The sequence below is a fragment of the Physeter macrocephalus genome, chromosome 2 (assembly GCF_002837175.3).
Source record: "Physeter macrocephalus isolate SW-GA chromosome 2, ASM283717v5, whole genome shotgun sequence".
In the NCBI taxonomy this organism is placed as follows: Eukaryota; Metazoa; Chordata; class Mammalia; order Artiodactyla; family Physeteridae; genus Physeter; species Physeter macrocephalus.
Window position 1 is genome coordinate 35,907,816 of NC_041215.1, and position 128,147 is coordinate 36,035,962.

Consider the following 128,147-nt stretch of genomic DNA (forward strand, 5'->3'; position numbering starts at 1 on the left):
AGAAACAGTTCCTAAGCTTTAGAGCCTCAGGACCCTGGCACACGTTTCTCCAAGAGAAAGAGAGAGCCCAGACATCTCAATGCGTGATTATTTTTCTTCCAAATTACACAAAGCTGTAGGAAGGACAATGCAGGGAGAACAGCAAAGGAGGCCAAGGATGGGGAGGGGAACAGAGCATCTCTGCTCAGGGAGGCAGGAGAGGACAGAGGTGTGCACAAGTGGGCACACCCCCGGACCCACCTATTCCCCGCGTTGGTTGGGAGTGAATATGGTGTTTCCAACCTCTAAACACAGACGTATTTTTGATTCCACACCTTGACAGGACAACAATAGCGCAGCTTCTGCCAGCAGCCTGATTTAGGTACAAGATCTCCTCCTCTACATATTCCTATCTCTTGCCTACTCAGAGAGAGGGCTTCAAAACCCCCCATCAGAACTGAGTTTTTCCCTACATGTGGACTCTAAAAACAAACAAACAAAAATCTCATAGAAAAATAGATCAGACTTGGGATTACCAGAGGCAGGAGTGTGGGAGGAGGGGGAACTGGAAGAATGTGGTCAAAAAGCACAAACTTCCAGCTATAAGATACATAGTATTGGGGATATAATGATGACTATAGTTAACACTATATGTATGTATGATATAAAGGAACATTGTTAAGAATAAGTCCTAAGAGTTCTCATCACAAAGAGAATTTCTTTTTTCTTTTCTTTTATTGTATCTATATGAGATGATGAATGTTAGCTGAACCTATTGTGGTAGTCATTTCACAAAATATGTAAATCAAACCATCATGCAGTACACCTTAAACTAATACAGTGATGTATGTCCATTATTTGTAAATAAAACTGGAAGAAAAAAAAAAAGAGAGACTGTGGTATTGGCTGAGGGACCAACACATAGATTACAGAATAGAGAAGGCAGAGATAGCCTACTGGTTATCCAGTATGGCCAACTGGCTTCTGACAAAAAAGTGAGAAAGCAGTTCAGTGGAGGAAAAGAGAGTCTTTTCAACAAATGGTGCCGGAGTAATTAGATATCCTTAGGCAAACAAAACAAAACAAAAAATATGAAAAGAAAAAGAAAAAAGAATCTTGGCTTAACATCGCAACTTGTACCTGATATTAAGGCTTTTTTTTTTTTTTTTTTTTTTTTAAAGCTGTAATGAACATTCTTTATTTAAATTTATTTATTTATTTTTGGTGGAGTTGGGTCTTTGTTGCTGCGCGCAGGCTCGGTAGTTGTGGAGCACGGGCCTAGCTGCTCCGCGGCATGTGGGATCCTCCCGGACCGGGGCTCGAACCCGTGTCCCCTGCATTGGCAGGTGGATTCTCAACCACTGCGCCACCAGGGAAGCCCCTATTAAGGCTTTTTTACCTGATATTAACTCAAAATGGATCACAGACTTTAAAGTGCAAAACGCTAAAACTTTTAGAAGAAGCAAACAGCAGAAAATTTTCAAGATCTAAGGCTTGGTGAACAGTTCTCAGACATGAAAACCAGAAACATCACCCATAAAAGAAAAAAAAGATAAGTTGGTTTCATAGAAACATTTTCTCCGTGAAAAACCCTCTCCAAGAGGATAAAAAGACAAGCTACAGAATGGGAGAAAATATTTGCAGATCACATATCTAATAAAGGACTCATACCTAGAATATATAAAGAACTCCCAAAACTTCACTGTAAAAAACATACACTCCAATTAGAAAATGGGCAAAATGTATGAATAAACTTTTCACTGAAAAGGATATACGGAAGGAAAATAAGCACATGAAAAGATGTTCAGTATCACTGACCACTGGGCAAATTAAGACCACACTAGCCACGGCATGTGGGATCTCAGTCCCCAGACAGGGATCTAACCCTTGCCCCCCGCGGTGGAAGCATCTTAACCACTGGACCGCCAGCAAAGTCCCCACACTGGGATGTTCTTACACACCTGTCAGAAGAGCTGAAATAAAACGTAGTGCTTATACAAAATGCTGGTGAGGATGCAGAGACACTCAGTTCCTCATACAGTGTTGATGGCAATGTGTAATGGTACGACCACTTTGGAAATAGTTCGGCAGTTTCTTAAAAGCTAAACATGTACTTACCATATGATCTGACAACTGCAGCAGTAGACATTTATGCTAGAGACGTAAAAAGTTATGTCCTCACAAAAACCCTTATTCTATGGTCATAGCAGCTTTATTCGTACTAGCCTAAATCTAGAATACTGCTCAGTCATAAAAATGAACAAACTCTGGCTGACCAGCCCTGCCCAGAGGGAGCTTGAGGCTCAGGACCTGGGGGCCGTGGGCTCTGAGACCACAAAGAGCACACCTTTACCATGCTTCAGCCCAGCCTTCAGGTTGGCTCAGCTTTCAGCTTCACTGCAAGGTCAGGATGGAACTAGGCCTGGCATCTCATCCTTCGCGTCCCAGTGAGTGGTCAGGCCTGACCCCATGACCTAATTCAGGCCAAAGACAGTTGCCGAGCAAGAGTGGCGGCTGGCCTTTCTCCTGGCACTGCCGGCTGCGGTCTTGCCACCTTGTAGCTTATGACCTGGAGGAGCTGGGAAGAAACTAGGCTGATCGTATCGTCTGAGCCTCTGAAACAGTCCATGCCTGGAGGTAAAGCTGCCCCCAGACTCATCACTTACGTGCACCAATAAATGATGTCTTCTATTAAAAGAATAGGCAAAATATAAAGTGTCCCTGGAACAGGTCACATGGCATGAGACAACAGAAATGCCTCTGCCTGAATGCGAGAGCAGCTGAAATCCTCAAGTCTGCAGGAAAGAGGAGTATGTTATAGGGCAGAATTATTGTGAGCTCCATCTTCCTTCCTCACAAAAACGGAAGATCCTAAAGAAATCAGATTTTTGCAGGAGCTGTCACCCAGTTTTCTGACCCTATTTTGTATCAATCTCATTAAGGAATAAATTTCCAGTTCCATCAGTGGAGCCAGGATTGGCTCTAAAGAGTAAAGACTCAAAAGACGGGTAACAAACAGGCAAGGTGTAATGCTTCCTCCGTCCCCGAGAGCCAGGACTGGGGTGTGTATGTGGGGTGTTGCTGACCCAGGAGAGGCCACAGTTTCTCACACTCCAGACTTCACCAGAGAAGCGACATGAATGTGGTTTTAGCAGCTTCAAGGAAACTGGTCCTTCTTTGTTAGCCTTCACTTCTCTCAGCTGGTGCCGAGCAAACGGCAGGTTCCAGAGGCCTGGTTATTGTTCCTGTCTCTCCGAGGGGCTGGCCATTGCACCCTCCCTGGGACAGGTCCACGGGAGGGTGCAACGGCCCCCTGATTTTTCCTTTTAATTTTCAATTTTATTTGTTTATTTTTTGGACGCGTTGCGAGGCTTGCGGGATGTTAATTCCCAGACCAGGGATCGAACCCGCGCCCTCGGCAGTGCAAACGCAGAGTCCTAACCTCTGGACCGCCAGGAAATTCCTGAGCTGATCCTGATTTTTTCTTTTTCTTTTCCTTTTTTTTTTTTTTTCCGGTACGCGGGCCTCTCACTGCTATGGCCCCTCCCGTTGCAGAGCACAGGCTCTGGACGCGCAGGCTCAGCGGCCATGGCTCACGGGCCCAGCTGCTCCGCGGCATGTGGGATCTTCCCGGACCGGGGCACGAACCCATGTCTCCTGCATCGGCAGGCAGACTCTCAACCACTGCGCCACCAGGGAAGCCCTGATCCTGATTTTTAGCAAGAAGAGTGAGACATTGAGGAGATGGGGCCCAGTTAAGGCACAAGTAACCCACCAATCCTCTGAGCTCAAAATCAATCCACCTCTCCTACAGGAAACTTCGTACTGGTCCCAAATTTCACACTACAGTATTATAACAAGCTGTATTAGCCAACTTTATCATTAGGACCCGGAGACTTCAACAATTTTGGCAGAAAATTACTCCCAAATTCTCATCACAAAGTGACACTTTTTGTGAGATATTTCAGGAACCTCGGCAGGAAGCAGGAACTGCCTCAAGATATCTGAACTAAACACCTTTTCAAATAATTGTGAAGGAAGTGATGTTTTAAAATAAATTACAATAGAAGAGGTGCCACAGACTGAATGTTTGTGTCCCTCCAAAATCTGTTCGTGGAAGCTCCGCATCCCTTATCCCACACCTTGCCCTCTGCAGCTCTTCCATTTGGCTGTTCCTGAGATGTATCCTTTATAATAAGCCAGTAAACATGAGTAGTGTTTTCCTGAGTTCTGTGAGTCATTCTAGTGAGTATTGAAACTGAGGAGGGGCTGGGGGAACCCCTGATCTGTAGCTGGTCTGTCAGAATTAGGGGTGGCCCCCCAGGACCTGCAATTGGCGTCTGAAGCGGGGGCTGGGTTAGGTCTTGTGGAACTGACTTCTTAAACCAGCGGGGTCTGCCGCTAACCTGGGTAGTTAGGGTCAGAACTGGATTGACTTGAATTGTTGGATATCTAGTTGGTGTCAGAGAGTGTCTGACAGTTGGTTTCAGAACCACAGGTACAGGTGGCCTTTTCTCTGGCTCCAAAAGGAGACATCTGTGGGGAAGGAGCCTGGGCGGGCAGGCCTACTCGTGTATCTAGTACATATCAGATGCTTGGTACCTGTAGAAGAAATGTTGATTTAAAATAAGTATTGCTGAAATGCCTTGCAATGTGGAACATTCGGGATAATTCTAGTAAAAGTTGTAGGGGACTTCCCTGGTGGTCCAGTGGTTGAGAATCCGCCTGTCAACGCAAGAGATGCGGGTTTGATCCCTGGTCGGGGAACTGGATTCCCACATGCTGCAGGACAACTAGGCCCGAGCACCGCAACTACTGAGCCTGCGCACTCTAGAGCCCGTGCGCCACAACTAAGGAGCCCGCGTGTCACAACGAAAGATCCTGTGTGCCTTAACTAGGACCCCACGCAGCCAAATACATTAATTAATTTATTTTTTAAAAAGTTGTAGGACATTTACCAAAGGTTCTGATTTGAAATTATGATCTGTGCCTTTCACTTTGAACTTAGTCCCATGTGACAGGCGAGGTCTGGCTTATCAATTTCATTCTGAGTTTATAGAATATAAAACCTGTATTTTAAAAAAATGCTGTTTCATTGATTATTTGCAACCTTCTCCAAATCAGACACAAAAATCTTCACGTGAGGGAATTCCCTGGAGGTCCAGTGGTTGGGGCTCTGAGCTTCTGCTGCTGGGCGCCCGGGTTCAGTCCCTGGTTGGGAACTAAGATCCCGCAAGCCGCACAGCACGGCCAAAGAAAACAAAAAGTCATCGGGCTTCCCTGGTGGCGCAGTGGTTAAGAATCCACCTGCCAATGCAGGGGACACGGGTTCGAGCTCCGGTCCGGGAAGATCCCACATGCCGCGGAGCAGCTAAGCCCGTGCGCCACAACTGCTGAGCCTCTGTTCTAGAGCCCATGAGCCACAACTACCGAGCCCGCGTGCCACAGCTGCTGGGGCCCCCACGCCTAGAGCCCGTGCTCCGCAACAAGAGAAACCACCACAATGAGAAGCCCGTGCAGCACACGAAGAGTAGCCCCCGCTCGCCACAGCTAGAGGAAACCCACGTGCAGCACCGAACACCCAATGCAGTGAAAAATGAATAAATAAATAAATTTATTTTTAAAAAATCCTCATGTGAGCTGCATAGAGATACATGTGTTAACCAGAGAGATGGTGGATGTGCAGGAGGGAGGAAAGGAAGACACATTGTTTTGTTTCTTGATCAGCTGTGATCACACAGGTGTGTTCATTTTGTGAAAGTCCACTGGGCTGTTTACTTAGGATTTATGTACTTTTCTGTATGGACTTGCTACTTAAAAAATAAATGAGGGACTTCCCTGGTGGCACAGTGGTTAAGAATCCGCCTGCCCAGGCAGGGGACATGGGTTCGTGCCCTGGTCCGGGAAGATCCCGCATGCTGCGGAGCAACTAAGCCGGTGTGCCACAACTACTGAGTCTGCGCTCTAGAGCCCATGTGCCGCAACTACCGAGCCCACGTGCCACAACTACTGAAGCCCGCGCACCTAGAGCCCAAGCTCCACCACAAGAGAAGCCACTGCAATGAGAAGCAAGCGCACCGCAACGAAGAGTAGCCCCCGCTCGCCACAACCAGAGAAAGCGCACGCGTAACAACGAAGACCCAACGCAGCCAGAAATAAATAAATAAAATAAATAAATTTATTTTAAAAATACAGTTACAAAACAAATGACAGGGACTTCCCTGGTGGTCCAGTGGGTAAGACTCTGCACTCCCAATGCAGGGGGCCCAGGTTCGAGCCCTGGTTGGGGAACTAAATCCCGCACGCATGCCACAACTTAAGAAGTCCGCGTGCCCCAACTAAAGATCCCCCAGGCCGCAACAAAGGTCCCATGTGCCACAACTAAGACCTGGTGCAGCCAAAATAAATAAATAAATAAATTTAAAAAATTGAGTAGTGTATTCAAATAAAAAGTTCAAATCCTCTTAGAACTGTGAGGATTAAGGGATCACATATGTAAGGCACCTGACAGTTTTTAGCACACAGGACATACTCGTTAGAGTTTATGTGCCAGCTCTGCCCATTAGATGAAAGGCCAGGTGAGTATGCAAATGACCAAAGTGGGTAAGGAATGGCTCACCAGTCCATGACAAAGAGTAGGATGTTCACAGAGCAAAGTGCACAGATTTGTGGTTTGCATTTAGCTCCTCCACCTACCAAGCAGGTGACTTTACCTCTCTGAGCCTTAGCTTTCTCATCTGATTAATGACTGCCCAACAGGTGAGTTGCCACGGTTCAATGACATACATAAAGGCCCTGTCCTGGCACTCTACCTGTACACACACAGTTGCGCTCAGTAAGCAGTAAGCTTGATGGTGATTGTTACCAAGTCCAAGCTCATACTGCTTGCCATACAACAGGAAAATAAAACGAGATTCAAGTCATTGGGGCAAGGAATGGTGACTTTATTTGGAAAGCCAGCAGACCAAGAAGATGATAGACTCGTGTCCCAAAGAACCATCTTGACTAAGTTAGAATTCAGGCTTGTTTTATACTAAAAGGGGAGGGAGTAAAGTCAAACATTTTCTGGTTCTGGTCAGTCTCCAGAGGGGATGTGTTTCTTCTTTCCTGCAGTCCTTCACAGGTGGACCTGGTTGGGATGTTTCCTGTGAGCTAAATAAAGATATTTTAGATTAACACTCATTACCTGGGAGGCAAGTTTCCCAGAGATGGGCCATTATGTGTAATTTAAGCCTGTAGGTGACACCCCTTTAGTGATTAACTTGTGATAGAATACAATGATTCTTTTTAAAAAAAAATAAATTTATTTATTTATTTATTTATTTAATCTTTGGCTGCGTTGGGTCTTCATTGCTGTGCGTGGGCTCTCTCTAGCTGCGGTGAGCGGGGGCTACTCTTTGTTGCGGTGCACATGCTTCTCTTTGCAGTGGCTTCTCTTGTTGCGGAGCACGGGCTCTAGGCACACGGGCTTCATTAGTTGTGGCACGCAGGCTCGGTAGTTGCGGCTCACGGGCTCTAGAGCGCAGGCTCAGTAGTTGTGGCGCACGGGCTTTGTTGCTCCGCGGCATGTGGGATCTTCCCGGACCGGGCCTTGAACCCGTGTCCCCTGCACTGGCAGGCGGATTCTTAACCACTGTGCCACCAGGGAAGCCCCCGATTCTTCCCTATTACATGATGACTGGGAAACCTTGCATGCAAAGCCCTCACACTACTGCAGTCTGCACCATGGATGTGCAGGCAGCTTGAGATACAGATTCTCCAGTGGCCGTGAACCCCTAAGCTTTTATTGGCTGAAGCTTTCAACGTTGCTCTAGAAAGAGTAGCTTTCCAAGAAACACTGTTCACAATCTACCTTCAAGGAAATCATCTGCAGGTGCAGCTGCTCCGTCCACGCATTAAGCTCATTGCTGGTAATGGCTGTGACGAGACCATCGTGCCAAACACAGTGACCTTAGAAAATGTAAGCTAATGGCAGTTTTATGTTTTATGGAAGCTTTTCCTCTCTATTCACTGCCAACAAGAGCCAATTCTGGCCTCTCTGGCCTGCATCTCAGCCTGGACATTTTAGGAAACTCAGCAGGAAATTACATCAGGGCAGATTAAAATGGCTCTTGGGTATCCTGTGAAACTTAGGAGGTAAAGTCATCCAACTAAAGCCTGTGGAAATATGATATGTATATTAATATGCACAAGGACTTCCCTGGCGGTCCAGTGGTTAGGACTCCGTGCTTCCACTGCAGGGGCGCGGGTTCAATCCCTGCTCAGGGAACTAAGATCCCACATGCCACATGCTGCGGCCAAAAAATAAACATTTGGAAAAAAGAAAAACATGCACAGTGTTAATTGCCACCACTTACTCAGGCCCCGCTATGTGACACATGATGGTAGACATGTCCACACATCACTCCCGTAACAGCAATTTCCAGGATGTACTTAACCACCAAGGTGAGGAGGAGTCTCATCTCCTACAGCCCCTGTGCTCTCCCATGTCACTTTGGCCCTGCAATGACTAAAAGGCCATACATCATCGTGTTCGAGGTATACGAGGTCCACATTATACTCTCATAGTATCTGTACATCAAAGATCAAGAATGAGTAGATGGGATGGGCTTCCCTGGTGGCGCAGTGGTTGAGAATCCACCTGCCAATGCAGGGGACACGGGTTCGAGCCCTGCTCTGGGAAGATCCCACATGCCGTGGAGCAACTAAGCCCGTGCGCCACAACTACTGAGCCTTGTGCTCTCGAGCTCACGAGCCACGACTACTGAGCCCATGTGCTGCAACTACGGAAGCCCGTGCCCCTAGAGCCCATGCTCTGCAACAAGAGAAGCCACCGCAGTAAGAAGCCTGCGCACCTCAACGAAGAGTAGCCCCGGCTCGCCGCAACTAGAGAAAGCCCATGCGCAGCAACAAAGACCCAACGCAGCCATAAGTAAATAAATAAATAAATAAATTTTTAAATTTTTAAATTTATTAAAAAAAAAATGAGTTAGATGGGGCTTCCCTGGTGGCGCAGTGGTTAAGAATCCACCTGCCAATGCAGGGGACACGGGTTTGATCCCTGGCTCAGGAAGATCCCACATGCCACGGAGCAGCTAAGCCCGTGCGCCACAACTACTGAGCCTGTACTCTAGAGCCCGTGCACCACAACTACTGAAGCCCGCGCACTCTAGGTCCCATGTACTGTAACTACTGAAGCCTGCGTGTCTAGAGCCCATGCTTGCAACAAGAGAAGCCACCGCAACGAGTAGGCAACAGTCACCACGACTAGAGAAAGCCCGCGCGCAGCAACGAAGACTCAATGTAGCCAAAAATTTTTTTTTTAATCTATTAAAAAAAAAATGAGTAGATGTGTCTAAGGCTAAGAGCCAGACAATTGTGCTGAGAAGGGAGTGTCATCTGAGTGCTGCCCGTGGGTGCCTGCATTCTGTCTTTGCAGACCTGCTCTTTCAAAGGGGTGGGGTCTGTGGACTGGTGACCTGAGCAAAAAGGGGGAAAGAAAGGTGCTCAGAAGGCGTGTCATCTTGCTGCTTTGCAAATGGGAAATTCAGAAAATATGTTCCTGAATGTTCTGGGGGAAAAGACTTGTTTGGTTAACTTCAAGACCCATGTTAACTTGAATGAATGTTTCATACCCAGGCATAAGAGAACTTAGTGTAAAAAAAGAGGGCAAATGAGGAGCTTAGCTTTTGTTTGTTTTGTTTTTTCTTGAAATGAGATGGTAACATCAAGGCACAATTATAGACTAATCACAAATCAATAAGAAAAAGACACACACACACACACACAAAATAAAACACCCCCCAAAATTGGCCATAATATGAATAGGCAATGAATAACATAAACAATGCAAATGGCTAATAAACATACGTAAAAATGATTGATCCTCCTGGCAGTTAGGAAAATGTAAATTCGAATATTTTCCCCCCGTCGACTGTACAATGTAATACTACTGACACTTGCCAGTGTAAGGGAGTGTGGACAAGTGGGGAGTGGTGATGCAGCCCTGTGGGAAAGTGACTTGGCGGTGATCTCGGCAGGGGGGTTGGGGGTGTGGGAAGAGGGCCTCGGTCCTTGTCTTCTTTGAGGAAAGAATTCAGCAGAGAGACAGAGATTGTGAAACAGATCATAATCTGAGTACGTGTGGAAGAGCACAACGGCGAACTCAAGAGTGAGTTGCACCTGGTAGGGGTGCTTAGATCTCTTACATGGGGGCAGTTTTCCTGGTTGTCTCTGGCCAATCATCTTGCGTGTGCCCATATCTGGCCTGACTCAGGGTCCTTCCTGGCAGGTGCGTGCATCTCTCAGCCACGATGGATTCCAGCACGAAGGTTTCTAGGGGTTGGCAGGACATATTATGGGCTGGTGGCTCCTCCCTCCTTTGGTCCCTCCCTAGACTGAGGCCATTCTCTGTGCATGTGTCAGGCTGGGAAATCCCCTTGACCACGAGAATGAGGAAAACGTGGTCGCTTTGTCTTCCACTCAGTCAGGGCCCACTGCTCCTGCTAGTATCTTACCTTGGAGCCTCAGCAGGAGACTGGTTGCAGTTGCTCAGCCTGGGACCCATCGATCTCCTACCTCAGCAGCACCTACCAAAATCCAACCTTAGTCCTGTTTTCAGTAAGCTACGGACACTGTGATATATTTCTATACATACATGTATTTCTCTGTATGCATATATATTTGCATGCCACAGATTGGAAAGAAAAGCCTAGAAGGATGTATGGCAACTGTTAGCAGTTTCCTCTGGAGAACTACGTTTTGTCACCACTCCATTTCTAGGTATCACACACGTGCACAAAAACGTGAATACAAGCTGGTGCAGCATTGTTTATGACGCAAAAAAGAATTTTTTTTACCACCTAATTTCATCACTAGAGAAACTGAGTCCAGAGTGCACTACGGTGAATTCATATAAGGAAAACCACGTGGTTGGGAAAAAGAGCCTGGTGGAACTCCACACCAGCAAAGATTACTCTCTAAGAAACTGTGAAGGGAAAAAGCCAGCGACCTACTTGGTCCCATTTCATCACTGTCAAATCGCTGTGATGTGTCTCTGTACCTGTTTATCTATCTGCATGTGACTCTATGGAAAAAAAGACAGGAGGCATAGACACAACTCTTAACAGCATCTTTCCCTGGAGAGGAAAGGCAGATGTGGCAGGGCAGGGGGAGAGGTGAAGGGGCTCTCGTTTTCTTTCCTTTCTGTGACTCTGCCCGAAAGCAGAGGGGACAAACGAACCAACGGGGATTTCTCATATCAGTTGGGGGGGGGGCCCACTCTCACCGGACCTGCTAGCCAATGCTGCATTGAAAGTTTTTACCCCCTTAACAAGGATAAGGTATTACTACTATAAATTAACACGTCAAAGTTTAATAAAATGTCTGGAATGGATGTTAAGTTTTATTAAAATAAGGAAATAGAAATATTTCTAAAAGGAGAGAAGGAAATGCAAAGTTTGAATATCGGTCTTGTTAGCTGTAACCACACATATCTGTATCTGTTATAGAAAGGAAATGTAACCCAAGTGTTAGGAATTATCAAGTCCAAATATTTCATTTTACAGATAAGGAAACTGAGGCCCCAAAGGGTAGAGTTACATGCCCCTGCCACACCTGAGTCGCCAGCCCCATCAAAGTCTCCAAACCACCAGGCCAGGGCTATTCCAAGGTATGAGAAGCTGTCTTTCTGTGATTTGTTACATTGCAGGGGCCTTGCTGCATGTTGAGATTAGACCCTCCAGCAAGAGGCCCGGAGGGTGGGGAGGAAGGAGCCCTGGAGGGCGTGCGCCCCTCCCACCGTGTCCGGAAACTTTAGGTCCCTGGCGCCAGTGAACAGGGCGTTTGAGGTCATTCCTGTCCCCAGACCCTGGACACGACCATAGGTCAACATGCTTAGGCCTTTGGAAAATGCTTCTGTGAGGAGGAGAGACCTAGGGGGAAGGGAGTGAAGCACTGAATAAATTTAATAGGATTTAGGCCCTAATCTGTTATTCCGCAAGGCAAAATTTAACCACCTCTTAATGGCAAGAGGCTGATCTCATTTCTTCCTACACAATCACTTTCAAAAGCTGAAAATGAGAATAACAAACTTGTTTGAACCTTAAAAGATATCTGAGCAAAATAGCTGTTTTATGTGTACTTTTAAAAAATGACAGTTTTAAAGAGATCTAATTCATAGACCACAAAACTGACTTTTTTACAGGGTACAATTCTGTGCTTATTAGTATATTCAGAATTGTACAACCATCACAATTCACTTTAGGATATTTTCATCACCCGAATGAAACCCCACACCCTTTACAGCCACTTCCCATCCTTCCTCTCTCCAGGCGCTGGTAACCACTGAGTTCCTTTCTTTCTCTATGGATTTGCCTCTTCTGGACAGGACCATTCAAATGAATGGAATTATACAATCTGTGGTCTTTGTGATCAGCTTCTTTCACTTCACCTAATGTTTTCAAGGTCTCTCCATGTGTCAGTACTTCATTCCTTCTATGGTTGAATAATAATCCATTATATGGATATACTGCATTCTGTTTATCCACTCATGAGTTGATGGACATTTGAATAATTTCCTCACACCCCCTTTTTATAAAGGTAGAGATTTTTAAAAAAATTAATTAATTAATTATATTTATTTTTGGCTGCATTGGGTCTTCGTTGCTGCGCGTGCGCTTTCTCTAGTTGCGGCGGGGAGGGGCCACTCTTCGTTGACGTGTGCAGGCTTCTCATTGCAGTGGCTTCTCTTGTTGCGGAGCACAGGCTCTAGGTGCACGGGCTTCAGTAGTTGTGGCTCACGGGCTCAGTAGTTGTGGCTCTTGGGCTCTAGAGCGCAGGCTCAGTAGTTGTGGCACACGGGCTTAGTTGCACCTCGGCATGTGGGATCTTCCTGGACCAGGGCTCGAACCCGTGTCCCCTGCATTGGCAGGCAGATTCTTAACCACTGCACCACCAGGGAAGCCCTAATTTCCCCTTTTGGGTTATTATGAATAATGCTGCTGTGAACATTTGTGTACATGTATTTTTGTGGGCATGTGTTTTCATCCCACTTCACCTAGAGTGGAATTGCTGTTTCATATGGTAACTCTAGGTTTAGCATTTTGAGGAACTGCCAGACTGTTTTCCAGAATGGCTGCATCATTTTACATTCTCAGCAACAATGTATGAGCCCTCAACTACTCCATGTCCTCAGCGATACTTCTTACTGTTCGTCTTTTTATTTTTTTAAAACAGATTTTTATTAATTTATTTTTTTAATTAAAAAAAAATTTTGGCTCTGTTGGGTATTTGTTGCTGCGCGCAGGCTTTCTGTAGTTGCGGCGAGCGGGGGTACTCTTTGTTAAGGTGCGCGCGCTTCCCACTGCGGTGTCTTCTCTTGTTGCGGAGCATGGGCTCTAGGCGCGCGGGCTTTAGTAGTTGCAGTGCGTGGATTCAGTAGCTGTGGCGCACGGGCTTAGTTGCTCCACGGCACGTGGGGTCTTCCCAGACCAGGGCTCGAACCCATGTTCCCTGAACTGGCAGGCAGATTCTTGACCACTGCGCCACCAGGGAAGTCCATATTGTCCCTCTTTTTATTTATTTATTTAGTGGTACGCGGGCCTCTCACTGTTGTGGCCTCTCCCGTTGCGGAGCACAGGCTCAGCGGCCACGGCTCACGGGCCCAGCCGCTCCGGGCATGTGGGATCTTCCCGGACCGGGGCACGAACCCGTGTCCCTTGCATCGGCAGGCGGATTCTCAACCACTGCGCCACCAGGGAAGCCCTGTCCGTCTTTTTAAATGAGAGCCATCCTACTGGGCATGAAGTGGTATCTCATTGTGGTTTTGATTTGCATTCCCCTAATATCTTTTAATGTATATATTATTGATTTGCAGATCTTTTTTTGGAGAAATATCTGTACAAATCCTTTGCGCATGTTTTAATCGGGTTGTCTTTTTATTGAGTTGTACGTATTCTTTGTATACTCTGGATACAAGTCAGATAAGTGATTTGCAAATATTCTCTCCCAGTCTGTGGGTTGTAGATGCTCTTTTTGTAGCTGGAAACGGCATGGCACCTCACTTTCCTTCACAAAATCATTTGGCAGTTAGCTGCAGTTTAGTACTTGAGAAATTATTCCTCTCAGCCTGAAGTGCTGGCAGAGCTACAGGTCGTGTTCAATTACTGATGGAAGAAACGCCTAAAGTCCTCAGTTTTGAGAAAGAAACGGGGCATGTGTGGATGCGCCCTTGCATATTTGAAAGAATGCATTATTTCTTTTCTTCTTGTCCTTAAAGGAAATGTAGGTCTCAGAAAAGCGAAACTATCAAGGGTAATCCTGGTAGGAGCCCCGTTTGGGGACTGGGGGTAAAATCTTTTATGCCCAGCCCACAAATTTGGCTTTTCTATCATGAGACTTATTCATTCGGCACAGAACAAGTTAATGAGAAATGGGCATTTTCCCAGCCATCTAACTGCCGTATGCATAACAGTACCCTGCCAGTTAAGGGTTCTCTATCTCAAATGACAAAAATCCACCCAGGCTGCTTTGAGAAGGTGAAGAATTTGTGGAAAGACATGGACATCTTTGGAAAGAATCATCTGGGTTTCAAGGCCGTGCAAGGAGAACCACAGTGAAGACTATCTTCCCACAGGACCTGCGAGGACAGTAAGGCTGCCGCTGACTGGTAGGAGATCCCAGAGCTCACCCAGGGACAGGGCTTTGGGCACTGACACCCCAAGAAAGGGGAAGCCTTTCAAAACCACTAGAGGTGAGGAGCCTCTGCTACTCCTGACCCTTTGTATCTTAGTGATGTATTCAAGGCCATGGATGACACTTCTAGAGCTTTCCTGTATCCAGTCTTTCCCTCTCTGCCAGGGACTGCTGAAGGTATGCTCTCCTGTTCCCTTGCAGTTAAGACAGAGCAATGGGCTGGGAGTCAAAGTGACAGGTGTAACTTCTGTTTTTGTTTGTTTTTGTTTCTCTTTTCTCTTTTTTGGCCGTGCAGCGTGGCATGGGGGATCTTAGCTCCCTGACCAGGGATTGAACCCACACCCCGTGCAGTGGAAGCGAAGCATTTTAGTGCCTGTGTGAACCCTGCTCAGCAGGTTATTCCCTGGGCTGTTGACAGTGAGGGCCAGGTGTTCCCAGCCTTGCAGCTACAGGACAGTGACCCTCTGTTGATCCGGGTCTCCCGGTGACAGTGTGGAACGGAGCTCCGGGCAACCAGCGTTGGGTGTGGAACGTAGGCACAGAACACCTGAACCGTTGAGCCACTGAGATGACACAGTTGTTTGTTCCTGTGGGACAAAAAGCAGTCTAACCTCTGCTTACCACCTGAAAAATACATACAAACAACAAAGTCAGAAGGCAGAAGGAAGGGAACAGGAAGGAAGTTTAACATTTTTCTCCTCATCTCTAAAAGACAGGAGTCAATGATCCTCCTTTGTTTATAATATTTATGAGACAGGCTTGGACCTGGGACCCTTTGCTGCAGTGCTTGCCCCTGAACAGAAGGTCTCCTGGAGCAACAAAATACAAAGGAACTATAAGGGACTAAAAGTAACTGCATGCATTCATGTGCAGTTGGGGCAAATTCTGGACAAGATACAAACAGACCAGAAATCCCAACTGCCACTTCTAAGGATCCGGGAGCAAAAGCAGGGTACCGCGCATGCCCGCTGCACACAACACCACCTAAGGGGTGGGCAGACCACCTAAGCTACCCCTTCCGCCGACCCCTGGACCCACCCCTACCCTCACCCCATATGAGGAACAAGCTCGCCCCTGCTGAGTGAGTGAGCAAGGGAACCTGTTGTTTGTTCTCGCTCCCAAGGCCTTGCCTGAATTTCTTGTCTGGCCTCTGATCAATTTCTATTGATTAATTAAGGAGGCCAAGAACCCTGGTCAGTAACATTTACATTTTATTTCAAATCATATTTTCCCCACTGTTTAATCATGGTTCTAATTTTAACTTGATTCCATTTTCACCTTCAGTCCTTTTACCTTGACTCCTCCGTTGTTTGAATTCTTTCATTTGAATCTTACTTATTTAGCTAGATTTCATTTTGGGTAGCTTTTTCAGCAGTCCGTCTGTTCCTCTTGTATTTAAAGAGATATCTTCACGGTGTATAAAATTCTTAGGTCAATCTTTCCCTTAGAATTTTGTAGGCATTGCTCTATAGTTTTCTGTTATTGCATTTGGCATGGAGAAGTCTAATGTTTGACCCCTTGAAGAAACTTGCTTTTTTTTAAAAAAAAAACAGCTTTATTGAGATATAAATACATACCATAAAATTCATCTGTTTAAAGTGTACAATTTGATGGATTTTAGTATATGTACAGTTTTGCAACAATCACCCTAGTCTAATTTTGGAAAATTCTCGTTGCTCAAAGAGAAACCTCCTCTCCCATAGCAGTCACCCATTCCCTCCTTTCTCCGGCCCCTGGCAACCATTGCTCTGTGATGCATTTGCCTAATCTGGACATTTCATATGTATATGGACTCATGCAATATTTGGTCTTTTGTGTCTGGCTTCTTTCACTTAGCATAATGTTTTTGGCCAAATAATATTCCACTGTATGGATGATGGATGGACATATCACTTTTTGTTTATCCATTCATCAGTTGATGGATATGTGGGTTGTTTCTACTTTTAGGCTATTATGAATAATGGTGTTATGAACATTCATATACAAGTTTTTGTGTGGACATATGTTTCAGTTCTTTTGAGTGTGTACCTAGAAGTGGAATTGCTGGATCACATGATAATACTATGTTTAACATTTTGATAAATTGCCAGAACATTTTCCATAGTGGCTGCACCATTTTACATTCCAACCTGCAATATATGAGGGTTCCAGTTTCTCCACATTGTGGACAAAACTTGTTATTGTCATCTTATTTATTATAGTAATCCTAAAGGGTGTGCATTTCTATCTTAATCTGGTGTTGATTTGCAAAACTAATGATGTTAGGTATATTTTCATGTGCTTACTGGCCATTTATGTATCTTCTTTGAATAAATGTTTTTTTTTTTTTTTTTTTTTTTGCGGTCCGCGGGCCTCTCACTGTCGTGACCTCTCCCGTTGCGGAGCACAGGCTCCGGACGCGCAGGCCCAGCGGCCACGGCTCACGGGCCCAGCCGCTCCGCGGCATGTGGGATCTTCCCAGACCGGGGCACGAACCTGCGTCCCCTGCATCGGCAGGCGGACTCTCAACCGCTGCGCCGCCAGGGAGGCCCTGAATAAATGTTTATTTAAATCCTTTGCCCATTTAAAAATTTGCGTTATTTATCTTATTATTGAGTTGTAAGAGTTCTTTAAATACTCTAGATACAAGTCCCATAGCAGAGACAAGATTTACAAACATATTCTCCCATTCTGAGGATTTCCTTTCCACTTTCTTGATGGTGTTATTTGAAGCACAAAAGTTTTACATTTTGATAAAGTTCAAATAATTTTTTCTTCATTTATCACTTGTGCATTTGGTATTGTTTCTAAGAAGTTATTGCCTAACTCAATGTGTTGCAGGAAGGGGGACCCCTCCAGGGCCTGAGAGTGGGCTCTTGTCTAATACTCAGAAATGAACTGTCTGAGGAGACACACGTGCTGACAAAGCATGAGACTATTGGGAAGGGGCGCCCAGGTGGAGAGCAGGAGGGTCGGGGAACCCAGGAGAGCTGCTCTGCCACATGGCTCGCACTCTCAGGTTTCATGGTGTTGGGGTTAGTTTCCAGATTGTCTCTGGCTGAGCATCTTGCTTGGTCCATATTTGGTCTGACTCAGGGTCCTTTCTGGTGGCGCGCACATCCCTCAGCCAAGGTGGATTCTAGTGAGAGGATTCTGGGAGGTTGGTAGGATGTATGGACTGGCGTCTCCTCTCTCTTTTGACCTTTCCCGAATTCTTCCAGTTGGTGGTAGATTGTTAGTTCCACGTTCCTTACCAGGACCTCCTGTTGTAAGAGAATTCTCGTAGGTGGTTACTATCCGGCCTGGCCAGGATGGGCAGTTTCGGTTAGTGGTTCCCCTAACAACTGTACTATGTTTTCTTCTCAGCCAAAGCAAGAGAGTTTATTGGGAAAGGGCGCCCCGGCAGAGAGCAGTAGGGTAGGGGAACCCAGGAGGACTGCTCTGCCACGTGCTCTATACCTTAAGATCTTACATATAGGTTTTTGAAGCATTTTTTTTTTTTTTTTTTTTTTGTGGTACGCGGGCCTGTCACTGTTGTGGCCTCTGCCGTTGCGGAGCACAGGCCCAGCGTCCATGGCTCACGGGCCCAGCCGCTCCGCGGCACTTGGGATCCTCCCAGACCGGGGCGCGAACCCGGTTCGCCTGCATCGGCAGGCGGACGCGCAACCACTGCGCCACCAGGGAAGCCCCTTTTGAAGCATTTTGATCCAATTTTTGCATAGAGTATGAGGTGAGGATCCCAGATCATTTTCTTGCATGTAGATATCCAGTTGGCCTAGTATCATTTGTTGACAAGTCTATTCTTTCCCCATTGAATTGTCTTCAGTGGAGGCTTCCTCTTTATGTCTGGATGTCTGAAGAACTGTTTATCCTTAAAGTTCAGAAACTTCACCAGGGAGGGTTTTTATGGCAATTGCTCTGTATCACTTTTTCCTTATGCCTGTTCCTTTGATATGCAATATATGTAGGTTCATTTCAGGGAAAACTATATTGTATACTGGGAGAGGGAAATTTAAAAAAAGAATTAACATCTCGTACTAAAATTCAGTAAGTTTATTGGTCTTTAAATGAATAAGATTTAACGTTATTTATATTTTACAAACAGTGGTGTGGTACAATACATTCAATAAAATGATTTCTGCACTTCATCTCAATTACCTACCCCTCATCCCAGAGTAATGTCCAGAACTATGGTCACCATAAGTTAACACTGCTTTTTTGTCTAAGTGGTAGAACTTCAGGAGATTCACTAATTTCTTCTATGTACCTCTCTGAGTAGATTAATATTTTTTAAATAACGAGAATATATAATTTTATATTAAAGTCCTCATTACTTTAAAAAGTCACCACCTTCAGTTTTTCAAATGCCTTTAAGCACGTTTCAAAGTGATTTCATTCCTTAATATTGGAAGGGAACAGTTGACCGAATCCGCCCACCTTGGCCAGGCCCGCTTGCCTGAGCTGTCTCACGACAGGAGGTCCCAATAAGGAACATGGTGCTGCCACTGAAAACTAAGCGGGAGAATCCGGGAGGGGCCACAGAGGGAGGAGACACCAGCCCCCAGAGCCCTTCTCGCTGGAATCCATCTCAGCTGAGAGATTCACGCGCCACCAGGAAGGACCCTGAGTCAGACCAAATGTGGGCCAAGCAAGACGACTGGCCAGAGACAACCCGGAAACTAACCCCATTACCCTAAAACCCGAGACTGCGAGCCACGTGGCAGAGCAGCTCTCCTGGGTTCCCTTAGCCTGCTGTTCTTCGCCCGGGGCCCCTTCCCAATAAAGTCTCTTGCTCTGTCAGCACGTGTGTCTCCTCGGACGATTTATTTCTGAGTGTTAGACAAGAGCCCACTCTCGGGCCCTGGAAGGGGTCCCCCATCCTGCAACAACATCGCTGCAACGTTACACTTTACTAATTTCTTTTATTTTCTCCAGTTTTGTTGAAATATAGTTGACATGTAATATTGTATTAGTTTCAGGTGTACAACATAATTATTTGATATATTGTATATGGTGCACAACAAGCCTAGTTAACATGCATCACCATACATAGTTACATGTTTTTTCCTTGTGATGAGAATTTAAAAAATCTACTCTCTTAGCAACTTTCAAATACACTAAAGAGTATTGTTAACTATAGTCGCCATGCTATAATTACATCCCCATGGCTTATTTACCTTATAACTGGAAGTTTGTACCTTTTAACCCCCTTCACCCAATTCCCCCTCCCCCATCACTTTACTAGTTTCTTACCTAGAGATTCTTCATCTCTGACCAAAGTAGCTAAATATTCACCACTGTCTGAATATTGGCCCTTCGGAACTATCTTAAAGGCTTTGCACAGAATATTCCATTTCATCGTCTCATCAACACCTCGGAAATAGAAATTATTATTATCCCAGTTTAACTGATGTGACAATTGAGGCTTAGAGATGTTAATTAGCTTTCCCAGGGGTAACTGAAGAAATGCAGGAAACAAAATCCTACTTGGTGCCTTTATTGCCCTCCACTTCCCTCTCCAAGCCCCTTGAAGAATTCCCGCGACTCTTTAAAAATAATTAATTAATTAATTTTTGGCTGTGTTGGGTCTTTGTTGCTGTGTGCGGGCTTTCTCTAGTTGTGGCGAGCGGGGGCTGCTCTTCATTGTTGTACGCGGGCTTCTCATTGCGGTGGCTTCTCTTGTTGCCGAGCACGGGCTCTAAGTGCACGGGCTTCAGTAGTTGTGGCTCGTGGGCTCAGTTGTTGTGGCTTGTGGGCTCTACAGCACAGGCTCAGTAGTTGTGGCACAGGGGCTTAGTTGCTCCGCGGCACGTGGGATCTTCCCGGACCAGGGATCAAAACCGTGTCCCCTGCATTGGCAGGAGGATTCTTAACCACTGCGCCACCAGGGAAATCCAGAATTCCCATGACTCTTACGGATAAGTGAAAATTATGTAGCGGGGCGTACAAGACCCCGAGCCTTGGGCTCTGGCACATTTGTGGTTTTCTCTCTCGTTATTACTTCCCCTTGCACCCTGCCCTTCCACTTTGCCATTTGTTGCTTTTTCCTTTTTCTGCAGACTATTTATCCTTTATGATTTATGGGATTTCTTCCCTATGTATTCTATCTCTAATCTACCAACTTTTTAACCTGCCCACATTCATTTGGTTCAATGTTGTCTCTCCCTCCAGACTATACGTTCCCGGAAGGCAGAGACTATCTGACTCATCTTTCTGCCCCAATAGAGTCACTCAGGGCTTAATAAATATTTGTTCAATTCAATTTCAAGATCTAGTTCAATTGCTAACCTCATTCTGTCACTCCTATCCTGTGATGATTTCCTTCTCTGAACCCTGAAAGCACTTTTATTTCATGTACCTGATTTACCGCTTAGCACGTGCTTCTGTCTATTGCTGCCTTTCTTTTTGATGTAAACAGTCTGCAATAAAACAGCCAGAAAGTATAAACATGCTTTGCTCTATCTGTCCTCAAACTGAACCCTAGTCCTTGTTCACATTAGAAACTCAAAAGAGAGCAGCATGTTTTCCAAAATGCAATTGTTACACACTTAAAAAAATTAAAAAAAAAATCAACTTGTGTTAGGTAGAAGTCTAGGATGGCCCCCAAGTTTCCTTCCCCTTGGTGCGCAGGACCTCCTTCTTGCCTTGAGTGTGAGTGGGGCTTGTGTATATGATGGGATTTCACGTTCATAATTTGATTTCATCATATGGCAAAACTGAAGGGATTTTGCTGATGTGATTAAGGTCCCTAATCAATCAACTTTAGGTTAATTAAAAGGGAGATCATCCTGGGTGTCCTGACCTAATCAGGGAGCCCTTTAAGAGAGGCTTAAGACACTCCTTTGGGCCTTGAAGAAGCAAGCCACCAGGAGTTCCACAGGAATGAATTCTGCCAAAAAGCATGTGAGCCTGGAAGAGGACTCAGATGAGATCCCAGCCCTGGATGATACCATAATTGTTGCCTTTGAGACCCTGATCAGGCTCCTGATCATGTGTCCTGAGCTCCTGAATCATGGAAGCCATATGTATCAGGGTTCTCCAGAGAAACAGAACCAATAGGATATATAGAGATATACATAAGAGGAAATTTATTATAGCAATTTGCTCACGTGGTTATGGAGGCTAAGTTTCCCACAATCTCCTGTGTGCAAACTGGAGAAACAAGAAAGCTGGTGGTATAATTCAGGTTGGTATAATAAGGAGGATATACTCATGACAATTAGAGCCCTCATTTCTGTAAGGGGTTGTGTGGTTGTAGATGGTATTTATACCTGCCTTCTTCTACTATCCATTCTGCATTCACTTTGCCTTCAGCAAGCACCTCAGCTGGTCATGGTTCTTTACCTGGTAGGGTGACTCAAACCTTCATTCTTGAAGGGTCTGGGCCATAAGTAGTCCTGCCTGGATTGAGTTGTTGTGGCTTTCCATTGACCTTAATCACAGGGCATGGAAATACTAAGAGATGCCCTAAGGTATCTTCTGTATTGCAGATATACTCTTCTTCACCTCCACCGTGGAGTAGTAGTCCAATTTCCCCATGGTCATCAAGATCAATCACCAGAGAAACTCCCTACCTTGCCTGTTGATTCAGAGACATGAGGAATGCAAAGTGGCCTGGTGGCAGTCTTCACTTTCAGTTCAGTGGAATCATTGTTGTATCTCCTGGTGGAAGCATTCCTCCTGTTGGAAGCAAGACCTCTAAGCCAGCAGAACAAAGTCACAGGAATTGGAAGCAAACATTTTGTTAGGGGGTCACTAAGGGTAACAGTGAGTGGTACCACTACCATTTCTACCCCTTGATTCCTAGACCTGTGAGTTCTGGCTATCAGAGAAACAGCACCATATATTGGACGCTGATTCAGAGAATATATAGTCTTCTGGAGAACCTTGACCCAGCCCTGAAAGGTATTGCCACCTAGCTGGTGCTGTAACTGAGTCTTCAAAAGGCCATTCCAGATACAAGTAGAGATTATCATACTAAGCGAAATGTCAGAAAGAGAAAGACAAATACCACATGATATCACTTATATGTGGAATCTAAAATATGACACAAATGAACCTGTGTATGAAACAGAAACAGAATCACAGACATAGAGAACAGACTTGTGGTTGCCAAGGTGGAGGGGTTTGGGGGAGGAATAAAGTGGGAGGTTGGGGTTAGCAGGTGTAAGCTTCTATATATAGAATGAATAAAAAACAGGGTCTTATTGTATAGCACAGGGAACTATATTCAATATCCTATGATAAACCATAATGGAAAAGAATATTACAAAAAAGATGTATATATATGTATAACTGAATCGTTTTGCTGTACAGCAGTAATTAACACAACATTGTAAATCAACTATACTTCAATTAAAAAATAATAATAAAAGAAGAGAAAAAAAGGCCATTCCACCATTCTATCAAGTCAGCTGCTTCAGGCTAGTGGAAGATATGGTAAGACCAGTGACTTCTGTGAGTATGGGCCCATTGCCACACTTATTTTGCCGTGAAGTGCATTCCTCGATCTGAAGCAATGCTGTGTAGAATACGATAACAGTGGATAAGGCATTCTGTAAGTACACGGATGGTAGTTTTGGCAGAAGCATTACATGTAGGGAAGGCAAATCCATAGCCAGAGTGTCTATTACAGTAAGAACAAAATGTTGCCCCTCCAGGGCTTCCCTGGTGGCGTAGCGGTTGCGCGTCCGCCTGCCGATGCAGGGGAACCGGGTTCGCGCCCCGGTCTGGGAGGATCCCACGTGCCGCGGAGCGGCTGGGCCCGTGAGCCATGGCCGCTGAGCCTGCGCGTCCGGAGCCTGTCCTCCGCAATGGGAGAGGCCACAGCAGAGGGAGGCCCGCATACCACAAAAAAAAAAAAAAAAAAAAAAAATGTTGCCCCTCCCGTGATGGAAGCAGTCCAATGTAATCAACCTGCCACCAGGTGGCTGGCAGATCACCCCAGGGGATGGTGTCACATGGGGGCTCAGGGTTGATCCCTGCTGCTGGTAGCAGATCGAGGCTGGCCTTGATGTGTGGAAGCCCATGAGTAAGCTCCATCCCTGCCACCATGGCCACTTTGTTCAGGAGCTCGTTGGGAGATGGTAGAGGTGGCTGGGGAGAGAGGCTGACTGGTATCCATAGGACAGGTTATCCTATCCCCTTGATTATTAAAATCCTCCTCTGCTGAGGTCATCTTTTGGTGAACATTCACACAGGACACAAATATAGCCTTATCCAGAGAGGTCTATTCACATACATCTTCCCCAAGTTTCTTTGTCACCAAAGAAATTCATATTCCTTCCAAGTCCCTGACCATCCAACCAAATCATTGGCCACAGCCATGAATGGGTATATAATCACACATCTGGCCATTTCTCCTACCAAGAAAGTGAACAGCCAGGTGCACTGTCTGAAGTTCTGCCCGCTGGGAAGATTTACCAGCACCAGTCCTTCAGGGATGTCCCAGAAAGGGACTATTGTGCAGCCGTCCACTTTTGGGTGGTGCCTGCATATCATGTAGAACCATTTGTAAACCAGACCTGAGTCTTTTTTCCTCTGTCAACTGATTGTAGGGAACTCCTCATGAGGCCAAGAGTATAGGCTGGGAGAGAGAAGGCAATGTAAGAGGAATGGGGACCATTGGCATTTGGGCCACTTCTTCATGTAACTTACCTGTGCCCTCAGGGCCTGCCCAGACCCAATCACATATATATACCACCATCATGAGACGACGGAGCATTGCTGTGCACACCCAACTTTATGGCTCAGTGGGTCAGATAACACTCAGTTCACGATGCGTAGCTCAGGTCATACGGTAATTTGGTGGCCCACGGTCAAGCATGCAGTCTCTACTAAGGCCCAGTAGCAGGCCAAGAGCTATTTCTCAAAAGGACAGTAGCTATCCATGGAGGATGGCAGGGTCTCACTCCAAAATCCTAAAGGCCTGTGACACGATTCACATACAGGAGCCTGCCAAAGGCTCCTGACAGCATCCTTGTCCACCACCGACACTCGAGCACCACTGGATGTGATGGATCATAGGGCCCAAGTGGCAGCATAGCTTGCACAGCAGCTGGACCTGTTGTAGAACCTTCTCTTGTTCTGGGTCCCAATCGAAACCAGCAGCTTTGGGGTCACTCAGCAAATGGGCTGAAGTAACACACTCAAATGAGGACTATGCTGCCTCCAATATACAGAGGCTCACTAGGCATTGCCTCTTTTTTGGTTATAGGAGAGGCCTTATCCTTCAACATAGAAGGCATATCTTGACATGTTGCACACAACCGTGTGCAATGTCACTGAGGTAGGAGGTCCCTGAATTTTACTTGGCTTTCCTTCTCATCCTCTGACACGTGTCTTACCAATAAGTCTAGAGTAGGCCCTACTTCCTGCTTACAAGGTCTAATCAGCATAGTGTCACCAACGTGATGGACCAATGTGACATCCTGTGAAAGGGAAAGGTGATCAAGATCCCCGTGGACTAAACTGTAACATAGCATGGAGAGTTGATATACCCCTCCGGTAGGGCAGTGAAGGCTGAAAGCAAGCTGCTCTGGGGAGCTTTATGGACAGGTGAGGAGGAAAAGGCCAGGTCAATAGCTGCATACCAGGGACCAGGGGATGTGTAAATTTGCTCAAGCCATGCAGCCATATCCACTACAGCAGCTTCAGTTGGAGTCACCACTTAGTTGTTCATGATAATCCACTCTCATTCTCCAAGATCCATCAGTCTTCTGCACAGGCCACATAGGAGAGTTGAATGGGGATGTGATGGGAATCACAACCCCTTCAACTTTCAAGTCCTTGATAGTGGTGCTAATCTCTGCAATCCCTGCAGGAATGGGGTATTGCTTTGGCTTATTATTTTCCTAGGAAGAGGCAGTTTTAATGACTTCCATTTGGCCTTTCCCGCTACAATAGCCCTCACTCTGAAGGTCAGGGAACCCATGTGGGGATTCTGCCAGCTGCTAAGTATGTCTATTCCAATTCTGCATTCTGGAACTGGGGAAATAACCACAGGATGGGCTTGGGGACCTACTGGGCCCACTGTGAGATGGACCTGAACTAAAACTCCATTGATGACCAGAACCCCATAAGCTCCTACTCTGACTGGAGGGCACATGACATTTTTGGGTCTCTTGAAATCAATGCCTAGTCACAGCCAGTGTCCCTGAAAGGTCTGGTTATTCCCTGTTCCCCAGTGCATAGATATTCTGGTAAAAGTGGTAAAAGGCTGTAGGTCCCTTTGGGGAAGGCTGGGAGAAAGATTAACAGTATACATTTTTGGTAGTGTACTGGGGTCCTCCCTCAAGGGGACCCAGACTCCCCTTCATTCAAAAGGTTCTGGATCTGTCAACTGGCTCAAGTTTGGGAACTGATTGAGGGGGTGTGACTCTCTAGTTTTATAATTTGAGCTAGACTTTTGTTCACTTGACCTACAACTTTTCTGCTTATACAGATGAAGAATCTAGTAGTCTTCCTATCTATATCATGTCTAGTAACCCCATGATTAACTAACCAAGACCATAGGTCTGAGTGCTATGGCGAGTCAAAATATTCAGATTGCTGCTTTGACTCTGCTGTCCACTGCGGTAACTATGCCTGCCTGGCCTCTGGTGCTATGAAGCCAAAAAAGCACTCCTTCAGGCCTTGAAGAGGCAAGCCATCATGTGTTCAATAGGAAATTAATTATGCTGAAAAACCATGTGAGACTGGAAGAGGACTCAGATGATATCCCAGCCCTGGTGGATACCATGATTGCAGCCTCGCGAAACCCTGCTGAGGGTCGCAGCTATGCTTTACTGGGTTCCTGAAGCATGGACACTGAAATAATAAATACTGTTGTTTTGTATTTGTGGTAACTTATTACACAGCATGGAAAACTATGAGAATATGGATAAATGTAATGAGAAGAAAAAGCAGGGATGATTCACACCCTGAATGCAATAATTGTAGCAGCCTGATAGCCACAAATCCCTGAGAGTGCTTTAAAAATACCAATCATGGGAATTCTCTGGCGGTGCAGTGGTTAGGACCCTGCACTTTCACTGCTGAGCGTGCAGGTTCAGACCCTGGTCGGGGAACTAAGATCCCGCAAGCTTCACGGCCAAAAAAGAAAAAAAAAAGGTAAATAAAGTAAAATAAAATAAAATAAAATAAAAATACCAATCACATGCTATTAAAATGGTAGAAGTTAACTTATAAGTGAGCCTTTTAAAACACTGGTATGCTAGTTTGAATGAAAAGATTATATACACTTTCTTTGTAAAGTTTCCACTTCCTCTTTGTAAAACAAAAAAGTAAACTATATGTGAATCAAGAATTTTATTAAGAGAATTTTATTAAAGTCAGTCAAACTGACATTCAATTATAAAAGGTGTTGACAAACAATTACTGATACACCAGAACTGAAGGAATATTGTACCTCTGAGGCCTTCTTGAGGAACTCACTGGAGAACAAGTTTCAAACAACAAAATGGAGACTTTGACATAAGGACTGGTGGTAAGCACTAAATATATAGTTATTTCTAGAACTAATACTAATTGAAGATTACAAGGGAGAGTAGTATGCTCCCTACTGTCGATGTGCTCTGATATTGTCGGTATAGTATAACTATTTAAAAAATGAGGGACGGACTTCCCTGGTGGTCCAGTGGTTAAGACTCCGCGCTTCCAACGCAGGGGTTGCGGGTTTGATCCCTGGTTGGGGAACTAAGATCCCACATGCCGCATGGCCAAAAAAATAAATTTTAAAAATAAAAAATAAGGGGAGGGCTTCCCTGGTGGCACAGTGGTTAAGAATCCACCTGCCAATGCAGGGGACACGGGTTCGAGCCCTGGCCCAGGAATATCCCATACGCTGCGGAGCAACTAAGCCCGTGTGCCACAGCTCTTGAGCCTGTGCTCTAGACCCTGTGAGCCACAACTACTGAAGCCTGCATGCCACAACTACTGAAGCCTGCATGCCTAGAGCCTGTGCTCCACAACAAGAGAAGCCATTGCAGTGAGAAGCCTGCGTATTGCAGTGAAGAGTAGCCCCCGCTCGCCACAACTAGAGAAACCCCACACTCAGCAATGAAGACTCAATGCAGCCAAAAATAAATAAATAAACAAAATAAAATAAAATAATGAGGGGAGAGCCTTCAAGGAGGTGGAGCTTAATTTTTCATCGCTGGAACGTGGGCTATACTTAGTGACTTGCTTCCAAAGAGTAGTTTATGGAAAGGAGGTGGGGGGTAACTTTACAATTAATCACTATACTTAAATATGCATTTGTGTATCTGTCTATTAAAAAGTCCTAGAAACAATTACATACCCAATAGCAATAATCATGCCCCACTGCCTAGATTGTGAGGTTTAAACACCACTTCCTAGTAACTGAAACTAGAGATTCTTAGAGAAGTGACCAATTTGAGAAGGAGGAAATATACAAGATGTGTTTAGAACACCTTGCCACACCAGAGAGCAAGATCATAACAAAAAGAATCAGGAGTCAACCTGAAGATGCTCCTACTGGCTGCTAACATTATAAAAAGAGATAATTAGGCAGTAAGTAACGCCTGTTGAAAGAATACAACATCACACATAGTCCTACCAAAATAAAAAATAAAAAATCAACAGATCAAGACTCTGGATCCAGAGGACAGAGAATCACGTTTAACTGTACTATTAAGTACAATCGGCAAAAATCAGACTGTGGGGAAAGGATTGAGTTCCTTAACAAACAAATTTTAAGAAAAAAAGAACAGGAAGGCCACCTTTGATTAAAGATTTAAATGGCATATCAACAATGGAATATTACTCAGCCATAAAGAGAAATGAAATTGAGTTATTTGTAGTGAGGTGGATGGACCTAGAGTCTGTCATACAGAGTGAAGTAAGTCAGAAAGAGAAAAACAAACATATGCTAACACATATATAAGGAATCTAAAAAAAAAAAAAGGTTCTCACGAACCTAGGGGCAGGACAGGAATAATTATCTACATCTACGCAGATGTAGATAATGGACTTGAGGACGGGGGAGGGGGAAGGGTAAGCTGGGATGAAGTAAGAGAGTAGCATGGACATATATACATTACCAAATGTAAAATAGCTAGCTAGTGGGAAGCAGCTGATCGCATGGGGAGAACAGCTTGGTACTCTGTGAACACCTAGAGGGGTGGGATAGGGAGGGTGGGAGGGAGACACAAGAGGGAGGGGATATGGGGATATATGTGTACATATAGATGATTCACTTTGCTATACAGCAGAGACTAACACAACATTGTAAAGCAATTATACTCCAATAAAGGTGTGAAAAATGAATAAAAGGCGTATCAAAGACAATAAGAAAACAGGCAAGATGAACTGTAATGTTTAGACAGACATAATTGGTTATTAAAATCATAGAGAAATGCAAAACTATGATTACAATAAATGTCAAGATAGAGAAGTCCATTAATGCCAGAGTTGATTTACTAAGATAAATCACATTTTGGGCCATAAAACATGTGTCAGCAAATTTAATAGAAATCATACAACGAATGTTTTCAGACCACAGTGAAATTAAACTAGTAACCAGTAACAGGAAGATAACTGGAAAATTCCAAAATATTTGGAAATTAAACAACATACTTCTAAATAACACATGGGTCAAAGGAGTTTCAAGAGAAATTAAATATTTTTTGAACTAAATGAAATTGAAAATACAAATTTTCAAAATTTGTAGGATGAAGTGAAAGCAGTGTTTTTTTTTGTTTGTTTGTTTTGATGTGGACCATTAAAAAAATATATATATAATATTTATTTATTTTTGGCTGCATCAGGTCTTAGCTGCAGCACACAGGATCGTCACTGGTTGGGGAACTAGATCCCACATGCTGCAACTGGGAGTCTGCACGCTGCAACTAAGAAAACAGCAATTAGAAGTAACTTTATGGCCCTAAATACATAAAGTAAAAAACGAAGAAAGATTGAAGATCAATAATCTAAGCTTCCACTTTAGGGAACCAGAGAAAGAATGGCTATTTAAACCTAAAACAAGCATAGAAATTATAAAAATCACAACAGAAATCAATGAAATTGAAAACAGGAAATCAGCAGACAAAATCAACAAAAACCAAAAGTTGGTTCTTTAAAAATATTGACAAAACTCTAGCTAGACTAACCAAGGAAAAACAGAAGTCACAAATTACTACTATCAGACATTGAAGAGGGAACTTTACTATTGACATTACAGGAAGAAAAAGAAGCACAGGGGAATGTATGCCAACTGTATGCCAACAAATTAGATAACTTAGATGAAATGAACAAATTCTTAGAAAGACACAAACTACCAAAACTGACTCATGAAGAAACGGAAAATCCAAATAGATCTATAAGAAATAAACAAACTGAATTAGCAATCAAAAAACTTCCCATAAAGAAAATCCCAGGACCAAGTGACTTTACAGGTGAATTCTAAAAAACGTTAAGGAAGAATTAATACAAACCCTTCACAAATTCTTCCAAAAGAAAGGACAGCAGGAACACTTTCCATCTCATTCTGAAGCCTATATAACTCTAATACAAAAGTAGACAAAGACATCACACACAAAATGCACAGAACAATATCTTTAATGAATAGATACTAAAAACCTTAAAAAAATTAGCAAATCAAGTCCATTAATAAAAAGGATTATACATCATGACCAAATGGGATATATCCAAAGAAACACAAAGTTGATTTAATATCTGAAAATCAATTAATGTAATACACTACACACAATAGGATAAAGGACAAAAACCACATGATCATCTCAATAGATGTGGAAAAGAATTTGACAAAATGCAACACTGTTTCATGATTAAAAAACACTCAACAAAGTAGGAATAGAAGGGAACTTAATCTCGTAAAGGGCATCTATGAAAAACTCATATTTAACACCATACTTAATGGTGAAAGACTAAATGCTTTCCCCCTCAGATCAGGAACAAGACAAGGATGTTTTTCTCTCACCACATATGTTCAATATTTACTGAAAGAGGGGAGGGAGGGAGGGAGGGAGGGAGGAAGGAAGGGAGGAATGAATAACAGGTGTGGAAGGAAGGAATAAAAGATGTCCAGACTGGAAAGAAAGAAGGAAAACTATCTCTCTTTGCATATGACAGGATCTTGATCTTGTATATATAAAATTCTAAGGAATACAGTAAAAAACTGTCAGAAAAAATAAACAAGTTTAGCAAGTTTGTGGGAACACACAAAATCCAAACTGTATATAGATAACTTCAAATTGTATTGTAGTGACATCAGGAAAGATGGCAGAGTAGAAAGCTCCAGGAATCTATCCCTCCACTGACCCAACCATCAGATTGCCAGGAACTGTCTGAAGTAACTACATGGTACAGCCAGTAGAGTAGAAGAACACTTGCACCATCCAAGAGACAGTTGGATGAAGAGCCTGGCAAACTTTTGCCTATTTCAGCTTCAGTGAGATGGTGGCTGCTATTCCTCAGTCTTAAGCCCTGGAGCAGGCAGCTAAGGAAACAGCAGCCTACACACACTCCTGGTGTGACTTGCTGGACCCAGAGTGGGTCATAAGGACTTTTGTTCTCCAAAAGATGGGGTTGTGGGTTCTGATTTGATAAACGAGCAGCAGCTATGGAGGTGGGCCATTGTTTCAACCCATGGGCTGATGGGCCTCCCAGACATGAGTTTAAAGAGATAGGGTTTTTTTCTCTCTTTTGATAGCCATTTAAGGAAATCTTCGTCAGTACACTGGCTGACTGTAGAGACAACAGAAGGGAAACTTCAGTGAATATACACAACAAAGAATATATATTTTGCAAAAAATAGTATGGAAAAGCTACAGAAGGATGGCTCTAGCCATCAACAAAGAAAACTCAGCAATCCCTGATGAGTGGAAGTATTAGATTTCCAGAGAGTTACCACAACATGATGCTCAGAGTATCCACTTCTCAACAAAAAATACTAAACATAAAAAGAAATAGAGAAGTATGGTCCAGTCACAGGAAGTAAAGAGTCTGCAGAAACTATCCCTGGGGAAGCCCAGATATTAGAATTATTAGTCAAAGGTGTTACAGTGACTATTTTAAATGTTAATCAGCTAAAGGAAACCATGAACAAAGAACTAAAGGAAATTAGTAAGGTGACATCTGAACAAAATGAGAATATCAATAAAGAGATGGAAACTATAAAGGGCAATGAAAAAGAAAATCTGGAGCTGAAAAGTACAATAACTGAAATGAAAAATAGAGGGATTCAAAAGCAGATCAGAACAAGTAGAAGAATCAATGAATTTGAAGATTAGATATTAAGAAATTAACCAATTTGAGGATAAAAATAATGAGGAAAAAATAATGAAGAAAAGTAAACGGAGTCTAAGGGACCTGTGGGATACCATCAAGCAGAACAACATATACATTATAGGAATCCCAGAAAGAGAAGAAAGGGGCAGAAGAAATACTTGAAGAAGTAATGGCCAAAACTTTCAAAATCTGATGAAAGATATGAATACACACCTCCAAGAAGCTCAACAAACCCAAAACAGGGTAAACTTAAAGAGATCCACATCTTTTTAAGGAATACATTATAGTCAAATTGCTAAAACTCAAAGACAAAGAGAGAATCTTGAAAGCAGCAAGACAGAAGTGACTCCTCATGTACAAAGAACCTTCAGTAGGGTTAACAGCAGATTTCTCATCTGAAGCCATGAAGATCAAAAGGCAATGAGATGACATTCTTAAAATACTGAAATAAAAAAACTGTCACCTAAGAATTCTATATCTGGCAAAACTATCTTTCAAGAATGAAGAAGAAATTAAGACATTTCCAGATAAACAAAAGCTGAGGACGTTCATTACCAGTATATTTGCCTTACAAGAAATCCTAAAATGGGGACTTCCCTGGTGGTCCAGTGGTTAAGACTCCACTATCCCAATGCAGGGGGCCTGGGTTTGATCCTTGGTGAGGTAACTAGATCCCGCATGCTGCAATGAAAAGACCCGGTGCAGCCAAATAAATAAATAAATATTAAAAAAAAAAAAATCCTAAAATGAGTTATTCAGACTGAAAGAACACTAGACAGTAACTCAAAAGACATAAGAAAATATTAAAAAACAGTAGTGAAGGTAACTTCATAGGTAAATAAAAGGCCAGTATTACTGTACTTTGGGTTTAGTTTATATTTATAATATCTCCCTTTTCCTTTACATACATACATATATATATGTGTGTGTGTGTGTGTGTGTGTATGTATATATTTTTGTGGCTGTGCTGGGTCTTCGTTGCTGCGTGCAGACTTTCTCTAGTTGCGGCGAGGAGGGCTACTCTTCATTGTGGTGTGTGGGCTTCTCCCTGAGGTGGCTCCTCTTATTGCAGCGTGCAGGCTTCAGTAGTTGTGGCAAGCGGGCTCAGCAGTTGTGGCTCACAGGCTCTAGAATGCAGGCTCAGTAGCTGGGGTTCGCAGGCTCAGTTGCTCCTCGGCACGTGGGATCTTCCTGGATCAGGGATTGAACCCATGTCCCCTGCACTGGCAGGCAGATTCTTAACCACTGCACCACCAGGGAAGTCCCAATGTCTCCCTTTTCATATATGATTTAAAAGAAACATGCATAAAATAATTATAAATCTATGATAATGGGTATATAATGTATAAAGATGTAATCTGTGACAATAACATAAAGAGGGAGAGGAGGAGATATACAGAAAGAAAGCATTTGTATACTATTAGAACTATTATTCAAAGCATATTATCATAATTTTATGATGTTAATTGTAATCCCCGTGGTAACTCCCAAGAAAATAACTTTTAAAATATACAGAAAAAGAAAGAAGGGAATCAAAATGGTACACTGCAAAACTAACTTACTACAAAAATGGCAGTAAGGGAGGAAATGAGGAATAAAAAACGTGGAAGATACACAGAAAACAAATAGCTAAATGACAGAAGTAAACCCTTCTTTATCAGTAATAACATTAAATGTAAGTGCTTTGGACTGGACATTTTTATCCTCCCAAAGTTCATCTGTTGAAATCTTAAGCTCTAATGTATTAGGAGGTGGGGCTTTTGGGAGGTAATTAGGTCATGAGGTGGAATCCTCATGAATGGGATTAGTGTCCTTATAAGATGAGACACGAGAGAGCTTGCTTCCTCTCTGCTCTCCCCCATGTGAGGATACAACAAGAAGATAGTCACTGCAAATCAGGAAGAGTGGTCTCACCAGTCATCAGGCATGCCGGCACCCTGACCTTGGACTTCCCAGCCTCCAGAACTGAGAAATAAGTTTGCTGTTTAAGCCACCCAGTCTATGGTATTCTCTTACAGCAGGCTGAATTAAGATAACATGTAAGTGGTAAGGAGATTGAATTAGTAATGAAAAACCTCACAACAAAGAAAATCCCAGAACCAGATGGCTTCACTGGTGAATTATACCAAAACGTTTAAAAAAGAATCAATACCAATTATTCACAAATTCTTCCAACAAACTGAAGAGGAAAACACTTTCTAACTCACTCTATGAAGCCAGAATTACTTTGATACCAAAACTAAACAAAGGCACAAGAAATGAAACAACAGATGAAAATCTTTATGAATATAGATGCAAACACCCAACAGAATACTAGCAAGCCAAATTCAGCAGCATATGAAAAGGACCATCCCATGACCAAGTGGGATTTATTCCTGGAACACAAGTATGGTTTGACATATTAAAATTAACCAATGTAGTAAATCACGTTATTAGAAAGAAGGAATAAAACCACATGATCATTCCAATTGTTGCAGGAAAAGCATTTAATAAAACTCAATATAAAAACACTCAATAAACCAGGAATAGCAGGGAAATTCCTGAACACGATAAAAGTCATATGTGGAAAACCCACAGCTAACATCATACTCAATTGTGAAAGACTGAGAGCTTTTCCTCTAAGATCAGGAACAAGGTAACAGTGCCACCTTTCACCACTTCCATTCAACATAGTTCTGGAATTTCAAACCAGAGCAATTAGGCAAGAAAAACAAATAAAAGGCATCCAAATTGGAAAGGAAGAAGTAAAGATCTCTTTGTATGCATATGTTATGATTTGACATGTAAAAAAACCTAATGATTCCACAAAAAAACTGTTAGAGCTAATGAATTCAGCAAACCTGAAGGATACATACAAAATCAACACACAAAAATCAGTTGTATTTCTATATACTTGCAATGAACAAGACAAAGCAAATTGTAAAAGCAATTCAAGTTACAATAGCATCAAAAAGAATAACGTACTTCGCAATGTAAAATGATGCAGCCACTATGGAAAGTAGTTTGGTGGTTCCTCAGAAAGCTAAACACAGAATTATCATATGATTCAGAAATTCTACTCCTGGATACATATCCAGAGGAACTGAAACCAGGCACTTGAACAGAGACTTATATGCCTATTTTTGTTATAGCATTATTTATAATAGGCAAAATTTATTTAAAAATTTATAAACAATCCAAGTGTTCACCAGTAGATAAATGGATAGAATAAAATGTGCTATGTACATATAACAGATTATTATTCAGATATAAAAAGGAAAGAAGTTCTGATGCCTGCTACAACCTGGATGAACCTTGAAAAGCTCATGTTGAGCAAAATAATGCAGACACAAAAGGACAAATATTGTATGATTCCATTTACACGAGGTACCTAAAAATAGGCAAATCCACAGAGACAGAAAATAGTTTTGAGATTACCAGTGGCTTGGGAAGGGGGAATGAGGAGTTACTGCTTAATGGTTACAAAGAGGTAATGAAAACATTTTGGAAATAGTCGTGGTAAAGTTTGCATAATATTGTGAATGTAATTAATGCCACTGAACTGTATAGTTAAAATGGCAAATTTTACGTTACGTATTTACCACAATTAAAAAATTAATAATGTAATATAATGTAAAACCAATGAATTATACACTGTAAATGGGTGAGCTGTATGGTATGTGAATTACATTTGTCAAGCTGTTTCAAAATAAATAAATAATAAGTACAATATTTAAAAAATCAATTGTATCTATACAGTAGCAATAAGCAAACAAAAAATGAAACCAAGAAAGCTGTTCCAACTACTCAGCCATAAAAAAGAATAAAATTTTGCCATTTGCAACAACATGGATGGACTTGGAAAGTATTATGCTTAGTGAAATAAGCCAGACAAAGACAAATACTGTATGATATTACTTACATGTGAAATCTAAAAAATAAAACGAACTAGTGAATATAGCAAAAAACAAAAACAGACTCACAGACATAGAGAACAAACTAATGGTTACCAGTGGGGAGAGGGAAGAGGGGGGCAAGATAGGAGTAGGGGGTTAAGAGATAGAAACTATTATGTATAAAATAAATAAGCTGCAAGGATATATTGTACAACACAGGGAATATAGCCAATATTTTATAAGTGTATGAAGAATAGCCTTTTAAAATTGTAAACCATTATGCTGTACACCTGAATACTGTAAATCAATTATACCTCAATAAAAAGTTATAAAATAAAAAAGTAAAGCTAATCAAAGGGGCCTGCCACAAATATTTTTGCTACATAGACCAGACCGCAACATTTTTCCTACACTTACTAATGCCAGCAATTATATGTCAGTGGCAGGAAGCTGTAATGACATGAAGAATCTACTACAATAAGGATTATGTCTTACTAAAATTTGTAATAACCAAGGGGCACAGGGGCAGAAAAGAAACTGTCTTTCTCTGGGCCTGACTGTATTTCTGCTTGAATGTGTTAAGTGAGTTGTATAATAAATTAACAATAGTTAATATTAAAAAAATAAAGCTATTCCATTTACAGTAGCATGAAAATAATAAAAGTTAGGAGTGAGTTTGATAAATGAAAAACTTTTATTCTGAATATTATAGAACAATTGAAAGAATTTAAATTAGAAGTAAATAAATTCTAAAATCAGTCCAGGTACACAGATCAGAAGACTTCATTATTAAGGGGGGCAAATTTTTCCAAATTTATCTATAGATTCAACACAATACCTATAAAAATCCCAGATGACTTCTTTGCAGAAATTGACAGGCTGTTCATAAACTCACCTGGAAATTCAAGGGGTCCAGGACAGCCAGAACAATATGGAAAAAGAGTTCCAAAATGCAGAACTCACAATTTCAAAACTTATGGCAAAGTTTTAGTAAACAAGACAGTGTGGTAGTGGCCTAAGGCTAGACCAAGGAATAGAATTGAGAATCCAGAAATAAGCCTTCACAAATACAACTCACTTGTCTTTGACAGATTGCCAGGACAATTCAATGGTGAAAGAATATCTTTGCAACAAATGGAGGTGGGAACACTGGCTAGGCATGTGCAAAAGAATGAAGTTGGATAAAAGTCCTAGAAGAGAACACAGGCAAAACATTCTCTGACATAAATCATAGCAATGTTTTCTTATGTCAGTCTCCCGAGGCAATAGAAATAAAAGTAAAAATAAACAAATGAGACCTTACAAATCAAACTTACAAGCCTTTGTACAGCAAAGGAAACCATAAACAAAACAAAAAGACAACCTATGGACCAGGAGAAAATATTTGCAAACAATGTGACCAAAAAGGGCTTAATTTCCAAAACATACAAACAGCTAATACAATTCAATAACAAATAACTCCATCAAAAAATGGGCAGAAGACCTAAATAGGCATTTCTCCAAAGAAGACATACAGATGGCCAACAGGCATATAAAAAGATGCTCAACATTGCTAATTATTAGATAAATGCATATGAAAACTATAATGAGGTACCAACTCACACTGGTAGGAATGGCCATCATTAAAAAGTCTGCAAATAACAAATGCTGAACAGGGTGTGGAAGGTGTGGGTGTGTACACTCTCAGTGGGAATGTAAATTAGTGCAGCCGGTATGGAAAACTGTATGGAAGTTCCTCAAAAAACTAAAAATAGAATTGCCATATGATCCTGCAATCCTACTCCTGGGTATATACCTGGAGAAAACTATAATTCAAAAAGATACATGCATCCCAATGTTTACAGCAGCACTATTTACAATAGCCAAGACATGGAAACAACCTAAATGTCCATCAGATGAATGGATAAAGAAAATGTGGTATATACCATAATTCCACAATGGAATATTACTCAGCCATTAAAAAAGAATGCAATAATGCCATTTGCAGCAATATGGATGGACCTAGAGATTTTCATACTAAGTGAAGTAAGTCAGACAAAGACAAATACCATATGGTATCACTTTTATGTGGAATCTAAAATATGACACAAATGAACTTATCTACAAAAGAGAAACAGACTCACAGACAAAGAGAACACACTTGTGGTTGTGAAGGGGGAGGGATGGATTGGGAGTTTGGGATTAGCAGATGCAAACCATTATATATAGAATGGATAAACAACAAGGTCCTACTGTATAGCACAGGGAACGATATTCAATATCCTATGGTAAACCATAGTGGAAAAAAATCTGAAAAAGAATCTATGTATGTATGTATAATTGAATCTCTTTGCTCTACAGTAGAAATTAACATAACATTGTAAATCAACTATACTTCAATAAAAAAAAAAAAGAATGAAGTTGGACTCCCTACGTCACATCAGATGCAAAAATTAACTCAAAACAGATTAAACTCCTAAACAGGAGTAATGGTTATAGGGCACAGGGCTTGTTTTGGGGGCAATGAAAATACTCTAAAATTGACTGTGGTGATGGATACACAACTCTGTGAATATGGTAAAAGTCACTGAATTTCACACTTCAAGTAGGTGAATTGTATGCTATGTGAGTTATATCTCAATATATATTTTAAAAAATGAAATGAAAGATTACCACTACTGTACCTACAGACATGGAAAGAATAATAAAGGAATACTAGGAACAATTCCATGCCCACAAATAACTTAGACAAAATGTTCCAATTTCCTGAAAGACAGAAACTACCAACACTCACACAAGGAGAGAGACAATCTGAATAGGCCTATGTCTATTTAAAGAATTGGATCAATAATTAATCATTTCCCAAAAAAGAAAGTACCAGGTCCAGATGTTTTTACTGCTGAATTTGACCAAACATTTGAGGAAGAAATTGTACCAATTCTCTACAATCCCCTCCCGAAAAGAGAACAGAGAGAACATTCCCTAACTCATTCTATTACCAAGACACTGAAACCAGACTTAAGGCATGTACGAAAAAGAAAGCACAGACCAGTATCTCTCATGAAGACAGATGCAACTAAGTGTTGGCAAACTGAATCTAACTATGTGTAAAAAGAATTATACACCATAACCAAGTGGGATTTATTTCAAGTGTGCTGGTTTGACTGGCTGGTTCAATAGCAAAAAATTAATTAATGTAATCTAACATACCAACATGCTAAAGAAGAAAACTCATATGATCATATTAGTGATGCAGAAGAGCATATGACAAAATCCACCATTCATTCTATGACTGAAAACTCTCAGCAAACTAGGAATAGGGGAGAACTTCAACTTGATAAAGAACATCTACCAAAAAACCCTGCCTCTAATGTCATATGTGATGAGAAACTGAACACTTTACCCTTATGACTGGGAACAAGGCAAGGATATTCCCTCTTACCACTCCTACTCAACACCTTACTGGAAGGCCTACCTAGTGCAATAGACAGGAAAAGGAAATAAAACCTAAACAGATTGAGAAAGAAGAAATAAAATTGTATTTGTTCACAGATGGAATTACTGTTTACATAAAAAGTCCTGAGGAAATCAACAAAAAACTTCTGTGAATACAACAACATCACAGCACACAAGGTTAACAGTATATAAATGTGGACTGCTTTCCCATATAACACCAGAAAACAATCAGAATTTGAAATAGGGAATTCCCTGGCAGTCCAGTGGTTAGGACTCTGTGCTTTTACTGCTGAGGGCCCAGGTTCAATCCCTGGGGTTGGGGAACTAAGGTGCCGCAAGCAATGAGGTGTGGCAAAAAAAAAAAAAAAAAAAAAAGTACCATTTACAATAGCACACACACAAAAAAGAAATAATTAGGTATAAATCTAATGAAATATGTACAGGCTCTAAATGAGGAAAACTACAAGACTGATGAAAGAAATCAAAGATCTAAATAAATGAGGAGACAGTCCATGTTCACAGACTAGAACACTCAACATTATTAAGATGTCAACTTCCCAACTTGATCTTAGATTTATGTAATCCTAGTCAAAATTCCAGCAAGCTGTTTTATAGATATTAACAGATTCTAAGTTATATGAAAAGACAAAAGACCTAGAATAGCCAACACAATACTGAAGAACAAAGTTGGAGAACTAATACTCTCAACTTCAAAACTTACTGTAAAGCTACAGTAATCAAAACAGAGTGGTACTGGCAAAGAACAGACAAGTAGATCAATGGGACAGAATACAGAGCCCAGAAATAGACTTCTACAAATACAGTCAGCTGATCTCTGGCAAAGGAGCAAAGGCAATTTAATTAAGAATAGTCTTTTCAACAAATGATTATGGAACAATTGGACATCCATGTTCAAAAAAACCCCGAAAACCAAAACCCAAAAAACTTTACACAAACCTTACAACTTTCAAAATAATTATCTCAAAATTGATAATTATATAGCCTAAATGTAAAACACAAAACTATAAAACCACTATGACAAAACATCGGAGAAAACCTAGGTGACCTTGGGTTTGGTGATGAGTCTTTAGCTATTATCCAAAAGCACAATTCATGAAAGAAAAAAACTGATGTTGTACTTTATTAAAATTAAAAACTGCTCTTCAAAAGGTACCATTTATTAAGTAAATGGCAACATAAGCTACAGACAGGGAGAAAATATTTGCAAAACACACATCTGAAAGAGGACTGGTATCAAAAATATATAAAGAACTCTTAAAACTCAATCAGAAAACAAACAAGCTAATTAAAATATGGGCAAAGATCTGAACAAATACTTCATCAAAAATGATATAAAGATGGCAAATGAGCATTTGAAAAAATGCTCAACACCGTATCGTTAGGGAACTGCAAGTGAAAATAATGAGAAACCACTACACACCTGCTCAAATGGCTAAAATCTAAACACTGACAACACTAAATGTTGACAAGGATGTGAAGCAACAGGAACTCTCACTCATTGCTGGTGGGACTGTAAAATGGTATAGCTGCTTTGGAATATAGTTTGGAAGTTTCTTACAAAACTAAACATAGTTTTACCTTATGACTCAGCAATCACACTCCTAGGTTTTTACTCAACTGATTTAAACCTGAGACTCCACATGAGAAGCTGCATTCAAATGTTCACAGCAGCTTTACTTGTAATAGTCAAGAGCTGGAAGCACCAAGATGCCCTTCAGTGGGGAAATGGGTAAACAGACTGTGGCATAGTCACACAGCAGTAAAAAGAAACAACTTAGGATACATTTAACAGATGCAAGAATCTCAAATTATGTTGAGCAAAAGAGCCAGACACAAATAAGTACATACTATGTGATTCCATTCACACGAAATTCAAGAACAGACAAAACTAATGGGTGTGGGTGGGAGGACACAGGTGTACTTGACTACAAAGGAGCTCCTTCTGAGTTACAGTAATGTCATGTATCTTTATCTGGATGTTCGCCATAGTTGTATATGTGTGTCAAAATGCACAAAACTGTAAATTTAAGATTTGGGTATTTTACTCTCTGTAATTACATCACAATAAAACTGATTATTTGGGAGGGAAAATTCAAGATAGTGGTTATTTTAGGGAGAGGTAGAGCACTGTGATTGGGATAGAGCATTTTGTGGCTAGCAAAGTTCTATTTCTTACTCTGGGGGACCATTTCAAAGTTGTTCTTCTTTTAAGAACTTATAAAGCTATACATTTGATTCATGTACTTTTCTTTATCTGTGCAGTATTTTACTATAAAAAAGTACAAAAACTTAACATCCTTTCAAAGCTGTCCATTTCATCACAGGTTGGACTGGACTATATAACCTCTAAATAACTTCTAAACTCTAAAACTGTGTGATTCTATATTATTACTATGATAAAAATCAATGAAAATATTCTAAAGCATTTTCTATTTAATGATCTTTTGAAATACCTAGGCTTTAAGAAAATAATATGAAAGATTTTCTAGACCAAGCAGATGGATTAAAACTTTTTCCCCAGGGACTTCCCTGGTGGTCCAGTGGCTAAGACTCCCCGCTCCCAATGCAGGGGGCCTGGGTTCAATCCCTGGTCAGGGAACTAGATCCCACACGCCACAACTAAGAGTTTGCATGCCGCAACTAAAACGTCCCGCGTGCCGCAACTAAGACATGACTCAGCCAAATAAATAAATAAATATTTAAAAAAAAAACAAACCAGAAAAACTTTCCCCCCCAGATTTATGTTTAATTTTCTACTGTAAAGAACAGAAACCATATCGACGTCCTACCTCAAATATATTTCTAATTCTTTCTCATCTTTAAGTATGTGAATGATAGTTTTCTGGACCAAGAGCCACTGGGTGTCTGGACTTCACAGCACTATCTCCTGGTCATAAATCCCTGGAAAGTACAACCAACATAAAATCACCAATTAAGGTGTGTACTGACATTTGTCCATACAAAGAACAGAAACGTATAAAGTAGCTGTGTCTGTAATAACCAAAACCTAACAACCTGAATGTCTCTCTACAGGTGAATGCAGAAACAATTTGTGGAAGGAATATCCATATCCATACAATGGAATGCTTGCTACTCAGCAATAAAAAGCAATGAACTATTGAAATAAGCCACATGAGCAAATCTCAGCATAAATTTCCATTATGCTGAGTAAAAGAAGCCAGACTCCCTCCCTCAAAAAAGAATATACTGTGTGATTTCGTTCAAATGAAATTCCAGAAAATGCAATCTAGAGTGACAGAAAGCTGATTAATCTTTGCCTGGAGATGGGGGGTGGTGAGGCAGGGAGGGTTGAGAGGCAAGAAATCACAAAGAGGCACAAGGAAAATTTTGGGTCTGATATCTTCACTCTCTTGATCGTGGTGATGATCTCACGGGCATATATGTATGTAAGATCTTATCAGACTATATACTTTAAGGTGCTTTGTTTTTAAATAATGCTGTACACACATATAATTCATCTCCCCCTCCACCCTCCCCTATCTTCTGATCATATTGTCCTCATAAGGTGAGGGAAAACAGAAAACACCACCAACCTAACCTGCACTGACAGCAAAGCTTGTACTGACAATCTTCCTTTGACCAGCATTATCGAAGTTTCGTTTAAACAGAGGTTACAATACTTTCAGAGGGAACAGGTCTGTAAAGCAGGATCCAAAGTACCTGGGTCCTGTCCTTCAGAGCCAGCACATCATGTATACCTGGGCAGTAGGCACAGATGAGAAATGGAGGCAAGGAGCCCTGTGCTAGCACAGGCACTATACTGCACACAACATTAAACCAGCATCGTCTAGTACACAGTCAGTAATATCTTCAGGTTGAAACACTCTAGTGAAGCAGCCTTGACTGTTCCGAGGACCTCTTTAGCTTATGCTATGCAGGCCATGTGGCCTAACCGGGGAAAGGCTGAAAGCCTGCTTTGCTTCTCTCTTCCCCAATCCTACAACAGATGAGAGTTTACCATTCCAGTTCGAGGAAGGCTGTCCCAGGAGAGCCAAGGCCATCCCAGGAAGGCCGTCCCAGGAGGGCCATCTCTGGTCCCAAAGACTGGATCAGACTGGGCATAGACTCCTGTCTCAGATCTGTGCAGGTCAAGGCAAAAAGCAAGGCTGGGCTACCTTCCCACCTGAGCTAATTCACAGGAAGCAACCTTGTAAAGAAACTCCACTCTCCTGGAAACTCTACCCCTAATTGTCCTATAACATGACCAATTTCTATCTGCAGTGGGATACAATGTAGGCTCGTATTTAAGATACCCAAAAGCCAACAGGCTTCACCATCGGTGACATCTTCAAGATACGAGGGTAAGTGGAACTCTATGTGGAACAACAAAACTTTAACAGAGTAGAGTCAACAACGTGAGACTACAGGAGGGCAAACGCTCGAGCGATGTGCAGTACGGCACTGAGGAACTTTATAAAAAGATGTAAACTGCTTCTGTACAAAAACCTCTTTGAGTCCTTTATTAACGTTTGGAGATGTGTGGTACATACAATTAACAGCATCACACCAGCTACGGAAGTACAGATAACCAAGAATGTACTTCAGAACACAGATCTCAGAGCAACTTACGGTGTTGCCTGCTCCGAACCTCCACAAAAACCCAACTCTGACACACGCAGGACAGACAATATAACAATTTCACTTTGAAATGGTTCTTTAAAAAAATGACAAGAATCGATAGTTCAAACCCTTTAGAGTGAGATGTGGCAGGTCTCTGGGTGCCATGGCACTGCTCTAGACGGCCAGCGTGGGCATCTGAAGGTCAGAGTAAGGACCGAATGGGGTGAGGGGAAGAGGTTCGATTTTCAGCGTAGAGAGAGAACAGATGGTCTGAGTGGATACTTTCAGTCCAGGCTCAGTATGGGTCCTGCAGGAATCCAGCAGATAAATACAGTTTATCAACTGGAAGGCCGAAAAACGCCAGCCAGTCACTTGTGTCACTGATTCCAACTGGGAGACACTGATGCATCAGGAATCATGTATGACACAGTAAGTGTAAGAGGGAGACGCCTGAAAGAAAGACTGGAGTCCACTGTGTCAGCTCAGCTCTGATCCTTCCGTGTCACTGGATGCTATGGGCCCCTCTGCTTTCGAGCGTGAGTTAAGGAACGCTTTCTTAATTTCAATGTTCTGCTTTGAAAATAACCAAAGCCCTCCCCCACCCCCAACACCACTCTTCATAAATTCTGTTTCCAAAGTCCTGATTCGGGGTCTAGACTTTTTCCTTTCGCTTCAATTTTGACACCTTCTTGACAGTCCCATTCTTATTTAGAAGCTTCAGGACACGATCTTTGTGATCTAAAACCTTAAGCATGGAGTCTCTGGCCTCACTGATTTGATCCATCACAAGTTTACACCTCTGCATATTCCCCTGAAACAAAAGACATCACATCATCAGTAAGTAATCTTCGAGACAATGTGGCTTTTAAAGAACTTCTCACCTTTGGATTGAGCCATTTTGAGGCTTTCACACAGAAAAAAATGTTTTAGTGTTTCTTGATAATGCAGGCTGAAGTAATAGGTTTTTACTAAGACGTTAGAGGACGAGAGAGGGAAAGGGAGAACTAAGGAGAGGGAAAGGGCTCCTTCAAACCTGTATTAGTTCATTTATTCGGTGTAAATCATCATCAGTTGCTGCTTTTTTCTTTGGGATGATCCCTTCCTGTAGGTTGGTGAGTCTTTCATAAACATCGTGTTCTAGATTTGTCTGCAACGAACAAGAGGGAGGGTGTCATTACCTCAGAGATACTTTTGTCAAACTCAGGCAAACAACCCACCCTGAATCACCTGTGTAAACTGGTATCAGATCTGTTTGGGTGATAAAATCATTTCTCCCAATGACTAAGATGCAGTAAAGAAAACTGATCAACAACAATTTACATTACAATTTGCCATAATTCAGAGTCCATCTTCCAGGATAACTTTTTAAAAAATTTATTAATTTAATTAATTTATTTTTGGCTGCATTGGGTCTTCGTTGCTGCACACGGGCTTTCCCTAGTTGCAGTGAGCGGGGGCTACTCTTTGTTGGGTGCGTGGGCTCTAGGCGTGCAGGCTTCAGTAGTCGTGGCTCACTGGCTCTAGAGCGCAGGCTCAGTAGTTGTGGTGCACGGGCTTAGCTGCTCCGCGGCATGTGGCATCTTCCCGGACCAGGACTCGAACCCGTGTCCCCTGCATTGGCAGGTGGATTCCCAACCACTGCGCCACCAGGGAAGCCCCCAGGATAACTTATTTATTTATTTGTTTGTTTGGTCACACCGCACGGCATGTAGGATCTTAGCTCCTTGACCAGGGATCAAACCTGTGCCCCCTGCGGTGGAAGTGCAGAGTCTTAACCACTGGACCGCCAGGGAAGTCCAAGGATAACTTTTAAATTCTGCCAGGAATTCACAATTCCTCTGAAAAACAAGTCTACAAGTTTCAGAGAAATATGCTTTTATGCTACATAAAAAAACTAGCCATGGCACTACTTTAAAAACAATACTCATAAATGACAAAGTTCCTCAGATCACTGCTACTCCAAAGATGGAAAGACTTAGTGAGGTTATTATTTTGATCACCTCCTCTTTACCTTGTTGAAGGAAGGAGTCCCGCCTAGGGTTATGGAAAGGGCTGAACACCTAACACATTGGACACATGAGATCAACAGCAGTTTACTAGTCAGTATACTCACAGCCCAGGGGAAGAGGACACCACACACCACGCACGGCCACGTGGGGGTTGCACTCCATGACAAGCAGGGAACGGAGTGAAGGAGTAGGGGCTGTAGGAGGCAGGCACTGCAGTATCAAGAGGGAGTGGTGCTCCCGGGAGGATGTCACTGGTTTATCTGAGTATCGCAAGCTGGCAGAGAACTGAAGCCCACTATTCAGGAAGAAGTGGGAACTGTGCCTGGTCCCCACGATAAGGAGTGAGGGGGAGGAGCTTACACAGTTAGGTCATCTGATGCCCCCTCTTTTTCAGATGTCACGGCAACATGTAATACTGAACCTTAATTGTACGTCTTACAAACTTAAGTTGTTCAGTATATTTCACTTATGGGGACCAAAACGAAGATATATTTAGATTACAATTACATCCACAGAATAGATAACAGTAATTATAATATCACACAGCACACATAAAAATTCTACCATGACCCACGTTAACTGGGAACGCTTCGGAAGCACTCTAAAGAAAATGTTCTATGAACTCAGACGTCTCCAGCATCTATCCTTCTTTTCAGCAGGACGTAACAACTGCTAGAACGCCACCTACCAGCTGCAGCAACTGGGCAGCACAGAGGTGAACCTTCCAGCCTTGGGCACGACAGGATACTCCTTTCTGATTAGCTATTTCCTGCAGCATAGCTTTCTTCTCCTCTGGAACCATAAAAAAAAAAAAAAAAAAAAAAGTATATTTCAATTTTTATAGAGCTAAAGTCATTTGTGTTCAAGCCACTACTTTATTAAGAATTTTACTTAAATATCTTTAAAGTCATTGAAAATACAAGTCACAACATGAATAAAAGCTCTTTTTGTCCACACCAGAAGAATTCTTTAAAGACTTACTCTGCTAATCTAGTGAGTTCAAAAGAGAGTAAGTTAGTACTCTAAACGCTTAAATGAAGGAAATGGTCTTTAGTGGGTTGAAGCCTTGCTCATGTGTGATGCTTGCCAGCATGTGGAAAGTTTGGGCATGAAGCTTAGAAGCTCCGTGGTGTTATCTAGATATTGGAGAAGTCACAGGGCTCCAACTTGAGTCACATTTAAATGTAGGTAGAAAAGTCCAGTAACCAGCACTGTAGTAAAATAAATATGAATTGTATCATTTGGACTGGGGAAAGAAACTAGGATTGAGGGGCACCTGTCAAAGGTGAGTTTAGCTGTAACTGTGAAGTTTTAATATCACTGCTTAACTAGGACTTAAAATGTAATTACATAGTACATGGATAATTAAAAAACATTTTTAATTAAAAAACATTTTATTATTTTAAAAATTAATCTTGAAAAAACCCTACCTATGTTTGTCAAAACTGATACAGTATACAATGCCAAGACCAAACTGGACCGTAAATGATGAACTTTGGGTGATACTTGTATGTCAGTTTAGGTTCAGCAGATGCAACAAATGCACCACTTTGTGGTAGTGTTGACGGCAGGGGAGGCTGTGCATGTTTGGGAGGTTGCGGGGGGACATGGAAGATCTCTTTCGATACGGTTGTGAACCTAAAACTGACGAACTTTACTTCTCAGAGCAATTAAAAAAAACCTCTGTCTACTAGGCAAATATTAGCATGAATGGGATGAAAGAATTTTAACCTTTTTGAGAGAACTGTAGATTCACATACAATTGTAAGGAATAATACAGGGAGATCCCGTGTACTTTTTTTTTTTTTTTTTTACATCTTTATTGGATTATAATTGCTTTACAATGTTGTGGATCCTGTGTACTCTTTTTTTTTTTTTTGGGAGGCACCTTTTATTTATTTATTTATTTATTTATTTATTTATTTATTTTTTTGTGGTATGCGGGCCTCCCTCTGTTGTGGCCTCTCCCGTCGCGGAGCACAGGCTCCGGACGCGCAGGATCAGCGGCCATGGCTCACGGGCCCAGCCGCTCCGCGGCATGTGGGATCCTCCCAGACCGGGGCGCGAACCCGGTTCCCCTGCATTGGCAGGCGGACGCGCAACCACTGCGCCACCAGGGAAGCCCTCCTGTGTACTCTTTATCCACTTTCCTCCAGTGGTAAGATCTTGCAAAACTACAGTCAATATCACAGTCGTGACACTGACAAGAGTCCACTGACCCTATTCAGCTTTCACCAGTTTTAGATGGACGTGTATATTTCATCATGAGCATTAAAAAAAACTTTTTAGTTTCACAGAAGTTGCAAAGATAGTCTAGAGATGTATCTGGTAAGGGACCTGTATCTAAAACAGTAAGAATTCTTACCATTCAATAATAAAAAGACAAACCAATTAAAAAGGGCAGAGGATCCAAAAAGACATTTCTTCCAAAAAGCATATACAAATGGCCAACATCACATGAAGATATTCAACATCATTAGGCATTAGGGATATGTAAATCAAAACCACAGTGAAGTACCACTTCCCACCCATTAGGATGCTGTAATAAAAAAAAAAAGTGCTGGTGAGGATACGGAGAAATCAGAAGTATTATCATGCACTGCCGGTGGGAAAAATGTATCTACTTTGGAAAACGGTCTGGGAGTTGCTAGAATGTTAACTATAGTTACCAAATAACCCAGAAATTCTATTCCTAGGTATATGTCCAAGAGAAATGAAAACAGATGTTCCCACAAAAATGTAGACACATGGGGCTTCCCTGGTGGTGCAGTGGTTAAAAATCCACCTGCCAATGCAGGGGACACGGGTTCGAGCCCTGGTCCGGGAAGATCCCACATGCTGCGGGGCAACTAAGCCCATGCACCAAAACTACTAAGCCTGTGCTCTAGAGTCCGTGAACCACAACTGCTGAGCCTGTGTGCTGCAACTACTGAAGCCCATGTGCCTAGAGCCCATGCTCCACAACAAGAGAAACCATCGCAATGAGAAACCTGCGCACCTAGATGAATAGTAGCCCCCTCTCACTGCAACTAGAGAAAGCCTGTGCACAGCAACAAAGACCCAACGCAGCATGCTCCACAACAAGAGAAGCCACCACAATGAGAAGCCCACGCATCGCAACGAAGAGTAGCCCCCACTCGCTTCAACTAGAGAAAGCCCATGTGCAGCAATGAAGACCCCACGCAGCCATAAATAAATAAATAAATAAACAAATAAATAAATAAATAAATTTATAGAAACAATGTAGACACAAATGATCACAGCACCATTATTCATAATAATTAAAAAGTGGAAACAACCCAAATGCCCATCAAGTGATGAATGGATAAATAAAATGTGGTATATATCCATAAAATAGAATATTATTCGGCAGGAAAATGGAATGAAGTACTGATACATGCTACATGGATGAACCCTGAAAACATTACACTAAGTGGAATAAGCCTGTCACAGAAGACTGTATAATATATGATTCCGTTCATAGGAAATGTCCAGCACTGGGAAATCTATAGAGATGGAAAGCAGATCAGAGGTTGCCTAGGGTTGGGGGTAGGGAGGAGTGAAGATGACAGGATTGGCTTTGATGGCTAAGGGTTGTAGAGTCTCTTACTGGGGTAATGAAAATGTTTTAAAACTAACCGTAGTGATGGACGGTGCAACTGTGAACATACTAAAAATCACTGAATTGTACATTTTAATAGATGAATTGTATGCTACATGAATTATAGTTCAATAAAGCTATTACTGGGGAAGAAAGATAGTAAAGAGAGGTCAGGTATTTCTCCTTTACCACTGTCTACATCTTAATAACTGTAGTACAGTATCACACCCAGGAAACTGCCACTGATGTAAAGTGAGTATATGCCATTACATCATTTTAGATTTATGTGACTGCCACCGCAATCGAGATTCAGAACTATTGCATTACCACAGAGATCTCTCCTGTGCCACACCTTTATGGTCACACCACCCCTGCCCCATGATTAACCCCAAAATCCACTAATTTGTTCTCTATCTCTATAATTTTGTCACTTAGAGATTGTTATACAGATAGAATCACATGATATGTCTTCTTTTTTTTTCTTTTTGGTATGTGTCCTCCTAAAATTAGCTTTTTCCACTAAGCATAAGCACAATGCCCTGGAGATCCATCTAAGCTATTACATGATCAATAGTTCTTTCCTCTCCATTCCTGAGTAGTATTCAATGGCACTATAGTTTAACTGTTTGATGTCATTTGTGTTGTTTCCAGATTTTGGCTATTACCAAAAAGTTGCTATGAACACCTGTGTACAGATTTTTGTGTGAACATAGGTTTTCATTTTTGGGGGATAAACGCCCAGGAGTGCAACTGTTGGGTCATATGGTAAGTGTATGTTTGGTTTTTATAAAACTGCTAAACTTTTTTTTTTTCCAGAGTAGCTCAGCAATGTATAAGAACAACTGACTTGGGCTTCCCTGGTGGCGCAGTGGTTGAGAATCTGCCTGCCAATGCAGGGGACACAGGTTCGAGCCCTGGTCTGGGAAGAACCCACAGGCCGCGGAGCAACTAGGCCCGCGAGCCAAAACTACTGAGCCTGCACGTCTGGAGCCTGTGCTCTGCAACAAGAGAAGCCGCGACAGTGAGAGGCCCGCGCACCGCGATGAAGAGTGGCCCCCGCTCGCCTCAACTAGAGAAAGCCCTTGCACAGAAACGAAGACCCAACACACCCCAAAATAATAAAATTAAAAAAAAAAAAAAAAAAGAACAACTGACTTGTGATATGACAGTGTTCTTCTAAGCTGCTTCCCCAGTGAAACTGGGGAAAAATTTTAAATAACGCTTTAAACCTCTGGGAAAGGTCCTAAGGGCAAAGAGCAATGCAGAAACATCTACTCAAGCAAATCTACTAAAATGTGGAAAGAACAGGAAGTCTGTGGTATTTAAACCAAGACTGCTCCCTCTCTCCTCTCTCCAGTTCAGAGAGGCGGTGACTCCATTCCAGATCACTGCAGCCCAGAACACAGAGCTCCCTCTCCTCCAGCTCCTAGGGAGACGGCTTTCCTCCCAGGAGAAGGAAGACATTTCTCATCCTGTTCCCTGCTCCCTGTTGCTGAGGCCAAGTCCCAGGCGAGTCTAATTGACATGGGGGCTCCCTTCTTTTGCTCAACCCCACTTGTAGGATGGAGACTGTACCTTAGGCAAGGCTTGCCGAGAACACTGGGGTCCCAGGAGTCCTTCTCCTGTCTTGTTTTTTTTTTTGCGGTACGCGGGCCTCTCACTGTTGTGGCCTCTCCCGTTGCGGAGCACAGGCTCCGGACGCGCAGGCTCAGCGGCCATGGCTCACGGGCCTAGCCGCTCCACGGCATGTGGGATCTTCCCGGACCGGGGCACGAACCTGTGTCCCCTGCATTGGCAGGCGGACTCTCAACTACTGCGCCACCAGGGAAGCCCTCCTGTCTTGTTAAGTGGTGGCGTCACATTAGGAGAGGCAAACCAAGCGGACATACCCCAGGCTACTCACTCCTCTTCCCCTACACTGAGTGCTCACCTCCTAGAGCAAGGTGTTATTTGGAGAAATGGCTGTCATTGTCCCACCCCCACCTCCAGAGCCCTAGGCTCAGAGATTCTGCCTGGAGGGAGAAACAGGCCATAGCACAGGAAGCTTCTAATCTCTTCCCAAAGGAGGTGGCTCCATTTTCAACAGAGTACGCAAGTTCAAATGCTCCCCAAAGCAGTGGAGAGTGTAGTGAAGGCAAGTAGGAGGAATCGTGCAGACCCAGTGAAAGATGCAGCCTAGACTGTGGACTGACCAGTTTTCAGGAGAGAACAAAGAGTAAGACAGCCGGCAGGAGCTCTCCTAGGGGCAGAACAAACATCAAACACTGACCTCAGAAACCATTCTGGCAAGGAGCTACAATACGACTGGATTAGTTTGCAGAGGAATTTGTGTTTAAGGTCAAATTCCAGTACTGTGTTCTAGTAGATCAAATGGCAAGCAAGTAGTGGGGTTTATCAGTTGGATGTGGTCAGGGAAACAGTGGGGGAGAACACAACTAATGCCACTGTCTTCCCAGGTGACTGTGGGCACCCAAAGCTGTGCCTCCCCAAGGAGTAACGTCAGAGGCTTAACACTTGGTGGTGTTGGCAGGGTGCAGGTGATTAGACGTCACTAAAAGAATCTAGCCAGTCGCTAAACAGATAAACAAGCAAATAGCAAATAACTATAGTGGGTCTTGGAGGAGATGGGGAGATCAGTACCAAGAGTTGCTACAATAAAGTATCTAAAATGTCCAGTTTCTAACAAAAATTATGAGGCATGCAAAGAAACAGGAAAGTATGACCCATACACAGGGAAAAAGAAACAGGCACCAAAAACTGCTTGAGAGAGTGACCAGATGTCAGATTTATCAGAAAAAGATTTCAAAGTAGCCATTATGAATAAATTCACAGAATGAAAAGAAAGCATGAGTGAAGAAGTAAAAGAAGGTATGATAATCATGTCACATTAAATAGAGAATATCAGTAGAGAGATACAAATTATTTTTTAAGAAAAGAACCAAATGGAAATTCTGGAGTTAAAAAGTACAGTAAACAAAATGTTAAAAATCTACTAGAGGGGCTCAACAGTAGATCTGAATTGGTACAAAAAAGAATTAGTAACGTTGAAGACAGACCAACAGCACTGAAGAACTGAAGTTAGAAAGAAATGAAGAAAAATGAACAGGGCCTCAAAGAAACATGAAACACCATTAAGAGCACCAAAACATGTATAAAGGAGTACCAAAAGGAAAACAGAGAAAGGAGGAGAAATATTCAAAGAAAAAATGGCTGAAGACTTCTCACATTTACTGAAAACCAATAACCTATATATCCAGGAAGCTCAAGGAACCCCAAGTATGATAAATACAAAGATACAAACAGACATATTATAGTATTATGAAAATGTTGAAAGTCAAAGTTGAGAAAACCTTCAAAGGAGCAAGACAAAACATGATGCATCATTTACAAGATAACCCCAATAAAATCAGCAGCTGACTTCTCTAGAGAAACAATGGAGGCTAGAAAGCAGTGGGATAACATTCAAAATGCTCAAAGGAATGTATGAGAGATCTAGTTTCTCTACATCCCCATTTGGCATTATCAGTATTTTTTTGTTTTTTTGCGGCACGCGGGCCTCTCACTGTTGTGGCCTCTCCCATTGTGGAGCACAGGCTCCGGACGTGCAGGCTCAGCGGCATGGCTCACGGGCCTAGCCGCTCTGCGGCATGTGGGATCTTCCCGGACCGGGGCACGAGTCCGTGTCCCCTGCACCAGCAGGCGGACTCTCAACCAATGCGCCACCAGGGAAGCCCGGCATTATCAGTATTTTTAATTTCAGTTATTTTGGCTGTGCTGCGTGCCTTGTGGCGTCTTAGTTCCCTGACCGGGGATTGAACTCTGGTCCCCGGCAGTGAAAGCACCAAGCCCTAACCACTGGACTGCCAGGGAATTCCCTAATTTCAGTTATTTTGATAGGCATCTCAATTTAAGTTCCTCTAATGGCTAGGGATAAACGCTTTTTAAAAATTAAATTTTACTGCTTTCTGTTCCAGAATCCAGTCAAGATACCACAGTACATTTACTTGTCATGTCTCCTGAGACTCCTTTTGGCTTGATGGCTTCTCAGACTTCCCTTGCTTCTGATGACCTTGACAGTTTTAAAGAGTACTGGTTAACTATTTTGTAGGATGACCTTCAGTTAGATTTGCCTGATGTTTTTGTTAGGATTAGACAGTAGTTATAGATTTTTGAGAGGAGACATAGAGAAGTACCATTGTCATCACTGCCTGAGAAGGGTACATATTATTACCTGATTCATCACTATTGAAATTGACTTTGACCACCTGGCTGAGGTGATGTTTGTCACATGTCTCCACTGTAAAGAGAGAGACACCCTCTTCCACACTGCACACTTTGGAACAAAGTCTCTACATAGCCCACACTTAAGGACTAGGATTTATATTCCCGTGGACATCTTCTCAGGTGCTTGCCATCCATGTGTCCTGTCCTCTTTGGTGAAATGTCTCTTCATGCCTTTGTCCATTTTCTAACCGGATTATTGGTTTTATTTACTGTTAAGTACTGAGAGTTCCTAATATATATCCTAGACATGAGTCCTTTATTAGAGATGTAGTTTGCTAATATTCCCTCCCGGTCTATAGCTTGTCTTTCCATCCTCCTAATAGGGTCTTTCACAGATAAAAAAGGTTTTATGAAGTCGAATTTATTGATTGTTTTTCTTTTAGAGATGGTGTTTTCGGTGTTATGTCTAAGAATTGTTCAACATGCCCTAGGTTTTGAAGACCTTCTCCTAGGTATTTTTTTCCTAAAAGTTTTATAGTTTTACATTTAAATCTATTATCCTTTTTGAGTTAATTTTTGCATGAAGTGTGAGGATTAGGTTGAGGTCCCCCCCGCCCCCACCAAACATATGGATGTCCAGCATTATTTGTTAAAGAGACTCTCCTTCCTCCATTGAATTCCTTTTGCACTTTGGTCAAAAATCAGTTGGGCATATTTGTGTGAGTCTATTTCTGCATTTTTTATTTCATTCCCATCATCAATACGTCTATCCTTCTGCAAACACCATGCTGTTTTGAGTACTGAAGCTAAAGAAGATTTGGTAAGAAGATTTCTGTTGTTTTTCAAGATTATTTTACTATTTTTTTTACAGGACTATTATTTTACAGGACTATTCTAGTCCCTGTGCCTTTCCGCATAATGTTTAGAACAAGCTTTACTAAGTTTACAAAAACCTCTGTGATTTTGGTAGAAATTGTAGTAAATGTTATCGGTCAATCTAGGGAGAACTGACATCTTTGAGTTTTTCTAATCATGAATGCTGTATGTCTCTTCATTTATTTAGATCTTCTTTCATTTCTTTCATCAGCATTTTTCAGTTTTCAGCAAACACATCCTGTACATGTTTTGCTAGATATGTACCTGAGTATATCACACTTTGGGGGGAATAATTGTAAATGGTATTATGCTTTCAATATGTTTCCACAACATTCCAGGTATCTAAAATTATAAGTGATTTTTTTCATGTTGATATTGTAGCCTGTGTCCTTGATGAACTTATTTACTAGTTTCAGGGGTTTTTGGTAGAATCCTTGAGATTTTCTATGTAGACAATGATATCATTTGCAAATAGACAGTTTTATTTATTCCTTTCCAACCTGTATAGCCTTCTATCTCTTTTTCTTACTTTACAACAAGGCTAGAACTTCCAGTTCTATCCTAAGTAAGAGTGGTGACAGAAGACAGTCTTATCCTTTTGCTAATCTCAGGTAGAAAGCATTCAGTCTTTACCATTAAGTATAATGTTAGCTCTAGTTTTTTTGTAGACTTTTTATCAAGTTGAGGAAGTCTTCCTCCTTCTCTATTTTTGAGTTTTTATCATGAAAACGTTTTGAATTTTGTCAAACAAATTTTCTGCATCAATTGATATGATCATGTGATTTTTCTTTAGCTTCTGCTGTGGGTTGAATTGTGTCCCTCCAAACGATGTTTAAGTTCTAACCCTTGGTACTTGTGAATGTGATCTTATTTGGAAGAGGGTCTTTTGCAGATGTAATCAAGTTAAGAAGTCATACTGAATTAGGGTGGGCCCTAAATCCAAAGAGTCAAGAAACACAAGGAGGAATGCTCTGCTGGAGATGGGGGCAGAAATTGGAGTAATGCAGTAGCAGGCCGAAGAATAACTAGGGTTGCTGGCAACCACCAGAAGCTAAAAAGAGGCAAGGAAGGATTCTCTTCTACAGCCTTCAGAGAGGGCATGATCCGGCTGATACCGTGATTTTGGAATTCTGGCCTCCAGAACTATGAGAGAATATATTTGTTATTTTAGGCCATCCTCCTTGTAGTACTTTGTTATGGAAGCCCTAGGAAATTAATATAGCCTGTTAAAAACAGTTAATTACACTGATTTTCAAATGCCGAACTAACCTTGCATAGCTGTAACAAATCCTACTTGATCAAGGTGTAAAATTCTACTTAGATATTGCTGGATTCAATTTGCTAACATTTTGTTAAGAATTTTTACATCTGTATTCATTAAGGAATATTGATATGTAGTTTTCTATATTTGTACTCTGTCTTGTCTTTGTATCAGGGAAATACTGGCTTCATAAAATGAAGTGTTCCCTCCTATATTTGAAAGAGATTGTGGGAAATTGCTGTTGATTCTTCTTTAAACATTTGGTAGAATTTCCCAGTAAAAGTATCTGAGCCTACAGATTCCTGTTTGGAAGCTTTTAAATTATGGATTCAACTTATTTAATGGTTATAAGACTATTCAGATTGCCTGTTTCTGATTGAGTTTTGGTAGTATGTGGCTTTTAAGGAATTGGTCTACTTCATCTAAGCAGCTGACTTTATGAGCATAAAGTTGTTTGTAGTATTTCCTTATGCTTTTAATGGCTGCACAGTCTTAGTAATATCCTGTTTCCTTCCTTTTAAAAAATTTTTATTTCATATTGGAGTACAGTTGACTAACAATGTTGTGTTGGTTTCGGGAGTACAGGAAAGTGATTCGGTTATACATATACATGTGTCTGTTCTTTTTCAAGTTCTTTTCCCATTTAGGTTATTACAGAATACTGAGCAGACTTGCCTGTGCTATACAGTAGGTACTTGTTGGTTACCTATTTTTACTAAAGCAGTGTGTACATGTCAATTCCAAACTCCCAATCTATCCCTCCCCACCACTCTTCCCTCCCGGTAACAATAAGTTCGTTCTCTAAGTCTGTGAGTCTGCTTCTGTTTTGTAAAGAAGTTCACCTGTATGTTTTTTGTCCCCCACATATAAGCGATATCATATGATATTTGTCTTTTTCTGTATGATGTACTTCACTTAGTATGATAATCTCCATCCATGTTGCTGCAAATGGCATTATTTCATTCTTTGTAATGGCTGGGTAATATTCTATTGTATATATGTACCACACCTTCTTAATCCATTCCTCTGTTGATGGGCACTATGGTTGCTTCCATGTCTTGGCTATTGTAAATACTGCTACAATGAACATCAGGGTGCATGTATCCTTTCGAACCATGTTTTTCTCCAATATATGCCCAGGAGTGGGACTGCTGGATCATATGGTACCTCTATTTTCAGTTTTTTAAGGAACCTCCATGCTATTCTCCATAGTGGCTGTACTAATTTACATTCCTACTAATAGTGTAGGAGGATTCCCTTTTCTCCACACCCTTCCCAGCATTTATTGTTTGTAGATTTTTTGACAATGGCCATTCTGACTGGTGTGAGGTGGTATCTCATTGTAGTTTTGATTTGCATTTCTCTAATAATTAGTGAGGCTGAACATCTTTTCATGTGCCTCTTGACCATTTGTATGTCTTCTTTGGAGAAATGTCTATTTAGGTCTTCTGCCCATTTTTTGATTGGGTTGTTTGTTTTGATGATACTGAGCTGCATGAGCTGTTGGTAAATTTTGGAGACTAAGCCCTGTGAGCTGCATCATTTGCAAATAATTTCTCCCATTCTGTGGGTTGTCTTGTTTTGTTTATGGCTTCCTTTGCTGTACAAAGCTTTTGAGTTTAATCAGGTCCCATTTGTTTATTTTTATTTCCATTATTCTGGGAGATGGATCAAAAAAGATACTGCTGCAATTTATGTCAGTGTTCTGCCTATGTTTTCTTCTAAGAGTTTTATAATGTCTGGTCTTACATTTAGGTCTTTAATCCATTTTGAGTTTATTTTTGTGTATGGTGTTAAAGAATGTTCCAATTTCATTTTCTGACATGTAGTTGTCCAGTTTTCCAGCACCATTTATTGAAGAGACTGTCTCTCCTCCACTGTATTGCACTGTCTCTCCTCCATTGTCTCCTTTGTCATAGATTAATTGACCACAGGTGCATGGGTTTATTTCTGAGGTTTCTATCCTGTTCCATTGATGTGTATTTCTGTTTTTGTGCCAGTAACACACTGCTGTAATGACTATAGCTTTGTAGTATAGTCTGAAGTCAGGGAGCCTGATCCCTCCAGCTCCATTTTTCTTTCTCAAGATTGCTCTGGCTAATTCTGGGTCTTTCATGTCTCCATACAAATTTTAAGACTGTAGATTGCCTTGGGTGGTATAGTTATTTTGAGAATTTTGATTCTTCCAATCTAAGAACACAGTATATCTTTCCATGTGGTTGGGTCATCTTTGATTTCTTTCATCAGCATCTTAAGAGTTTTTGGAGTACACGTCTTTTGCCTCCTTAGGTAGGTTTATTCCTAGGTATTTTATTCTTTATGATGTGGTGGTAAATGGGATTGTTTCTTTAATTTCTTTTTCTGATCTTTTGTTGTTAGTGTATAGAAATGCAACAGATTTCTGTGTATTAATTTTGTATGCTGTAACTTTACTCAATTCACTGATGAGCTATAGTAGTTTTCTGGTAGCATCTTTAGGATTTTCTATGTATAATAACATGTCATCTGCAAAAAGTGAGTTTTACTTCTTCTTTTCCAATTTGGATGACTTTTTTTTTCCCCTTCTGATTGCTGTGGTTAGGACTTCCATAACTATGTTGAATAAAAGCAGCGAGAGTGGACATCCTTGTCTTGCTCTTGACCTTACAGGAAATGCTTTCAGCTTTTCACCGTTGAGTATGATGTTAGCTGTAGGTTTGTCATATATGTTCTTTAGTATGTTGAGGTATGTTCCCTCTATGCCCACTTTCTGGAGAGTTTTTATCATAAATGGGTGTTGAATTTTGTCAAAAGCTTTTTCTGCACCTGTTGAGATAATCATATAGGTTTTATTCTTCAATTATTTGTTAATATGTGTATCACATGGATTGATTTGCAGATACTGAAAAATCCTTCCACCCCTGGGATAAATCCCACTTGATCATGGTGTATGACCTTTTTAATGTGTTATTGGATTCGGTTTGCTAGTATTTCGTTGAGGATTTTTGCGTCTATGTTCATCAGTGATATTGGCCTGTAATGTTCTTTTTTTGTATTATCTTTGTCTAATTTTGGTACCAGGGTGATGGTGGCCTCATAGAATAAGTTTGGGAGTGTTCCTCTCTCTGCAGTTTTTTGAAACAGTTACAGAAGGACAGGTGTTAGTTCTTCTCTAAATGTTTGATAGAATTCAACTGTGAAGCCATCTGGTCCTGGACTTTTGTTGTTGGGAGTTTTTTAATCACAGTTTCAATTTCAGTACTTGTGCTTGGTCTGTTCATATTTTCTATTTTTTCCTGGTTCAGTCTTGGAAGATTGTACCTTTCTAAGGATTTGTCTTTCTTCCATGTTGACTATTTTATTGGCATATAGTTGCATGTAGTAGTCTCTTACGATCCTTTGTATTTCTGTGGTGTCAGTTGTAACTTCTCCTTTTTCATTTTTAATCTTACTGATTTGAGCCCTCTCCTTTTTTTTCTTGATGGGTCAGGCTAAAGGTTTATCAATTTTGTTTACCTTTTCAAAGAACCAGCTTTTAGTTTCATTCATCTTTGCTACTGTTTTCTTCATCTCTATTTCATTTATTTCTGCTCTGATCTTTATTTCTTCTAACTTTGGGTTTTGTTTGTTCTTCTTTCTCTAGTTGCTTTAGGTATAAGGTTAGATCGTTTGAGATTTTTCTTGTTTCCTGAGCTAAGATTGTATTGCTATAAACTTCCCTCTTAGAACTTTTTTTGCTGCATCCCATAGGTTTTGGATCATTGTGTTTTTGTTTTCATTTGTCTCTAGGTATTTTCTGATTGCCTCTTTGATTTCTTCAGTGACCCAGTGGTTGTTTAGTAGCATATTGTTTAGCCTCCACGTGCTTGTGGTTTTTGCAGTTTTTTCTTGTAGTTGATTTCTAATCTCATAGTGTGGTGGTTGGAAAAGATGCTTGATATGATTTGTTTCTTAAATTTACTGAGGATTGATTTGTGACCCAAGATGTAATCTATCCTGGAGAATGTTCCATATGCACTTGAGAAGAACATGTATTCTGCTGCTTTTGTATGGAATGCTCTAAAAATATCAATTAAGTCCATCTGGTCTAATGTGTCATTTAAGGCCTGTGTTTCCTTACTGATTTTCTGTCTGGATGATCTGTTCATTTTTGAAAGCAGGGTGTTAAAGTCCCCCAGTATTACTGTGTTACTGTCAGTTTCTCCCTTTACAGCTGTTAATATTTGCCTTATATATTGAGGTGCTCCTATGTTGAGTGAATATCTATTTACAACTATTATATCTTCTTAGATTGATCCCTTGATCATTATGTAGTGTCCTTCTTTGTCTCTTGTAATAATCTTTATTTTAAAGTCTATTTTGTCTGTTATGAGTATTGCTACTCCAGCTTTCTTCTGATCTGCATTTGCATGGAATACCTTTTCCCATTCTGTATGTGTCTCTAGATCTGAAGTGGGCCTCTCGTAGACGGCATATATACAGGTCTTGTTTTTGCATCCATTCAGCCAGTCTACGTCTTTTGGTTATTTAATCTGTTTACATTTAAGGTAATTATCGATATGTTTGCTCTTATTGCCATTTTGTTAACTGTTTTGGATTTGTTATTGCAGGTGTTTTTTCTTCCCTTCCTCTTTGTTCTCTTCCCTTGTGATTTGATGTTCTGTTTGGATTCCTTTTTTGTGTACCTATTGTAGATTTTCAGTTTGCGGTTACCATGAGGTTTCGATATAGCAGTCTATATATAAATAAGACTTTTAAGTTGCTGGTCTTTTAATTTCAAATGCATTTCCAACATCCTGCATTTGTGCTCTCCTCTTCTCACAATTTTGCTAGTTTTGATATCATATTGTGTGCAGATGATTTGCTACCTTTACTGTATGTTTGCCTTTACTGGTGAGCTTTTTCAATTGTAATCTTCTTGTCTCTATAGTAGTTTTGGTCTCTTCTTTTTAACTTAGAGAAGTTCCTTTAGAATTTGTTGCAAAGCTGGTCTGGTGGTGCTGAATTTTCTTAGCTTCTGCCTGTCTGTAAAGCTTTTGATTTCTCTGTCGAATCTGAATGAGAGCCTTGCTGGGTAGAGTAATCTTGGTTGTAGGTTCTTCCCTTACCTCACTGTAAATACATCTCACCACTCCCTCTGGCCTGCAAAGTTTCTGCTAAGAAATCAGCTGATAACTTCATGGGAGTTCCTTTGTATGTTATTTGTTGCTTTAAACATTTTTTTGTCTTTAATTTTTGTCAATTTGATTACTATGTGTCTCAGCGTGTTCCTCCTTGGGTTTATTCTGCCTGGGATGCTCTGCGCTTCCTGGACTTAGTTGACTGTTTCCTTTCCCATGTTAGAGAAGTTTTCAGCTATTATCTCTTCACATATTTTCTCAGGTTCTTTCTCTCTCCTCCTTCTGGGACCCCCATAATGCGAATGTTGGTGCAGTTAATGTTGACCCACAGGTCTCTCAGACTGTCTTCATTTCTTTTCATTCTTTTTTCTTTATTCTGTTCCGTGGCAGTGATTTATACCATTCTGTCTTCTAGGTCACTTATCCATTTTTCTGCCTCAGTTATTGTGCTATAGATTCCTTCTAGTGTAATTTTCATTTTAGTTATTGTGCTGTTCATCTCTGTTTGTTTGTTCTTTAGTTCTTCTGGGTCTTTGTTAAACATTTCTTGCATCTTCTCGATCTCTGCCTCCATTCTTTTTCCGAGGTCTTGGATCACCTTCGCTATCATTATTTTGAATTCTTTTTCTGGTAGGTTGCCTGTCTCTACTTCACTGAGTTGTTCTTCTGGGGTTTTTACCTTGTTCTTTCATCTGGGACATATTCCTCTGACGTTTCACTTTGTCTAACTTTCTGTGATTGTGGTTTCCATTCTGCAGGCTGCAGGATTGTAGTTCTTGCTTCTGCTGTCTGCCCTCTGGTGGATGAGGCTAGATTAGGCTTGTGCAGGCTTCCTGATGTGAGAGACTGGTTCCTGCCCAGTGGTGGGTGGAGCTGGGTCTTGTTCCTCTGGTGGGCAGAGCCATGCTCAGGAAGACTTTAAGCTGCATGTCTGCTGAGGGGTGGGGCTGTGTTCTGTCCTGTTGGTCATTTGGCCTGAGGTGTTATAGCATGGAGCCTACAGGCTGTTGGGTGGGGCTAATGGTGGCCTCTGGGAGGGCTCACAACAACGAGTACTCCCCAGAACTGCCGCTGCTGGTGTTATTGTCCCTGTAGTGAGCCACGGCCATCCCCCACCTCTGCAGGAGACCCTCCAATACTAGCAGGTAGGTCTGCCCGTCTCTTATGGGATCACTGCTTTTCACCCCTGGGTCCTAGTGTGCATGGGACCTTGTGTGCGCCCTCCAAGATTGGAGTTTCTGTTTCTCCCAGTCCTGTGGAATTTCTGCAATCAACCCCTGCTGGCCTTCAAAGCCAGGTTCTCTGGGGGCTCCTCCTTCTGTTGTCAGAGTACCAGGCTGGGAAGCCTGATGTGGGGCTCAGAACTTTCACTCCTGTGGGAGAACATCTGTGGTATAACTGTTTTGCAGTTTGTGAGTTGCCCACCTGGTGGGTATGGGATTTGATTTTATAGCAATTGCACCCCTCCTACCATCTCATTGTGGCTTCTTCCTCTTTGGATGTAGGCTATATTTTTCGGTAGGTTCTAGTGCTTTTTTTTTGGTTGATGGTTGTTCAGCAGTTAGTTGTGGTTTTGGTGTTTTTTTAAGAAGGGTTGAGCTCACATACTTCTACTCTGCCATCTTGAGCTAATCTCTAACACAGAATATCATGTGAAAAGCACTGTTTGTTGCCATGCTTGCATATGCAGTAAGCGTACGGTTGTTGTCTGCAGATGTTTGCAGTGCTGTCTCTCCTGTTTCCTTCTTCATATTCATGATTTATGTCCTCTCTCTTCTACCTTCTTCAGTCTTGCTAGAAATTTATTTTATTGATTTTTCTTTTAAAGAATTAGCTTTTTCATTTTTATTATTTTCTGTTTTCAATTTCACTGATTTCTGCTATCTTCACTATTTTCTTCCTTGTACCTGCTTTGAGTTTATGTTGTTCTTCTTTTTCTCTTTTTTTGATGTAGAAACTGTGATTGAGCTATTTCCTCCTCTGTTTTGATATAAACATTTAGTGCTATAGATTTTCATGTTGGCACTGCTTTAGTTGCCTTCCACATATTTTGGTATGTTGTTCTTTTATTTTCATTCAGTTTTAAGTATTTTTAAAAACTTCCCTTTAGACTTCCTCTTTGACCCATTATTTAGAAGTGTGTTGCTTAATCCATGGCTTGGAGGTTTTATCTGTCCCTGGTTTCTAGTTTGATTCCATTATGGTCAATGAAGATACTTTATATTTTTCTATATGATTTCAATTCTCACTAATTCGTTGAGGTTTATGATCCTAAATATGGTCTGTCTTTATATGTTCTGGGCGCACTTGAGAATATGTATTCTGCCACAGTTCCAGTGTCCTATAATGTCTACTAGATGTTGGTTCGTGGTGTTCACTTCTTGTATATCCTTGCTGATTTTCTGTCAAGTACTTCTATCAACTGCCGAGAAGAGGGTGTTGAAGTTCTAACTATGACTGCACATTTGCCTACTACTCCTTTCAACTGTTTTTGCTTCATATATTCTGAAGCTCTTGATTTTTGTTGCCTATATATTTTTAATCAGTATGTAATGCCTTTTTTCATTTCTAGTAATTTTCTTTCCTCTGAAGTCTACTTTTATTTGATATTACTATAACTACTCTTGTTTTTTGATTAGTTTTTGCATTGTAAATATTTTTCCACCCTTTTACTGTCACTCTACTGACACACTGTATCTGAAGTTTCTTACAGACATAATATAGTTGGATCTTTTTTTTTATCCTCTCTGCCCATCTGTGTTTTAATTGGTACTTTCAGACTATTTACATTTAAGGTAATTACTGATATGTAAGGCTAAGCCTGCCATGATATTATTTGTTTTCTGTTTGTTTTCTGTGCTTCTTATTCCCCTATTTCTCTTTTCTTTCCTCCCTGTGAATTACCTGTTTTTAGCACTCCATCTTTATTTCTTTGTATGAATATGACTTTAAAGCTTAGGCAAAACAGTTCAATTAAAGTTTAATAGGGCTTCCCTGGTGGCGCAGTGGTTAAGAATCCGCCTGCCGATGCAGGGGACGCGGGTTCGTGCCCCGGTCCGGGAAGATCCCACATGCCGTGGAGCAGCTGGGCCTGTGAGCCAAGGCCGCTGAGCCTGCGCGTCCGGAGCCTGTGCTCCGCAACGGGAGAGACCACAACAGTGAGAGGAAAAAAAAGTGTTTAATAGTCAAGAGACTTGGCACAAGGTGATTAATATGTACATATCCAAACAGAAGATTTAGGAATCATCAATATTTTCAGCTGTCAAATAACCTTTCTTGAGATAGTTTTTGAAGAGTGAGTTCCAATAAACAATAAGAATCTTTTATGGCTTAAAATGTTACCAGGGAAAACTGTAAATATTTTCCTGCTACGATATGGAATTCCTGTGGTGTGAAGAAATGTTTGGTGGCTCATATCCTGCTTCCACCAAAGGCCAACATTCTCTGATTTCTCTTTCGAAATCTCACCCTCTTTTCAATCCTCAGGGTGTACTTGTGAGGAAGAAAAGCTGGGCAGTGCAGCCACCTCTGTACTTCCATTCAGACAGTGAACTGTCAGGACCTTCACTCCTGCTGATAGGCATTAGTCAGTACCATCCAAATCAGACTCATCTTGAGGCTTCAAGGAAGCTTCCAAGTAAAGTTTATTTGAGGGAATGGGAAATATGACCAATTCTCTGAAAACTTACACTTCTCTGTGCAATGATTATATTTGAGATTAATGACACAAAGTCTATCCGTAGAAATATTTGCAGATATTTGCAAAGTACTATCAGCCATTTTTATTATAAGTGGGTTTATGAGAATGTTATTCCCAAGTTCAAAACCACAAAAACATTCACTGAGTGCTTGCACCATTCCAAGAGCTTCACATATGTTGAACAAAAGGTCTTTTGGAAAATACACCTCCTGGGGCTTATCACACATGTATATCTGAGCATCCTGGAACTACTGTGGACCATGTCCAATAACAGTCTAGTATAGCTCTTCCTCAACTACTTTGAGGGCTAAAGAGGTCCTGTGACCACCTGGGGAGCTGGCAACACATGTTGTCGTTTATTCATTAGACTGTGTTTCCAGTAAAGTACACATAGCTTTCCGAGGCAAAGGATAATTTTACAAATTTTATGCTCAACTGTACATTCTGTCTAAGTTAAACAATAAAGTCTTGAGATTTTATAACAAAAACTTATGGTTCTTTTTGAAACTGGGAAACTGTGATTCTGTTTTCCTATTCTACTGTGATTTCAATATAGCTGAGTGAAAGACCCATTGCAAGGGTTAACACCAAACATTTCTGGGGAAACTGACCTTTGACCCGGACGTCACTGTACCGCTGAAAGTGGTGGTATGCAGCTTTCCAGGGGTTCCGATAGTGACGGAGCAAAGTAATGGGAGGTCTTGGACGCACTGGGACATACCTCACACCTTCTTCATCTATTCAAGAGGAGAAAAAGAAGACATTAAATAACTTTCTATCTATTTGCAACAATCTTCCTGGTACAATTCCTGCAGGTGAGCCGTAAGTGAAATCTGGCTATGTAAACAGCCTCAGGGATGGACCCCTGACTTAAGTGGGAAGCTTCTCGTGACAAAATTAAGCTCAAGTGAGCATTACCGATATACTCCTTGGGAGGAGACTTGCGCTTCTCTGCCTTCACCAGAAGACTCTTGGCAGTGGACTTCTCATCATCAGTGCTGTTTGTCTCCATCATATCCCCTTCTTCTGTGGAAATCACGTGCTGCTGCTTCCGAGGCTTTTTCCTTGGCGAAGCACCGGGTGGTAGGTCACTTGTAGGCATGGACAGGTTGTTAGCCAGCAATGCAAGAGACGGAGACACACTGTTGGTAGCCAGCGGGGGAACTGCTGTCATAGGAGAAAGGGTGCACACATGCATGAGAGCTCAAACACAGTGGACAGTGTCACTTGATTTCCATCAATGAGAAAGATGAGGAAGACAGGAAAGAGAGCTAACATTTATGGAGTCTTCCGACATGCCCAGCACCATGCTAAGCACTCCAACTGTGGCAGAGGCTGCCAACTGCTTTCTAATACCTCACATCTTCACCTCCCTTAGCACGAGCACCCCTCACTTTGAAATGGGCACACTGTCACTCGGCTGGAAGACCATATTTACTAGTCTCCCTTACAGTTCATTGTGGCCTTTTGAAATGAAAATACAAGTGCTCTGTAGCACTTTTAAGAAGTTTCCTTGAAAGAAGGCATGACCCACTCCTCGTCTTCTTCCTGTGACCCTGGAACTCAGACGGGATAGCTGGAGTTCCAGCAGCTATCTTGAATCAAGTGCATGAGGGTCAAATGCTAGGGGTGATAGGAGCCTGGATCCTTAATGATTTTATGGAGTCCACATACCATGCCTGGACTGTCTGCCTCAGGATTCGCTTCAAGGGAGACAATAAAACCTTACATGTTCAAGCCACTGTTTTTCAAGCCTTTGGGCATTGATTTCTAGGAGATAACCCATTAACTCATACAATCTTAAAAGTAACCTGAGTAAGGAGGCATTATATTATGCCCCAATTTAAAGATGACAAAATGTGGCACAAATCACACAAGTATGAAGTGGGACAGCTGGGAGCTGACAGAGGCAGTCTGGCTTCGGAGCCTGGATTATTTAACTACCACAGTCCACTGGCCCCAGATAAGTAGCATTCTTAGTACAACGTTAACATCATTTGTTTGGGCTTGTATGGATCATGTATCTGGGGACTCGCAAATCATGAGAAAAGTTCACCTCAACTCTTCTACACCATATATCCTTGGCCTATCTTTTCCCTCCACCCTTCCTCAGCCATCCACTCCCCAAAGTCATAGCCTTCACTCTGTCATCACATCTCAATTTCTAGTATCTGACTTTCCAGCCCAAAGATAGCCCAACTATCTTTCTAGGTCACTTAGTAACTTGCCTCCAACAATTCCTAGACCCCATTAGGAACTATTATCCATTAATCATACCACTTATTTGCTGTCACTCATCCCTCAAATGTCCACTCTCTCCTATCACTGGGTTTTAATTCTCCCATCAATTTTATTCACTTTATTCATTTATTGTCCTTTCTTTTGATTCACTGTACTCACTGAGCAAAAAGCACAACAGGTTAAATCCAACTCTCCAACTAGTTTGCACCTGTGCCGCTGAGTGTAGCCAGAGAAAAACACACAGCAACGGGCACAGGTGTCCTGTTAGCATGCTCGCTGACCTCGAGCAGGCCCTTGCTGGACGATCCTACCGCATCTGCCAAGTCCATTCACCCTCAACACCTCCTGTACTGCCCTTACCCTCAGCTATGACCCTGCTTTCTATCTTACTGGAAAATATAGAAATAATCAGAAGGAAAAGTCCACAAATCCCCACCGGCCATACCCACTGCCATGCGTTGTGACCAGGCCCTTCCTTTCTCTCTGTGATTTCAGCAGACAGATTCCTTCACGTACACAATAGGTCCCACCCACTCTCACCTCCTCAGACATCGCTCCAGGAATTCATCTCTTTTTCCGGCATCATCACTTCTTTCCCCTCCACTGGATCACTCCCATTAACATACAAAACTCATTTGTCCTGTCTTAAACATAACTTCCTCTTGGCATCATTTCCCTTCAGATATTGCCCTTCTTTTTTCTAGCGCTTTATAACAAACTCCTCAAGTGCTGTTTAGACTCACTGTCTCGAATAGTTATTTCTCAGCTTTCTCCTGAACCCACTCCCCATTATGCTGTGGCCAACATCATTACATGGAAACTGCTCTTCTCAAGATCTGCATGACCTTCATACTGCTAAATCCAATGGTCTTGCTCAGTTTTTACCTTATTTGATCTCTCATCAGTCATGACCCTTGTCCTGGCTTTTCTAGGACATCATACTCCACGCTTTATCCCTATCACTCTGGCCCCTCCACTGAGTCTCCTTTGCTAGCTTCGGCCTCCTCTCCCTCCTCAAAATGGTGCAGTGCCCCAGGGCTCAGTTCACAACTGCTTCTGTTTTTTATCGGCGCTCACTCCTCAGTTGATCTTAGCCATTAAGATCTACCTTAATGGATAAGATTAAAAACTAACTCCTAATCTCTCCCTACACAATGGAGCCCCCTGCACCCTCCCCTACCTCAGCTGCCAGCAACTCTATGCTTCCTACACTAAGACCAAAAACTTTATAGCTGCCTCTGATGCTGTTCCTCACACACAACATTCCACCTTAATACAGAAATCCTCTCAGTTCTACTTCAGTAATATATCTAGACTCTCACCACTTCATACTCCTGGTACTGCTACTACCCTGGCTGAAACCTTCCCTGGTCCCTGCAATTAATGCAGCAGCCTCTAAACACATCTCCCTAATTCCACCCTTGTTCCCAGCCTTTTCCCCACAGAGCAGCCAGAGTGGTCTGTTAAAAATGGAAGTGAGCTCTAGTCTCTCTTCTGCTCAGAACCCTCTAATAGCTCCCACTTCCCTCAGCAAAGCCGAAGGCCTTACAGTGGCCCACAGGCTCTCACAGTCTTGACCCTGTTTCTCTGACCTTGTCTATCCCGCTCCCCTCACTTACTGAGCTCCATCTACTGTTGTCTCTGCTATTCTTTGAGCACACCAGGCTTTTACATTTACTGCTCTCTTGGTCTGAGATGATCTTTTTCCAGATATCCTCATGGCCAGCATTTCATCTCTTTAATGTCTCTGCTCAAAGATCATTTCCTCAGTAAGGCCTTCCCTTTAAAACGTTCTTAAAAATCACAGCTCCAGTCCTAATTTTCCCTTATATTTTGTCTCTACTTCATTTTACCGCCTGTCGCCCTTGCTAGAAGGTAAGCTCCAAGAGGATGGAGTTGTGCTTGTTTGGTACAAGGTTGGATCATCAGTGCCTGGTGCAGAGCCCTACAGTCTGAGGAAGGACTACTGCCAACTTCCTAGTACCGAGAGGTTAAGAGGACGTATCCAGAACGTTGAAAGAGCAGATGAACAGCAAAAGTGAGACCATTTCCTTTCCCCTCCAGGGTTATCCACAGTACCTTTCAACGGAAGTGCTGAGGCTAAATATGGGTGCCATAGAAGGATATTTCCTGGCATAATAAAATGAAAATAAATAAGCAAATAAATACACAGCAGGTTTAAAAACTGTAGACATAGCATGACCACACCTCATAACTGAACAGACAGCATAGGAGATGGGGGCCTTCATGCCGAAATGGTAAGAGGGTAGTACTGGGTAACTATGGGACAAACTGACTTGTTTTCCACTTTGGCTTTGTCTGTATTTTATAAATTTCATACACTGAATGTTACTTTTGTAGTCAGGAAAAATAAGATTCCACATAAGTTATTAAAATAACAGAAAACCAACCAAACAAAAAGAAAACCTTTAAAGTGACCTGCCTTTTACAAACTAGAAGTTGAGTTGAGAAGAGGGAGGGGGTAATGGTAGTTTTGAGATTTTACTAATCACAAATAAATTTATCAAGAGACTACTTTCTACAACACAAATCTTACTTTATTGCATATACAAGGCAACAAAAAATGGCAGGGAATACACTGTAAACTAATCAGCACTTAGCTATGATTGTATTGTGAACCCCTTGTACATGGCAATATTTTCTTAATGAATACAAGAAGCTATGTTTAAAGATATTCTTGGGGAAATAATAATCTTTTTCATGATTTTGGTGAGAAAATTAACTATAAAAGGGCAGCAATATGGTTTTAGTTTTCAAAAGGAGCGTAATGCTTTCTTCTATTTATTAAAAACTAATGAAATACAAATTTCAAATGGGCATCAAGGCGTCAGGCTTCCTGGCTGAGGGTCACACAAGAGTTTGGACTCTGAGGAGAGTCCAAACTCTTGTGTGACCCTCAGCCAGGAAGCCTGACGCCTTGAGGAGAGTGAGGAAAAGGGGAAGAAGCAACTGCCAGCAAAGAGTATACTGTGAATGAACTTACCAGAAACTGGCCTCATGATGTCCACTGGTTCCACTTCTTCTTTAACTTTTATCTCAGGTACAGGAGGGCCCAAAACGGAGGAGAGACTGCTGCCCACAGCCACTGGCGGTGGAGGGGCAGTGGCAATGGTGGTGATGGGTGGAGTGACGGGAACTGCTCCAGGAATGGTTGGAAGGGCAACCGCTGGTTGTGACGGGGGGCTAGCTGCTGCAATCATAGTTGGAATGGCTGGTGGAGGCTGCTGAGCGGTGGGTGGGACTGCAACGGTGGGCTGATCATTATTTTGATTGGACATGGTCTCCACAGACACAGTGACTGGAGTGGCCATCGATACGTGGATCTCTGACTTGGGTTTGGCACTGAAACACAAAAGCAAAGATGATGTAGCAAACACAGAAAATTGCCTTAACCTGCATCATCTCAGAAGGTGAATATTTGTCCAATTCTTTCTGTACAACACAGAGCACAACTAAAACTCTATTCCTTGATTTTAAAAGTTGAACTTTAAGGTAACTTTTAAAGGGAATTCAAGTTTCAGAAACATCCCCATCGTGTTTATAGGCAGTAATAAAATTAACTTAGAAAACAACATTTTAAAGAAATCAAAGTCACATCACTGAAAGACAACCAATTTTCATTACATTAGTGTACTTTTTCCTCCAAGAATTCATTACTGCATACGTTGCCTTAGGAGGTTTTTTTTTTAATAACAACTATACTCACACTTCATATGTCATTTGTAAACCTACTTCTTATAAAACAGGAAACTCATGCACATGGAAAAGATCGAAAAGAATACAAATTGAGAATAACTTCCCTCCACTTTGAACACCCAGCCCTCTACCCAGGGTCACCACAACATTCCAGTATGTTTTACCAGAACTACTCCAGACATCTAAAGTAACTACAAATACAGTCTTCAAAAATGTATATTCTATTTTTTTCAGTTTTATAAGAAGTCATCGATGTCATTACAAATTCTTCTCAAACATTTTTTTAAGTAAAATATTTCATTTGACAGCTGTAAAGCTTTACTGATTTATATTACTGCTGCTGAAAATTTATATACTACTGCTGAAAATTCAGAATATCAAAAGCAACACAAGACAATACCCCTCAAGTTCAAGGCCCCAAGCAACAGGACTTAAATAGGCAAAAAATTCAGTATTGACCAAAACCTCACACCATATACAAATATGAATTAAACAAGGATCATAAGTCTAAACGTAAAAATGTAAAACTATAAAACTTTTATGACTGGAGTTCTTAGACATGACACCAAAAGCACAAAAAACTGATAAATCGGGCTTCATCAAAATTAAAAACTTTTGCTTTGCTAAAGACCATTTCGAGATTGAAAAGACAAGGCAGAGACTGAAAAATATATCTGTAAAGCACATACTGCGTATATCTGAGATTATGCTAAGTAAAATAAGCCAATCACAAAAATACAGTAGGTCCTCTATACCCGCAGGCTCCACATCTGCAGATTCAACCAGCAGTGAATGGAAAATATTTAGGGACAAAAAATTCCAGAAAGTTCCAAAAAGCAAAACTTGAACTTGGTGCATGCTGGCTACTATTTACACACCATTTACATTGTATTAGGTATTATAAGTAATCTGGAGATGCATAGGTTACATGAAAATACTATGCCATTTTATATAAGGGACTTGAACTTCCACAGATTTTGATATATGCAGGGGTGCAGGTCATGGAACCAATGCCCCGAGAGGGTACCGAGGGGTTACCGTACTGTAGGACTCCATTTATATGCGCTACCTAGAGTAGTCAAATTCACTGAAAAAGAAAGCAGAATGGTGATTTCCAGGGGCTGAAATGAGAGACAATGGGGAGTTGCTGTAAAACGGGTATACAGCTGCAGTTTTGCAAGATGAAAAATATCTGGAGGTTGGTTGCACAGCACTGGGAATATGCTTAATACCGCTGAAATATACACTTAAGATGGTTTAAAAAACGAAAACAAAACACATATCTAATAAAGGAGTTACATTTAGAAAATATAAAGAAGTCTGTAAACTCAACACTAAGAAAACAAATAATCCCATTAAAAATGGGCACAACACATGAATAACGAACCATTTGCTTAAGAAAATATTCAGATGGCTAATAAGCACACAAGAAAATGTTCAACACTATTAGCCATTAGAGACGTGCAAAGAAAGCTTCGATGATATATGACCACACACATATCAGAATGGTGAAAATATAATACCCTATGATACCAAGTGCAGGAAAGAATGTGGAGCAATTATTTCTACAAAAAACCTTCTAACACTAATAAATGAGTTTAGTAGGGTTGTATAATAAAAGGATCTCCTATGTTGCAGGTATGAATTTCAAATGGTCCAGTTACCCTGGAAAACAGTTTGGAGGTTTCTTATAAAACTAAAAATATACATGTACAATGCACCCCAGCAACTGCACTCTTGGGATTTTTATCCTACAGAAATGAAAATGTGTGTCTACCCAGAGCACTGTATGTGAATTTTACAGCAGCTTTATTTGTTAACAGCCCCAAACTAGAAACAACCCCAATGTATTTCAATGAGTGAACAGATAAACAGATTGTGCTACATCCATATGATAAAACACTGCTCAACCAAAACAGAACTACTACAATGCTACAACTCGGATGACTCTCAAAAGTACTATGCCAAGTGAAAATAAGCTATATAATTATATATATAATTATATGATTCCATTTACATAAAACTCTCAAAATGACAAAATTATAGTGATGAAGAACAGCTGAATGGCAAGGAGTTAGGGTTGGGGGAAGGGTGTGACTGTAAATGAGGGAATGTCTTTGTTGTAATGAAACAATTCCATATTCTGATTATAACAGTGGTTATACAAATCTATTCATGTGATAAAATTTCAAAGTAGTATACACCAAAGGAAAATAAAGTACATTATAAAAATTGGTGATATTCTAATGAGGTCTGTAGTTAAGTCAACAGTATTGTACCAATGCCAGACTTTTCATTTTAAAAAGGTACTAGAATCATGTAAGATGTAATGATTTGGGGAAGCTGGAAAAAGGGTACATGGGAAATTTCTGTACTACTTTTGCAACTTTTTGTGAGTCTTAAATTATTTCAAGATAAGCATTTTAAAAAATAAGGGTGGTACAGAGGTAAGGATTATTCTGGAATTAAAGACAATTAAAAGATAAAATAGGGCTTCCCTGGTGGCACAGTGGTTAAGAATCCACCTGCCAATACAGGGGACACGGGTTCGAGCCCTGGTCTGGAAGATCCCACATGTCGCAGAGCAACTAAGCCTGTGCGCCACAACTATTGAGCCTGCGCTCTAGAGCCCAGGTGCCACAACTACTGAAGCCCACGTGCCTAGAGCCCGTGCTCTGCAACAAGAGAAGCCACCACAATGAGAAGCCTGTGCACTACAACAAAGAGTAGCCCTCACTCGCTGCAACTAGAGAAAGCCCATGCACAGCAACGAAGACCCAATGCAGTTAAAAAAAAAAAAAAAGATAAAATAACCAGAGACATCAGCAAAAATATATGAGACTTAGGATCTCGGAAAATTCCCTTTCATAAAAGAAACAAAAAACTGGCAAAAAAAAAAAAAGAAAGTCAGAAACAACTTTTTCAGAACTCTAGAAATTAACCAAAGGCTTTCAACAATCTGGCAAAACTATTCAAGAAAATAGGCTGAATCTTGGTAAGAACAGTAAACTTTGTGGCGTTTTAACTTGCACTGTTTCCATTCTTCCATTTCCAGCTCCACAGTAGACGTATCAGGCAACAGCCCACACTGACAGTGAAAACCAGCAGCCTTGCAGCTACCAGAGGGGTCAGAGACACTACAAACCCTCTTTACCAAAGAATTACCATTATATGACCCGTCTGCTCATTCCCATTTGCAAGGCTGTCTTATTTGACTTGACTTGGAGCTTGTCAGTGCAAAAGACCTTCTCCCAAGGGATGTTTTTGTAAAATATTAGAGGCAATCGATCAGTTTCCCAGCTGACTGAGAGGATAACAGTTGAGGCAAACAATAAGCTACCCAAAAAACTTGAAAGGAAAAGCTGGAGAATGAAATATCCGTAGGAGATTTGAACAGCTCTGACATATTTCTGGCAGTGTAGGAAGCAACACGCACATGTCGGGCTGTGTGCATACCCAGGGCTAAGCACACGCCCAGGGAAGAACTGAGAAGGCCCTAAGTCACCTCTGGCTGACTGTGAGGCTCTGTGCAAGCAGGAAGAGAGAGCTAAGGCAGAGCTGTCAACTGCCTGCCTAAGTGCTGACAGGGTACCCAAGACACACACAGAGCTCTCTCGCAAACACATGGAGACTTATTGGTTCCAAGCATCAAAGAAAATCCGTTCTTTCATTAGCTGACTACAAAAGTAACCAAGTAGATTTCAGTGGCTGCATTAGACAAAGATATAGAATTAGTTCAGAAAAGTCACTAAACAACTACAACTACAAGGAATAGCAACAAACCTGGGGAGGGGTGGGAGTCTGATGTTCAGAGTTGCCACATTATATTGGGTGCCTAGAGAGCAACCAATGCAGACTGGAGGGATGCTACCAAGAACAAATGACACAGAGATCTGACAGGTCCACCTTTATTCAGAGCTTTTCTATAGGTTTGGTGGAGAGTTTGAGGATGAATTAGTGACTGGCAGGGAAAACCTAAGCAAACAGTATGGAGGTTCCTTAAAAAACTTGTAGTATCGTACCATGTGACTTCTTTTAAAATTCAATTTTTATATCTATTTTGTTAGCATCTGGATTTACTTTCTAAACCTACTGTTTTCTAATATTTCAACTTTTCTTAATGTTTTGTTTTGAATTAGTGTTCACGTTTCAAAAGATGTATTGAGAAGTCTCCTTCCCTCCTTCCTCTAACCTACCCACTACCATCTCTACACAACACCACTCTATTTCACTATTTCATTGAATCTAAGTTGCCAACACCATCCAAGACACCAGTATTTTGTGAACTTAAAAATACATTATTTAATGATAGGATATTAACATGCAGTCAACTTAAAGTTATATATTGACTTCAGAGACGCTGACATGTCTATGTTTTTTTTTTTAGTTGTTTTTTTTTTGCTGTACGCGGGCCTCTCACTGTTGTGGCCTCTCCCGTTGCGGAGCACAGGCTCCGGACGCGCAGGCTCAGCGGCCATGGCCCAGCCGCTCCGCGGCATGTGGGATCTTCCCGGACCGGGGAACGAACCCGTGTCTCCTGCATCGGCAGGCGGACTCTCAACCACTGCAGCACCAGGGAAGCCCGACATGTATATGTTTGATCTTACTTGTATCACAGCGTGTTCAGTATGGTTTTCATTTTGTTTCTTTTAAAATTTTTGTTCACGTTTTTCATTTCCATCCTCTATGCCTACTCTGTTTTCGTTTTAACTGTACTTCATTCTGTGATCTTTACTGAATTCTGTCCACTCATGTATCATCTCTTTATGTTTTCTCACTTATTCTTGGGAGTCTTTGTATTTCATCCTTGTGTTTTGTTTCATAAAAGTGGTGGCTATTTTGTTAAGTAATTTCTATTCACAGTCAAATATTCTGTTATAAATTTCATCTGTCCCCTGTAAATGTTTTTCTGGTGAGTGTTCTCAGTGAACAAACTAATATATTTTGTTGCTTTTTTCCTACTTTTTAAACTTATTTTCCCATCAATCCTTCTGTTATTACTCGTCGGTAAATGAGTTGGGCTATTCCAAGAAACAGTCATTTACGTGAGACTCCTTGGGTGTGGGAGGGTAGGAAAACTGCTCTTTCAGCTGGTTGTTTTTCACAATCTAAATACTCTCTTCTTTCAGGTGCCACAGAAACAGACTGCCAACTGCAAAAAAAGGCCAGCCTGGGTGCCTGTGTGGGGCCCACCCCACAGCTTCTCTGAACCATACTAAGCCCAGGAAAGAGTCTACAACAGCCCCTCCTCACCCAAGTTTCTGCAGGTTTTGCTCACAAGGGATAAACTTTTGTATTGATACATCATAGTGTGCTCTTCACCGTCATGAACTACTTTTTTTCTACCACTTTAAAAGTAACTCCATATGCTTTGTTTAAAAAAAAAAAAATCTTAAACAACTGAAAATAAGTGTATTACGTTTGCAAAATTTAGTATCTGTTGTTGGCAAGAATGTGCAGAAAATGGGAACACATATCTTGTAAGCATGTAAAAAGGCAGAGTGATTGGAAATCAGAAATTAAACTGCACGTTTACTTTGACCCATCAATGCTACTTCCAGAAATCTACCCCTGAGAAATGTTTGCAACGAGGCTCAATGATAGCTAATGAGATTCACTGTAGTAATGTTTATTACAGTGATAAATGGAAATAATTTAAATGTTCATTAACTGAGAACTTAATTATGGCACCAGCCTATTTGGGAACATCACACAGTACAGGAATACAGTCTCCTTTTCTGGTTTTGCACTTTCCTGACCTCCAAAGATGGTTATGTCCTAAGGTGTGGTCCTTGTACCACTTCTCTGTTTATACTCACTGTCAATGGGAGCTTTTCCACTCTCATGGTGTTAAAGTATACATACTGCATACCTTAGAGATAATGCAGGCCTGGCTCCAGACCGCTGCAATAAAATGAATATCGCAATAAAGCAAGTCACACAAGTTTGTTGGCTGCTCAGTGCACGCAGAAGTTATGTTTACACTGTAGTCTATTAAGTGTGCAACAGTGTTATGCCTAAAAAAACACAATATACATGCCTTAATTGTAAAAAATACTTTTTTGCTATAAAAAGCTAACCATCATCTGAGCCTTCAGGGAATCACAGCAGTGACATCAGAAATCACTGATTACAGATCACTATAGCGGATATAACAATAACGAAAAAGTTTGAAATACGGTGAGAATTACCAAAATGTGACATAGAGACACAAGGTGAGCAAATGCTTAAAAAAAAAAACAAGGCACTGACAGAGTTGCTTGATGTAGGGTTGCCATAAACCTGCAATTTGTAAAAAATGCAGTATCTGTGAAGCGCCATAAAACAAGGTATGCCGGTACCTGCTTTAATTCCCAAATCTTAATCATCAGCATGGACCTCCGTCTTCAATTCCAGAATTGTATATACTTCAGAAATATATATCCAGCTATGCACGTGACATCTCCACTTGGGTGTGTTTAACCACTTGGATATCTCAAAATAAAATATCTAAAAGTAAACTCCTGATTTCTCCCTTGCTATTTCTCACTTCAGAAAGGGTAATTCCTTATCTGTAGTTGCTCAGGCAAAAATTGGTAGCTATCATTGCCTCCTTCCCTTTCTCTCCACTCAGTTAGAAAATTCCAACAGCTGTACCGTCAATACATATTGAGAATCTGAACTCTTCTGAAGACTTTTACTACCTCCATGCTGGTCCAAGCCATTAAGACAGTCTAAGGTTTTATAATCTCTTACTTGGTCTCACTGCTTCCACTCTTGTCTTCTTGCAGTTGATTCTCAGCACAGCAGCCAGAGCAATCCTTTTAGAAATAAGTCAAACCATGTCACTCCTATGCCTTAGCCCTCTGATGGCACTCTTGTCTCACTCAAAATAAAAACCAAAAGATTGTGAATGGCCCACAAAGCCCTGTATACATAATCTGGCTCTCATTGTTATCTCTGAACCATTCTGTACAACCCTGCCCCTCATTCTAGGCTGCTCTCCCTTGCTGCTCCTTGTTCATTCCCAATATACAGACAGTGCTTACTTCGCACAACACTGGTATGTGTGACTTTCACATACATACGTGTAACTGTATTCCCCCAGTCCCCCACCAACACTGTTCGAATTTCAGTTACTACAGTATAATTATTAACTATGAGTAACTTCATAAAGTGAAAACTTTGCTACTAGCTCTTCAGTCCACAAATCACTCTGTAACTTACAGACATGCACATCGCACATCACTTCTTTTGAAGTATATCGTTGACTGGTTGATGACTGCACGTGAACTGCTCAGTTCATGCAGACAGCAAAGTGTGCAGTTGTGCTGTCTAGTTTCCTAGTGATAAACCCAGGTGAAATTTTACAAAAATGAACGACTGAAAGAGAACTGGCCAACAGCAATGAAAATGCAGAAAAAAAATGTGATAAATCTAGAAGTAAAATGGCATGTGATTAGAAGATCTGAAAATGGCAACAGCAAAGATAATTTAGGATGAGACCTAGGCTTGTACGAAGCTATGGCATGGACCACACTGAGAAAGTCCAATGAATATAAAAAAGGTAGTAAAGTCATTTTACTGTAAGCCACTATAGTGAAACAGAGTATTTACTTCCATTTTGGATTGAAGACTGTAAAAAAAACCCCACAACAACCCAATCACTCAGACCAAAGTGTTGATTTAACTGCCACATTGAAAGAAGATGGAAATTACAAGGAGGATTTAAAAAACCAAAAAACCAAAACCTTTTACAGCCAATAAAGGCTGGATTCATTTTTTCAATAGTCAGCATTAATTTGATTAATGTAAGCTACCTGGTGAAGCTGCTAGCACAGATAAAGATGCTGCTGTGGAATGTGCACCCAGATTCCAAGGATTAGTTAAGGCAGACGGTTTGATAAAAGGATAAAGATGTCCCTGGAGGTGATGCTGGCAACAACCTCACATTAAAGGAACTTCTGGAAATAATTTACAACACTGAAAAGACAAAGGATAGGAACTTCCCTGGTGGCGCAGTGGTTAAGAATCCGCCTGCCAATGCAGGAGACAAGGGTTTGAGCCCTGGTCTGGGAAGACCCCACAGGCCGTGGAGCAACTAAGCCCATGTGCCACAACTACTGAGTCCCGTGAGCCACAGCTACTGAAGCCCACGCACCTAGAGTCCGTGCTCCACAACAAGAGAAGCCACTGCAATGAGAAACCCGCGCACCACAACGAAGAGCAGCCCCCACTCGCTGCAACTAGAGAAAGCCCGTGCACAGCAACGAAGACCCAACACAGCCAAAAAATAATAAATAAATAGATAAATAAATAAATAAATTCTTAAAAAAAAAATCCTCCAATGCAGGGGACACAGGTTCGATCCCTAGTCTGGGAAGATCCCACATGTCGTGGAGCAACTAAGCCCGTGCACCACAACTACTGAGCTCACGTGCCACAACTACTGAAGCCTGCACTCACAGTAACGAAGACCCAGCGCAGCCAAAAGAAAAAAAAAGACAGGATAAAATGTCAGGGCAGACCCAAACTTAGGAGTATGACAATTCACCAAAGCATAGAAGGACTCTTGCTCTGTATCATAAGTTATTCAATGTGAATAAGGGAAGCACTGTTCCAACTATAGTCGTCCCTTAATACCCACCCCCACGGATACCAAAATCCATGGATACCTGTGGATGCTCAAGATGTGGAACCCTTAGATACAGAGGGCCAACTGTACTCTTGATTAGCTTTTATTTTTTTATTTCTTTTTTCTTTTTTTTGGCTATGCTGCGCAGCTTGTGGGATCTTAGTTCCCGACCAGGGTTTGAACCTGGGCCCTCAGCAGTGAAAGCGTGGAGCCCTAACCCCTGGACTGCCAGGGAATTCCCACTTGATTAGCTTTTAGAAAGAAATAAAACACTTTAATTCTCAGCGCTTCTGATGTTCAAATTATAGTGTACTAAGTAAGTTTTAGTTTTACTATGTTTTTCATTTCCCTATATATTTAAACTGACAGTTAAGAGAATTTTTGATACTTTCACAAGTATTTTTAAGGTCACAGAACAATTATAAATAACCATGCACAGTTTCCGTTTACGTGGTTATGTGTACATGCCTGCACTCATGTACAAAGTGGTGACTGCAAATACTCCTACCTCAAAGTCTTAGTCCCTGCTCTTTCCCCTGCCTGACACAGTCTGACATCAGGGAGCATGTGGCTTATTCCTCCACGCTCTTAAAGCCTCTGCTCAGAGAGGCCTTTCTATAAGTCATCACCCCTTCCTCCCATCACTTATACTCCGTTTACACTGTTTTCTTGTTCTTCACATATTTATTATTTCTCTACACTCACTAGATAGTAAGCTGAAGGAGAATGGACACTTTATTTCAGTCACTCTTATATCCCCAGATTCTAAAATGATACTTGGCACACACATGGCATTCATAAATTTTTTTTTGAAGTTTTATGAAGTAGATCTAAATATATTTAACATGGTAAGCTATTACAGATATAAGTATAAAATGCAGTATATAAAACAATCAACAAAATCCTGTTTTTAAGAATCTATCAACGTGTATATAGAAAAAGACGTGGAAAGATGCTTAACAAAACTTTAACCAATCAATATTACTCTGGGGAATGGGACTGGAGAGGGGGGTGGAGAATAGGACGATTTTCTCTTTATACCTTAAATATTTTTATATTGTCTCACTTTCTTTTCCAAAATATTACTTTTAGAATTAAGGAGATAAAGAGTAAAGAAAACAGAATGTATTGACTATTGTCATGATGCCATTTTCGATAGCAACAATAACTGGGTGTTTACTGTGAGGCAGGCTCTGTTCTAAGTGGTTTAAATACACAAGGAGCCTATGAGGCAGGTGTTCTAAGTATGCCCATTTCATAAATGAGGTAAATAAGGATCAGAGAGGTTAAGAAACGTGTCCAGATCTCATAGTTAGAAAATGGTTCTTTGAGATGCACACTCTAGTGGTTCTTTTTAGAGGCAAATGATGTGAAGTCTGCGACATGTATTAGACTTTTCTGTCCTCAATGATGTGCTCACCCTGCAGGCCTAGGCGACCCAGACGTACTCCGCATAGAGCTCTCCACTCGAGGGCTAGCCACTTCAGGAGGCTGAGGAGGAATGAGGGTTTTCCGAACTGCCATTCTGAAAGAGTAAAGAGACAACCCAGATGGCATTAAAGGATAAGAACTACACATTTGCTAAGTGTACCTATGGCTAGGTATTTTTTAATGGATTTTCAAATTTTATCAGAGTAATGAAGGCAGATTATTTAAAAAACCAAACAGTACTAAAACGCTTTTAATAACATACAGCAGATCCCTTCCCCCTGCCTCCCCACTTCCTGCCAGTCTCTCTTCAGGAAGCAACCATTGCGACTCTTTTACCTGCTTCTTCTACCTTCTACCTACACATCTCCTTTGTACTTAATATTAAAACTTAGGGACTTCCCTGGTGGCGCAGTGGTTAAGAATCCGCCTGCCAATGCAGGGGACAAGGGTTCAATCCCTGGTCAGGGAAGATCCCTCATGCCGTGGAGCGACTAAGCCCGTGTGCCACAACTACTGAGTCTGTGCTCTAGAGCCCATGAGCCACAACTACTGAGCCCACACGCCACAACTACTGACGCCCTCGCACCTAGAGCCCGTGCTCCGCAACAAGAGAAGTCACCGCAATGAGAGGGCCGCGCACCGCAACGAAGAGTAGCCCCCCCACACCACAACTAGAGAAAGCCCACACGCAGCAATGAAGACCCAACGCAGCCAAAAATAAATAAATAGATAATAAAAAAATTTTAAAAATAAAATAAACTTTAAATCTGTTTGGCAGTTACAATCATTATTGTACCTATGTATTTAGACTGACCTGAGGAACTGAGTGAAAACAGCTGATCAAGGTAGCTAGTGATCAACTGTGTCACGCAGTAGAGAGGCCACGTGTGGTCCCGGCTGACAACTGCCTACTGGAGCTTAGCAATGTGGAAGTCATAAGTGATCTTGACACGTTTAGTTTTGGCAGAGTGGTGCAAGCAAATGCTAGAAGAGTCGGTTTGAGACAAAACGGCTAGAACATACCACTTTGCAATGCCTAATCATGAATGGATCCAGACACTGATCATAAGACTGCTAACATCTCAAAAAGGTTGACTTCCACACAGCATATTTCTCCTGATAAAAAGACTAAACCACCAACTTACGAAGGAGTCTTGCCAAAAGGGGAGAAAAAGTGAATTTAACCAAGTCTTTAGATTCAAGTAACAACTTAGAGAAAATGTGGAGGAGAGAATAACAAGTGAAACTAGGCAATGGGGGTAGTGGGTTGAATTGTGTTCCCTAATATGATCCACCTGAGTCCTAATCCCTGGTACTTGTGAATGTAAAAAAAATAGGGTCTTTGCAAATGTAATTAAGTAGATAAGATCATTCTAGACTTAGGGTAGGTCCTAAATCCAATGATGGGTATCCTTTTAACAGAAAGGAGAGGGAGATTTGAGACACACAGACACAGAGGGAAGGCCACGTGGATATGGAAGCAGAGATTGCAGTGATGCATCCACAGGCCAAGCACCACAAAGGACTGCCAAGAGCTGCCAGAAGCTGGAAGAAGGGCATCGAGTGGATCCTCCCTGAGAGTGTTCAGAAGGAACCAACCCTGCCGACGTGCTGATTTCAGACTTCTCGTCATCAGAACCATGGGAATAAACTTTTGTTGTGTTAAGCCACCAAACGTGTGGTAATTTGTTATAGCAGCCCTAGGGAACTAACAGAATGGGGGTGCGATCGACAAATTCAGGGAGAGAGTCGGGAGGCGAGAGGAAAACTCTACAGGACACAAGACCAAGTTTCTTCAACAGACAAACTGCAAGGAAAAAAGAAATGAAGGTAACATATATTAGAAGAGTCTTAGGAGACATATCAACCAATCGTAATGTGTGTACCTTATCAGAATACAGACTCAAATAAATAATATAAAACAAAACAAAATTTGTGACATTTGAGATCACTGGAAGTTTGAAGAATGACTAAATATTTGATAACATTATGGGGTTATTACATTTTTTTAAAGTATGTATTTCAATAAACACATGCTGAAATATATACAAACAAAATGACGTGTTTCCTATGATTTGTTTCAAAGTAATACGGTGGAAGGTGGTGGATAGGCATACAGATAAAACATGAACTGAGAAGTTACTAACTGAAGTTGAATGATGGGTATAAATTCAGATGTTCAAATTTGTATTATGTTTAAACCTTCCACAATAAAAGGAAATAAACAAAAAGCAAGACCACTCAACCCCCCCATTCCTCAGTACAAACAAGCCCTCCAAACCCCTAAAGAGACACACTACTATAAACCCACACAATGACCAAACTTAAAAAAGAGTGCCAAATAACAAGCGTCGATGATGAGGAAGGCAAGGACCCCACTGCTGGTGAGAGTATAAATGGGTACAAACACCTGGACAAACTGCTGGCGTTCCCTGCTGGAGCTGAAAATGAGCACAGCCCACGTCCCAGCAAATCCCCTCCGATGGACATAACAGCACTGCATTCATGGATGCATCAAAGGTGATGCACAAAAATGTTCGGGGTAACATTATGGCCCTAAACCGGAAATAACCCAAATAGCCATGGTTAAACTATGGTATTCTCAGACAAGGGCATTTTATATAACCATAAAAAAAAGTTACAATTATATGCAGTAACATGGATGAATCTCCCCAAACCAAGTGAAAGAAGACGGACTCACACAAAAAATGTACATGATTCTATGGGACCTCAAAAAGAGGCAAAACAAATCCATAGGGTAAAAAGAAAAACTGGTTAGTAATCTTTGGGAGAAAGTGCTGGTAATGTTCTGTTTCTTGACCGATATAGCAGTTATGCGTTTGTGCTGACTCACTACACTGTACATGCATTATCCGTGCAGTTTTCTATACTTCAGTGAAAGTGCTGAAAGAAAGACTGGAAGAAGTGGAGCTAGCAAATAGAGACAACGCTTTCATTTTCACTGCCAACAGGAGCAAAAAAATGGGGTAGAGAGTGGAGCAAAGTGGAAGAAACGACAACAAGTTTATACACTTTTTTATGTGAAGGATCCATTAAAAAGAAAAACCTGATGGAGGAGAGAGGTAGAAGAGCTGGAGCACTGCTCTCACGGAGGTGAGACAGGATGCAATCAAGTGCTTTGGAGGATGCCCCGAGAGTTCACCTCTGAGTGATGAGCCCACCACTGAGATATGGAGGCGGCGCAGGAGACAGAGGCAGGCAGGCAAGTATGTGATAGCTAGTTTGTGAACTTCTCTTTTGCTTGTTTCCATTTTCTCAAGAAAATAGCAGAAAGAAAAAAGTAGGCAGCACATTCATTAGCTACAAGTGAACGTGGGAGGGGAGGCGTGGAAGTCTGGAAAGGAGAAGAGGTACACGGGTGTCTGGAGGAATGGTCAAGGAAAGCAGACCGTGCTGGTCCGCTGTGAGATCCCAGGGGAGGTGTGTGAGGTGAAGCAGGACGAGGCAACACTCTGCTGCACACAGGCAAGCGGCACAACACAAATTAGGCAGAATGCTGGATTTTAACTCTGATTTTGACAAAGTGAAGAGGAGGACAGGGAAGCTGAGGCTGTACGCAAGGAAATGATTGCAACGGACCATAGACTCTGAACCAGGGAGAGCAGACAAAGAGGCCAGGAAAGGCCGTGAGGAAAAGTGAAAGGGTGGTAAGGACCAATAGACTGAAGGCTCCCAGCTGGGTCCTGTTGGGAGTCGCTGGCCAGGGACGTGGAAAGAGAGGCGGGCTGCGGGAGCCTAGGGCACAGAAAAAGCTGCTGCACTTTTGTGCCGTGGAGTGCTAGCACTCATGGGTGTGCCCTGCTGAGGGAGGGCGGATGCAGAGGATGCATTCAAGCAACTGAGAGGCCAGGGAGCTGGGAAAGCATTTCTGTTTACATTAAAGTTGAAGACGGTACGACACAGCCAGACACTATGTACCTTCTGAAGGACAAACACAGACCCCAAATCAAACCTGAATCTGTCCCACAAGGTAGCCACCAGCCACATGGGGCTACTAAGCACTTGAAAGGTGACAAGTGCAACTGACGAGCAAGATTTTTAACAATATTTCATTTAAACTAATTTGAATTTAAAAACTGGTATTTGATTCAGTTACTGGAAAACTTTTCAGTGTGTCTGGATTAACCTGGCTATGTGAAACTACTTTTTCAATTGCAAATTTTATGAAATCTAAATATAGACCAGGAAGCATGTCTGCTGTTGAGAAGGAAGGGCCTGAAAGTGGCAGTGAGGCCCAAAGAGGACAGCTACCCCAACTCCAGGCCCAGTGACAGGAAGGAATGGGGAGGGAGAGACAGCCGCCACCCTGGGGAGAGTCGAGGAAGTCGAGACCCCAAAGAAGAGCCAGGTTCCAATTAAACCAAGAAGCCGTGCTCAGAGAAGATGTCAGGCCACAGGGGACTCAGATGATGAGACAACCTCCGAGGGCACAGCAGAAGGGGCTCTGGAGGTGACAAAGCATGGGAGAAGGGGCAGATCTCATTTTGTCCAGTGCTGTGAAATTTCAAAATATTTGACCTTGGTTCCAGTTTGTATCCATTGCCATCTACTGTACCGAGCGTTTCATGGTTCGTTAAATCAGGAAGCTCCTACCCTTCGGTTTTGGTGATTTTCTATGAATTATTTTTAAGGCATCCCTCTCCTCTTCTCTGATCTGTCTTGCTGAAACCCCATCACTTGGAGGCAGGATCTCCTGAACTGGTTCTTTAAATTTTTGGTCTTTTCTCTCCTATTCTCTATCTCTTTGTCTTTTTGCTCTACTTTTGAGAGATTTCCTCAGTTTTACTTTTCAAGTTTTCTACTGAGTTTTTGATTTCTGGACACATTCTTGTTCTCGGAATGTTCCTTTTGTGGAGCACAGCCTTCCTGTTTCATGGATGCAGTTTTCTTTTGTCCTTTGAAGATGGTACTGACAGTGTCTGTCTCTGTTCATGTGTTCTTATGTTTTGTTTTTAGTTTTATTCTCCTTGCCTAGCCTCTGCACCTTTTGGGCTGCTTTTCTCAGTGTGTTCACTGTGGCTTCTACCTTGCATTGTTAGAAGAACCCTCAGATACCTGATATGCTTGGCTGCACTCTCATGATGAGGAGTGGGGGGACTAAAAAGCTGGTTGGAAGCTCTGAGCTTGTGGCAGGGCTTGTTTACTTTAAGGGCAATCGGAGTCCTGTCCTTAGTGTCCTTAAACCCCTACTGTTGGTATCCTTAGCTCTTTCCCCTCGGGCTGGAATGGTCCCTAGAAGCAGAGTACAGTCGTCTTCTCACTGTCTGTCAACAGAGTTGAATTCAACTGCCAGGGTCGTGTCAGCCACGAGGGAGAAGTCTCAGCGCTCCACACAGGCTTGGTCACCTAATCCGTTTTTGGTACAGCACCATGCCCTTCACTGTGCTGCTGGCTAATTCCAGTGGACCATCTGCAGAGATTACTGGGGTTGGAGAGGAGGGGCAGTGCATCCCATAGTGTGGGTAGAGAAGGAAAGGCAGAGCTCTAACCACTCTTCAGACAGATTTCAGCCCAGCCCTTTACCCCCAGCTCTTCCTGCTCCTGGTCCTTTTGAAGACTCACAATTTAAACAAGGATGCTTCTCAGCATTCTTCTCTGCAGTCTTAATGTTCACCTTTTTCACAGCTAAGGGAGCGAGTGAGCACTTGCCTATTTGCTTTCCAGCTTCAAAGTCTTGTTGCTGTTGTGTCTTCTCCTATTCTCCCCATCCCTAGGTGTTTATAATCTTTTTTTTTAAAAAAATATTTATTTATTTACTTACCCACTTACTTATTTTTGGCCGTACCGTGTGGCTTGTGGGATCTTAGTTCCCCAACCAGAGATGGAACGTGCGCCCTTGGCAGTGAAAGCGTGGCGTCCTAACCACTGGACCACCAGGAAATTCCCTACAATCTTTTTAAAAAGCCTCTTTACTAAAAGTTCTGTAGGGTTTTGAGAGGAAGAGAAATTTAGAAGTGCGTATTCAATCTGCCATCTTAACTACAAGCTCTGCCTTGTGTTTTCATTGATATGGTTACTGTGTCATGGACTGACTTAGTATTAAGACAGAGACTCTGGTCTCTGTTATGGCAGAGCACATACCTTCCCACCTATGACCCACCAACTCAGAAGCTTATGTGACAACACAGAACACTATCTGCTACTAAATATGACCCTTAATACGCTTGGGAAACTGCCTGCCCCGAGCAACAATTCATGTAGGACAATGAGGAAAAAATACACAGCACACATTACTGTGCCTAGCTAGACAAGCCTGAAGAGTTCCGTTCAAGCTACCTTAGGGGTTCTAGGATTAAACTCTCAGAACCAGAGAGAACTCCTAAAAGTACATAATACGCAACACATGCTTACAAATTGACACCCAACTGACTCCTGGATTCTTACCATCCCGCAGTCTGTGCTTGGCAAGGCTCTACCGAATAACCCGGCGGTCAAGTTACTTTAGAGGAAATGGAGTCTGCTATCAGCACTGGATTACTGCCTGCTGTTTACACCAATTATACCCAGAATGAGAGGCGTCATTTGGCACTTCTGGGTCTACTCACCCATCTGTGGCAGGTTTCTTCCGGAGTATACTTGGCCGTGGGGACGAGCCCTGGGCTGGAGCGCTGGCGCTCGCGCTCTGGCTGTGAGTCTGCACCACCGTTGTCGCTGCGGGAGCAGCGCTGAACGGGCTGCTGATGGGGTTGGCTACGATTGTGGCTCCATCTGCCAACACCACTGCTGGAGCACGGGAACGAGCACCGAAGAGAAGGAAGTGGAAGCAACGTTACTAAACGCCACATAAGACAGAAAACAGCGATCAGACCACCACAAGCAAGAGTATCCACGTTAGGACTGTCCATTTTCAAGAAGATGAGGGATAAGGACAGAAGCAGATGGCAAAGTGGGAGAGGTTACAAAGTCTCCTGATGCACGATTAAGAACCTCTTTTCTTTGCTCTATGATCATAATTACTAATAAGTGAGGTATGATACACAAAGTATACAGTATACTGCAAGAAATGTTCTGCTACAGTTTTTTGGTGAAATACCACCACCTCTCAATTCCTAATAATGGTACCAACATTCCAGTCTATCTTTACAGCTTTACAAACAACTCATAAAAAATCTTAGGGAATTCCCTGGTGGTCCAGTGCTTAGGACTCCTCACTTCCACTGCCAGGGCCCAGGTTCAATCCCTGGTCGGGGAACTAAGATCCCGCAAGCCGCACAGCACGACCAAAAAGTAAAAAAGAAAAAGAAAATCTTGAAATGGAATGAGAACACTAGTCTTACAAGGTGAATGTACTCTCTCAACTAAGAGCTCTTTTAGAACGCTTCTCCCCATGTGCAAATGCATGTTAAGCTCTTTATGTACGTAGTTTCTAATGCTTACAAAGACCCTGACAGGTAAGTTCTAAGCAACTCATGTTACAAAGAGAAAATTAAGGCCTAGCGAGCTTACTTGAGACCACAAAGCCAGCAAGTGGCAGAACCATGACTCAAACCCTGTGTACCTTTTCCCTCCACACCAACTTCCATGTAAAAAATTAAAATTACCTGAAGTCTTTCCTTCAGGCTGAGGCTGCTGGGTCCCTATTGGTGCAGGCTGAAGTCCTTGGGTGCTGATTGGGGTTGCTGAGTGAATTCCCTGTGTGCCTATGGGGGCTGGCTGGATCCCTGGGGTCCCAATGGGAGCTGGCTGGATGCCCTGTGTACTGATGGGGGCTGGCTGGATCCCTTGGATATGTCGAGCGTGGGATGCATCCACTGTCATCAACTGCATGGGGTTCAGGTGGACTGTGGATGCCACCCCAACTCCAGTCTGAGCCGTGATGGCAGAGTTTGGAGCCTGAGCTGAAACTAAAAATGATGCAAAAAGTGACAAAAATGTTAGCTTTGATTAGCACAGTCCACATAAGGAGAAAAACACTCAAATCAAAACTATTTTTCCACTGTTCAAGATCTGAATTCCCAGTTAAAAAAAAAAAAGTGCTACATAAACTCTATACACGTTGAGGTTTTTTTCCCCCTACTTCCACCAATTTGAAACGATCTCTCTGCAAATTGCCAGAAATAGCATTAAAATGAGAAAAAAGCAATCATTTATTAAAAGCCAAATGTGAGCCAGGCAACTATGTAAGTAATTAATATAAAACTTCTGAGATACATCCATGCCTCCAGGTCAAGAATCTTTGCTTTAATCGATAGAACCACTATCACAGGCACTTCTGAAATACAGTAGCTGTGAATTTTAAATTCCAAAATATGCACTGAAGAGAGAATTAACTTGTCCTTTTATCTATCAGGCAAACATATCGTCTACTGTGTATATTAAAAACAAACAAACAACAAAACTGAAAACAAAAACATTCCCAGGAAGCGACAAAAAAAGAAGGGATTTCTCACTGTTTGTGGAAAGAAAAACAAACAAAAGACTTTTCTTCTCGGTCATCAAAACAATCTGGAAAAAGATATACGTATCCCCATGTTCACTGCAGCATTATTTAGAATAGCCAAGATATGGAAACAATCTGTGTCCATTAGTGGATGAATGGATAAAGAAGATATGGTATATATATCCATACACACATAACAGGATATTACTCAGCCATTAAAAAAGAAAAACCCGAAATACTGCCGTTTGTGACAACATGGATGGACCTAAAGGGTATTATGCTTAGTGAAATAAGTCACAAAGAGAATGACAAATACCATATGATCTCACTTATATATGGAATCTAAAATGCAGAAAACAAAAATAAACCAAGCTCTTGGATACAGAGAACAGACTGGTGGGTGCCACAGGCAGGGGTGGAGAGTGGGAGAAATGGGTAAAGGTGGCCAAAAGGTACAAACTTCCAGTTATAAGATAAGTAAGTCATGGGGATGTAACGTACAGCATGATGACTATAGTTAGCAATACTATATTGTATATCTGGAAGTTGCTAAGAGAGTAGATCTTAAAAGTTCTCATGACAAGAAAAACAATCTTTAACTGGACGGTGACAGATGTTAACTAGACTTGTGGTGATTATTTTGCAATATATATAAATATTGAATCGTTATGCCATGCATGTGAAACTAATATATGTCAATATACCTCAGTTTTTAAAAAATAATCTAACTGATAACGTTTTATAAACCATAAAGGTTTAAATTATTATTATGCATAAGAAAAGTATAGTGAAAAGTTAGTACGTGTAACTTTATAGTCACGGCTATATTGTAATTCTTCCGTTGTAAAATACATACATACATAATTTCCAGAGCATTATAGCTTCTTCCTGAGAAGTGTATCTGTGCTATTTCTGTTAAATAACAGTTTCTGGTCATCTGCCTGCTGTTGAACTTGCAGTCTAGTCACCACTCCAAGCTTTTTGAAGATCCAGTCTTATTTCACACTTTGTGTTCTCACTCACACTATGCTCCCGCCCAAACCAAACCACTCTGTTCTGACCACATATTCTAGCTAATACTTTATTCACAGACAGAAATGTGCTTTTCTCCAAACCCACTACTGCTCTGCCTTGTACTTTCTGAAAGATGCTTTCCAAATGTCACTTCCTTCAGGAAATCACTCTTGACCTCCAACCCTACCTTCTCAAGTAGAAATAACCTCTTATCTCAGAAGAAGCATGGCTCTGCTCAAGCCCCTCTTTTGAGATTTAGCATATTATAGTATCTGTTCATGTCTAATCTTCCTACTAGACTCTAAGCTTGTTGAAAGCTGTTTAAAAGTCAACTTTAAAAATAGAGCCTAGCATAGGACCTTACATAAAGTAGGGTTTCAATAAATATTCAATAGGATACTGTAAGCTGGTTACTAAATCATTTTTTCATTTGTGTCCATCCATGTTTAGATTCACATGTCTGAGAAATAATATATTACCTCTCATCTGCACCAATAATGACAGTTTGATCCTGGAAGAAATAAAGTATTGAACGTACTATTCATTTTTCTGTGTTAGTATCTATCAGGGCTACAGCAGTGATGAAAGAAGAATAATGTAGAGAAACAGATGACTGGCAGGATCCCCAACACTTCAGACAGTGCTCCTATGATGGATTTTTACAATAAAGGTTTATATAGAATGATAGTGTCTGCATAGTTGATTCTAGGTCAAGAGAGACTCTGCATGCCCTTTTCAGCTGGCTGGCGTTCAGAGAAATACACAGTGGTCATGAATGACCTTCTCCAGAAAAGCAAAATGACTGCACTGTTATAGAAGTTATCAATTGGCCAAGGTAGTAGATGAAGGAAAGAACCTGAAGGCAAGTGCTGTTACTGATAAAGAGACTTAAGAATTTTCAGCAATTAGTGTAACTCACACACGCATGAAATTTACTTCCTAATTGTCAACAAGCTTCTATGATACTTTTTGCATCCTACTTTTGGCAACAATCAATTAAACATTATTCTACTTTATAAGATTGTTAATAAAAAAACACTGTTATGAAGTTCCTTTAAAAAGAAACTTTTGAAAAACAAACACCGCCCCCCACCCGGCAAAAAAAAAAAAAAGTCAAAACACACACATAGAACAATGTAGAGATGGAGGAACCTATTTTTAAAGCTATTTAAACCTCAGTATTGGGACTTGCCTGGTGGCACAGTGGTTAAGAATCCACCAATGCAGGGGGCATGGGTTCAAGCCCTGTTCCGGGAAGATCCCACATGCCGTGGAGCAACTAGGCCTGTGTGCTACAACTACTGAGCCTGCGCCCTAGAGCCCAAGAGCCACAACTACTGAAGCCCGCGCTCCACAATGAGAAGCCGCTGCAAGGAGAAGCCCATGCAGCTCAATGAAGAGTAGCCCCCGCTCACCACAACTAGAGAAAGCCCACACCTAGCAACAAAGACCCAACGCAGCCAAAAATAAATAAATAAAATAAATTTATATATATATATAAAAAAAAACCTCAGCGTTTGAAAGTTTTATTAGACTAGCACTGTCCCAACGAAAATATAAGTCATACATGCAATTTTAGATTTTCCAGTAGCCACATTAATAAAGTAAAACACAGGCCAAATTAATTTTAATGACATATCTTGTTTAACCCAATATAATATATATATTAAAAAAAAAACCTCAGCGTTTGAAAGTTTTATTAGACTAGCACTGTCCCAACGAAAATATAAGTCATACATGCAATTTTAGATTTTCCAGTAGCCACATTAATAAAGTAAAACACAGGCCAAATTAATTTTAATGACATATCTTGTTTAACCCAATATATCCAAAAATTATCATTTCAAAATATAATCACTATAAAAGTTATTAATAACATACTTTACATTCTCTTTTCCATATTATGTCTTCAAAATTCAGGGTACATTTTACTCTTAAAACACATCTCAATTCAGAGACTAAATTTCAGAAATATTCGATTTGTATCTTGATTCCATAAAATCTACAATTTTGAAAAAAGTAGTTGCATATCACTAAGTTGCTCCAAACATATTTGAAATTTCTCTCATTTTAATTAAGTAAAACAAAAAATTCAGTTCTTCATTTGTGCCGGATCCCTTTCAAATGCTCAATGGCCACATGTGGGCGCAGCTGCAGTACTGGATGGCACAGTAGACAGGCAATGGCCACAATCTGACAACCTGGCTTTCTTATGCCTGAAGTGAGCTGAGGGTCTCACAGGAAAAGACTATACAAACCCTGAGGTTTAAGTAGTATTGTTTATTCTGGACTGGCAAAAAGAACACTATTTACCAGACTGGATAGTGAATTTTGAGCATAACTGGACTAACATTAAAAACACAACAAATATCCCACAAAATGATAGAAGCCCCGTAAGAGTACAGCTTTATTCGTTTTTAACTGTACTTCCATTTTAAGGGGTAACAAAAACCGTTAACATAATTATCCTTGGGGTGGGATAAAATCATGCTACTATCACTAACAAGTAACAACTTTTTAGATTTCAGGGATGGTGATTTACAACCTTAAAGCTTCAGATTTCAGCCTTATCTGAATCTGAAAATAGAAGCTAGAGTAATTAAATCCATACTAGAAATACTCACTGATCAATTTCTATCTCATTGCATGCAAAAATTAAAATGTTAAAAGTCATCTTAACAGTGGGGCTCATACCTGGATACTGTCGAATGGTGGACACAGAGCTGGTGATCGGGGTGTAGGTGTGAGCAGCCAGTGGGTATGCAGAAGGTGGGTACGTTGGCAGAAAGTACTGGAACTGAACAGGAACAGATGGTCTATAGATGGAACACAGATAATATGAACCAAAATGGTTTTTCTTCTTTCCCTTCAAATGATCCTATCCCCTACAAACTCTTTTTACTTTTAACTGCCATACTAACGTTTCCCAAATTGCATCCCAAACAATTATATCAAAGGATACAGACCTAGAGAGAGTAATATTTTAACATGGATGTGCCTACAGATGATCATACTAAGTGAAGTAAGTCAGAGAGAGAAAGACAAATACCATATGATATCACTTACAGGTGGAATTGAAAATATGACACAAATGAACTTATTTACAAAACAGAAACAGACTCACAGGCATAGAAAATAAACTTGTGGTTACCAAAGGGGAAAGGGGCGGGAAGGGATAAATTAGGAGTCTGCAATTAGCAGACACAAACTACTATATATCAACTAGATAAACAACAAGATACTACTGTATAGCATATATGTATAAAAAAACTCAATCACTCTGATGTATACCAGAAACTAACAACATTGTAAATCAACTGTACTTTGGTTAAAAAAAAAAAGAAAAGAGAAAAACTAATAAGCATTTCTATACACCACAATAATCAAACAAGAATATTTAAAAATGATCCAATTCTGAAATTACTTCATGTGCACTCCACCAGGTTCTCACTGTGGGGTGGGAGAAGGGAGATACAAATACGGAATGGGGGAGGTAATGGAGTTGGACCAGAGATACCAGAATGTACTTAGTTTTTAAAATGTTATATACTTCCTACCTCTGCCTGCTGAAAGGGCCTAGAAGAAGTGACAATCCAGTAACAACAAACAGAGCTAATGGCTAGATCTCAGTTTCTAAATGATGCAAAGGAACCAGGGCTCCTTGGAGAAATGGCAGATTCCAGGGCTCAGAGGGACCAAGTTCAGGAAGAGTTTCAAGTATCTTAATGTGGTGAGAAGTAAGGAAGGGCTAGAATGACCAGGACATGGCAAAACCCAGGAACTAGTCTGAAGGGGCTCCCAAGGATGAACCTGGAGACAATTTGAGCATCGAAACAGATGACACTAATGGATTATAATTATGAATAAATAAAACCAAATCCATGAGCCCATGCAGATGTTCAAAAATAAAACACACAGCAAAATAAATAAATGGGGATAGATGAACTTTCTTTACATCAGAATGTCAACTGATAAATATCAACGAAATGATCGAACAAGTCACTATCTTGCAACCATCATATTGCAACCATCAACTGATTCAGCCAAGAATTGTCAATAGAAGCAAAACTACTGAGTGAAAGCTTATAAGGACACTTATAGTCTCAAGGTATTTCCACACAAATTAGTTATTTACAAAAAAGAAAAGTACACCTTTAAAGAGTAGAAAAATCTGGCATCACCTTCATTAAGTAATTAATGTTGAAATAACTATTAATGGGACAAAGGGAGAGCATGAGCTCTCTAATGTAATAACAGTGAGAAGAACATATCACCTAATGGTATTCACTTCAAAAATGCACAGCCTGAATCTAACTATGAGGAACAATCTGACAAGCCCACATTGAAGAATATTCTGCAAAAACAATGGCCTATCTATACTCTTCAAAAATGTCAACGTATGAAAGAGAATGGAAAGCTAAAGGATCGTTTCAGTTACCCGTACTGTGGTTAAGTAAGAACAGCTTTGTTCTCTAGAGATGAAAATGGAAATACTTAGGGATAAGGGGTCATGATGCTGCCACCCTTACACTCAAAACGGCTCGAAGTAAATTAAAAAGAGAAGTACACAAGTCAAAAAAAAGATACTAGAACATTCATCAAAAGGAGAATGAATAAATACAGCACAGTTTCATAAAATTAAGAAATTACACAATGTATTAGATTTTCAGGGGGAAAAACTGAAAAATAAGGAAATACATGCCATATTCGTGGGACAACTGGTTTCACTGAAAAATCAAAACAATTCGTGACATGATGGGGCACATTCCCGCCTACCTATTGTCACTTCGGGTTTCCATAGCCACAGGATTTGGAGAGGCTCGATGTCCTGAAATGGGAATCAGGCTACTCCTCTCTGCAGGGTAATCAGGTTGGATCCGAGGAGAAGTATGTGTGATTTGCTGAGGCACCACCTTAGCTACAAAAAGTATAATCCAATTACATTACTGCTCATATGCTTTCACTGGCATGCCGAAACATTCTTGGCCAGCAACAATCTTAAGAATGCAAACAGTAATAAGAAGCCTGGATTTTTAGTTTTAATCAAAATAAAAAATGAAAAGATGAGTACCTACGGTTCAACTGAATTATTTCAATCCAATAATCCACCGATATATTTACACTGCTATCTGTCAAAGCAGGGTTCAACATTAATACTTTATCAAAAACATCAGCAACTAGGCCCTTTTCCCCTGACCTGGATTTTTGGAGACCTTTTTTTTAAAAGGAGAAAACTTAAAAACAAACAAACAAAAAATCAACAAAAATTTCAATACAGAAATGGCAAACACCTTAGATTCTTCTCAGGGGCCCATAACTAATTAGGAATAATGTAGCTAATAAGTAATGAGAAGGTCATTTTAATTTCCAAGTCTTAGGTTCCTCATCTATGAGGAGGCCTTCTCTAGAATATCACTTAATTTCTAAAGTCTTTTGAGTGTCCTGTGACTTTGCATAATATTTTATGGCAAAATCAAAATGATCATACAGTTTTCAAATTTAATTCTATCTGTAAAGACCCAAGTCGTACCAATGGCGGGCACGCAAACACTACAGACTGGGTGGATGCCACCACGTTACCCAGGTGCAGCACCCTGAACGTCGAAGGTAAGCAGCAACCCCCCCGGGCCCAGATATTTTCTGAGGGAGGCAGCTGGAGAAGTTTCTGCAGGATGATGGGTGAGATGCCCAGTCTGACCAGCGAGGATGGCCTCTGCTGGCTAACGCAGAGAGAAGCTGGCAAGATGTATTTTCCATCAGTAGTCAGTCGAGAGGGTGCTGAGGGAAAAGTGACTAAGCCTGTGTTTTCACTGTGCCCATAAAAGGTAGGAGAAAATTATGCTTCCAATAAAAAAGCAGCTGTGTTTGGAAGAGTAGCTAACATCAGATGGTAACCACACACACACATGAATCATACCTTTACTTTTTCCTAATTAAAAGGGCCATACATCCTCAATTATTCAGGAAAAAAAAAACTTCAGGAAAAACATAATGCAGAAATCATAAGTTGGGGCTATTTTCAAAGATAATCCCTGTTTTCTGTAGGCTGGGATCATCTGATTCTGCTTTTTATAATTCTGAGACCACTGTCATGTGTGGAGAAAATAAGGGTGGCATTCTATTGGAAATGGGCATTCACTGCAGGTGAAAACCCTCTGCTTGGGGTTATCAGGCTTTCCCCTGATCCAACACATTCCTATTAATAACAATGGCTGAATTCAATATCTAATCTCACCTGGAGAAAGCAAGTGACACGTAGAAAAAGCCACTTAGGTGATTTTAATATAGCTCTTATGCCCTCAACTTGAAAATCAATGCTCTAGGGTTAATATCAGGTTTCCCTTCTCAACTGAGGCCCTTCTGTACAGGGATTCCATTATGATGTAACAAATATCTGGGTTACTACACAAGAGGAAAACAAAACTAGAGCATAAACCTGATGGGACTTCGACAAAAGCAATCACACTAAGTAGCAGATGCTTAAATCTGTTTGGACACTTCTGTCAAATGATCTTCATATCTAGAATTTAGTAAATGGTAAAAATTCAAAGATAAATGAGCTGGGGAGTTAGAGAACACAGCAATACAGTAACTTAGGACACGTAAGAAGTTGGTAGTTTTAGCCAAATGAATGAACATTATTTGTCTCCTGCTACTTTCAGTGAGTTTACTTCCACAGTGTTACTCTTAGGAAGACACAGTGACATTAACAAGAACTGATCTCTAAATAATTCTCCACAGAGAGGGTTCAAGACACAACCACACAGCCCCCTAGGGTACGCTGCCCCTCTTTACTGGTCTGATTTTCTTCATAGTTACACATTCCCTAGTGAGACTCTCGACTATAAAAATGAAAAGAAGGGGCTTGGCTCTGACTTGACAGCACTGCGGATAACTGATGACACTGTTAGGTATAGCCAGAAAACAGCCTGAAATGACAACATGGAACAATCAACGATCTTTTTCAACGAAAGTGCTGTAATGCTGAACCTCTACCCCCACCGCCAGACTTCACAGAAGTGAGATTAAATTCAGAGGGTGTGACAGAAGTTTGGTTTCTCCAATGCCAAGCTGGAGAGAGCAGTAACGTGAGAAAGACCGCTGTTATTTTCTCTGCTAAAAGCCGTCTGTGGGGTGAGTACCAATTTAAGGGCTGGAATGGCCCAGCTATTTAAAACAGGAGCAAGGGCTTCCTGGGTCCTACTGTTACTCTGGAAAAGTGCCCTCAAAGTTTGCTAGGAGGGCTGTGGAAGCTGCAGCCTGTCACACGTGCAAAGGAAGGAAACAGGGAGGGAGGGACCACCCCAGTGCTGGGACACAGCAGGTAGGGGAGACACTTCTGTGTCTGGTCACCAGATTTCTGACCGTCGAGTATGTCAGTGCGTCCTCTCACAAAAGGCAGCCTTATTTCTAAAAGTACAGCAGATTAAAAATATGGCAGCTGTCCCACATCTCTGGGAGTGAAGGAGAGTAAGATGGTACACTCACTGTTACAGAACCAAGGCACAGGTAACACTAGGAACTAAAACCTGTGACTTGTGGGTTAAAGAAGGAAGTGTTGTGCCTCATAGGCCACAGCCTCTGCTTTGGAAGCTGTGACAGTGAGCTATCAGCTCTGACGACAGGCGTCGACAACTTTCTGGCCAAAGCTTGCTGATGCCTGTTTTGGCCCATGAGCTAACAATGGGTTCACACTTTTAAATGGCAGGGGGGGATAAAAATCAAAAGACGACTATTTTGTGACACCTGAAAATGACATGAAATTCAAATTTCTGTGTCCATAAAAAAATCTAACTGAAACACAGACACACCCATTTGTTTACATATTGTCCACAGCTAGGTAGTTGCACACACCCATGAGGTCTGCAGAACCTGAAGCATTTACGATCCGGCTCTATGGAAAAAGCTCACCAATCCCTGCTCTTGATCACTAGAGTTTGGCTGCCAGAAACTTTTCAAAGATGTTTTAATACTGAAACTATACACATATTTAAAAGCAGAATAAACAAAGCCTGGAAGGAATTTTAGGATGGTCATGAAGTACCTTGGGTGGCACCCAGATAAGAACCTCAGGGAAGTGACTTGAGGGTTAGCATTCTCCCACTGTTGCATCACCCAGAGATTTTTCCTGAACAATCTGTCAGTGTACAAAGTCTCTTCACTCTAGATCTTTGCTTCTTTCTTGCTTTTCCTGTTGCTCTTGTCAAACCGTTATCAGAAAAGTTAATTTACTTTTTTAAAAGGTAAACATAGAAAAGGTAAAGGTTGATGAGTAAGTCAAAAGTGGAGTTAAAGTAGTTTACTTTGAGCTCTCAGAGACGGTTATCTTTTTTCTCCCCCTACCATCAAAATGCCAAATCTGTATATGAAATAATACTCAAAGTTCAAGTCAGTGTTACTTTGAAAATTAACAATTTAAAAAAAAAATCAACACTAGCCAGCTATATGAAGACCTCGTCAGCAGGGCTGAAAAATTCCTTGTAAGCTTCCATCTGCAGGCTGCACGCCACTTACCAACCGGGATGTTTGAGGTGGTCACTGCCGTAGCATGGGATGAATGTGAGGGCATTGTCATGGTAACAATTGTACTCGTGGGAGCTTGTGTGTGTGACACTGATCCTGGAACAGGAGAAAAAGGGAAATTCTTCAACAATGGCCTCTCTGCACACATTACAGATTCTCAAAAACCCAAGAAAAGCTCTTGGGAAAAAGTAAAAGAATTTTTCTAACCTAATTCTTGTTCTCTGCCTGAAACTGAGAAATAAAAAATGAACCCACGCCTTATGTCTCCTTCTTCCCTGGCAGGAAGAGAAGGGCTGCCGACTTACCAGCCGTGGTTGCGGAAGGAATGGTGTTGGTTGCCAAAATAGGTGCTACCGTTGCTGCAGCCACTGGTGTGCCAGTACTGAAGATCGTTTTCTGGGGGGGGGGGGACACACCCCACAATACAATTAGAAACAAGAACATCTCCTACCCAATCCCGTTGAAACACAATCACTGCTTTCGATATTGTCAGGCTTTTAGCAAGTTTTGCACAATTCTGGTTTTAACCCACAGAGTATACATATGGCTCTTCATCTCTGGTTTTACCTGAGCCATGGTATGGAGCTGCTGTTTTGGCGTCCCTAGCGCTGGGTGAGATGGCAGTGTGATTCTTGTTGTCACATCCCGTGACTGGGCAGGACGCTGAATACTAATTGCTGCAGACGGTGGATGCTGGAGAGACAGAGTTGGCCGACTGGGAAGACAGAAAACACATTACGATCTATGACTTGTCTCCAGACGCAATGCAGGCAGTCAAGGCCACTTACTGTCTGGGGCTGGATCACAGTCAGAGTTTTATTTTTCACAGGTCTGTGAAGTCCACAGGTGAACCAATGAAGTTAACTGCCCATCGAGTTTCTCTCCTGAAACTGCCGTAAGCCTCATTTTAAAAGGTATCAACATGTACCATGAACCAAATAAATTAATCCTTAGTCATACTGAGTATCCTCGATATAATTAATCAACACTCTCTGACCATCTCGAGTAAGCATTACTATAATGAACACGTGTCACTCTGTGGACAAAGCTGAAAATACACACTAAGGTTCTAACTGTTGAGGTAGTATTACAGAAAACCTTGATTAACGGAAGCTTAACCTGTGACCTTGAAGCACTGGCTTCCTTCCCCCAATTCTATATCATCCCTTACCAGAAGATAAAGTTATAGTTATGACTGCCTCAAAACTGAAAGGGATATCAACATAGACAGCATGTCAAATTAACTGGCAAGCATGCTACTGAAATTGCAAAAATGGTAAGAAAACTTGACAGTGTATCAAAGTTGACATCTCAAACAGAGGGGAGAGAATGGGCTATTTAATAAATGATGCTAGGAAGACTACACAGCCATTTGGAAAAAATAAAATTAGATCCATACTTCACATAGTACACCAGGATAAATATGAAAATGATGAAAGGTTTAATGGAAAATAAAAAAGTACATGAAGAAAAGATAGAATTCTTTAATAGCCTTGGAGTGGGGGAGAGCTTTCTAACAATTAAAAGCTCGCAAAGTCCAAAAGCTATAAAAAAAAAATCAAGAAATTTGACTCTGTAAACCAATAAGCAAACCTCCTAACACAGTAAAACACACTACAAGCAAAGTAAAAAGACTCATAGGTGAAAGTGTAATCTTAATATATGAAGAGCTCCTAGAAATCCAGGAGAAAAATAACAGCCCAATTGAAAAACAGGCCAAGGATATGAAGAGTCAGTTTGCTAAAAAGAAAACACAAATGGCCCCTTAACAAAGGGAAAAGACTAAGTCTTAATCAGAGGAAGAGAAATGTAATTTAAAAGACACTGATTTATCATTGTTCACCTATCAGACTGGCAAAAATCCAGGGTACTCTGTTGTTCAAGCTGTAAGGGAACAGGCACTTTTAAATATTCTGGAGGGAGTATAAATTGGTACAAACCCTAGAGAAGGCAATAAGACATAGGTATCAAAATTACAATCACATATACCCTCTGATCAGTTTTGGGAATTTATCCTACAGATATTCTTGCACACATGCATAATGACAAGAGCATAAAGTTATTCACTGCAATTTTATGATAGTGAAGTATAGAAAAGAACCTCAAATCCATTTACACGATGGGTCATCATACTGCTGCTAAAAGAACAATGAAACTCCACGCACTGAAATGGAAAGCTTTCAACATATGTTGTTATATGAAAAAAACCCAAAGAGGAACATATGAATCATGAGACTGACACACTGCCGGCTGCAGTAAGAGGGCAGCTTAGGAATCTATGAATTAAACAATTTGAGGGGTAAAAAGGATAAAAGTTAAGAATTGCATGTGAATTCGACTGTATTTAAGAAACACTGGAAGGATACCCCGAAAGCTATAAACATGTTACTTTACAAAGGCAAAGGGAAAGGAACACAGGAACTTGGTAGACGTGCGGCAGAGGAGTGATACTCCCTACTGAATACTTTTTTATGTTTCTGTATTTTGGAACCATGTGATTATAAATTAGGAAGAAGAAAACATGAGAAGTTGAGCCGTAAGGGTGAAATGTGATTGGGACCTGACGTATCCAAACTAACCAATGGTTTCATCACAGGGATCCTCTCTCAAAATGCTTTAAGATCAGACCTGGTCAGATATTAGTGAATAAAACTTACAAACTGAATAAAGGATGGCTTTCTCCCTATAGAAAGAGAACTAAATGGCATATTATTCAAGTTCAAAGCCTGGTCATAGGTGCAACTATGACACTTGGTGGAACTTACTGAGGAGAAAGCCTACTATGGAAGACTGGACTTTTAATAGTTGATGACTTAGGTCACCAGAGTACAGTGAAAGCTGCCCACTCCCAGCATTTACAATGAAATGCATTCAGAGAGATACGTGTATACATAATTAAAAATAATCACAAATTTTAGGATGGAGGAATCTAATTATGGAACAATTCTGAAGATACCTGTAACAAAGAAGAATGCCAACAGAATCACCTGGAAAGGATCTCCTAAATTCAAACTTAAACGTGCTCATATTTTAAGAGGTCCAGCTCATACAAAAATATACCCCCAAAAGAGTATTTCTATTAAGTATTTAGATATGTGAAGTGTTTCTGAAAGCACAGACTATACTAGTCTTTGATTTTCATTTACTCCAATGAAAAATAACAAGTGTTAATACATAACAAGTATTAATGACCATTACATGTCAGGCATGTATTAAGTGCTTTATATATTAGTATTAACATATACATATTTACACATTAATATTTATATATCAACTTCCATATCAAGGAAGGCAATATTACCACCATTTTCTAGGTGAGGAAATTGAGACATTTACTCTTTCACCTAGCACTACCACTTCCAGGAATATACCTTGAAGGCACACTGTCACAAACATGCAACATATGCCAAAATGCCCATCAGTACATCCATTAGCTAGGAAGTCAGACATTAGGAATTTATCACAGTTATAGATAATTTAAGTAGAAAAATCATCTGATCATTAGGGTTTTTGTCTGTTTAATTCCCTAGTGTATGTCCAGTGCTTAGAGCAGTGACTGGCACAGACGAGGCACACAGTAATATTTGTTACAGGAGTGAAAACATAGTTATATGCTAAAAATATATCTGACAAAATTCAATATCCATTTTTTAGTAAAAACAATACACTGGAAAAGATAAATAATTCAACACCATGGTTTAAAAAAAAATCTAACCCTAGTTTCCACTGTATACACATTTATACCTTTTGAATTTCATCATACCATCTGACTATATTAATTTTTTGAAGGTACTATAAAGTTAACATGTATAACACAGTCTATTTTATGTTGGGCTGTTGTATCTCTTTGTACCTCAGGCAATATATTCAATTACTGAGAAGTAAAGTGTCTTAATTTTATTGAAGAGGGGACTAAGGATCAGGGAAGTTAAAAACACTTGCCTAATGGCACACAGCTAGTAAATGACGGAGCTAGTGGTTAAAGTTAAGTCCTAGGCACTACTCTGCATGTAAGTGTTATTTTCTTCAGAGCTCTGTTCTGGGCCCTCTTCTCATTATATTTATTCCCGCTGGGTAGACTCGGAAACCTAGAGCATTAACTGTAGCCCACGTTAATGACTTCTCAAGCACAGACATCTCTTCAACTACCTGTTGCCACACATACACTCAGTATCACAAAACTTAACCTCCTTAAAATCTGCTTTTGGGGCTTCCCTGGTGGCGCAGTGGTCAAGAATCCCCCTGCCCATGCAGGGGACACGGGTTGGATCCTTGGTACGGGAAGATCCCACATGCCGCAGAGCAGCTACACCCGTGCGCCACAACTACTGAGCCTGCGCTCTAGAGCCTGCGTGCTGCAACTACTGAACGCGCGGGCCTAGAGCCCATGCTCTGCAACAACAGAAGCCACCGCAACGAGAGGCCTGCGCACCGCAACCAAGAGTGGCCCCCACTCGCTGCAACTAGAGAAAAGCCCGCGCACAGCAACGAAGACCCAATGCAGCCAAAAATAAATAAATCTGCTTTCTTTCCCTTGTTTCCTTTTCATTTACTTGGCCAAGCAAGGAAGAAACCAAGGAGGCATCTCAGACTGCTTCCAACTGGAAGACAAGTCTTCCGGATGGTCTCTAGTTCCCGACAGCTTTGTTCTCCATGCCCTCTCCCTTCTTTTGTCCAGTGAATCACTTCTTGTTCATATTGCTGAAGGCTCTTTCCCCGGCACCCACGTAATCGATGCCAAGAATCAAGAAAGACCACTGGAACACTGCATGCTCCTGGCAAGACTCTCATGCCACTGCTTTCCCCAACTTCCATAGCTTTACCAGCACAGTATGCTTGGGGGTCGTGAGGACAAATACCTTGATGTCTTCATCCCTGATTGTGTCACTCACAAGAGGCATCAGAGACCATCCCTCATTGACAAGACTCTCTCCCTGTATGGCTCTGTAAATCTCTTAATTGTACTGGCTTCACTTCTCAAACACCCAACCTTTCTACTCTACCCTCTGGACTCACAATCCATCTTTAGCAAAATCTCCTGTATCCTCAACCTCTTGTGTGAATATATCCACTATCTTCCTGCCCTAATGAATCTTGGTTCTCCCTTGAGAACACTGCTTCCCTCGACAGCCCTCTCAACCGGGAGCCACTTTCTCTCATAAACCTCCTCCCCATCTACATTGCCTTCCTAAATCATCGCCTCCCGAACTCTTCTGTGCAGGCATCTGCAACAACAAAGCCCTTAAGCTTTCTCAACATCTCCACTTGGGTGCTCCGAAGTCAGCACAACCTTTAAAGTGCCCCAAACCAGAGTCTGGAATTCCTCCCCAAACCTACTCCTCCCATTCTTCCCCATCTCAAGTTTGGGCAACCCCACTCTCCCAGCTGCACAGCCAACCAGCGCGGGCACAGGCCTGACTGCTCTCACTCTCTAATAACCCCGTACGCGCTTCCTCAGAAATCCTCTTCGCTATCTTCCAAGTTCTATTCAGAATCCAACCACATCTTTCCACCTCCAGCGACCATCTCTCCTGGATTCCTGCCATACTCTTCAAAACATCCTGCTTCCGACTTTGCCTCCCCACAGCCTACTCTCTCCAGCGACCAGGCTGATGCAGCTACTTCAGATCATGGCCCTGCTCTGTTCCAAACTCTGCTAAGGCTTCCCATTGCCTCCCAGCACAGGCCAAATCCTCAGAGTGGTTCATAAGGCTCGGCATGACCTGGGGACCTCGCTACCTCCTAAAATAATCTCTGGCCACTCTCCTACCACTAGCCTCTTGCTCCCCTTTATGCGGTAAACATACTCCTGTCTCAGGGCCTTTGCACTTACTGTTCCCACTGGCTAGAACACTCTTATCCCAGACAACCATATGGCTCATTTCACATCTTTCCATTTCCTGTTCAACTGCATTCTGATCAACAAAGCCCTTCCTCATCACCTTACACGACACAGTAAGCTCCCTGTACTGCCTACCCTGTCACTCCAAATCCCATTCGCCCTAATTTTTCCCCAAAGCACTCTCTGCCACCTAAAAAACTATATATTTTTTTATGGTATGTCTCCAACCACAGTTTCTACAAACAGAAACTCTATGAGGGCAAGAATTTCTTTTTATTTGTTCACTGCTTTATCCTCAGTGTCTAGAACACAACACAGCTCATTAAAAGAAAGAAAAAAGCACTCAATAAATATTTATTGAGTTGAATGAAGGAAGGAAAAGAAAAGGGGAGAGAAGAAGGGAGGATGGCTGATCTTCAAACCCCCAAACATACCTAAGTGTGGAATCAGTGGCATGGGCTGCTGTTGTAGTAATGACTGGAGACTGAGCTCTGGTGGCCGACACAGTTGCTACCACAGCAGGAGGGATGGTATTAGAGGTGGTCACAGGTGGACGAGACTACCAAGAAAAGAGAAAAACATATTTCATTGAAAGCAAAACCAAAATACAGTATGCCGAAAAACACTGCAAGTATAATTTGAAAACTGGGCCTCGAAATAAGGGTGTTTATGTCCAAATGAAAATAAATTCTCACCATTCTCATTACCGAGTTCTCTTTTCAGATAGGTTGTTAGAAGGCCAAAGGCCAGAATTATCCCAAAAGATCCAATTCTGGCTGGAGAGTACACAAGCCCCTCCTTTTCGAATATGACCAGACTCAAAATTCTGTCCTACGATTAGTACGGACTGGAACCTAGCCCTTCAGCTCCAGTTCCCACAGAGCTGTCGCTGGTCCTGGAGCAGACACTTTTCATGACAACACAACCTAAGGCTTTCCACAGAGGGCCTACTCAGAACTGGATGCTGGCTCTCATGCCACCTGAGGGCAAAAAAGGCAAACACGTGGTAACAGCATTCTTTACCAGCGGAAGGTGCAGGGTGCCCAGATGTTTTCTAGATGTTTCCATATGGATATACTTCCCTTACCCCTACATCTGTGTGTAAAATCTTCACCTGACAAACGAGTTCCACACTGGGCTTCACCCGCTTGCCCACTCTCAGATTCTCCAGTCATCTGAGCTCTCCTGAGTAGTCCTTCTTTCCCGCTCCCGCCACGTGGAGGTTAACTCAGCAAACTCTGCCCATTCTTGATCTGTTTCTCACCTGCAGACCTCGTCTCCATGGCGCTGCTCTCACAGCCTGTCCTCTCACACGAGGACTGCTGTGCTGTCTTCCTCACTACTGGGCTCTTGACCCTGGTTCTCCTCTTTCTCCAACCCTTCCTACCATTATACTCCCGGGGCCCTAATCAGTCTCCAACTGTGTTTTATTACCAGCAAGGTCTTTTATTTTGTCTCATGTGAAAGCTCTAGGTTAGACATAGCTTACCCCGCATCCTAGTCAGCAGCACTCTTCCGTAGTGTCTTAAACCCAGCTATTTCATACGTGCTACCAGTCTGGCCCCAAAGGCACTGAACTTCCACCTTCTGTACGCAATTCAGCTGGATTAATCTTTCAAAGATATTTCTTTGACCATATATCAGTATATTCCAAAGACGCAACAGCTCTCTGCTGTGTATAAAATCAAGTTTACAGTCTTCATCTTAGAGTCCCGAATTTAGACACGGTACCACGCAGTACCACGTTATACTTCAGTAGTACTGAGGCCACAGATTTCCTTGAAAAAAGTTGAAAGGCATGGACCGCCTTCCTCAAAAAGCATACGTATGTGCATAAAAATGTGCATAAAATGTTTAGGGGTTCACACACCCCTATCCAAATTAGAACCCCTTAGTTCTAACTAGTCTTTATTTACTCCACGCTGTGTACAACCACCACTCTCTTCCTCGCCTTGTTCAGAGTGCTGCCCCCCTTCACGTGCCCTTCACGTCTCTGAATCCCCACTGCCACACCATCCCAACCAAAAGCCTTCCCTTACTACCTCTCTCCTAAATTCCTACAGCGGATCACATGACACTGTATATAATTCAGCCTTCCCTACATCTTGGCAACTAGATCCAAAGCTGCTTGAGGTTCAAGGACTCGCACAGTGCCAAGCAGAGTGAAAAACTCAGAGTAGGCACTTAATGTTTGCTGGCTGACTACCCACAACCCTGGCGTGCCTGGATTGGCTGGTGAATGATGTGCTGTACTGCCGGCTGAGCTGCAGCAGCATTTGGCAACTGGGAAGTCGGCCTCAGGACCGTGGTTACTTTAGAACTGGACATCACAGCAGCAGCTGCTGCACCTGGAAAAACAGTATTTTTTTCATTAGTATGGCTTCCGGGCTCATGATTTAAATAGCTACAATTATATTCCCTATAAGCTCAGTATGTCAGTATTCAGCTTAAGTGCTTTATGTATACTTCCCATTTCATCATACAGAAAATTAAGAGAACGTGCGCTCAAGGGCTGAGATTTCGTAAGATCGATAATCTGTATTGCTTCTTCAAGGGTGTTCTTAAATGAAACTGGCTTTTTTTTTTTTTTTTTTTTTAAGTGCAAGTACGTGGCAGTGAAGCACAGCACGGTGCTGTTATTACCCTGATTCAAGCCAAGGCTGCAGCAGTTTAACCACCAGCGAGAGTTCACTTGAACCACCACTGCCTTTGCACCATCAGTGCCAATATCAGCACTGACAAAAGGGCACACGTCTTAGTTTCGACCTCACACAGATCCCCCTGCAGCCTGTGTACCTCACTCTGAGAACCACTAAGTTACACTGAGAGACAGTATTCGTCAGCCTGATTTTGCCGACAATAACTTTATCCTCTCCAATAGAAGGTAACAATTTCTGATCAAGTAATTGAAAAAACTCATTAAATTTAATACCTTACAACCTATCAGCATTTAACTGTAAGGATAAATTCATCTTATTGCCATGTGAATAAAAAGATTTGACTAAGCATTTTCACTAAACTTCAAAAATACTCAGTATGAACATTTGTGACTTATTTATTAAAAATGAAGCCCATATTTACACTACCATAGCTTTCAGGAGTTCCTCAGTATAAAGGACAATTTTTAGTCCATACAGAAAATGTGAATTGCTCTGAGTTTACACACATACACCTATGTGTTGCAATACAACTATAATAAGCACCTATTAGGCCACACTAAAAATGTGCATTAATCTAAGTTTATTTCCGCTGTCCTGCAACTTTAAAAAGCTCATTCTGGATATGCTTTGTGTTACTGTATCTTCTACCAAACGTATACCTGTCACTGCATTTCAAGAGTCGGAAGGAAACATGCAGCCTTTACCTCGAGGTAAATGAGAAGCTCCAATGTGAAGAGGGGGCCCAGGTGCGTTGCTGCGGATGATAGACATCTGTACGTTTGTGGTCATGATGTGATGCAGGTTACTGGGATGTCCCTGCAAGAAACAGGATGCGACGTTATTTCCAAGTGCCTGGTCTTAGCCACGGGTGCTTAGCCATTGCTTCTAGGAAGTCAGCTGCCTCCAAATGTGGGTCATGTTGTTCCTCTTAAGACAGTGTGCACCCCAAGGGAAAGGACATTTAGTTTCTTTTCACAGCATACTGCACGATGCCCTGTGCCAACAGGCATGTGGTAAGGGACAGGGAGGACCCATCAACTGCCTTGAGTCTAGCTAGCTGTTAGCGATTCCTGTCACTAATGACACATTTGACTATCCACTTTCAGACACGCTCATCTTCAATATTAGTCTTTGACCCTTGTTCTCTTTGTCTTGGCCTATAGCTTATTTTTTCTTATTCTCACTATTTCCTTTACACGCCACTGCACTCACGTATTTTTTCTGCTAGCCAGGATTTCTAAGTAAATTCAGTCAGCACCCAACGGCCACTTCCCCGTCAGTTCTTCAGCTCACCCCTAAGTGTCCCTTCCTCACACCTGCCCAATCTCGATGCCAGTGCTTCTCAGGTGGACGTTCCAGCACTTCTGGGAGGACTCAGCAGTATGACAAAATGAAAAAAAACCACAGTGCATCTTTTTGGAATACCATTTTTTCCCTGAAAACTTGAAGGGAGTGAGTTGTGAGATTCAGTTTTCATTGGTAAGTAATTTAAAATATTTAAATAAATCAAATACATATTATGGAGGAGGACTGCAATTTCAAAAAAAAAAAAAATTAAGTTAAAACATGAGACTTTAAAATAAATGTTCACAACTGGTAGGCTGCTGAGGGAACCTGCCAGTCGCCCAAGAGGTACACATCACTCTCCTCAGAGAACAACCTTAGAGAAGCACGACTGCTGTGAGGCTGTTCCCAGCCCACTGGAGTTCTGTACCTGTGACCAAGCACAGCCGGACTCTGGCACTCCTCAAGGTCACGGGCTGTCTTACCTAGATTTGTTTCTCACGCTGCAGGGGGGGCCTTGTACACAGCAGATACTCACTACATACGGGCTGAATGACAAGACCACTGTGCACACTGGTCTTACACCCGATGCCATCCTTCTCTGTCCGCTCTACTCTTGTCCCCTTGCAGATACCAGTGACCAGTTTAATTTTTTATTTAGTCCAGTGCCTAATGTACTGCTGGCATTCAATAAATAATGATCAACAGTTTGGCATCTCAGTTTGAAAAGCAGCAAATTAAGAGGAAAAAAACCTGTTGTCCACTGATTGTTGCCACAGGAATGGCTGAAGCTTGAGGGATGCTACTCTCCATGGTAACGGTAACCTGCCCTGGAAGCTTGGGGGGGAGTGACAAGGTAGAAGGTGGAGCAGGAGCAATGGGACGGCTAGGCATGGTGGGCTTCGGGGGCGGCTGCAAACAGAAAACCACACGAAACATGTCAACAGCTTTGTACTAGTGACGCATTTCATTCCACATACGCACACAAACCAAACCTGGAGAGTGCCAGGAAAGATGCCAGGAGCCTTATAGACTTTATCTCTTAGCATCACAGCCTTTCCATTGAAGTACTAGCATTTCCATGCTACAGATGTGGAAACATACAAAGCAAGGCTAAGTCGCTTGCTTAAAGCCACACAGACAGTAAAAACCAGAACTGGAACAAAGCCCAGATCTGTATGGCTCACAGCCCACATTCTTTCTTCTATACCGTGCTGCCTCCCAAGTTTGGGTGGAAGTAAACAAAACTCCCAGTAACTGACACATATCCATATGGTTAATACACAAGGCGATATTCTGATACACCCAAATTAGCAAGCTATCAAAACAAAACCTTGGAGAAGAGTGCCACTCCAAGATAAAAGCTACACTAGCATGCCCATAACTTGCCATAAAATCAACGTCGAAATGGGTACGAGGACAGATCCTGTGATGCCAACTGCCCAGCGGCACGAGACTAGGCCCTGCAGAAGCGCGGAACTCTGAGGTACAGAGAGGAGCTGAACTGATAGGTCAAAAAGAGAAAGCTACGGTCCTAGGATACAGCCTACGACTTTGTGAGCACTGTCAGAAATACTAGCCAGTCTTTAGCTGTCGTTCAACGTGAAATTTTAAGCCTCTCCATTACCTTCATAAGTCCCTCCGAAAATGAGAGTGGCACTGCTGGCGTCAGGTGTGCTGGTGGGGCTGCCACTGTGACAGGTGTGCCCGATGCAACAGCATGGTGTGTAGACAACATCTGCACCTGCGGATAGGGCCTTACCACAACAGGCTCTTGCTTCTCTTCGCGGGGCTGCAGGGAGCTGCTGGGACCCACGTGCTCCCTGGCAGTGACTTCAGCATCTCGACTAGATTCATCGTTGACTGGTGAAGACACGAAGGGTGAAACAGCGTGTCATGCCCTTCCAATATCAAATAATATAACAGCACATATAAGAGTGGCACTTGCAGTTAAGTTTCAGGGTTGATAAACTGACCATTTCCTTGTGAGATTTTCTTAACAAGGAAAATTTGGGCATCAAATTCCCCTGATGGATAGCAAACTCAAAAGTCACACCTATGGAACACGGGACTTGTTTTAAATATTGTAATTTCCTACTCCTATGAACAAAGGGCCTGAAAACTATCTAGAATGACCTCAAATACTTGAAATTGTAATATAAAAGACAATTTCATTTAAAATATTTATTTTAAAAGTTATAAAAACCTAATATTAAAAAGGTGACTTGGAGACTTGCCAGGTGGTCCAATGGTTAAGAATCCATGCTTCCACTGCAGGGGGCACGGGTCTGACCCCTGGTCGGGGAGCTAAGGTCCTGCATGCTGTGTGGTGCGCCACCCGCCCCCCCAAAAAGGTAACCAATTTCTCAGTTCAAATCCCTACAGAGTGAACAAGTAAAGCTCTATCATTATTACAATGCATGCACCCTTTGAGACTCAACAATTCCACTTGCATGACTGTACCCTATAGATACACAGCATGTGTGTATAATGACTCAGGTACAAGTTATCTGTTTCAGTATTTTTATACTAGCAAAGGAACCGAAAAACCTACATGTCCATCAATAGGGGACTGGTTATATAAATTATGGTATACTCACACAATAGACTACCATGCAACTATAAAAATAAAACAAGAAAGCTTTTTAGGTACTCTTATGGGAAAATGTATAATATATATATATTGTGAAAAAGATATATGAAAATACCAAGGTACAGAACAGAGAAAAAGTAAATAAAATACACACAAATATAAATACATTTGTATTTGTATATGGATAACATATCTCCAAAGCATCTTGGTTGCCTGAAAGGAGAGAAAGTGGATGAGTGGGGGACAGGAAGGAGAGATACTTTTCAGTGTATACTCTTTTTTCTTTTGGAATTTTGGACCATGAGAACATGTAACGTATTTAAAAATTAAGTTAAAAAAATCAAGGAACTGGGACTTCCCTGGTGGCACGGCGGTTAAGAATCCGCCTGCCAATGCTGGGAACACGGGTTCGATCCCTGGTCCGGGAAGATCCCACATGCCACGGAGCAACTAAGCCTGTGCGCCGCTACTGAGCCTGCGCTCTGGAGCCCGTGCACCTAGGGCCCATGCTCCGCAACAAGAGAAGCCACTACAATGAGAAGCCTGCGCACTGCAACGAAGAGTAGCCCCCGCTCGCCGCAACTAGAGAAAGTCTGTGTGCAGCAACAAAGACAGAACGCAGCCAAAAATAAATAAAACTAAAAATAAACTTAAAAATGCTGTGAATTCAGAACACAATGATAAAAAAAATTTATTAAAAATCAAGGAACTAATGTAATGAAAGAGGAAAGTCTGTGAAAATATTAATTTGCACTATCATTCTCCCAAAACAACACTGACATTATTTTTCTGAACATAAAGATTATACTTAACGTAAAAAATTTTCATTACTTGGAAAACTATAAAGAAAGTAAAGCTGCTCCCAAAGTCTATCCCCTAAAGGCACCAAGTTACTATTTCGGTAAAACATCAGACACTTCTCAGCTCTTTAATTTTAGGTGGGTTTTTATTTACTTTTTATTTAACTATAACCTTCATAAAGACAAGTGTATAGCTCAATGAACTTTTACAAATGGAATACACCTGAGTTACCAGCCCCTAGATCAAGAAGCAGAACGCTACTGGTTCCCCATAAACCCTCTGTTCAGCCTGATTCCAGTCACTGTCCCTCCCAATGATACTCACTATGCTAACTTCTAAAACTATAGGTTACTGTTGTCTATTTTTGAACTTATATAAATATACTCGTAACAAACGTACCCGGTTCTTGTCTCTCTCACTTATAAGATTTGTGCATGTTACTGCATGTAGCCGTAGCTCCTTCATTCTCAGTACAGTATGGCATTGCTTGAATAAATCACAAATTATCCATTTTACTCCCAGTTAGTTTTCAGGTTTTTTGTGTTTTTTCTACTATTATGAATAGGAATGCTAGTAATATTCACGTGTATGTCTTTTGGTGAACGTTACCATTTCTATTGGATTCCACCTAAGAGTGGAATCGCTAAGTAATATAGAATATACACCGCATCATTTCAAAAGTGCTAAATGAAATTCTATTGAATAGATGTACTATACTTTTTTAAACCATTATATCATCGAAATGCTTTTAGGTTATTTCCAAATTTTTGCTATTGTCAACAACTCTAGAATAAATATCCATATGTACTCTGAGTCCTTGTTCAATGATCTCCTCAGGAAAAAAAAATCAGAAATTTTCTCTTGGAGGAAAAAGTGCTGGGAGAAAAGATTAATATATTTTATATTCTGCTATACATTGACCCTTCTCCTAGGTCATTCAGATTTTTAAAAAATTTTGATTTTTAAAACCGCTTTATCAAGGTATAAATTGCATACAATAAAATGGCTATTCTAAAGAGAGTTCAATGATTTTTTTTTTTTTACATTCTCACCAACAAGTTAGGAGCAGAATGGCTGGGTCAAATGGTAAACTTTATATGAAACTGCCGAAGTACTTTCCAAAGTGGTTGTATTATCTCATGATCCCACCGGCAGTGTATTAGCGGGCCAGTTGTTCCTCATCCTCATGGATTCTTGACACACAGATATTCTAGTGGGTGTGTACTGGGTATTTCATTGTGGTTTTAATTAACATTTCCATGCTGACTGGTAATGTTGAACTTCTTTTTCTGTGACCATAGGCCATTCATAGGTATATGTATCTTCCTTTGTGAACTATATGTTCATATCTTGTCCATTTTTTAATCAATCAGCTTTATTATTAACTGAGGTACAATTTACGTATAAAATCTACTAATTTTTTGTATAAAACTAAATTTTCACAAATGTATTCAGTACTGTTATCACAACACAATCATGACATAGAACATTTCCCTTACTCTAACAAGTTCATTTATGCCCCTTTGCAGTCAATTCCCTCCCTCCCTCCCACCCCTACTCCTTAGAAACCACTGATCTATTGATGGTTCTATCACCACTGCTTTGTCTTTTCTGGAATTTCATAGAAACAGAACCACACAGTATGTGGTCCTTTGGGTCTGGCTTCTTTCTCTCAGTAAAATGCTTTTGACGTTCATCCACGTTACTGTTTAAAATGCTAGTTTGCTTCTTTTTACCACTGAGTAGTATTCCACTGTATGGATTAAACCAAACTTTGCTTATCCAGTCACCAGTTGATAAAATCTGGGTTCTTTCCAGGGTTTGGCTATTATGAATAATGCTTCTATGAACGCTGAAGGAGAAGTCACTGTATGTGTGACACACATTTTCATGTATCTTGGGTAAATACCTAGAAATGAGACTGCTGGGTTGTATGGTAAGCTTACGTTAAATTTTTTAACATACTGTGCCAAACTGCTTACCAAAGTGGCTAGATTACTTTGCATTCCCACCAATGCATGGGTTCTGCTTGCTCAACAAACACGTCAAAACTCGGTATTGTCAGTCTTTTTGTTTTAGTCATTCTAGTGGGTGTACAGTAGTTTCTCACTGTGGTTTTAATTTGCATTGCCCTGAGGAGTAATACAGTTGAATATCTTTTGTGTTTATCTGGCCTTTATATAGCATCTTTGGTAAAGTGTCTATTCACATATTTCATCCCTTAAAAACAAACAAACTAACAACAACAAAAAAAAGCTGTTTGCCTTTTTTGCTATCGAGTTACAAGTTTTTTAAGTCCTTTGCTGACACATTTATCACAAATGTCTTCTCTCATTTGGTGGCTTGCCTTTTTATTTTACTAACAGTGTCTTTTGCAAAGCAGTCATTTTTAATGTTGATGAAGTACAGTGTATTAGTTGCCTCCTTTATAATCAGTGTTTTTCGTGCCCTGAGCAATTTTTACTTACTCTAAGGTAACAAACAGTTTCTCCCATATTGTCTTTTAGAAATTTTAAGTTTTATATTTAGGTCCATAATTATACATTTCGAGTTAATTTATGTGCATAGTGGAAGTAAAGGTCAAGGTTTATTTTTTTTCATATGGATATTCTGGTGTTCTCGCACTATTTTGTTAAAAAGACTATCACTCCCCTATTGAATTATCTATGTACTTGTATCAAAAATCAATTGACCATTATGTGTGGGTCTATTTCTGGATCCTCTAGTTTGTACCAATGATCCAGTGATTTATGCTAATATCATTATCTTGATTAGTGCAGCTTTATACCAAGTCTTGAAGTAAGGCAGTGGAGTCCCCCAACTTGCTTCTTTTTTGTCTAAATTGCTTTGGCTATTCTAGGTCCTTTGGTTTTCACAAAAATTTCAGATTTAATTTTAGATTCAATTTTTAGAAAGTACCTGATGTGAATTTGATTAGGATTCATTTGAATCTACAGATACCTTTGGGTAAAGGAAAATACTGAGTTTTCCAATCCACGAACATGATAGACCTTTTCATTTATCTAGGTCTTTAACTTCTCTCAGCAATGTTTTACATAGTTTTCTAACCCCAGGTCACACACATATTTTGTTAATTTATTCCTAAGTATTTTGTGGGGTTTTTTTTAATGCTACTGTAAATGACATTTTAAAAATTTCATTATTCATTACTAGTATTTAGAAATATAATTGATTTCTATACACTGAACTTTTATCCTGCAACCTTTAGTAATTTCACTTATTAGTTCCAACAGCTTTTAAAAAACGTTTAGTATTTTCTGTATACGTGATGCTTGTGAATAAAGAGTTTTACTTCTGTCTTTCCATTATCAACTGATTTTTAACCTTTCCCACCGCCCAGATTTTCCCCTAATTAAAATTTTAAAGGAAATGGACAATTTCATAACTTTCCCCCAAACCTATCTGTCCAGGAAGACTTTGATTTTTGACACTTTAAGATATAATGCACTGACCATTTTCCACTAAGCTCTTTTTGCAACTATGTATCGTTTCCTTCTAGGTATTTGAAATTGTTTATTTTTATCAGAAAAGAACCTTGAAGCAGTAGTTAAGAGAACTGGCTGTAATCTATACTTCCGTACTGTGAACATGTACTTGAAATCCTGACATACGTAGGATCCCAAATTACTTCTTCCAATAAGAGCAATAGGAAATATAGAAAGACATCTAACTACTTAAGGAAAACTTTTATTTTCTTTTTAAGAGCAACTGAAGGAAACAACATACACATTTCGGAAGTAATATTATAGACAATTTTGGTCTAAGTCAATGATTTCCTTTTCAACAAAGTCTGAGGGCAATTATTGCTAATTGATACCCTTTTAAATGAGCAGTATAATTCTTGCAAATAGATGTTCAAAAATATTCTCTTTTGGGCTTCCCTGGTGGCGCAGCGCTTAAGAATCCGCCTGCCAATGCAGGGGACACGGGTTCGAGCCCTGGTCCAGGAAGATCCCACATGCTGCGGAGCAACTAAGCCCGTGCGCCACAATGACTGAGCCTGCGCTCTAGAGCCTGTGAGTCACAACTACTGAGCCCGTGAGCCACAACTACTGAGCCTGCAAGCCACAACTACTGAAACTGATGTGCCTAGAGCCCATGCTCCACAACAAGAGAAGCCACTGCAGTGAGAAGCCCGTGCACTGCAACGAAGAGTAGACCCCGCTCGACACAACTAGAGAAAGCCCGCGTGCAGCAATGAAGACCCAATGCAGCCAAAATAAAATAAATAAAATAAATTAATTAAAAATGGATTTCTATTAAAAAAAATTATCTTTAGCTATGCTCCTTTAAATTATTCTGTTGTGGAGATTCCCTGGCACTCCAGTGGTTAGGACTTGGTGCTTTCACTGCTGTGTCCTGGGTTCAATCCCTGGTCGGGGAACTAAGATCCCACAAGCCATGCAGCTTGGTCAAAAAAAAAAAAAAAAAATCCGCTGTGAATTCATACAAAAGATAAAACACTGTCAAAAATCTTTGTTAAGGCGTCAGGAACTTGAAGTGGCGCTATAAGAATTTGTTGACCTCTACCCTGTAGCAAGGATAGCACACAGAAAGGAGCATGGACAGATAGGTCCTGGCCTTCATTCTAGGAGGAGGCCCGACCTTGAATTGCTGTGGATGATGGAGTCAGTAAAGACTTCCCAGAGAAAGTGACATCTCAGAGGAAACCTCAAGGAAGAACAAAGAGTTAGCCAGATAAATAAGTGTGCAAAGGAAGAAGAAAGATTGTGGCAAACAAACAAAACAAAACTGGAATGTGTAAAGTCCCAAGGTCAAGAAGATTGAGAACTTATCATCTGTTCGGAAAATATAAGCAGCTACTATTAAGCAGGAGGAATAAATTTGTAACAAAAACTAAGTTGGCAGGAAGGAGGCGAAGCAATAGGAAGGAGGCCACAGCTCACAGGTGAGAGTCAAAGACAGAACAATTAAACACCATGCCTGAGTTTCTGGTTTGAGCAATAAGTAGATGGTAGTACCATTTACCATGATGAGGAACATAGAAATCACGCTGTAAAGAAAGAGGAATAAAAAAAGGAATATCTTACTTCACTTCGCAACGCCATCCTTCCACTTGATACACAGAATACAGAATTATTTGAAGAAGTAACTCAACTTCAGCACTGCTGACTGGACTAGATACTTTGCTGTGGGGTTGGGGGCTGTCCTGCTTAATGTCGCGTATTTAGCAGCATCCCGGGCCTCTAAATATCCGATGCCAAGAGCACCCCCTACTTGTGACACCTAAAAGTGTACCGAGACATCGCCAAATATTCCCTGGGGGGCAAAATCATCACAAGCTGAGGCCACTGATCTTCAGCATTCAAAGAGTATACAACTAAAAACCAAGTTGCGTATATGTGCATATACACATCTTTTAAAAATCTCTTTTCCTATACAGTAAGCTCCTGAAAGGCAAGACCTACGCCTTACACACCTTTGCATTCCCTCATGGCATTATTATTACACCTCTGGGCCTTAATTAAACAAGAACCCATTAATACATTAAAAAAAATCGTTCTTGTAGGCGTGCTTCACTGTAAGTTTCATGTACACTCTGTACATGTGAATCAAGTGGTTCAAACAGGAAGAAAGAAAGCCCTATTTAAATTAGAACTGTAATATACCCTTTTTTCAAATTTGATAACCTAGTATTTACTAAAATTCCACGAAGAATTTGCTAATTTTTCAATTAGAAAACTGGCAATATTTTTAAAGCAGGAAGCAATATAGAAAAATATCACACATCTCACCTGTTGCAGCTGGGTTTATCAATCCTGCAGAACCACTGTTGGCTATCTGTGAAGGAGCCTGGCTTAGCCCGGTGGAGGGGGTTCCTAACCGAGGAAACTGTTGAGAACTCATTTCCACCTGCAGTGCATAGGCATATGGTTATTACTGGATTCTGATATTAGAATCAATAATGAGAAAGTAAAGCATTTTTAGTACCTACATCTTCCCTTAGAAAAGCAAATGTAGCATCATCTATCTAAAATGATACTTGTGCTCAATATACAGTGCAGAAATGGTGTAAACTGTTTAAGTTTTTGATGTACATAGGCTCAATTAATGGTAAAATCGTTTATGTGGTGCTGGGGGATATTATGACACCGCCCCCCAATACCTGTGGATTGCCACAAAAGTCGACACTGCATCGTGTATAACATCCACGTGACAGGTCTTAACACAATATATATACTTCGGTGTAAAGTTTCATGACAAATGGCATGTGCCTTTGAAAGACTTAAGCCTCACACCAAGGTGAACAGAACTGTCATCAGTGTGTCACAGGAGGAATCGGAGGCAGATGCCCTGTCCTAAGAAGGGATCAGAAACCTTCCATCAAGACCTGATCCGAAAGGAATTCTCAAACGCTTTCCTGCACAGGCCTCCATTGACGGATTTCTCCCCCGCCCCTTTCACAGAGCCCCACTGAGCCAAAGGGAACCGAGACCTTCACCACTTTCCCTAAAATCGACCCCCACGCCTCCTTCAGGAGCCGATATCCCCGATACGCCAGCAATCCTGCCCCCACCCTGAAGCCCCCCGCTGAGATCGGAGAACACAGGTTTCCAGACACTCCGGGTCTCTGAGACTCCATCCCTGGGGAGGGGGGCAGGCGTTCTGAGGAGCCCCGGGACCAGTGTGTCCTTTACCTGCCGCCGCCCGCCGCCCGCCCCTCCCGATTCCACCTCGCCGGGCTGGGGGTGCCGCGGAGGACCCATCTCGGTGGCAGCGCTGGGCTCCGAGGTCGCGGGGACGACTCGTGCCGCAGCGCGCTTCGGGCCCGCCGCTGTCCAGCCCCGCCGGCCCCGCTCACCCCAGCCGCCCGGGTGCCGCTGCGCTCCAGTCCTCTTCCCCCGAACCTGCCCCTACCTCCCCCGCCCGCCCATTGGCCCCACGCCGGGCGCGTCAGTCCGGGGCCCGCACCAATCCAACGCTGCCTGCGCGCTGAGATCCCGCCCCACCCTCCCGCCGACTGCCAGCCAATCAGGCGCGAGCCTCCCCGGGGCAGCCCAAACCTCTCGAGGCTGAGCCAATGGCAGAGGCAGACAGGCACCGCAGGCGAAAGGGGCGGAGAGCTCGGAGGCCCCGCCTCGGTCAGGGTCTGAAAGCGGCGGGCGCAGGGCCCGGATGTGGAGAGTCACTTTAAACTGCTCCAGGAGCCAAACTCCCTGGGCCGCCCGCCCGCCCGCGCTCCCCCGGCCTCTCAGCTTCCCCGCCAAGGCCCACGCCCGCCACGCCCCCACGCTCGAATCAGCCCAGCCCTCCCGACGCCTCTCCCTTCCTTGCCACAGGACACCCGGCCTCTGCCGCCGGCCCCACCGCCGTGCTCAGCTCGCCAAAGAGCTCAGGTTTGCGCCGCAGGAGACGAGGGACCGCTGCCCTTCCCCGGGGACGTGCAGCGGGAAGGACGCTGCAGCCCGGCTCGGCCGCCCCGCCCCCTCGTCTCCTCCCCTCTCCTCCCCTCCGCTCCCGGGCGCCCGTCCCGCCATTACCTGAGTGCTGCGCCGAGTGGCCGCCGTGCCGCCTCGAGCTCGCTCTCGTGCGCTCTCCGCCTGTGGAGCCGGCGTCCCCTAGCTCTCGGACCCGCCGCCGCCGCCGAGGCGCTAGCACTCTGCCCCCCACCCCTCAGCCCAGCGCCGCTGCTTCCGCCGCCGTAACGAGCCTCTCACCCATTGGCTGGGGTAGGCCCCGCCCTCCTCCGGAGAAGCCAGTCACCGCTCAGTGTGAGAGGAGAGCGGACGGGCCTGCCCCTCGGGGCCGCTGAGGCCTCTGGGAGATGTAGTCCCCGGTGCCGAGAGGCCGGCGTCCCCTAGCTCTCGGACCCGCCGCCGCCGCCGCCGAGGCGCTAGCACTCTGCCCCCCACCCCTCAGCCCAGCGCCGCTGCTTCCGCCGCCGTAACGAGCCTCTCACCCATTGGCTGGGGTAGGCCCCGCCCTCCTCCGGAGAAGCCAGTCACCGCTCAGTGTGAGAGGAGAGCGGACGGGCCTGCCCCTCGGGGCCGCTGAGGCCTCTGGGAGATGTAGTCCCCGGTGCCGAGAGGGCGGGCCTGGGCGGGGCGTCCGGGCGACCGGGCCGGGGCAACACACCTCTTTGCTGGGTAGAGTCGGTTCTGCATTTTCTCTTTGCCTAGTAAAAAGCTCATACCCTTTTGCCTCAGCTGACGCCACAAGGTTTCATTTTCCCGAGGGCTGTGCGGCGCGGGAAAAGGTAATGGAGGCCGACTGCAGCGGGCCGATGGGGCTGCAGGCAGGGCCAAGGGCTTTCCTGACTGTTGTTAATGTCCCCACAGAGGCCACGGCCCGGAAAGCCTCAGCATCGTGGGAGGATCGGGTGGGCGGAACTGAAGCGACTCTGTCGGGTTTGCGCCCGGCGCGCCGCGTCGGAAACTGCACACCAGGCCGGACCCGCTCGGGAGCCGAGCACCTTCGGGTTAAAGCCGGCTCGGAGAGGGGCCTTTGGCGCAGGACTCCGGCACGGTGCACTTGCTCGGTTTTTCCAGATTAGGAAGAAGCGGAGGGAGGCGGTGGTGTTTTGTTGTTTGGGGTGGAGGGATGGAGTTTATACAGACTGTATACAGTTTATACAGTTATACATAGACTTAGCCAAAGCTGCCGGAGCAAAATCTGAATCTGACAATAGAGATTATGTCCCCCTCCTCCCTTCCCAGATGGTAATTTAGATCTGGAGTTTTGTGTTAAGAAATAAATGGGGCTCGCATCCCTTCTTCCTATCGTGCACAGCTGTGTTCTTGCGAGGAAAAGAGTAGCTCGTGGCTACAAGAATGTCTCAAATACCCCCTCTCCTTCCTCAAGGCACTTTCCTTTCTCACACTCTTCCCTTCTCAAATTTCTCCTAAAAGTAACTGATGTGATATACCTTAGCCTCCTCTGTCCTTAGGCAGTCCATTCTGCTTCTGCCACCCTTCTCAAACTGCTCCCCAAAGTTGCCAGTGACCAACTCACCTCACCCAGCGGTCCTTGCTTAGTTCTCATTTTGTCTAGTTTACAAACAGTAATTCCTCCTTAAAATGTTCTTCCCTATGGGAAAGAATCTGAAAAAGAATAGATATATGTATATCTATAGCTGAAGCACTTTGCTGTACACCTGAAACTAACACAACATCGTAAATCAGCTATCCTCAGAAAAAAAATTCTTCCCTTGGTCACCAGAACCACACTCTCTCCTGATTCTACTTCTGTCCCTATTAAGTTGCTTTCTACTTCTTCTTTCTCACATATACAGCACTCTCCAGCCCTCTCTCAATGCTCTACTATCTTCCAAACTAGTTTAATGCACTCTCACGGTTTCAAATACTGTTCTCGAAAATGACTCAATATTTTGTCTGCGTGGCGATAAAGATAACTCAAGATAACTCTCTCTTGAGTTGTATACCTACTGTCCCACAAATATGTCTTACAAGCCCCTGAGACTTAACATATCGGACACCTTCATTGATTTGCCTCACCTGTGTACTCCTCCCCCTTGTTTCTGGGTTTGGTTAATGGCATCACCATCTTCTCTAACTTTGGTTTAATTCTTGTTGGTTTCCACTCTTCCATCTCCCAGAGTCACCCTATGGACCTCTGCACCTCCTTTCCAGTTGCTTCCATAACCTCAGCTCAACCTTTCATTAATTCCTGTCTGGATTACACTAACACTGCCTCACTCAAATCTCTTCCTACCCTCAACCTGTCCTCCGCAGAGTTCTTTTTCTAAAGCATTCCTCTGAATCTGTTCTTTCCATCCGTGATGTTCCAATGACTTCACAATCTATTCCAAACCCATAAACCCAGTTCAAAGGCCTTAATGTCAGTCCCTCCTACCTCTCAAGTATCGTTGAGTACTCTCTCAACCATAGTTTCCACCAATTCTCCACACAGCTTGGCTTCTAGGGTTTTGCTCAAGCTTTGCCTTATATAGGCCTCACTCTTCAGCAGCCATGTAGCAGAGTGCTGCCAATTCTACAATGCCTAACTGCAAAGGAAATGATTTATCTTCTCCAAGAAGCCTTCCGTGAAATTCCTCTCCTTCGCCCTGCCCTACAGGATACTTCGTGGATACTTCTTCGGTCCCTCTATTATAGCACTAATCTATCTACGCTGTATTCTTCCTGGATTAGGCGGAGAGAGATTATTCATCTTTATATCTCCCATCAACAGGAAGAATTCAATAAATGTTTGCTGGGTATAATCACATACACATCCGTAGTACATGAATGAAATCTGAATTTTCCTTAGTTACTAGAGACAGTCTCTGCTTTATTCACTTATGTCTCTAGTCCCTCACGTAGTGGATACTTGAAGGAAAATAGATGTTTCACCCATGGTTGTGTTGCTAGGGTTTAGGATTCCCATCCCCTGAGCTTGGCATGCTGAAGACAGCCTTCTTGTACCTAAGCAGGCTGAACCTTCCACACTTCTCAGGTCTTCAAGCCCCCCTGCCAGTTGCGGGGGCTTATTAGTATCTTGGGTTCTGGGAGATAGTGTGCACAGAAGAGAGTTTGGATGGATTGAACAAAGACACCATCAGGCACAACATCTGCTGGGTGGCTACCAAGAGAGCAAATAACTACTGCCCTCTGCCAGCAAAGAGAGTAAGTTCTCAATGCAAGTGTTCTGTGGTGGTCAGTCAAACGTCAGTGGATGGTCTGCAAGTGTTGGTGAAGCTCTGTTTGGTCTCTGCCACTGAACCTGGATGGTTCTCAGCCTGAGCCTGGGTCATCTAATGATACTGACTCTTTGGTTCCTCTAAGTCCAGATACTCCCCTTGGCCCAACTCCCCAGCCAGGGAAATATAGTCCCCTCCAGGTTACTCATCTGTAAAATGGGAGTACCATTACTTATCTCAGTCTTATTGTGTAGGTTAAAAGCTACACACGTAAAGGACGTGAAGCTTTTGAGCTCACTCACATTCATTGTTTTTATTACCTTCATCTGGTTTATTACCTAGGCCAAACTCAGACTCTGTCTCCTCCAGAGAATGTATGGTGGACAGACTCTAGGATGACCCCTCATGTTCCCCCTCTTGGTGTTCATGACCTTGTGTAATCTCTTTCCTTTGAATGTGGCAGGACCTGTGACATTCTTCTAATCAATAGAATATGGCAAAGGTGAGGCGATGTCACTTCCTTGACTGTATTATGTTATGTTTAGTTTTTAGCTAAATTTGAAACAATAGAGAAACATGATTTCGACACATTCAGGATATTTAACGAGCCAAGTTTTTTAAACTTGTTACAGCAAGTTTAAAAATATAGTGATTGTCATACGACCCAGCAATCCCACTACTGGGCATATACCCTGAGAAAACCATAATTCAAAAAGAGTCATGTACCACAATGTTCATTGCAGCTCTATTTACAATAACCAGGACATGGAAGCAACCTAAGTGTGCATCAACAGATGAATGGATAAAGAAGATGTGGCACATATATACAATGGAATATTACTCAGCCATAAAAAGAAACAAAATTGAGTTATTTGTAGTGAGGTGGATGGACCCAGGGTCATGAAGAACCTAGGGGCAAGACGGGAATAAAGACGCAGACCTACTAGAGAATGGACTTGAGGATATGGGGAGGGGGAAGGGTAAGCTAACCTGCCGACATTTTGATCTTGGACTTCCATTCTCCAGAACCGTGAGAAAATAAATTTCCACTGCTTAAGCCCTGCAGTCTGTGATATTTTGTTATGGCAGCCCTAGCAAACTATGTACTATTCGTATACTACATATAGTAGAGTATTGTTTTGTGAAATTTTAGTTTCAGTTGTGTGTATGTGCACTGGGTCTCAATGCAAGATGCATTTCTTATTATGGATTGTAGGTCAAAATGTTTGAAAAACATTGAGCTGGAAGAAATGAAGGATTTTTCCTCCCAGTTCTGATATAAGCCAATTGAACTAAAACCTTATACTAGGCAAACCTGGAGAAATCGTAGCTCCACTTTTCCTGGGTAGTGTGCTAAGGAAAAGAAATGGGTTCCTTATGAAAATGGCTCTAGAACAGTGTTCTGGAGTGGAGTCTGTGGACAGAATTTACAGGGGTGTGAACTTGGTTAGGAAGAAGTTTCGTGTTTATTTTCACTAATGTCTACCTGAAAATTACCATTTCCTTCCACTGTAAATAGAAGTAACAGATTTTGGTAATATTAGCAGTACTTGTAACTTTGTCACCAATTAAAATCATGTATATTTTCATATCACATTACACAAACTATCTCAAAACACAAATTGCAACCATTCCTATATTGAAAGTATATTAGTTTGTTATTTAATATATTAATAAAGGAGCACATGTATTACGATGCACAAATTTGTTTTTTAAAATATATTTTGATAATAACCATGTTTGTATATAATTTCTTTCCCCACGATCCCTAGGTATTTATGCATTTAAGAACATTTTTCTGAGAAGGGTCCATAGGCTTCACAAGACTGTCAAAGGGGGTCTGTGACAGATAGCAGGTTAAGAAAATCTCTACAGGTGTATTTTTATAGACTCAGGTCCTGCCTCTGTTACATTTCATTTGAGTCCTTTCTTATCTGTTTCTTTCCACTTCCACTGTTTTGGTTATGACCAAGACTCTCCTTCTGACCAGTTTCTTTTAACTGAGGACTTCTTTGGTTCTAACTTTGACTTGACATCTTCCCAAAGGCTGCCTCTGTGTTGACACCTCTGCTCTTGCAGTGCAGCCCAAGGACAGTGGCCCTACCCTGACACTCGGCCCAGGAAACTGACCCACAGGGTTACAACTTGTGGACTGCTGAGGACCAGTGGGAAGAAGGTGTCTTGGCCACCCAAGGCCACCCAAGGAGCTTGTGGCCATTAGGAAACCAGCTAATAACATCAGCAGCACAGAATGGGAAACCTTCAGTCCCAGGCCCTGTGGACCTGTTTCTGCCTCCTGAGGGTGTCTGACTTACTTTTGTAACTTCCCTCACCGCTTCATTTCTTATTTAGACTTCCAGCCCATGACCTGAATTTGTAGCCCCATCCAAGGCCCTCCAGACCCAAGAGGTCCACATTTCCATTGCCCAGCATCAGTGGCCATATGGACCATGTCCATTCCCCACAGCATGGAGTCTGCCAATTCACAATAATTGGGATCTTCACTCCCTTCGTCTTCCACAAGCACACAGCACTCCCATTTTGGTTCACCCACCTGACCAACACTGGGGGGAATTCCACACTCCTACAAAGGAAAGAATAATACCTTCCAGGGGTGGGCAAGGACCATACTAAATCTCCTAACGTCCACCCCCTTTATGGGAGAGATCATCCACCTTGGGCTGCTGGCCCCTACTTGGCCATCATGTCAGTAGCACACTCTGACCTCTAGAGGGAGCCCCGTGAATGACGAAGAGGAGGAGGAGCAGCTCTGAGCCTTCAGGGAATGGGGGGTTGGAACCTTGAATCACCAGCTGTCCTGGGGAATGGGGCTCATGTCTGGGCCACATATCCTAAGTTCACTGATGACCTTTAGTGTCCTTTGGGCAGGAATGCCCTACTTAATTTACTTTGTCTGTTCTGGCTCCCCACCCATCTCTGCCCACTGCCAACATTTATCTATTTGGGGGTCATGATTCTTTTTTTTTTTTAAATCACTTTCATTTTTATTTATAATCAGAAAACAATTAGAAATTAAAGTGGGAAGGTATCTACAAACAATAAATGCTGGAGAGGGTGTGGAGAAAAGGGAACCCTCCTACACTGTCGGTGGGAATGTAAATTGATACAGCCACTATGGAAAACAGTATGGAGGTTCCTTAAAAAACTAAAAATAGAACTACCATGTGAATCAGCAATCCCGCTCCTGGGCATATATTCCAAGAAAAACATGGTTTGAAAGGATACACGCACCCCAATGTTCATTGCAGCACTATTTACAATAGCTAAGACATGTAAGCAACATAAATGTCCATCGACAGAGGAACGTATAAAGAAGATGTGGTACATATACACAATGGAATATTACTCAGCCATTAAAAAGAATGAAATAACGCCACTTGCAGCAAGATGGATGGACCTGGAGATTATCATACTAAGTAAAGTAAGTCAGACAAAGACAAATATCATATGATATTGCTTATATGAGGAATCTTAAAAAAATGATACAAGTGAGCTTATTTACAAAACAGAAACAGACTTACAGACTTAGAGAATGAACTTATGGTTACTGGGGATAGATTGGGAGTTTGGGACTGACATGTACACACTGTTATATTTAAAATAGATAGCGGCCGGGCCCGACCCGGGCGCTTCACTCGCGCTGCAGACCCCGCCTTGAGAGCGCAACTCTCTGGCCCGCGTGAACGCTTCCCCCAGACACCACCACCCTTTGGAATGGCCAACAGGGGACCTGCCTACGGCCTGAGCCGGGAGGTGCAGCAGAAGATTGAGAAACAATATGATGCGGACCTGGAGCAGATCCTGATCCAATGGATCACCACCCAGTGCCACAAGGATGTGGGCCGGCCCCAGCCTGGGCGCGAGAACTTCCGGAACTGGCTCCAGGATGGCACGGTGGTGTTTGAGCTCATTAATGGGCTGTAACCCGAGGGGCAGGCCCCAGTGAGGAAGATCCAGGCCTCCACCATGGCCTTCAAGCAGACGGAGCAGATCTCCCAGTTCCTGCAAGCAGCTGAGCGCTATGGCATCAACACCACTGACATCTTGCAGACTGAATTTGACTGGAGCTCTCACACTCCCCTCTGCCAGGGTGGGGACCTGGCCTGTCTCCTCTGGGGGTGCCTGACAGTGGCCTCCCCACTGTGCTTACTAATACATTCCTTTCTCCAAATCCACCAAAACTGGACCAACTGGCCTCTTTTCCCTGGGACCAAAATTAGGGGGGCCTCACCCCCCTCTCCCCACCATACCTCTTCTCTTTCTCTCTGGCCTCTCTTCCCCTGAGCCCTGTGCCCTAATCCATTCCTTGGCTGGGAGTCAGGGATGCTGCCTAATGACCTTCTCCCCACAAGTACACCTCGCCAACAGCTGTGGCTGAAGGGACTTAATTTATAGGGAGGGGTCTGTGGCGGCTGCCCCCCAAGTCCCAGCTGGACTGTGCTCACCACACTTCTGAGGCAGCCTGCCCTGGCAGAGGCCTTCAGGCTTCTCATTTTCCATTCCCCTCTCTGTGGCTGAGGGGTGGAGGTGAGGGGACCGGGGAGGGAAGGCTGCCCACCATGGGCTGGGGCTTGAAGAATATGAGTTTGCTGATTTAAATAATCTCTGTCTTTTAAAAAAATAATAAAATAGGGGGCTTCCCTGGTGGCGCAGTGGTTGAGAGTCCGCCTGCTGATGCAGGGGACACGGGTTCGTGCCCCGGTCCGGGAGGATCCCACATGCTGCGGAGTGGCTAGGCCCGTGAGCCATGGCTGCTGAGCCTGCACCTCCGGAGCCTGTGCTCCGCAACGGGAGAGGCCACAACAGTGAGAGGCCTGCGTACCACACCAAAAAAAATAAAAATAAAAATAAAATAAAATAATAAAGTAATATAAAATAAAATAGATAACCAACAGGACCTAGTGTACAATAAATAAATAAATCATAAAAAAGGAAGAAAATAAAATAAAAAGGTATCATGTTGTACAACAACATTTTAAAATCAAATATCATTAGATGGCAAGATTTATACTCCATATTATAATATGACGTTGAGAGAAATTAAGGAAGACTTAAAGGAGGTACATGCCATCTCCATGGACTGGAAGACTCAACGTGAAAACTCTATTCTCTCCAAAGTGATAGAGACTCACTACCATCCTGGTGAAAATCCCAGCAGGTTTTTTTCCCCCTGTGTGTGTGACTATAACAAGCTGATTCTAAAAATTTTTTTGTTGTGGTAAAATATATATAACAAAATTTACCGTTTTAACTGTTTTAGAGTGTACAATTCAGTGGCATTAAGTACATTCGCAATGGTGTTTGGATAGATTCTTGACTGCTCAGGCTAGCCTGGCCTTACCATCAGGACCCAAGCACTCCCTTAAAGGAGACTCTGTATTTTAGCAAAGGGGTGCAGTGGGTGGATCTAGAAAGCAACCAGTCTGGGACAAATGTATATATCTAATCTCATCCAGGCTTCTGTCTAGGAATAAACAATGCTCTGCATCATGGTTAGCTTTAGTTTTTCCCTTTAAGCTGACTGTTGGAAGCACTCCACCACTGTTATTTTTTTTCTCACTTATTAAGGAATATTTCAAACACATAGAAGAGTTGACAGTATTGCATAATGAACAGCTAGATTCCACCCACCTAGATTTAACAATTTGCAACATTTTGCACACCAATTTTTTTTTTTTTTTTTTTTTTTTGCGGTACGCGGGCCTCTCACTGTTGTGGCCTCTCCCATTGCGGAGCACAGGCTCCGGATGCGCAGGCTCAG

General features: G+C 41.9%; 1 protein-coding gene, 1 non-coding gene and 1 pseudogene across 7 annotated transcripts; 2 read left to right on the forward strand and 1 right to left on the reverse strand.

Moving 5' to 3' along the window:
- The first annotated feature begins 6,197 nt into the window (after positions 1-6,197).
- On the forward strand, positions 6,198-6,270 carry TRNAG-CCC (transfer RNA glycine (anticodon CCC)). The gene has a single exon. It is a non-coding gene; the product is annotated as a tRNA-Gly (tRNA).
- A 37,444-nt stretch (positions 6,271-43,714) lies between these two features.
- SAP130 (Sin3A associated protein 130) lies at positions 43,715-119,398 on the reverse strand. Of its 6 annotated transcripts, none has more exons than XM_028501414.2 (21): positions 119,250-119,398; positions 117,504-117,621; positions 110,095-110,195; positions 109,086-109,244; positions 107,753-107,864; positions 106,612-106,736; positions 104,823-104,947; positions 99,114-99,261; positions 98,852-98,942; positions 98,538-98,642; positions 94,800-94,941; positions 92,718-92,839; positions 88,171-88,473; positions 87,175-87,352; positions 80,598-80,702; positions 69,851-70,209; positions 65,524-65,772; positions 65,217-65,342; positions 46,533-46,636; positions 44,869-44,982; positions 43,715-44,646 (listed from the first exon to the last, which is right to left on the reverse strand). In XM_028501414.2, the coding sequence occupies exons 2-21, from the start codon at positions 117,613-117,615 to the stop codon at positions 44,488-44,490; spliced, it is 3,039 nt and encodes a 1,012-aa protein (XP_028357215.1). In that variant the 5' UTR covers positions 117,616-117,621; positions 119,250-119,398; the 3' UTR covers positions 43,715-44,487. The 6 variants fall into 6 exon arrangements, with proteins under 6 accessions (XP_028357215.1, XP_023970787.1, XP_007127114.2 ...); XM_024115019.3 differs by having other exon boundaries at positions 87,175-87,349; positions 109,960-110,195; XM_007127052.4 differs by having other exon boundaries at positions 109,960-110,195.
- Positions 119,399-126,017: 6,619 nt separating this feature from the next.
- Positions 126,018-128,147, forward strand: part of LOC102987206 (transgelin-2-like) — a 3,213-nt pseudogene continuing 1,083 nt past the window's right edge.

Coding starts and splice junctions, on each gene's coding strand:
- SAP130 (XM_007127052.4), bottom strand. CDS start 117,615: ATGAGTTCTCAACAGTTTCCTCGGTTAGGAACCCCCTCCACCGGGCTA. Junction 87,353..88,170: donor GCCTGAAGGAAAGACTTCAG/GTAATTTTAATT, acceptor CCCGTGCTCCAG/CAGTGGTGTTGGCAGATGGA. Junction 65,773..69,850: donor CATCATGAGGCCAGTTTCTG/GTAAGTTCATTC, acceptor CTCCTATGACAG/CAGTTCCCCCGCTGGCTACC.